At 38.4% G+C, this 144,179-nt stretch overlaps 3 protein-coding genes across 4 annotated transcripts in view; all 3 read right to left on the bottom strand.

Moving 5' to 3' along the window:
- Positions 1-17,747, bottom strand: part of egln1b (egl-9 family hypoxia-inducible factor 1b) — a 20,523-nt gene extending 2,776 nt beyond the window's left edge. The window contains exons 1-2 of the mRNA XM_081357862.1: positions 16,717-17,747; positions 3,674-3,793 (exon numbers count right to left, since the gene is read on the bottom strand). Coding sequence (XP_081213988.1) covers positions 3,674-3,793; positions 16,717-17,430 — 834 coding nt within the window. The 5' untranslated portion in view covers positions 17,431-17,747. The remainder of the gene's footprint in view (positions 1-3,673; positions 3,794-16,716) is intronic.
- Positions 17,748-60,897: 43,150 nt separating this feature from the next.
- Positions 60,898-126,587, bottom strand: sipa1l2 (signal-induced proliferation-associated 1 like 2). The gene is made up of 21 exons (XM_081358154.1): positions 126,449-126,587; positions 92,902-94,626; positions 92,625-92,752; positions 91,561-91,749; positions 88,053-88,227; positions 87,640-87,743; positions 85,922-86,079; positions 84,513-85,098; positions 82,503-82,777; positions 79,252-79,476; positions 77,809-77,946; positions 77,086-77,168; positions 76,753-76,859; positions 74,680-75,101; positions 74,056-74,280; positions 71,342-71,471; positions 69,431-69,650; positions 66,934-67,065; positions 63,430-63,550; positions 62,464-62,545; positions 60,898-62,337 (listed from the first exon to the last, which is right to left on the bottom strand). Exons 2-21 carry the CDS (start codon positions 94,271-94,273, stop codon positions 62,191-62,193), a joined length of 5,019 nt encoding a protein of 1,672 aa, XP_081214280.1. The 5' UTR covers positions 94,274-94,626; positions 126,449-126,587; the 3' UTR covers positions 60,898-62,190.
- Positions 126,588-126,872: 285 nt separating this feature from the next.
- Positions 126,873-143,482, bottom strand: LOC308685420 (uncharacterized protein). 2 transcript variants are annotated; one of them, XM_081357181.1, is made up of 18 exons: positions 142,836-143,482; positions 141,011-141,175; positions 140,817-140,917; positions 140,620-140,734; positions 140,448-140,519; positions 140,078-140,193; positions 137,401-137,557; positions 135,453-135,583; positions 135,214-135,310; positions 134,842-135,120; positions 134,506-134,637; positions 133,867-134,019; positions 133,179-133,396; positions 132,866-133,034; positions 132,600-132,731; positions 131,308-132,060; positions 129,592-130,888; positions 126,873-128,480 (listed from the first exon to the last, which is right to left on the bottom strand). In XM_081357181.1, exons 1-18 carry the CDS (start codon positions 143,271-143,273, stop codon positions 128,428-128,430), a joined length of 4,578 nt encoding a protein of 1,525 aa, XP_081213307.1. In that variant the 5' UTR covers positions 143,274-143,482; the 3' UTR covers positions 126,873-128,427. The 2 variants fall into 2 exon arrangements, with proteins under 2 accessions (XP_081213307.1, XP_081213308.1); XM_081357182.1 differs by lacking the exon at positions 142,836-143,482 and having other exon boundaries at positions 140,817-140,907; positions 141,011-141,089.
- Positions 143,483-144,179: the final 697 nt, after the last annotated feature.

The raw sequence follows: 144,179 nt of genomic DNA, 5'->3' as shown, positions 1-144,179 counted from the left end.
GTAACCTCTTTTTCCTATTTGTAGTGGAGATGAGTGGTACCCGGTGGGGTCTTCTGCTGTTGTAGCCCATCCGCCTCAAGGTTGTGCATGTTGTGGCTTCACAAATGCTTTGCTGCATACCTCGGTTGTAACGAGTGGTTATTTCAGTCAAAGTTGCTCTTCTATCAGCTTGAATCAGTCGGCCCATTCTCCTCTGACCTCTAGCATCAACAAGGCATTTTCGCCCACAGGACTAGGGATGTCCCGATCCGATCCACGGCATCGGTATCGTGCCGATACTGGCCCAAAACGCTAGATCAGATATCGGAGGGGAGAAAAAAAATTATCCGATACCTATGATCCGATACCCATTAGGGGTGGAACGGTACGTATTCGTACTGAACGTACGTTCGGTGCATGGATTTACACAGAGAATACACGGTATAAAAATAAATAAATCTCGCGTGCACATTAATTAATGTAATAGGCCTACGAAACTAACGTTACTGTTAGATACACGCATATGCGGGTTCTTTAGGGACACCTAATCTGTAGCCCGCCTTAGCTCTGAACGCGCGTCTATATCGCTTCAAACGCTCACTTTATCATTATACGCGCGCGGCGCGTCCTATTCGCTTTGGACGCGCGAATGGATTCAAACTGTTCAAGCATCGAACTAGACGCGATAGACGCAAATTTGACGCTCTATTCGCGTTTTGGTGTGAACGCAGCAAAATGAACAGGCTGCGATGTCAAGATTGCAATGCTGGTGTGTGTGTGTGTGTGTGTGTGTGTGTGAGTGTGTGTCAGAGAGAGAGGCACGGGCGCGATCGAACAGTGGAAACAAAAAAACATACTCCGTCATTTTCATACAGGACATCATTAAAACTGGAAAAAGTGTTTAGCCTACTTATATTTGTGTAAAACCCAACATTGTGCTTTTGTCAAACTGTAAACTCTTGTCAAACTGTAACTGTCACCCAACCAAAATCACACACACACACACACACACACACACACACACACACACACACACGCACACGCTGTTTAAAAGCAAAAATGATCTCATCTTTTTGGACATTCATCATTGCATTGGTTTTCATTTCTTGTCCTAAAACAGAGCACTAATCTGTTTATTTTTAAGTTACACATTCTACATTGAATAAAAAAGAAAATCAAATGTGTTTTTAAAAGTAGTATTATTTTATACAGAAATAAATTATTTATAATTCAGATGAGAATAAAGTTAAAGTTAATTAAAATTTAAAGGAAACAAATATATTGATCTGAAATATAGCAAATTAATTTTAAATTCATTCAGGTTACCAAACATATCTCAAGGTCTTTTGAATAAAGGCTGGCAGTCTTTCATTATCAACTGTTGTTGTGGACTATATACTGGAGAAGTATTTGTTCTCCATTTGAGTGAGATGTTTTTAAGTGGCTAATTGAGGAAAGTGCTTCCATTATATTTTATTATTAGTAGTATTAGTTCAAGAATAAAATAAAAATATCGGATTGATATCGGTATCGGCAAATAGCCAAAGCTGCGGCATCGGTATCGGTATCGGAAGTGAAAAAGTGGTATCGGGACATCCCTACACAGGACTGCCGCATACTGGATGTTTTTCCCTTTTCACACCATTCTTTGTAAACCCTAGAAATGGTTGTGCGTGAAAATCCCAGTAACTGAGCAGATTGTGAAATACTCAGACCGGCCCGTCTGGCACCAACAACCATGCCACGCTCAAAATTGCTTAAATCACCATTCTTTCCCATTCTGACATTCAGTTTGGAGTTCAGGAGATTGTCTTGACCAGGACCACACCCCTAATGCATTGAAGCAACTGCCATGTGATTGGTTGATTAGATAATTGCATTAATGAGAAATTGAACAGGTGTTCCTAATAATCCTTTAGGTGAATGTATATAAACACAAACACACAGAGAAATATAATTATATTTTAAAACATTCAAATAGAAAACTTTAAATTGTAAAAAAAAAGAGCTATATTCTTGATAAAATTAATAAAGCCTTGGTTAGAATAAGAGACAACTTTCAAAAACATTAAAATTACAAATTTGGATTTCAAATTTCATTTACACACAACAGAATGTTGGTGGATGGGAAAACTCTGGGAGGGAATGTCTTTTTTCCTGCCCCAGGACAACCTGTTGCTAAATTTAGCTTAAAAAAAAAAAAAAAAAAAATCGAGCCAAGACAACAGTTTGCGTGAGATGGCTATTTTCCTCTCCATTCAGTAAAGAGGGTGAGATATGAGAGAGAGAGTGTGCTAGAATTCAAATCATGTATTACTGGCATCCTGTGCAGCTTGAGAAGGATGGAAAATATCAGGGTTGAATGTGTGTTAGATTTGACCCATCCTTACATCACAGCACTGATACAGAAACCGATGACTGGAAGAAAACGGTGTTTGTTTGCAGATTCTAGATAACAGCATCTAGATAAAGAGCACCATGCCCTTGAGTGTTTAATGTAGACTTAACACTACAGACAAACACTACATCCTTCTTTCCCTTCTTCCAACCCTGTATCTTGCCTGTGAAACTGTCCAACTCTCTTTTTAACGTTCACTTCATATGAGAACATCTGATCAACACTGGATGGTTTCCATGGCCGGTCGGAATGTTCTAGAGCAGAACCGCTCTCTGACGCAGCGCTGGCTTTAACAGCTGGAAGGTGACGGAAGGTGGTAGAGTCAGCAGTGGAAAATGTCAGGCCTGTGGTCACAGCGAAGGCTCGTGGAACTTCAACAGTAAATGTTTAACATAACCATAAAAGTGGAGGCAGAAATTTCACATGTTACCTTTACAGATTTCCTAATTCAATTCCAATTTTGATTAGTCAATTAGGTATATTTTAGTAACCATTCTGTGTCCACTATACAGGGCTGTGTTAGACAGATTCAAATCATTAAATAAAGTTGTTCATTTGAACTATTCTTTAAAAGGACCAGTTCGTAATGTTTCGGGACTCAAGAACCAGTCATTTGTTTCGGGAATTGGTCTTGTTGTTGTATGTTTTTGATTTACCAAAAAGAACCAGCTCATAAGAGTGATTTTTTTCAGGATTTGTTTGGTTTTGATTAAAAAAAAAAAAAAAAAAAAAAATCAGCTTATTGAAGTATTTTGTTTCAGAAGTCGGGCTACACTGGTCACACTGTGTTTCTGATTCACCAAAAAAAAAAAAAGAAAGAAAAGAAGGAGTCATTTCTCTATGAATCGGATGTATTGAATACTGGTTGTGCTGTGTTTTTGTGTGATGCCCACGTGGTCAACTGATTAGAAATACGTTTCTTTCTATTAATTTGCAGTGCAATGTACAAATACGTAAAACTTAAACACTAAATATTTGACAATAATTAATTTTTCTATTATATACAAACCCAACATAAACCAAAGTTTCATTGTTCTAGTAGACCTCTAATAACAGCACATAAACAGTCTCTTGTGTGGCTTATTTATGTAAAGTACCAACAGCAAACTCTCTGCACAAGGTTGGTTTTGAACTTTCATTGAATTGAATGAAAGCTCAGATGCAAGTTTAAGCAGTCTACATCAGATAAGATACCTAAACAAACAGAGAAGAGCTTAAACAATCTTGTGCAGTTTTACATGCTACAGAACGGTTACAAGTTCAAAGCTCAAAGGAAGGTGGAAAGAAAACTCCTACCTTGGCATCCCAGTCTTTATTCAGGTAATATATGCATGTGACACATCTCCCATCTCCGTTAGGGTTATCCACATGCCGTACATATCCTGTCCCATCGCCAGGATAACACGCCACCATTGCCTGGAAGGAAAAACTAGTTGTTTTAGTTATTGGACAAAACATAGCCAGTCAAAAGAACATGTGACGACAGACCTTTCACAGTGATTGGATGCAACACACTCTACAAGAAGACACTGTTCAATGAAGATTTCTATTTTTTCCCATCATAAAATTATATTTTTCATATATTTATAGTCTTATTCATATTTTTTATATGAACAATAATCTCACAAAGACTGTCAAGAAAATGTCCTGATAATATTTCAAGCACATCATTAGGACAATTTTGCATTGTGGCATTTTCTTGACAATTAAACACATTTCCATAATTATTATTACTGTAATAAAAAAAGCTATGTAGTATTATTAATAATAATAATAATGGCTATGTATGGAAACAACTTTATATAAACTTTTTATACATAATGACTTATTTTTATACACTGACTCAGAGTGCACAATATTTTTTTTTTGTCTGGTATACAACTTTTTACATGAGAAAAGATTATGAATTTTTTAAGTGTTTATTCACCATAGTATTTGGTGTACTGCCTTTAATATATGCTTAATTAAAAACAAATAATCATTGTGCTCAGATAGGTTAATTTTATATTGAGAATTACTAGACTAAAAAACATCAAGATTACAGATTCATCACAGATGATGAGGGGGGGAGGGGGTCAAGGGTCCTTCAAAAAATGGCAAAAATATGCAAAATATTATTAATTTTTGCTTTCAAAGTGAAATATGATCAAGATATATTCTTCATGAGACTCACTGTTACCCCGTATTTGTCTAATGGAGTTCAGACCGCTGAATTCCTTTCAGATACTGTACGATACCACAGCGCACTCATACATGAAATCAAAGTGGAAAAAATAAGGTGATAACTGTGAAATTCTCAGCCCTATGATGATTGTATCATTTAATCTTGTTGAATCTGGGTTATGAGGCTGAGGGAACAATGAAGCCATTGCTGGAGTCTTTCCTTTGCTGAGGTTTTTCTTTTCCTGCTCTTCCTTTGCCCCTTTTATTTTGGTCTCCGAGTTTACATGGAAAGTGTTAATTAATCACAAAGAAGAAAATAGCAGTGTAAAAGTATTTGTGAACATGGACACATCCGTTAGGAGCGATCGGGACAGTGTTACAAAGGGAAGACTCATAAAAATAGATCATCAGTCCAAGTGACCTGCATATGACTCGGTTAAACTACATTTCTGGAGCAAACAAGATACTTCATACTTCCTTATAATTAGAAGTTTAAAAATAACTAAAAAGGTTGGAGAATATTCCTCTCCAAGTAAAAAACATGTCAAACTTTAAACAAAACCATGACTAATGCCAACGTTCACCTTTAAATCATTAACAAAACGCTTCAAACAAGCACCCAACAAACACTTAAATAACAGAAACCTTTGGGTTAATACTGTGAGCCGTGTTTCTGTGAACTGAAAAAAAAGCACTGTCAGAACAGCTCTCTGATATCGATCCCCTCCGGGAACTCGCCTTCTTTTTCACCCACTTCTGCACGTAGGCTCCTGAATCTGATCACTTATCACTGATAGTTTGTGACCTAACACTCTATTTATAAGCAGCACTAGCCCAGCAGGGAATTTTTAGGCCTTGACTTAACCCTCTAACCCTAACCCAACAGCATAATGTCAAAGGGACCGAGACGTCCTCCCCTGGGACACGACATCAGCGTGTTTTCCACTGACTCTCAGCATGTGTGAGTGTGTCAGGCCTGTCTGAGGAAGGCAGGGAGGGAGGGTGTTCTTATGGCCGAAAAACAAACATCTCTTCCAACATTCTTTGCCTTACTTGCATACATACTAGAGGTGAAATGGTTCCCATGAAAAAAAAAATAGAAAATGCAACCTTTATGGTTTTTTTGCATACGTAGTGTAGTTCAGTCACGTCATGTCATACTGTACAATACTTTTAAAAAATATCAATATTTTTATTTATTTACTTGATTTATGCCATGTCAGCATTTAAGGTTATTCTCATGGCAAGAACATTAAAGATATATTCATTAAAAATGCATTAAAAATTACACACACAATTAATAAACATATAGAACGAAACGAGGGATAAACAGTATAAATACTGTAAATTTTCAAGACACATTTACATAGTAAGATAAAATCTGTATAACATAAAATGTGTCAGAATTGTAAAGTGTCCAGAGCCCTCCATTGAAAATGAATTGGATCATGTCACTTTGGGCTATAGGATAGCCGATATGATGCTTAAAAAAATACTTAATCAGCCCTGATACCGATCCTTAAGATTCTTCTGGGGCACTGGTTAAATAGTCATCTATTAGTGCTTGATGATGGCAAATGTATTGGCCAATAATAATACATAGAAAAATAATATAAATTACCAATATAAGCCCTATGTCCTAGCCTAGAAATCTAGACGCACCCAGCAAAATTTATTTTGCAGCCAGGGTAGTCTAGCAACTCTCTGTTGACTTTCGGAGCTGTAAAAACCTAAATTGGATCAGGCCAATCACGTCGTGTATAGAGTAGGTGGGGCGGGCTTAACATAATGACGACAGAGTTGCGACGGTTCCCTGCTACATGAAAACGACTCTGGAGGACTTGGAGTTAAGTTTTTCTTTGAGAAAAGAGCAAAGAACGGCACTTAAGTCATTCTTAAAAAAGGAAGATGTGTTCGTAGTTTTGCCAGCCAGATTCAAAAGTTGAATCTATCAACTAACGTTAGCTCCGCTGTTGGAAAAACGCTCTGGTTGGTTGAAGCGCTGTCCTATTGCGTGCAGAGGGAATCTGAAAGACAGCCGTTTATCCCGCCCCTCGGATTGAGCCGTGTCTATGGTGAGTTGCCAGACCTAACATCTTGATGTAGGTCTGGCTTGCCAGGCTATGACCACTATGGTGGCAAAATATTGTCAGTCTCATTTTTGTCAGTAATTTACAGTGCATTATTCTGCAGCATATATTTTTTTGTTATTATTTGAAAAATAAAAATCAGCAATCAGACTGGTAACAACCAATCAATGTGTTAAAATATCGGTAACCAAACTGTACCTCCTAAAAAGCAACCCACCAAGTATTTACTAAAACTGTGACTACGTGATGCAAACTGAACAGTGGAAATCTGAACCGTTGGACCCAAAAACACAGAGCTGCTAACAGCAGTGTGTGTCCCCCCTTAACATTTCTCCTCCCCAGCTTCCTGAGGCCTATAATTTGATATTAGATTTCCAGAGAACGAGCGTCATCATTCCAGGAGAAAAGACGCCAGCTGAGAAAAGCAACACATGCTGGGAACAAATCTAAAAACGACTGTACAAGAGGTCCTTTTTTCCAAGCAACATAACCGGTAGCGGTGCTGGGGTGTGGTTGACTAAATCACTCACTTCAAGTGGAAGATGGCGAATGCAGGAGTCACGGAAAGGCCAAACTTGGGGCGAAGACGATGACTATGGTTATCATTTTACTGTTAAAAAGGCAAAATTATGCCCTTTTACAAAATCTTTATTTTGTTTTTTGGGTCTACTAGAATAGGTTAAGGCTAAAGTTTTTTTTTTCTTTTCTTTTTTACATATTTCACATTGTTGCAGCACCTCTCTTCCCAATCGGTAGTAACACTAGTTATACTAGGAATATTGTGACGTGTACGTTCCCAGAAGAAAACTCAAGACTACAATCGAGATGTTTCAGGAGTTCAGAAACAGTGCCTAAGGACACAGATAATAACTCCCTTTCGAGTGGACTTTGTGCTTTGTAACTTTGCAGACCTTTTTTACGCTCAAACAGCAACATTACATTACAGACTAAAGAATGTTGAAATGAAAAAAAAAAGTCAGCATGAAACAGAAGCTGCAATAGTTTTTATTCTCTATTCAGACGTATATTCGAGCGAAACGTCTTTTTGAACATGAAAAAATGTAGAGCAGGTCCATTGAATTGATTGGATCGTTGGATGTGATTGACAGGTTGTCTCACCCTCCCACCAAAAAAACCCCCCACATCATCAGAGAAGAGATGTCGCTGCAAGTAGGAGTGGAAGTTCTTTTGATTAAATATTATGAGGGCACATTATTTTAAAAAAAGAATAATGATATGCACGGATAAATCATTTATAATAAATACTGCAATATAACATAAAAAAAACCTTTCAGCTCATAAGGAATATACAGTTTTCATTAGGGGTGTACCTGTGGACACGATTAACTAGCAGAGACATGACGTTGCCGTGCTGCGCTGTCACCGAAGCTTATCATTTGAATGTGTTTTTAAGCCTTGCGGTTTAAAAACAAGTGATTTTAAACCATTCAAGCGCAATAAGCAGCTAAAGAGAACTCATTTCGGTATATACACGGCACGCACTGTCTAAGAGACAGTTTCTGAGCTGTTGGTTCTCTTCACAAACGTGTGCACATAAAGTGTGCTGAGTGCTGAACTGAGTTCTTATTGGCGCCTTACTGGGATTGAATGAACAAATAAACACTCTTATGTGTCAAAATGCCCGTCTTTGCGAGTATCCTCGCAAACACGGTTGTTTAAGTCTAAAGAACGTAAACAGAGTTGAGAAAGAAAGCGCATGTGTATCAGTATATTAGATCCGTGCATTCAGTCTTAAAGTGACAGCAGCCTAATGCTCCTGCTGCCATCTGTGCCATTAATGTTAATCAAAACAATCTCATTGCTCTTGACTGAATAGCTTTTGTAACTTTATTAAGAATAAATGTATATTTAATTGAATGGTTTCAAAAATTGTTATCATAAAAACATTATTTAAAGCAAAAATTATCATATTGTAGTAGAATATATCATTATTGTGAAATAAACGTATTCATAGTGTGATAAGATTTTGGCCCACCCATAGTTTTCAATAACCTTCGCACCTCGGCTCGTGTAATAGGGGCCTTTCCAGCCAAGTCTCGCAGCCTGCAATGGCACGCAATACACGACAGATCACAATACATGTGACAACATTTCAACTGAAATGTTTACCCTGGTGGCAGGTGCAAAAGCGAAGGACAACGTAAATAAAGATGGAGGGAGGGGCGAGCGAGCGTGTGCTTTAGCCAGTGGGAGAAGGATATAGGGGAAGAAGGAAAGAAAGACAAGCCAGGACAAAAAAAGCGAGCTGAGGGCATTGACGCAATCTGCGAGCCCCCCACGTGAATGGGCCGGAGCAGATAAGGGTGAAATCGCTCAACGGCGCTTCAATCGTTCAGGTGGGGGTGAGTGTGAGAGCCAACTGCGTCAGAGAGTAAGCAGGGCATGCTTGGCTGAGAAAACAACCGGGTGAGGAGAGGTGGGTGCGGATGGCACGCATCAACATCACGCAGCAGCTTTTGCGTCAGGATGCCATGCCGCCACTCTCCCATCATCATCTGCAAAGATCCATGACCGTGGAGGAGGGTAAAGGAGATTGAGGGATGCCATAGTCCCACAACACAAAGAGCATTTCAATCAGAGCTTCAGTGTGCGTTTATTCTGGTTTCAATGTCTCAAACACACCTGGATGTGACGCTGTGTGCACAAACAGCTGCGCCTCCTATCTATACATTTATTAGATGGTCAATATTTATGAAAAAAGCAGCATTTTTTTTATTCCATAAGCCGATAGTATTGAAAGTATAGATTTTTTTTTAGTAGTAGTAGTAGTAGTAGTAATAGTAATTTGCATTGATGCGGCAATTGCTTTGTTAAACATAACTAGAAAAATTCAGAGTGTTGTTGGTTTCATCAAAAAGGAGCTACAGTGCAAAACATTTACATTAATAATATTAAAAAAGATTTTATATTTCAAATAAATGCTGTTTGAACTTTCTATTATTAATCCTGTTTTTTCCTTCAGAATCCTAAAAAAAATATTAAGCAGCACAAATGCTTTCAACATTAATAATAATAAATGTTTCTTGAGCACCAAATCAGCATATTAGAATGATTTCTGAAGGATCATGTGACACTGACATTTATGCATTTTATTCCACACAGACACTATTCCATGTCCAGGTAAAATTATAATAGGCTACACATTATGTTTAGATAAATACACTGAACTACTGATTCAAATCGATGCTGTTTTAGCTAACTAGCTTAACATTTCGACATAAATATTTCGCTATAAAACATTATTTCAAATGTATGTTAAAATATACATAAAAATGTATATGTTGCACCTATGAACTGATTTGGAACATGCATAAAGTCTTCAATGATTTCCAATTAGTATGTTAATCATACTTGTCATTATTTACTCCAACAGATCTCCATAACAGTCATTTGTTTTCCTAGATTCAGGGATTTTCCTGTAAGAGGCCCTCTTGGGTTTACAACATGTCATTTCTCCTTTATGTGATACTGCATCTGTTCCAGTGAGCTATGCAGAGCTGATATAAACCTGAGCAATGCAGAGCTGATATAAACCTCAGCTCCTGGACTTTAGCCAGACAGACAGTTCTAATAGTCCAGCTACGTGCAGAGCGTGCAGCTGCACTGCTGTTCCAAGCGCTGACACCCTAGCAGACTGACACCACACTGCACCATTAATAAACACGTTGAGGAAAAAGCAATGACAGCGCACAACATGTCCAAGAGATAAGTCATGCATTTAAGCTTTTGCTAATGAAAAATAGGCACAACTTACAGCACACACACAAAAAACATCAAATGCATGTACAATATAAACCTAAAATATGCACCAAAAAAAAAAAAAAGCATGCTTCATTATGGGTCATTATGAAGTCTACAGGTGTTTTACACATCAGCTTTCCGCCTTCAAAAAACAACCTCACAAGTCTCCTGTTGGTTGCACGCAAGGTTTCCTGACATAAGGGTACAAAAACAAAAAATCACATAACTAAACATTGATGCAGAAGCAAAGAAATATTATACATCCTTCCTAGTGAGGTGGGACTTTCCAAAGGGAATGCAATGGGAATGCAATGCTCTAACAAATACGCTCAAAAACAGCCCATTCTGATCCAGTGCCAGCATCTCTGGTCACGTAATGTAAACATGACTATGTGGCAATTCATTGTGTTATATTGCTGCAAACATTCTTCACCCTGACATCTAGAAGCTTTCTGAGTAGGAGGTGATAAACCCCATAAACCAATGATAAACAATAATTCACCAAAAACACCACACAAAAAGCTTGAGGGGCAAGAACGATATTTTCTGATTCGATTTGTGTTCAGATTCACAAGCTCTTGATTCGATTCTGATTCGATTTAGATTCTGCTGTAAATTATACAGGGGTTTCAGACAGCATCCTACTGAATTACTCATTAGAAAAAGAGTCATTTGTTTCAGAAATCGAGCCAACTGATTGGTCGCGTCGTATGCTTGTTTTTGCGTGAAGACATCTGTCATTGTATTGTGTTAAACAGTCTTTTCATTGCATTAACAGACTGCGCATTCACAACTCGAGTATATTTTTTTTTTTACCATGAAACAGGATTCAGGAGGGAACGTTGCTGCTGAAGGCGATGCAAGGACCATGGAATGGATACAAGGAACCATATGGTACATTACGAAAATATTAAACAATAAACTAAATATTGTGACAAAAATAGGACAATAAAAATTACAAAAACTAAACTTTATTTTAGTATATATATATATATATATATATATATATATATATATATATATATATATATATATATATATATAACTAAAATATATATATATATATATAATATATATATATATATTTTTTTTTATTATTATTACCAAACAGGTCAATATTACCAACACGGTCCACACTGTGCAAATATTTATTGTGAGAGACTTTCTCAAAAGGACTACAAGACTTAATAATGGAATTGTTAAAGTCCCCGTGAACCTAAAGTTGCAACCGACTTTACATCAGAGTTGTGACGTATTTCCAAGTGAAACGGAATATTGAACAGAGGGCACGGTTTTATTTTAGCGCACCTCGCCCCACCTTGCTTATTAACTTGCACGGATTAATTGTTCACCACAAGACTAGTAATGTGAGCTAACAAAGTAAATAGGGTTTAATTTTGATATCATGATGACTATCACATCATGGAACTTGAATCATTAAAGGAGAACTTGGTAACTTTTTTAACTTAATAAAACTGTCTAGAAATCATTTGGATGGTTAAACAACCTGTTCTGGTGATATTGGTGACATTCCCCGCTCCCCCCAGCGTTCCCAGGTGGAAAACCAACCTTGCAACTTGGGGACCATGTTGGGGACTACCGTCCCGGCAAGATAGAAATTGGAAGTCTCGTGAGAAGCGAGAATGAGAACGAGCGCGAAACACGAATTGCTTTATGGCAATTCGACATAAACACACGCATGTATGATGTATTACCAGATTACCCACCTCGGTAGTCAGACATAGCTCCACACGATTCAGTTGGCTTGCTCCGATCAAAACAAACGCACATGAGCAGCGGTAGAGAGGGGGAGGAGGCCGCCGCAAGTGAGTTTTTTACGACCGTGTTGTGAAATATACGCCCCCCCACAGCTGTAGGGGGAGCTCGTGGGGAAAACATGCGACAACAAAACGGAAAATCAGCGAAGAAGTGACTAGAGTTCGCTAGAGTTGCCGAGTTCTCCTTTAAAGGGGTAGTTTTTTTTTTTTTTTTATTAAAATTACTTACCATCACTTACTCACTCATCCAAACCTGACTTACCTTCTTCTGCGGAACACAAAATAAGATATTTTGAAGAATACTGTAACCAAGCAGTTTTGGTGACCTTCCATTTTATGGTAAAAAACAACAACAACAAAAAACAGAGACATTTCTCAAAATATCTTCTATTATATGTTCCACAGAAGAGAAAAAGTTTGGGATACAGGAGGTTTGGGATGAGATGAAGGTGAATAAATGATGCCAGAATTTTAATTTTGGGGTGAATAGGCCTATCCCTTTAAGAAGATTCACAATATTTAGGCTATATTCTATGCACTTTTAATGTATCAAAACATTATGCGTCCAAATCTATGAAAACTACTTCATAATAAACATTACCTTTTGTTCCTATTCTCACTTCTTTCTCTACTCATCTCCTTCCCTTCCACAATCTACAGCCTCACTGAAGTCCAGATATATATATACTCTGCCTCTGATCCTCCAACATTTAACAACCACAAAGCTCGTTCATAGTTTAATATCAATACAAAACATAAACACATTATCCGTTCATTGTGTTTTATGTAACAGACTCTTTCCCTTCGGGTGACTCTTTTATAAGCCTGCTGAGCATCCTGAATCGTCCGGCTGTACATCTGCAACACTCACAATGACATTAAAAAAAAACTATGCAGTCGCAGGAAGTGCTATCACCTCCCATCAAGCCTTCTGATATTCACACTACAACATCCTGTGCACAGCATATGCCTTTGCTTTAAGCACAAATTAAAAAAGTAAATTTTTATGCGATTTACGTTATTTTATCTTTAGCCATGGAAACGTTTACGTTTAAAGAATAAATGTTAAGCATTAATGTTTCTCTTTCATAACACTGTGGTTTCTATTGACCGTATGTGACTGATCGGAAAGCATGCCTGTGGCGGCTTGCTGTGGCGTACAGGGAGTGAATCTAAAAAATTAAAAAAGAGAACGCATACTCCCCCAGGCACAGTCAGTGAAGTACTGCGGTCTTTGTCTTTGAATAAGAGACCCTTCAAACTTTAATGAGCCAAAAGACCTGAAGACCTTGAAATCCAAAAGATTCACCCTATAGTGTGATATAAAACGAGACATACAACTTAACTTGTACATAATCTTACATAATCGTACCAACTCTTGCAAAACCATAAGCTAACTGTGTTACAAATTTCCTGCAAGTCGCAATAAGTGTGCGCGTGTTTACAACAAGATGGAAAAGGTGATGGCTTCCCTAAACCCTGAGAGGTTGGAGGTTTGTCCAAACATTGTGCATGTGTTGGGTACGCCTGATAGCAGCTGGTGGTCGCAGGCGTTCCCCTGACCTGGGGAAATATGAGAGCCATGCTGGTCGTGGATAACTCACAAAGGCACTATCAGTAACAGTCTGTGGCCCCAAAGGAAGCTCCTGTTTAAAAAAAAACGGTTAGCCTGACATTTTTGCGGGGAAAGAAAATTCAAGAACAATTGAATCTGGGGGAGAGACCTGATGGTGCATATATTCAGAGTCTTTAATGTGTTTAGTCCAGAATTTTTATTGTAGGAGATTTTCATGTTTTGCTACAAATCTGATCTGAGTTTTAACCTAATCCATAAAAGATGTGCTTTAACTGGGGATTTCACTTGATCCCCCAACCATATCCTCCCACACATTTTGACTAATAATGAATTTCCATGACTTTTCCATGACATTACTAGATAAGAAAATAATAATTTCATAGCTATTGCACTTGACAAAGCAGAGATGAGCGCAACTATAAAGAAATTGCCTATGAAATGTCTGAATTTCTAGGCCTTTAAAATGACCTGATATTTTCAGCTTTGCCTTTCCCAGATAACGTCTTGAAAATTTAAAGGTTCAGTTTGCTCTTGCTTCTGTTAAGCCTCACACACATTGACACACATCCGCCTTCTCTCACTCACTTGTCTCATTCGATCCAGTTGAATAGTGCTTGTGTCGTGCCTAATTGTAGTCATTCCCACAGGTTTCGCGCTCACACAAAAAGCGCGTGCACCACTGATCTGTACAAGTGGCGCTCACATAGAGCCGCCTCTCAAACAGTTTGTGAGAGCCAAATTGACTTCTTTTTCGTGGCTTATTGTACTTAAAGATGGCATGAAAGATAACCCAGAAAGTCACGTCTGACAGCAGGTGAATACCAAAATAAAGGGTTAGTTCAGCCAAAAATTAAAATTCTGTCAGTAATTACTCACCTTCATGTTGTTCCAACCCCGTAAGGCTTTCGTTCATCTTCGGAACACAAATTATGATATTTTTGATGAAATCTGAGAGCTGGCTCACTCCTCCATAGGCTTCTATAGAGCTGGTAAGTCCCGCCCATCCGTAAAACCCCAAGTGGACCTCTAGGTTGAAAAATCGTCAATGCAAGTGAATGGGAGAAAATAATTATTTTCTGCTCCCGTTTGAATTGTGCCATGAATGTGAACATATGTTGTCTGTGGATTTTTTCATATAACTTTTCATGTTACGAGTTTGACAGTATATGGTATGATTCTTCGGCTAGCAGTTGTGGAAAAGACATAACGAGAAAGACTACATGTCGCCTATGTGACGTCACCCCATAAAGTTGACTTACCCAACCTCAACGATTTTGTCCTCTCCCTGAAAGAAGGCGGTGAAGTGCACCAAAGACACAGCCATGTTTAGCGGGATCCGTGAGCTAGTGTCCGTGCGCGAGTGGTGGTGACGTTTCAAACGCATCGAAAGCAGCGAAGAGTTGTAGTCCACAAAGTGCTCTCACACAAAGTCTAACCGTATCAAACTTCTACCCGCTAAATTGTAGCATTCTTTACACAAAAAGTTATATAAAAAATTCACAGACAACATATGTTCACATTCATGGCACAATTCAAACGGGACCAGAAAATAATTATTTTCTCCCATTCACTTGCATTGACGATTTTTCAACCTAGAGGTCCAGGGGGATTAGCGGAAGGGGCGGGACTTACCAGCTCTATGGGATCGAAACTTGCCAGACCAGAAAAGTTATTAAAGACATCGTTAAAATAGTCCAAGTGACTACAGTGGCTCAACCACAGATTTATCAAGCGACGAGAATACTATTTGCGCGCAAAAAAACAACCAAAAATATTCGTCTGTGTGGGCCTGAATGAATTCACGTAGAGTAACAGCGCAGCGCTTCTGTGTTGTACGTCACACGCATCACACACATGACCAACGTCAGCCAATAGTGAGCCTATGTGGTGACGTACAACCCAGAAGCGCTGCGCTGTTACACTACATGAACTCATACAGGCCCACACAGACGAAAATGAATAGTTTAATAAAGTCGTTATTTTTGTTGTTTTTTTTTGCGTGCAAAAAGTATTCTTGTTGCTTGATAAATTTGTGGTTGAGCCACTGTAGTCACTTGGACTATTTTAACTATGTCTTTAATAACTTTTCTGGGCTGTCAAGTTTCGAACCCATAGAAGCCTATGGAGGAGTGAGCCAGCTCTCAGATTTCATCAAAAATACCATAATTTGTGTTTCCGAAGATGAACGAAAATCTTACGGGGTTGGAACAACATGAGGGTGAGTAATTACTGACAGAATTTTAATTTTCTATATTTAATTTATACAGAGAAGACTATGCAGTTACCTATTTTACATTTGGCAACTTTATTCAATTTCCGTACCTAATCTATAGCTAAATACTGTTAGATCTACCTGTAAAAACCTGAAAAAATATTCTCTCACAATTCTGACTTTTCTTCTCATAATTGCTAGTTTAGATCTTGAAATTCTCACTTTTTTTCCAAGAATTATAATTATAAGTCAGAATTGTGGGATACAAACATGCAATTGCGAGTTATAAATTCAGAATTGCGGGATATAAACTTGCAATTGCGAGTTATAAAGTCAGAATAAAGTCAGAATCTTAAAGACATATATAGAGTTTATAAGATAACAATTTTTTTTTGTATGAAGGTATGATTTTCCCCATATTGATTTGATTCGTGACAACAATACAGTATAATAGAAAGATTAGAGGTTTTTTTTTTTTTTTTGCATGTTAATGGTGCGCATCCGGTTACCTGCAGCGGTTGTGTGGCTGGTCATGTGACATGAGGAAGGCATAAATGGCCTGACATACAGTAGCAGGTTCTACCTTTTGGAAATTGTAGAATAAAAACAGCCGTATCTAGACATATGACCTCTTTGTCATTTTAAATATATTTCTCAAATCTCTCATTTGTATTGCATCAAACTTTTAAAATGACTGAGCGCACCTTTAAGTGTCAGGCATCACAGTTCTCCTCTTAGTTAATGACAGCGCTACTTACTTTCGTTCTTCCATTGATCCTGTAGTTGTCCAGTTTCCCGTTACAGTGTCGGATCAGATCGTCCATGCGGCTCATGAGAAACGCTATCCTCTCACAGCCGGCCTCCTTCCCCTCCACCCAGGTGATCTTATCCCCCCGAATGTCCTTAGACGAGTCGCTCCTCTGGCTGACCAGCTGTCCGTCCGTAAATCCGCCGGTCAGGTAAAGCGCCCGCACGTCCTCCAGAATACTGCGTCCGACCTCGTCACCTAGGAAGTTGTCAACCACACAGATTCCGTGCTTGTTCATGCAGGGCACGATATAGTCCGTGGCCAGTTTCTGAGGAGGCGACCGCGTCTGTCCGTTGGGTTTCGAGCTGTCCGCGGTCGGTTTGCTGTCAGAGCTCGTGGCGGACTTGATAAAATCTGACATTCTTTCGCCGGGTGTCGTAAGAGTAGAGTCACTCTGAGAAGAGTTCGACTGTTCTGAAGTGTTTGACTGTTCGGCGCTGGGCTCTTCAGCCGGCGGCGGCGGCTGCGGCTGCTGCTGCTGCTTCTCCTCGGCCTCCTTACACACCCGCTTGTGCTTCTTCCAGTCCTGTCTCTGGTGCTCTTTGCTGCAGTAGAAGGAGCTACGACACCGTCCGCACTTCATCAGGTTCTCCATTTTCCCGCACAGCTCGCAGTACTGGCGCTCTCGCTCCAGACTGTCGCTTTCCCTTGAGTTTCCCTCCATGTTTCAGCGCTGTGCTGTATTACAGTATTACAGCCTGCAACTTCACTACAAGTATCCACAAGCGAAATTGTCCCTGGGCCCCCGCTGCCAATTTCATTCCATTTGACGGAGGGCAACGTGACGCTCTCACATTCCCGCGACATCTATGGTTTTGACACTTGTGAAGTCTCAGTGCGAGCCGTGAGTTTGATGGAAGCGCATGGCGCCTGCTGTTCCTTTTCTTCAGCGCTCCGCGCACGTCAACCATGTGAGCATGCGCACTAGAGACAGGATAGACAACACTGTGGGCATGATTCACATGTGCTTCTCACAACTTCATGTGGGCAGAGTGAAAATTAACACAAATAAATATATAATCGCCCAAAAACATTTAATGAGCAGAAATACTGCATCTGCGTGTTAGAAAAAAATAATGTGGGCTATAAAACCTCAAACGAATTAATAAACTCCAAATTTCCATAATAGAAAGACCAAAAAGTAAAAAATAATCCAAAATATACTAATAGTTCTGGGTCTAATTGTAGGTATGAACTATTTGCAAATTATTTCGTTTTTTTATTTAGCATAGCAAATTATTTAGCATAGTTTTTTTTTTTTTTTTTTATTTGCCTATGTTTTCAGTTCAAAACGACAAAACTTGATAAAGTTCAGTTCAGACTCACTGGATATTACTGTGGGTCATTTAACAGTCAAATATTAAAACTAAAAGCATCGTGTTTGAATACGCACTCGTTTTCATGGGGGGGAATAAAGGAAGAAAAGTCTATTTTAAAATCATATAGGAACATAAAATAATATTGAAAATAAAAATAAAAGAAACCTACCAGAACTGCTTTTTAATGGAAAAGGACTTGACTTAATTAGACTTTACACCTTTCAATCTTTATGAAACTGTATGGTTCAAATAAAAATCTCTACAATTCGGCCATAAAAGTTATATATAGTCTATCAATCTTTAGTTTCTTTACTCATTGATGTCATATCATAAAGCAAAGTCCAAATGAAATCTTGGTTTGCATTCCGATCGTGTAGCATAAGCATGCAAAGCCATTTCCATTACCAATTAATCTTATTCTCATGGGAGCAATAAAGATTAGCTTTGCACTGTATAAGATAAAACTAAAATGATACTCTGCTTCCTAACCGATGATCTTGGGTTGGTTTATGTATGGTTTCATTCAGTGCACAGCATTTATTTTTCTTATGAATTCATGTAACGGTTACATCATGTATATGCCAAAATATGCTGCTTATGTAATGAGAAACTTGTGATAGTCATGATGACAGTTCCCTTACCTCAATTACAGTCGGAAAAACACTTTGTAAGTGTCGTCACAATTGTTTTATGTAGCGTTTGGATAACACTCAAGCCTTTCATGACTGAGATTATTTTGTCCTCTCTGGGTTCAAGGGTGAAGCGACGGCCATGACTTTGTCAGTCTAGTTTTGGCATGGCTGATGTTTGGAGTACAATTTCTCACAGAGGGCATTGTTGGCCTAACTGCCCCACCGAGTTCCCGATACGCACACAGGACATGTTTATTTACAGTCTCAGTGTGCATGTTTGTGTTTATCTCTCTCTTATGCAGACTGCATCTCAGCCCTGGAGTACTTCAGTCATACAGAGCTCAGGGTGGGCCCACATCCAGGACCAGTCCTCATCGCTGTCCCTATGGAGGGCTATCCCAAGCCTGAGGCCATCGCCCCCTCCTTCATCTTCCCTACATCTCTCTCTTGCCCTATACCTCAGGAGGATGTTCTATTTTTGACAGGACTATGTGTTGATCTGTGGCCTGGCAAAGGAAAATCATAAGTGCATAAATGTGCTTAAACATAAATGTGCACAGTTTTCTGATCAAGACATGCAAAGGCAGAGAGTGAGTAACAACACTTCTGCAGAGCTGCTTTTGACTGAATTGAACTCATTTTATAATTCAACATTGATAATAATAAGAAGAAGAAGAAGAAGAAATGTTTCATGAGCAGAAAATCAGCATTATGATTTCTGAAGGACCATGTGACCCTGAAGACTGGAGTAATGCTGAACATTCATCTTTGCCATCACAGTAATCAATTCCTTTTTTTTTACATACACTGTACATAAAAATAGGAAACAGTTATCTAACAATACTATTTCACAATATTACTCTTTTTACTGTTTTGAGCAAATAAATGAAGTCTTGGTGATTATACGAGGCATTTAAAAATCTTAAAATCTATGTTTTTTGAAAGAAACTTCACCAAGGTAGCATTTTTATAGCATTTTAATACAAATACATTAAATATGCAAATTATTATTACTGTTTAAAATAACTGTTTCATAATTTTACTAGCCAACTATGAAAAATTGTGTTAAGTCATGCAAAAGCAAACATTCTATGCTGTTAATTTGCCACGAATAAACTTTTATTGTTATCTCAACACAGTTAAATGGTTGTGCTGTACTTATACTTTTATTAAGAAAGCAAACTGGTCATAGCAAACACCAATTTCAAGATGCAAGAGTTTCAAAAACAAAGCCACATCTGCAATACTACAAAAACATAAGACAACTTCTGAATAATGTTGACATTGAGCTGGACGTTAGGAGCATATAAGGTCTGGGAGAAGTGCTACAGAAAGGATGCAAAGAAACTTAGGCCCAGTTTCACAAACAGGGCTTAGACTAAGCCAGGATTAGACCATAGATCAATTAGGACATTTAAGTAATTTTTATAAACATGCTTAGAAAAAAACATTACCGATGTGCATCTTAAAACTAAAAAGGCACTGATATATTTTTAAGATCAGTCAGTGCAAGTTTATTTCAGTGGAAACAGCTCAGACTTACATTTTAGTCTAGGACTAGTCTTAAGCCCTGTGAAACCAGGGGTTAATATGATTATATTAATAACCTGACAGATTGAATGCCAAAGGTCTGCAAACATACAAGTTGAAGATGACCTAGCACTTATTTGAAAAGACATTTCTAAACACTTTACATGCCTTTATTGTAACTTTTAATCAACTGAATGCAACTTTGGTGAATAAAAGTTCCAATTTTAATGCAATTAATCAATTTAATAGTGTTTTCAAACTATTGAATGGTAGTGTGCAGTACGTTTATTTTATTAGGTAAATTTATCTCTTTTAAAATACCAAATACTCTTTTTTATGTTAATAGAAAGTGTACAGTATATTTTATCAGATTAACCAGATCTAACTGGGCGTCACCTCTTTTTACTTCCAAATATCTAAATGAGGTTGAGCGCTGCAGTTTAGCCTTCAGTAAACAGATTAACCGTTGCACACCTTGACCCATATAAAGTCAGCAGTACCAGCGAACATCCACCCTTGATCTATTGTCTTGAAAACAATAGTGGTGTTGACCTGACTTTGATAAACACACACGCACACACACAGGCTGTTTCTTTCCTCCTCAAGCCGCATACCAAATAAATTCCTGCCCTTACATTCACATTGTCTCTTTAACCAGTTAGACTCAACTGCAATGTGGGATGTTTTTCAGCCTGTGAGTGACTTGTCTTTTGATGTTTGGACCACCTTCTCAGTTCCATTAGTCAAAGATCAACAGCTGGTAAGAAACGGGGCCAAAGTCTTTCTTCCCCAAGACAAAGTTCTGATATTCTTGGTTGTCGCATAAAGCAGGTGTCTTGTTTAACACACACGCACACACACACACACACACACACACACACACACACACACACACACACACACACACACACACACACACACACACACACACACACACACACACACTCTCTCGCTCTCTCTCTCTCATTTACAGGATATCTGCTTCTGAGCGTCAGGTTATTTGGTGTGGCCTTCAAAAGTTGTATTTGTTCTCCTGAGTATGATGCATTATGTTTGATGAGAACTATAGGCCTATTGTTCTTGATTTTCTTGTTTGGCTGTTAATGCATGTCCGTATGCATTACCAAATTTGTTTGCCATACCAAAGCAAACAAAAATGTACATGAAAATAAAACATTAATTTTTTCATATTTATTATGTGCTGCTTAGCACCATACAAAATTGAATAGGACTTTCGTATTTTTGTTTCTTTTTTATCTTTTGACAAGATCTGACATTGTTGAGAGATTTTATGATAATAGGATTCAGCTGTGGCTATTTAGCCTCATATATATTTACCATAGTGTTCAAAAGTTTGGGGTCAGTAAATATTGATCAGAAATGTGGTAAAAACAGTAAAATAAAAAATAAAAAACTGTATTCTATTTTAAGATATTTTTAAAGCTACAATATGTAACTTATTTCGCCGCTAGGGGTCGCTAACCTCTTACAATAACAAAGGCGTAGGTTGATGTCGCATAAGCGGAATTATGGAACTTGTCGTCATGTTGATGGATCTAATAATGTTTATGGATGAGTGAATACATTGATGTTTTTAACATGACTGTGGCATGAAGCAGGGCGCGATTGCTAATAAACGACAGACATCAGCGCCACACGTGAGTCCCGTGAATATAAAGGAATAAGGACATTTCATTCTACCAAACTACCCGCAAGTGATGTATTAATACTCACACAGGTCAGTGTATTAGACGAATGAAACTTGTGAGGTAACGCAGCGCTGTTTCACTTACTCTACACTATCACACTGAACTGCATTTGAGTGTGTTGAAAGTTATGTTATTCTGTGTTAGTTTGTTGGCTGTATGAGACTAGCAGTAAGCTAGATCAACATTAGAATAACACACTGATCATATTCTAACATTTCATCATGTTGAGCTACAGTATATAACACTGATTTGTTTAATGTACATTTGCTCACCTGTCTAATAAAGTACATGCAAGTGCGGCGTCTCTGTCAAGTCGAAGTTTGTCGTGGACGTGGAGCTCTCGGCATCTCGAAAACGCCACGCTGATATTGATCCTCGTTTTAGTTCTCCTTTTGTCCCAAAGTCTACTTGCCATGGTCCATAATGTTTGAACGAAACAACAACAGCGTGTGCGTGACGCTAGATGTAGCGCAGTTGTCCACTTCTGTCGCCATGGTTACTATGGCAGTACAAGCGGAAACCAGGGATAACGCGGATATTACGTCATTTACAGGCTACAATGACCAGGGATGAGCCATTATTAAAAAATAATTGGGAACTTTTGGGATATTGTAAGTACACAACTGCAGAAAATATATCACACTGTGCAAGTGATTTTTGGATATTTTATTACAAAAGTCTTACATATTGTACCTTTAAATGTAATTTATTCCTGTGATGCGAAGCTGAATTTTCAGCATTTTTACTCCAGTCTTCAGTGTCACATGATCCTTCAGAAATCATTCTAATATGCTGCTTTCATCACCTTCTTAAAATAATTGCCTAAGTCATTTGATCATCAAAATGACTTGGGCAATTATTTTAGGAAGGTGACGCTAGGCCTGATAATTACATACATTATACATTGTATTGTTTTTGTAACAAATTTTTTTTTTATATAATTTTATGCATCCTTGCTGAATAAAAGTTAATGACCCCAAACCTCCGATCGGCAAAGTATTAAGGGCTTAAATGAAACAAAATGACTAATATGGCATAAAAATAATACAATTTCTAAGTTAAAAACTATTGCAAAACCATATACTTAATTACTGTACAAGCGAAGAAAGAAACAGATCCTTTGGGTTTAAAATGGAATGAGGACCTAGTGCCCGAGTTTTGAATATTCAAAACATGTAAGCTCGTTTGTGAATGAATCTGGCATGATAGACTTGACTTCTGTCTTTCTCCACTAGAGGTCACTGCAGACTAAACTATCATAAAGCATTTGTAACGATCAGCCTTCCATATGCATCATCTTTAAAGGTACAGATATTTGACAGATATATTTTTGAAAAGTTGCTTCAAGCTGAAAAAATAAATAAGCAGTGCCTGTTTCTTTACAACATGAGTGGCCTGTTCTTTCAGTATACTAAACACTGTTCTGTCTGTTTCACAGACACAGATGCACAATTATATATATCTGAAACTGCACACTCTCCTGTAAGAACTTTAAATAAGTAATTATTTCTCGACCGCTATCGTTTACATGCATTTTTAAGTATTGTGGTTTAAAAACAAGTGACTTTAAATCTTTGAAGCGCAGTTTGCAGGGAAAGACAACTCATTTCGCGTCAGAGAGACTGTTTCTCTGCGCTGTCTGAGAGATGCCGCTGCTTATAACGCGCGTGAGATCTGAACCGAGTGCTTTTTGCAGACTAATTGGGCTTGAATGGTTAAATACACATACTTATGTGTCAAAGAGACCAATTATTTGCAGTAAACACAGTAATTTATGTCTTAAGTGAACATAAACAGTTGAGAAAGAAAACGCATGAGTAGTTTGAATCCGTGCAGTTGGTCTTAAAGTGACAGCATCCAAACTGACCTGCTGTCATTATTAAAGGCACAATATGTAACTTTTTTGCTTTAAAAATAGCAAAAATCACTATATCTATGTTATATATTTTGTTTTTAGTTGTGTACTTACATTATCCTGACTGGTTCCAAAAACTTTCAAACCAAGAGAAATTTGTAATTTAATTCGAAGACACATCCCGTTTCTTTATTTCCGTTTTGTCACCGTCAATGGCGTCATATCCGCATTGTCCCTGTTTCCCGCTCGTGCTGCCATAGCAACCAGAGCAAACATAGACAAATGTGTAGTTCGCAATGTCTATTTGCACGCTGTTGTTGTTGTTTCGTTCAAACATTATGGACCATGGCAAGCAGACTTTGGATAAAAAAGGAGAACTAAAACGAGAATCAATATCAGCACAGTGTTTTCGAGATGCCGAGAGCTCCACGTCTGAGACTTCGACCGCTCCTACATGTACTTTATTAAACAGGTGAGCACATTTACATAAAACTAATCAATGTTATATAGTTCAACAATGATAAAATGTCAGAATATGATCTGTATGTTATTCTAATGTTGATCTAGCTTACTGCTAGTCTCATACAGACAAACTAACACATACATTTCAACACATTCAAATGCAGTTTAGTGTGATAGTGTAATGTTAGACCAAGTGAAACAGCGCTGCGTTACCTCACAAGTTTAATTTGTCTAATAAACTGACCTGTGAGTAGTAATTCTGTATGTAGTTCGGTAGAATGAAATGTCCATATTCCTTTTATATCCGCGGGACTCGCGTCGCGTGTGGAGCTGATAGCTGTCTCTTAGCAATCCCGAACTGCTTTATATCACAGTCATGATAAAAGCATCGATGTATTCAGTCATCCATAAACATTATTAGATCGGTCGGCTTGGCGTTGACGACAAGATCCATAATTCTTAGCAAATGTTGCGTCATCAATCTACGCCTTTGTTATTGTAAATACGTTAGCGACCCCTAGTGGAGAAAAATGCCATACTGTCCGTTTAATGAAAATAAAAAAGGGAAAATATCTCACTGCTCTTGACTGAATAACATTTGTAACTTTAATAAGAAAAAAAATATTTATTTAACTGAGTTAAGTCCCAAGTTATGTCTTAATTAGCCTATGTGAAGACTATGCAGTGTTTTTTTTATATATACATTTGATTATACAATTTATGTAGTATTTCTTAATTCTAGTGCTTGAAGTTTTTTAGGTTGGTCTATTTCATTTGTGCCTGTTCTATTGTAGTTTGTTTTCATATATGCTTGTAATATCTTTGTTCTTTTTTTTTCTTAGGCTAGTATTAGTTGGTGAAAATAATTATGAAATGTCTGTGGTATCAATTAAAAAAAAAACTTATTTAAAGCAAAAATAACAATATTGTGATACTGTATATATAGTTATTGTGAAATAAAATGGCTCATATCGTGATTTAAGATTTAGGTCATATCGCTGTCATGATCTCAGCCTGCGTTCCCATATCCTGTGTGAGGACTTTTTTTTAATTTCTTGTCTTGTTGTGCCATGTTTTGTAGTTCTTTGTAGTTTTTAATGTTGCTTAATCTCCCCAGGTGTATCTTGTTTCCTCATTACCTTGTTAAGCTTGTTTTCCCCAGTGTATTTATAGCCATTGTGTTTCACTTGTTACATTGTCAGTTGTTGCACAGGTAATGGTTGCTTCTGGTTCTGTTATCCTCATGGTTTTGTTCCTTGATTTCTTTATCTGTTCATTGTGTTTCTTGATTAAAAACCATGCATTTAGATCCTCGCCTTCGCCTGCTTTCTCCAGCTCATTACATTCGCCCACCCCTAGCTGGAGGGGTCAAACAAACATAGCAACGACAAAGATACACATCAGGACCTCAAGCGGCAGGCATGAACACACGATAACATTAATAAAACGTCACCCTTCCACACCAGTAGCTGTTGGTATAAACTCTAAAAAAAAAACTAAAAAAAACACATCTCTTAATCTACAGCAGTGTAAACAGTTAATGCTTCAGTTCACAGCTGTATAAGAACTTTCAGACAGCAGCCTAACCGCTCTGACCATTTAATATGAAATCAGTAAATTAAGTTCATGCCTGAGAAAATCTGCTGTTTATTCACACCCAACGATTCAAATGTTATTACAGGGGCCGCTGCGCTTCAAGTATAGACCTGTGATTGTGGATGTCATTAACACCCCGGGTACTAACAGCAGAACAGCTCCATTTCTACAGTTAGTGGACAGTACAGGGTTGATGGTGGAGTTAAGGAGCTGGGTTAACAATGCAAATGTTGCAGGTTCAAGTTTCCATACATAATTTTTTTAAAAAGTGTGATCAAAATATGGTAAAAACAGTAATATTGTGAAGTACTATTATGCTTTGAAACAACTGTTTTCTAATTTGTTTTGTTCAAAAGTAACAAAATTTAACAAAAGAAAATTTAGAGTCAATACATCATCAATCCATTCATTATGGTTGTTGTAGTGCTGCGCTGGAATTTATTTTCAAGGAAGTACCGTGTCTATTAATGGGTATAGCTAGTCAGCGTGAGATCCTTTCCAACTAAACAAGCTATATCTTTTAATAGTGAATGTTTATGACCACATTCATTCAGCACACCCAAAACAATGCTCTTCTGTAAAATGCATGTTTTTTTTATTTAATTTTTGTAAAAAAAATTTTTACATAGTGTACCTTTAATGTACTGTATGTTAAAATGTAATTTATTCCTGTGATGGCAAAGCTGAATTTTTTCAGCAGTCATTATTTCAGTCCTCAGTGTCACATGATCCTTCAGAAATTATTCTAATATGCTGATATGCTGCGCAAGAAACATTTCTTCTTCTTCGTGTTACTATTATCTTCAACAGCTTCTTAATATTTTGTGAAAACCGTGATGTAACAATGGTAAAGTCTTTAATCCTTGCTGAATAAATCTATAATTTTTTAAAGAAAACTTTAAACAAGTTTTTGACGGATAGTACACCTAAAATATCTCCTTTTTTGTTGTACTGAATAAAGAAATGGATTTTGAACAACACAGGGTCAGTAAACAATGACAGAATGTACTTGTACCGCCACCTGCTGGATATTCTGTTACTAATACGACCTCTTGACCTCTTGTTTTGTGATTGTGCCAGCACTCGTCCTGAGGCGCAGCACCACAGCCTACATCTGTCACTCCTACATAGAACAGCATGTCATCATGAAAAGAAAGTCACCCTCCATCCCAAACATATTGTAGCTCCCCAGGCCACGACTAGACCGCTGTAAGACCCCCTCACCCCCCACCCCACTTAATAGCTTGTGGATGTTTTCCCCCCCTGTAATGTTTGTGCAGATTATCACCCATCACCTGATTCATGATGTGTCACTTTTTGCCTGGTTGCACTTGTACACTTGGCCTTGGCAGTTAGTTTTTATACTAGATGAGATCTTTTCACGGCATCTGGGATTTGAACTGTCCTTGTGGCACAACAGCGCTAACAAATAAACTGGCAGGATTTTATTGTAATTTCACTCACACTGACCCCAATCGTGATGCCACTGCCCTGAATTCATAGGTTTTTTGTAAAAAGCTTTTTAGAGGCTATTTATCCACCACATCGTCACATTGCTTTTTAAATGTTGTTTTTGCCCACAAATATATTTCACTATATTGTACATTGACAAGGACAAAAAGGCTTATATTGAATGTTTTTCTTGGCAGCTGTGACTATTCCTGCCTATTCCTGTCAAAGAGAAGCATTCTGTACCTCGGGCCTTACAATATGACACATTTCCAGCTCTCTTGCTGCCTATAGAGCATCTGCGTTTTATGGGTTAAGTTGTTCTTCAAGCTACATGAGCAATTAGTTTGTTTACTCATTAAAGAGGAGAAGTATTTAAAGGAATATGGCTATTTTCGGTTTTGTGCCTCACAAGATTAAGTAAAATGCTAATCATTGTGTTGTGACATAAAGAAGCTGACAGTCTAAAGCCAGACGAGATGTGCAGACACAAATCTGCAGCAACTGCGTGATGCTATCATGTCAATATGGACCAACATTTTTGAGGAATGTTTCCAGCACCTTGTTGAATCTTTGCCATGAAAGGCAGTTCTGAATGCAAAAGGGAGTCCAACCCAGTACTAGCAAGGTGCACCTAATAAAGTGGTTGTGAGTGTATATTACTTCTTATATATTATCTATGTATAATAAGCAATTTATTTAAAATATTTTACTTAGATATAAATATGCATTTACTTTGAGAATGAAAAATAATTATATATGGCTGGCAAAAAAATTGCTGTGGGTGAATTGTCACCATGCAGCAGATATTCTGTGAGAAGAGATTCACCCATAAAAATCCTCTGTTTTTGTTTCGCTAAATTTCACGGAACACTGGGTCACAGTCTACGGCTCTAAGGCAGTCTTTGGGCCCTATCTTAACGATCTAAGGGCATGGTCTAAAAAGCATGGTGCAAGTGCACTTAATGCGTGTTTGAATCCACTTTTGCTAGTTTAATGACGGGAAAAATGGACAGCATGCCCGGCGCATGGTCTAAAGGGGCTGTCCCTATTCTCTTAATGAGTAATGGGTGTTTTGGGTATAACGTGCAATAAACCAATCAGAATCTGATCTCCCATTCCCTTTAAAAGCCAGTTGCGCTCGCGCCATGGTGGATTCGCTATTGTCACGGTGTGGGTTTTGTGTCTTGTTCCTTGTTCTAGTCTGTCATGTAATTCCCTGCTTGTCATGTGATCCTGCCATGTGTCTTGTCCCATGTTCAGCTGTTCCCCGTTATGTTGATTAGTCTTCCAGGTGTTTCAGTTTAACCACGCCCCCTTGTTATCTTATTTAGCTTGTGTTCCCTTGTATTTAAGCCTTGTGTTTTAGTTCAGTCTTTGTGAGTTCTTGATGTTGTAACGTTTGCTGTTGTCTCCTTGTTCCCGTCCTGAGTTTCCGTTCCCGTCCTGAGTTCCCGTCCTGAGTTCCCGGTTCCTGTTCTGAGTGTTCTGTCGTGTACCCTGGATTACCTGTTTGTTTGTTTGTTTATTAAAGTGCTTGCGATTGGATTCACTCTCCGCTTCATTCCTGCCTGCATCGTTACAGCTATTTACATGGCGGAAAAACGCTTCTCTGGCGAGGAAACAGATCTGCTCGTGCGTGAGGTTAAAGCTCGCGAGCAGACCATCTACGGGACAAAGTGTACGCGTGTTGTGGACCCCCTTTTAGGCGCATATTACTATAACGCTATTTAAATAATAATAACAAATTGCGCCATTGACTAGACCAGGTTGGTCAATGGCCAGTCTATTTCAGTTGCCTCAAAATAGCAACGCGCCAACAATGCGCCTGAACACACCTTGCCCATGGGTGCACAAATGCGAGCAAATGCATTTGCTATTTAAACAACTTGGCGCAGGATGTTAAAATGATAACTGCGTCGGGCTGAAACTAGCAAAAAACACTGGGTGTATGTGTATTATTTCTCTTTTTCTCTGACACACACACAACCTTTGACACATTCATGACATTTGGATGTCCTGAACTGTGGGTAATCAGATGTTGACATGTTTGTAACTTTCTCGCAGGGGCTTTGCATCCGTGATCGCAGATTTCAGTGTCACAAGATTTCTTTCTTTCCACTTGACATTTCTGATGCTGATGTGACAGCTGAGCGTGTGAACGCGAACCGCTTAACAGGAGGCCGCAGAGCATGATGACCGTAGAGAAGTGACAGCACTTTATTGGGCGCAAGACGGCGTTGACGCTAAATTCTCTTGCAGCCAGAAAAGTGCAAAGCAGAAACACATATGCAATCAGTCACTTCTTCTCTGCCAGCGGCCTGGACAGCTCTGTGCGATCGTGCACGTCCACGGATGCATTTTAACACCTGTCAGAACTTGGTTTGGCAAACTCGCATGTGTGAATCGCTTGTCAGCATGGAGATTGTTGGCCAGCCTCTGCGGGAACAGTGAGCAGTTCCCTAATCATCAGGTAGTTTGTTAAGCGACATATGTTTGTTTGTGCATGTGTTTGTCAGTTGTGCTAGTCTAAGCAGCATCGTTGCTTCAGTAACTCAGCAGACAGGAGGTCAAATGCATATTACATGTCTCCTTCTCACGCAAGGTCCCATTGCTGCTTGTGTGTCAGTGTACTGTATGTGTATAGTATGATGGAGGAACTGTAAATTGGCAGACAGTGGAATAATACTTGGAAGCACATGATAAATCATGCTGCCTGCCTAAAGTCTTTAGAAAAAGAGTGTGAATTAAGATGCTTTAGGGTTGGTTTGCACATAGAATAGACTATAATGAATCATTCAACATATTTTATTGCTTATATCTACATGTAATATATACATATACAGGGTTGTATGATCAAAGAATCATGTTTTCCACAAAAATATTAACAACATGTTCAACATTGATTATTATAATAATAATAAATGTTTCTTGACCAGCAAATCAGCAAATTTGAATGATTTCTGAAGGATGATGTGACACTGAAGACTGGAGTAATGATGCTGAAAATTCAGATTTGCATCACAGGAATAAATACATTTTAAATGCAATACTATTTCACAATATTACTGTTTTACTGTAATTTTGACGAAATAAAAGCATCATTGAAGATAGATTGATTGACTGGCATAATAATTTTTAGAAATTATTTAGCAAAATATTGAGCAAAAAAAAAAAAAGAAAGAAATTATGCAAACCAACCCTACATGGAGATGCAGTGGACTAGAATGACCTAGAATGCTAAAATATGAGTAGGACAGCTTTGAACAACATTTGGGTCTGAATCTGCATTTTTCTGCTTTGTTGAATGCATTCACACAAACACACATATTCAGATTACCCAACTCAGCACCTTTGGCCACCCTTAAAAGCTGTAGCAAAAATAGACAGCACGCTCAAATTTTGAATCGCTTTGCTTCGCCTTCTGCTCATTCTCGCAGCTTTGCATATCGCTAGTGGAGCAAAGCAAGCGTGATCTTAAATTGGACTTAAAAAAAAACGGTTAAACATCCCAAATGACTTTCTCCAGCTTGTCTTTTTGACTTGAATAAAAGATTTCTGCCAGCATAAATGGTCCTGTCACTACGTTTCCCTTTAAACAGAGTGAATAGAGCAAACTCTGTCTCATTCAAACTCTAAGCTGTAATTCAGGCACTTCCTCCAGAGGATACAATAAACTTTCATTCCCCTGACCGACACTTTTTCTACATTTCCTTGTGTTTCGCATCACTTTGTGCACCCAGATGGAATAAACACAGGCATTGTCTATTAAATGAGGCAGAAGGAGAAGTCTAAGGCGTGTGTACCTTATCTTGTAGGCGTTAATTGTTGCCACATACAGCAGATGACAGATTTTGACTGACAGCTCCCCCACCATGTGCTTCTCTGTTCAGGCTAGTCATTAGCTCTCCTTCCTTGAGCTGCAGTTTGTGCTTTCTGAATTGGAAAGTAGCAGAGATGGTGTGAGAAAGAGAGGAAGACATTTTTGAATTTCACTATGAATAAAATACAGAGACAGACACATCATACGGCGATCACAATGTGACATGTTTCATACATGCCCTGTCTCTGTGAAACAATACATGGTCTATGAGACCAGGAACAGAATGCTATCCGTTAGCATTCCCTTGCCTTCATCTCAATGGCACTTGCTTGGCTGATCGGAAGTACATAGTTCGAATCTGCCGTGCCATCTTTGCTGATGGGTGACATCATGACAACACTGATTGGCTGATGGCATTATAAGAACAAAGACAGGCCTTCCTTCCTTCTTCCAGTCTCTATACTGGATGAAAAAAGTAAATCAGACAAGTATTTTGATTAGACTAGATTTATATAGGTCTTTGCTTCAGTTGAATGAAAAACACCTGGCGATCACTAAAACAGAAACTAGCCATTATATGGTGTCAAGAGAACAAAGAAACAGACTCGCATTCTGCTTAATAATGGGTTTTAAATTTGATCCTGAATCCCTGATGTTTTATGATATACTGAGTTTGCATGAAATTTTAATAAAGTGGGATTGCTGAGAAATTAATTAAGCCAATTAAAGAAAGCTTATAATTCAAATACATAATTTAATAAATAATTCATATATATATATGTATATATATATATATATATATATATATATATATATATATATATATATTATACAGTATATGTATGTATACACATATACATATCATTTTATAATTCTAATTGATCTAATTAACAAATTATATTATGTAATTTTTTTTAGTTATTGTGATTATTGATTGTATTGTTTAATTTTGTTTTGTGTCTTGTTCTTTCTGATATGTTGCTGTAATACCTTAATTTCCTCTCAGGGATCAATAAAGGATGTCTGAGTCTCATGAGTCTGTCTGAGTGTGTATAGGCTATATATATAATAAGAAGTGAGAAACGAAGGGCTTAGTTTGTAGTTTCAGTGTGTTATAAGTAAAATTAAATGAAAAACAGGAAGTATACCTACAGAGAATCCTACCACTTGTTAAATTTTGCTTTTCGTGACGCTGACAGCCATAAGCATAAAGTATAAAATACACTGTTCCATGTCATATACATAAACAAAAGTTACTTGGTTAACTTTTATTTTCAGTAGAGGAAAAGAAGCATGACTTCCAATACTATCAAATAGCATATAGATATAGTCAAGTAAAGACAGCAAGCTGATCCAACTATTACTCATGGGATGGTGACATCTAGTGGTGTGGAGGTAGAGCTACAGGCGTAGTTATCGCATGCATAATGGGATTGGAGAAATCTCACCTTAACATATTCACAATCACAACAGTTTACATTAAAGTCTGAATAACAACTGGTTCAGTGAGGGTCAGGGATCGCCTACAGGGTGGCGTGAGAAAAGTTTCAGCGTGTCCATGGAACGTCATGTGATATATCCTTAACAGAGGCTTAAATGCTGACACGGTTCACAGCTGCACTGTCTTCTGCACTGCAAGTCATCTTACTGTATCATCCACATGCCCAGTGAACTATAGATGCTGAACCTAACTTCCAATGACGTTCTCTCTCTCTGCATTTGTCTATGACTCATTTTATGCACTTTCTGGTGCAAGGCGATCTAAGCACAAGCAGTTAATATATAGATTTACTGAAAGTATTCTTGCATGTACACTGAATTTTTTATATAATACATGCATTTTGAATCCTATATGGTCATACATCATTTAAAATGAAGACTTTAGAGGGTAGTCATTCGGGACTGTAAAATCTAATGGAGATGTGTTTTTGAGTTAACCTATAGTGAACAGACTGAGTTGGTAATGTAGATTTCATGCTTTAGTCTTTAACATTCTGTAAAACTGCATGAGTTGGTCTGTTCGCCCATTCGTCCATCGGCAGTGCAAACACCATCCAACATGTTCATGTGCATAAGAAAACTTCTCTGTCATGTTCATTCCTCCACTTTCTTCTTGGATGACTAAGTTTCTTCACTTATCTGAACAATTGAATTTCACTCTGACTATATGAGGAGGTGGCAGCCAACAAACACAATCACATGAAGGAAATCCTTCCCAACATGCACAGAATGAGCCTCATATAACTCCCATATTGGCTGCCTGTTGACACATGATAATGACATTACCTTAAAACATTCTAGATAGTGTTTATATGACTGCACAGCACCTGTGAAATGTTCAGGGGAAAAAAGGCACGTTTTGTAGAATCTATTTTCAATGCAAACTCCTTAATTACTCATCATTACAGTAATGAAAATCATCCTGCATGGAAAACATTGAACAAATAAATATGATACAACACACACTATACCATGATTGAACTTATATAAGTTTACAAAAACTTAAATACCTTTAAAATGTACTTAATTATTATTAATAATACAAATTATTGTTAAGATTTCTTTGCACTACTTTTCCTATCAAATTCTTATTACTGTAATTCAAAAAAACTATTATTATTATTATTATTAGTATAAGATTTCTTAGCACTATTATTTTCATGACATAATTTTCCCTTGTTTCCCAAGTTCTCATTACTGTAATCAAAAATATCATTCTGATTACTCCAATACAGTAATGAAAATAATCCTGTCTACAAAAATATTTAATTAATTATTAAAGCAAGCTTAAATTTGGTAAAACCCACACTATCGTGATTTAGGGATTAATCATGATTAATAATCACACTATTATTATAATTTGCATTAAAAGTAGAATAAGGATATTTTACGGGGGTAAATGTCACAAAATAAAATAGGTCTAATTTTCCTAAGCAATCTTTTTTCAAAAGATATATTTCTTTTGATTTTCACCCAGACATTTTGTGACACTCTTTATGAGATTATTCACACTGTATATCACAGCCTCACATGTAATTGCTTATATAAAGCACTAAGCACAACTCAAGTCAAACACACATCAAAAACATCTAAATTATCAGACAATTAAATCTCTTTCTTTTGTTACTGCAAAGCTAAAGCTAGATTTTTAGCTACACCTGTTCTCTTCTTTCTCCAGAGGACTGGAAGAAGTGCCAGTGTGCTAATTTGATCACGTTCACACCTCTCCGTCTATCCCACAAGCACGCTGTCTGTCTGTCTCTCTCACTCGCATACACACACACACACACACACACACACTCTCCGTTCACACGTAAACATGATGTTCGCTCATATCCGTCTCTTGCTGTATTGACACCCCACCAGGAGCTGCCACCAGGAGCTGCCATGGAAACCAAATCAAATATAAGATTTCATTTCTCAATAAGTGTAGTGATGAAAAAAGAGAGAGAAAGACACAGATCATCATCAATGGATGGAAAGACAGCGGTAGGGAGTGAGATAAGTACTAATTATCTCTTCATCCACTCCTGGGAGAAGGATTACATTTCATATGGTATTAGATGAATATATCCTTGAGTACATATTCATTCAGACATGAAATAACTTTCATGTCTGTCCGAGGTGAAATATGACTTCATGGGTGTGATATTGCAAGCATTGCGCAAATTTTTCACTTCATTAGCACATGTCTGCTTATAAAAAAGATGAACAGAGAGAAAGGCAGACAGAAACGGAGAGTGTTTTGCATTAAATTAAAGGATGTTCACAACCACACCTCATACCGTGTCTTTTCAGTGCTCTCTCTGACTGTATAATACAGAGATATGATCTTCAAACAATAATGTCGCCTGAATAATGACATTTTCACTTTTTTGGACACAGAAAATGTTGACCTCACCTCACATTTACTGGTAAAGCACTTTTTATTCTAACTCTACAGTAGCACTGGAGTCAATTTGTGGATTAGCATCCGAAAGATTAATTTTTAATTTGGCCAATCTGAGACATTTAAGTGCAATCCTATTAGATCCGGCCCACTAGAGACCACTACATGTTTAATGAGGATTTCACCACTCCTGATATATATGGTATCAAGGCTGATAGGCCTATTTTATGCAACAAAAATATTTATGTGCATGCATAAATCACATCATGTCTCATGGCATTCATCAGATTTGCCTCAACTTTATGTCTCACTTTGCAGGAAAGCAATAAAAGCTATTCTAACTTTTTAAGATGACAAAAATGAGCAGATCTTTCATTGTCACCATTAGGTGGTGACAAGCGATTATCTTTTAGAGTGAGTCACTGAATCAAAATTTGTCCAGGAACTAAACAAGTGTGAGTCACTGATTCACTCAGTCAATTCGTATTTCAGGAAATAAAAAAGCGACTGTCTGTATGAGCGAGTCACTGAAACATTCATTCATTCATTCAATTAGTTAAAAACACTGATTCATTCAGGAACAAAACAGCACTAGCCTACTTTGCGTTGCATGAGATGCGCAACATTTACATAACATTAGCGAAATTTCGTCAAAAAAGGTACATCTATTGTCAGAAAATTGGCCGAACAACGGTAAATGTGACCACACCTTGGTCAATCCTACTGTGGCTTTGTTTGGAACTATTTTTGTTGGCTGACCAGGTATATACAAAGAAATTTGAAATACTATGTCAAAAATGTGAGTTAGTCTATTAATTATTAACTTATTAAAATTGCGTTAGTCATTTTATAGGGGCCATGATATCAAAATTGACAATTCTTATTTTTATGGAATATCTATAATAAATTATTATATTTTTTTTAAATGAATGTGCACTCCTAAACTTTAATCAAAATAACATCCACTCCTTCTTGCAACGGCATCTCTTCTCAAGTTCAAGTTCAAGAGAGCTAAAGGCCTACTGCCCAGATAGCATGTATAATCGGCCCGAGCTCGGCTGCCCCGCGGCGCCTGCGGCTCAGACTCGGCATCGGCGTGTGTTAACCGGGCCGATTGTGGCCCGCAGCTCGCTCTGGCACATGCATTTTTGTTACGGCTGTAAGCACTGGGCCGATTCATGTTCACCGTAACTGGTAACTCGGCTCTGCTGTATGATCTGGACCACTTCTGGAAATGACTCGGCTTAGGTTAAATCAAGGATGGTTTTAATGTAGCAATAATTAACATAAAAATTATTTTAAAATTGACGTAAATTCCTGACTGTATCTTAGGATGTTATACTCGTCGAATGTCGTTGTCCAAAACAAAATATCTGCGGTAAATAATAATAATAATAGAGTCATTTTGCACAGAGCAATTTTTAATATTTATAACCATAGCAAAAATATTTAGTTGTCATGAAGATTCTTTACGTGTATTTTAAAAATGCATGGCCGCTTGACATCACTCGCACAGTCATGGTGATTGCAGTCGCGCATCGGCTGAGTAGTTGGGTAGTCTAAAATTAACACCGAGTCTAAAATTCATTTTACTGGCTATTTCAAATGTTTACCAGCAGTGACGGTTAAACTCTGGGCGCTCGGCTCAGATGCGTTTACCGGTATGAAGCCGATTTCAACAGTTGCTGCAGCGAGCGTCAGCACGCAAGACGTGTGCACAACTTTCGGTGAGATAAAACTCAACGCCTGACTTAAAATCATCCCTTTTCGATCATGCGTCATTACAGTGAACTTGAGGTAAGTTGTGTTCAATTTCCTTAAAAAGCATCAACATTTCACGCCGAGCATATCAATCGAGTTACGTCGACCTACATATTTCGAACTGTTGCTGATTAAATGTTGATTATTATCGATCCGTTTAAACTTTGTTCATGTTCATTTGACAGTGCTTCCCTAGATGAAACGAAAAGAAAGAATTCAGAACTCGAATTCTATTAATTAGGACAACAATATATATAAAAAAATTCTGAGTAAAGTAGTGCAAATGGGGGTAATATGAAAGCTTTTATGGCGCGAACGAAGCTAACATTGACTAACGTTAGCTGCGCTGTTTTTGCGCTAGCAGCTCATATTTTCGTTCTGCTAGTTAGCAAAGAATTAGTTGCTAGGCTAGACACCATTTTATTGAATGCAATTTACGTGAATAATATTTACGAGCACAGTCTTTGATCTGTGGAAGAAAATAAAGTGGAACAAATGTTAGCTGGCTTAAGGCCAATTCCGCACAGACAAACGCCAACAAACACGTTTTGTCCTAAAGTATGTGCACATTTTGATCCTGTAAGAAAATATTTATTTTACTTATATAGAGGAATGATGTGGGATTTTGGTCTGCTGAAAGCTGGGTCATGTCTGTTGCTGAGTGAGATCGGGACTTATGAAAATGAACTGAGGACTCTTATAACGGTAGAGGAGCAGCTGCGCCTGCGCCGTCGACCTCACAGTTGCTGGGGATTATGATTACGCTGACACGTTGCTCCTGGTTTTACAGGTATGATACAACATATGTTCATGCTGCAAATATTTTGTGTATTAATGTTCTGGGTTGTGAAGATCTATGTGCAGACCGTCCGCCATTTTGTGAACGCTGTGTATGACGTCGTGAAGTGCATTTAATGGCCTTTTGCACAGGGGCCTGTAACAGATGCACTCTCGACATTTAACAATATAAAACGAGAAGAAAGTCGTGTCTGAAAGCAGCAATCTTTTACTTGTATTGCTAAAATGAACGAATATCTCGTGTTTTTCCATGGGTGCTTGAGTTTGTCGGTGTCGGTTGGGGCAGTGTGAACATGACACTTATTTTTCATAACATTCTGAATACAACGGCCAACTTTTGTTGGTGACTTTTTTTTGTTGGTGTTTGCTGGCGTTTGTCTGCGGTGTGAATTGGCCTCTAGTTGTACTTTTATGGCGCAAACTGAAATCGCACTTTATAGCTAACATCAACATTACCTTTGGCTAAATGCGGTCTGTACAGACAGGTTTGAAAAGTTTATTAGCTACCCTAGGGCTGGGCGATATGACTGAAAACTGTATCATGATGTAAGCGTTTCATATCAGTCGATAATATTGATATTTTTTATGACCTATTTAAAATAAGGACCAGGAGAAAAATATATTACATTCAACATTTTTATTTTAAACTTAACCTTCCTCTGATTATAATCCCCTCAGTTATAAAGGCAGAAATGTCAACACAACCATGGAAAGCAACACCATGGAAGACACAAAAAACAGGTCTTCTCGGGAGGCTGTGCCTACAGGTAGGAATTCTACAAAGTGATCTCTCTCGGTTTACTCTGATCTACGTACAATGTTTTGCTACTAATCTGTTATGCCTGCTTTTTCTTGTGTCTTACAGCAATTGCTAAGGAGATCCTCATCCAGCTTGATTCTATCAGACAGCAGCAGTTGCTCATCCTGATGCAGCTCCTACAAATCTCCAGCAGTTCCAGACTTCATGCCAGACCCAACACATTTTGGGCTCCTACTTTCAACTATTGAGGATCTACAATGTTTGGAGGAGATGTTAAAGAATCCAGAGGAGAAGAAGAATTTGGTGAGTTAAATTATGCATTAATCAGATCATTCCTAAAAGTCAGTCCCCACTCTCACTCATGCTATATTCCTTAAATAACTAATGAGGTACATGTCTTTGTTTCAGACTGTTCTCCTTGGAATGGTCGGAGGCATGACTCTTAAAGACACTGTGGGGCGGGTCCTGAAAAGAGCAATGAACACTTCGCTGGCGAGACACACATTATAAGTGTGGTTCTGGGTGAGTGTCAGTGCTGGATAACTGCACTGTGGTGACATCCCATGGCTCTACAGTGCAACCTATTTATTTATTTATTTATTTACTGGCTGTGACAGTGACAAAGTATTTAGGAGCACCAGTGCGACTGACCTGATCAGGTTCTATGGGTGCACCCTCCATTGAAACTAGAGCTGCAACGATTCCTCGATTAAAGTCGAGCACTCGATTTAAAAAAATTCTCAATTGCAATTTACCCGTGTTGAGTAACCGGCAAAATACTGGAAGTGGCGCATTCCACAGACGAGAATCCATGAATAACATTATTACACCGTTTTCTAAGGCTACGCGATCTATTTAAAACCATTTACAATCATAATATAGCATAGTGCTATCATGAAATCACAAAGGCTGTGATTTAGTTAAGAATATGCGCTTTAAAAAAAAAAAATGCCCCGGCAAGTCATTTTATCAAATATCGCCTTTTAATGGGTAGGTTAATTTGTCATTGATCAGAAGGTGCTCCTAAATTTTTGACTGTGCTCCTAAACTTTTTAAATTAAAAAGAAATGTAAGTGTAGAGCCCTGCATCCAAATTAAGTTTTGGTGGTTGCTGAGTAACATCACATGGTCATGCTGCTCTCTTCTATCTTGTGTTTTTCTCAGATGCAGTCCGCCGGAATGCCCTGACCAAAGATTTTAAAGAAGAGGAAACCGAGCTGCTCATCACCAGGTGGCTGTGGCTAGCCTCTGATAGGGATGGTGGCCGAAGCCAAAGAGGGCGAACAGGCAGACAACGTAGACAACTCAAAAATCGCGGTGGGCCAGAATTAAATGTTTCAAAGTTAAAAATGTTGATATTGGAAAATGGTATTTGAACTCCTTGATTCTACATAATGCTGTGATATTATTTCTATTCTATTCTATTCTTTTCAATTCAAATCTGTTATTAAAAAGTGTGTGCGTAGACTACTCAAAAACGCATCTGGGCCAGAATTAAATGTTTCAAAGTGAAAATGTTGATATTGGAAAATGGTATTTGAACTCCTTGATTCTACAATTAATGCTGTGATATTATTTCTATTCTATTCTGTTCTATTCTATTCTTTTCAATTCAAATCTGTTATTAAAAAGTGTGTGTGCGTAGACAACTCAAATGCAGTGGGCCAGAATTAAATGTTTCAAAGTTAAAAATGTTGATATTGGAAAATGGTATTTGAACTCCTTGATTCTACATTAATGCTGTGATATTATTTATATTCTATTCAAATCTGTTATTAAAAAGTGTGTTTATCCTATTTTTGTAGTGTGGTCCAATAAAACATGCATTAAACATGAAACCTGTCTTCCTTGTGCTGTTTTACTTTGTTTATCTTGCATAAATAACGGCTGCTAAGCAATTTTAGTATTAACCTGATATGAATGGAATTCAAAGTTCAAATAAGCCCAAATAAGGAACGGGATTGGAGGCGAGCTTACGTCCTCTCACTCGGGGTTCCGCAATCGGGCCGTGTTAAAACCGAGCGCTCGCAGAGCAATCGGACCTAGATTCATGCCGAGCATTGGCCGAGTGTTTTAGCCTTAATCGGGCCGCGTTAAAACCGAGCGCTCGCAGAGCAATCGGACCTAGATTCATGCCGAGCATTGGCCGAGTGTTTTAGCCTTAATCGGGCCGCTTTCGGCCCGCACAATTTTTGCTAGCTGGGTGTATGTGAAGACACAAGTTAACAAAATGTAGTCCCTCACAGGACCACAGTGCTACATATAAACATGTAAAACATAAAGAAATATATAAACATATCACCTATATACTGTAAATCAATATATACTTATAAAACGGTTAGTTCCAATCCTTGATTCTGATTGGTCAATAGCTGTGCTTTATTCGCCCAATGGTTCTATGTATCACTAGCATGTGTCTCACATGTGTGATCCATAGGTGTGATCTCATTGATATTCATTGAAGCTATAGTGGAGTATTGTGAGAGATCGAGAAAGCGAGTGTAAAGTTACCTGCATTCACAATAGACATTGCATTTTCCTTCAGGTCAGTCCTATATTCATAATAAAATAATCCGTTTGAATGTCCGCTGCGATATCTTGTCCTTTAAACAGTTAACCGTTAAGGGGTTTTCCCGTGCCTATAACATTAGTCATCTGTCAGTTGCGTCTTCCTTCTCCGTGAAAACAAGTTTGAGTCTTTTCAATATAAAAGTCTTCTCTACCGACTGACTCATTCATAAGACAGTCTTTGCCGCCATCTATTGGCGAAATAATGTATGTAACTTCTGTTGCTGTTTACAGTCAGGGACTATTTTTTTCCAGCGGAAGGAATGCTTTTCGACTTTAATATTTGTATTGTGTGGCAACCGTTTTACAAAAGCAATAAGGTACTCGAGGCAAGTGCTGTATCGTGAATAAGTAACGGCTGAAGGGGTTGCAAACAACGCCCCTCAGCCGTTACTTATTCACGAGAACGTTACAGCACAGCTTCTCGTACCTTATTGCTTACAACATACCTATAAACCTACACCTAGCTAATTTAAAGAGTAATCTGCCTATACATATACTTTACATAAAACTTTAGACATAGAAACTTGAATTCACGCATGAAACGACACTGCAAAAAAGAGACATTCAGGGAAATAAAAACAGTGCAAACAGGGACAGTGCAAGATGAGAGCAAAATTATTAGAGAATCCAGTGCACAACAGTGAGAGACAAGAGTAATACCAAATGGATGGTTTGTAAGGCCCACTCAACTTATCAGTTGCCTACTCGCTCACATAGTATTCTTGCACAAAAGAATTGTAACAGTTCCTTGGGTGGCAATAGCAGGTAAAGTGTGTGGTAGGGTGAGTGCTGAAATGTTTTTTTGGTATAGGATGTAGGGGTTTGAACGGTGAGCGGAGTGATTGGAGTTTAGGGCTCTCACAGCACTGGGGGAAAAGCTGTTGAGCAGTCTGGCAGAGCGGGCTCTGATGCTCCGGTACCGTCTTCCTGATGGTGTGTGGTCCTTTACATAGCTGGTGGCTTTGCTATAGCATCATGCAAGGAAAACGTCCAGGATGGAGGGGAGAGGGACACCGATGATCTTTGCAGCTGTGGTCACTGTTCGCTGTAGGATCTTGTGGTCTGCAGCACTGCAGTTCTCATACCAGACAGTGATGGAGCTGGTCAGCACACTGGTGAGGATGGGTAGAGGGAGACTTGTTCTTTTAATACGTACACATTGAATGATTTTGGCTTGTCCCAGATGACCAGCGGTGGCGATTTCTGTGGTCGTGGCTCCTAAATGGTGGTTCTATGTCGTACAGCAAGATATTTTCAAAGAAAGCCGTTGTCACGGTCTTGCGACCAAAGATAGCCTGCAATAATTTACTGACAGTGTCACAGTGTGTTTGCTGCTATGACCTACGTCTACTGACTAGCCAATAAAACTGCAACATGAAATGGCGTATTAATCAACACGACATGGCGCTAAAACTTAAAACTACTTACCCCAAGCTCCATTTGCAAAATGCATCTCAAATTGGCCTCTTTTCCCTTGCAATGACTGTGTCCATATTATCCTCTTTCGCGTCCTGTTTTTTTTTCAGCGCCCATAAAAACCACATTTTGCCAAAATGCAATTGTCTTGCTGTATTTGTTTACCACTAGCGCATGCTGATGACGTTTTATTCTTCTACACTAACTTGCGTCCTAGCCTACGATTCAATAGATGTCATCATCGTACAGTCTACATACATGTCGTACCCAAGTTTATTAGATCCATGTCGTACAGTGTGATTTGTAATGATCTTATAGGATTGCTGAAATCGCACAGTCTGTAGCAGGCATAAGACGGTGCAGTTGGGTCTCTGATGATGTTGGGGCTGAAGAACCCGTCACTCACATGAGATCACAGCAATAGTAAACGACAATGATCCAACGATCCAATCAATTCCCAATGGACTAAATCAAGTCCTGTCCAATATTTTTCTTGTTCGAGAAGCCAACTGAATGAATGAGTTCACAAACTTCCCGGCTCTCTCTGTGGTGTCTATTGCATCTAGAGGCTCTAGACCCCTTGCTCAGTCAGATCTGTTAGTCAGTGTTGCTGTGCTGGGAATCATCTCTAATCATCTGACATGCAGACCACAAACACTAGCGCTCCTTCTGTAGTAGTATGTGGAAGCGTTTGTTTTATTTACTGTGTTATTTGAATATTTTGTTTCACATAAATCGTCTAGGATATGTTTTAGTTGACATCTTTCATTTCAATAGATCAGCAGATTTAATGCATCAATTCATGTGTGGTCAGTTCACGTTCTTGTGAATTGCTTCTCTTGGTTTGCGGCCAGAACAATGACACTGCAGGGGAGGTCTAAATATTTTCAACAGATGAACGTCTGAATCATCAACAATGTCTCAAAGACATCCAAACATATTCTCCCAGAGCTGTTATTGCACTCCTAACCCTGACATCTCCCAAAGTTAACCGCACACACTTTCAGTCTATGTTCTCTTTAAAAGGCTAATTTTCCAATGCAGGCTGGTCTCGTTCTGGAGTGTTGGAGACGAAAGGTCTAATTCTGTCACATCCAGAATGAGCTGCATGGGAACGGGCTGTGGAACATAGTATTTTGGGTTGGCTTTAGTTTGGCCTCCCAAGCCCTGCAGGAATGACCTGGCAAACAGCTAAGGTTAGTTAAGCTCCCAGAGGGAATTGTGTCCTTCTCTGTCTGACAGTTGGGCTGCATGAATCATATTTGCTCATGAATTTGTTTACTTAATTTAACAGTGCCTGATGTCTATAGTGTGTGACTAGACCAGGGTCAGTTAGGAGTTTTATGAAGGTGTTTGCTATTGTAAGATGTTACATGTCAACTTTATATTCTAAAAATGCAACACTTGACATTCACAGTGTCAATTTACACACATGAACAAGTCACAATTTGTGACATCTGGAGGATGTTATGAAGTTTCAGACTAAAACATTGATATGCACTTACTGTAAATCTGTTTTAAAATCTAAAATGGCCTGCAACAGCATGGATTGGCATAATTCATTCTGCCTGATCTCATGAGAAAATGTGGATTTGTATCTGGAGGCCAGTATTTTGGGAAAACTTATTCACAGCCATGTTTTTCCTACAATAACAATAACAAGCAATAACAAGAACTAGATTATTTTTTACATTTTCTGAACAAAATATGCGTGTCTGTTAAAAACTCACTGCTGTGGTGTTTTGGGTGTTTCATGAGGTGTACTGAATCTGTAATGTTAAAATATATGTCAAGCTCCCAGGAACTAAAGATAAATATTTTCTTTAAACATAAATTTTAAGGTATTGGTCAAACAAACAAGCTAACGGAAAAACGGTTTTCCACCGTCTTAGGTCTTAGATTTCCATGGGCAATATTTCCCATGAACTAAGAGCTACCGATTAAGCTATAAATCCACTGCTTGCATCATTTATGATGTCCAATGGAGAGCCATTTGCAAAGTACACTTCAGCATTTCTGATAAAGGGGTCGGATATTTTTAGCAGGTTGGCGTTTGAATGTTTTGAAAGAGGTGGGTTTGTGCTTAAAGTTGACATGCAATGGAAATTGTGATCATTTTTCTTTCCTAATGTGACATACGGTATATCTGAGTGAAACACAGACTTGATTTTGTCCATCATGAACTGGTTGGTATTGTTGTTGTTTAATCGGATTCCAATCGGATATCCACAAAAAGACTGACAGTCTGAACGAGGCTATTGTCTCTCCTTTGCACTGGTGTACGCATAATGATTGATAACCTACCATCATTATAACAACAAACTGCACATTCTATAAAATGCATTTTGTAAAATGTATTCCAATAATCCATGTATGGCTGAAGCTTAACTAAATTACTTAGGTAATTGCAATAACCAACTGAACTGAATCTCTTGTAGTTACACACTAACTAGTTAAAACATGCTAAACATTATTTTTTTAACATGCATATATAATTAATGAAGTCAGCAGGAAGCAGAGGCCAGTCATTGTAAGACATTGGTAATACATATGCCTTTTAAATGGAAATATCTATTATTTATGTAAATTAGTCATCCTCAACCCAAGCACAATCAGCACTCTTCACCACAAAAGTCACAAAAACTCTTGTAAATCCCCAAATAACAGAACATTAAACACTAAGATCATCGTGCTTAAAAACACTTACTCTCCAAATCCGGGCCAAAGCATGCTGGGATTTCGAAATTTCCAGACCAGTTTTCTATGCTGACACAGATGGTTTAAGAAAATTCAAATGGATTGCACATAATGTCAAAAGTTGTGACAAATTTGTATTTTTGTGCATTAGCTTATGTAATCATGTGCATTATTATTTTAAGTAAATTAAGCAGGCCATAAAAGTCCGATTTTGAGTGTGTTCCTGAAAGGTATAAGTTATTAGAACTTCAGAAATGGAAGTAAACCAAAAAACTACATCATCAAGTAAACCCTTGGTTATTTTTTAGCATTATTTATTGCAGGGATGATGTTTCTTACAGTAGATCTGTAAAGGCCCCAGGCTCCCGTTTCACTAGCGGTGCAAAATCCGTGATTGTTCAGCATATCTGGAATCAAAAACATGACCTTGAATTCAGCACATCTACAAATTACTCCGCGCTCTACCTCAGCACATTCATCCTGAGAGACGGTGGACTGCAATTTACAGAAAAGCGCTCAATAATAAACTCTGATTTGAGAGGCAGAGATTCCTCAGAGTCTGAAATGCCTGTTACTCTCAGCGGTAAAGGAAGATGACAATGATGGAGTCTGCCGCCTGTGTATTTTGTCATCAAAAATAATAAATGTCAATTTCCAACCAATCCAAATATAAGCCAGTATTCACACCGGTAATCACTGAGATGAATAGATGTGAGCGTGCAAGGTCTACTTTCTCTCTGACATTAATGGTTGCATAGAAGAGGAATCAATAGTGGCAAGTTTATAAAAAGTTGTTGTTGATGTAGTTTGTGTGTGTATGTGTGTTTGTTTATACAAGACTGCCTGACATTCAAATTATGAGAGCTTAGAATGTAATAACCAATTTCTGCTTCCTGTTGATATTGATGCCCCAGGGTTTTTTTTTTTCTTTTTTTTTTTTTTTTCAAAAAACAATCAGTCTATTTCTCCTAGAGCACCAGGGACACGATTTCATAGGTAATTATTAAACATTCTGCTTGGCACCTCAGGAGATCAACCCACTGCAAATGATGCTATAAAACCAAGCTTCTTGTGTTATAAAACAAGCAAGATTACAGTGACTAGAAAATTTGAATAAACCCCTTAAGGAGAAATTTGTGAAACTTGATCAAACGTTATTGCCATAAAGCTTGCTTACTAGATTCTAAATATCAAAGGACTTCAATTTTGTTTGTTGAAATGACCAAATTGTTCCTTGTACCTTACTCTGATTATCAGCTAATGAGATTAATCCCACTTATGCTAAGAATCATTGGTCACATGTACATTACACTACTGCTAAATTTGTCATTTAACCTGTTAATTATGCTAACCGGCCCTTCTGCCTTTGTAACGGATGTAGGCCAGTAAGAGCAAAGAGCCTGGTTCAAATCCCGCTCGGAGCGGGTCGAGTTGGACTGGTTACATTTGGTGCCGTGACCCGGATGGGAATACGTTTTAGTGGGGGGTGAGTGTAACGGACATAAGCCAGTAAGAGCTGTGCGTGTAAACCTCCGCTGGCCTCAAGAGGCGCGCTAGCGACTGATGCTAGAGGCTGCCGGGTTGTTAACGCACCCGGCTCCCACGCCAGAGACCCCAGTTCAAATCCCGTTTGGAGCGGGTCGGGTTGGACCAGTTACATTTGGTGCCGTGACACAGATGGGAGTGAGGTATAGGGGGGTGAGTGTAACGGACGTTGGCCAGTAAGAGCTGTTCATGTAAACCTCACTCCCCTGGCCTCAAGAGGTGGGCTAGCATCTGCGGTTTTCAACATCCTTGTTAGCGCTGCGCACCCGCCTCCCATACCAGAGAACCTGGTTCAAATCCCGCTCCGGGTCGAGTAGGACCGGTTACAGCAACAAAGAAAAAAAAATAGCAAACTATTTATAGCTTAAGTGAAGACGCTTATAATAAACAGACATGGCAACCCTCAAATTTATTTATAAGCAGCTTTGCAAGCATAAGCACAACAATGCTGTCTGTTGTGGTTTATTTAAAATTTGCCAGACATAATGCACTTTTGCTCGCTAATATTACGTAACTTGGTTTGACAAAACAAGCCCAAAATAAAACTCGCCTAACAAAAAATAAGTCTCAACAACCCAAGTATGTGACTGTACTCTGTAAATGACTACAAAAAAACTCAACCTATTTATAAGCGACTTTATAAACAAGCCCAAAGATGCTTATAATAAATAGACATGGCAACCCTCAAAGAGAATGAACTTTGAGTAAAAGCTTTGCAAGCATAAACAGAACAATATGCCTGTCAATTGTATTTTATTTAAAACTGCCAAACATAATGCATTTTTGGTCACTAATTTTATGTTGGCCAAAATTAGCAGATACCAAAAGTGTGAACAACACTTGCTATGGTTGCCACTGTCAATCATCGCAACTCGTGCACCAGTACACACAGAATTTCAAACTTGCCAAACTTTTTTTGTCAGCCAAACCCCTATAACCTAAAATATTTACTTCAAACACTCCCTGAGATTGTAAGTAATATTTCAATCATTTAACAACACATTCGCATGTTCACAGTTCTCTGATTTTGGTGCCCCTAAAGGGACATGATGATGGGGGAAGAAAAATTTGACGGGAGGAAAAATTATGTCAATGTTTCTCCCGAGAAACTTATATGAAAATGATGTCAATGTTTCTCCCGAGAAACTCATATGAAAATTATGTCAATGTTTCTCCTGAGAAACTTATATGAAAATTATGTTGATGTTTCTCCCAAGAAACTTTGCGTTCGCTAGCAAAAATTTCAGAGTTCTTTGCGAGCGAATGCAAAGTTTCTCGGGGAGAAATATTTTTATGATACACCCACTGTGGGAACACCTACACCTGTCAGGGGAGGTGCAAATCAAAGCAGTTTTTCAGGAAATCTTTAAAAAAAGCACTAAACACTAAAGATTATATATATATATATATATATATATATATATATATATATATATATATATATATATATAAATATCCCCCAGGGGTTGATCCCCTTGATTCAGGGGATTTACTCCAGCGTTTAAATTCGTTTGTTATATCCCAATTTTTTTTTTAGTGTGCATGTTGCCAATTATGTTCCCTGTGACATTGATTTATATTTGGTGCACAGGACCCACAGAAAGGTCTGTCCAAGCTTCCAGCATGTTCTGTCTGTAAACGGCTCTCCTGAAACCACCCGCACAGCTGTTCGCTTTGAAGTCCCTGCATCCTGACAGTAGAGTGCCTGTGCGAGGACCGGGACTAAAATGTGTTCATTTTTTTCCAGCAGATAGCCCAGCGACCTCCCTCTATGTTCCTAATTAAACTTACGGCTAGTCCCCCAGTTCCTCCACATGCATTGTCGAGTGTTCGATGCCACCGTGGGTAATCCTTTGAAAAGGGGCTTAAAGATTTTCAAGGGAGTTTTCTTCAAACTAGCCACCATCACCTTATCCGCACTCTCATGGTGATGGGATAAATGAATTTCTGGAACAGCCTCGGCTCAAGTGTACACACACACACACACACACATGCAGATGTGATTTTCAAACGGAGATCATTACCATAGTGCTCACTGCACAACGGATTTATTGAACTCAAAGAAAGCTGAGGTAGTGAAAAATGAGAAGAATGAGTTCATTAAGATCACAAAATGTTCAGAGGAAACAAATGCAGATGACCCTTGAACCGAGAGGGAAATTACCAGATGGCCTTTACCCCCGGCTCAAACTAACAGATGATGGCTGATGACACTTAATGTTGGGGGGGGGGGGGGACTTGCCAATACAGAGATACACAAAGATGAAATATTATCCAAAACTGCTTTACGTCAGTTTATGCACATGGCTAAGACTCAGGGATTTAAGAATATAGTTAAAAGCCCATCATTGGGAAATGTTGAAGGCCATTCATGTGAAATTCAAACGCATTAATGTGTAATATATATGAGTAGCACTTAAGATATGGAAGATGTTTTCACAAATAATACACAAAAAATATATTCATATGGGACTGAGCAAAATGTCTCAAACAATAAAACAAACAATATTATTGATATTTAAAGCCACTTTTAGTAAAGTTTTTTCAATGCTTTTATCCGCCACAAAAATATGTCTTTGAATTATTTTTATTTGAGGGTTTTTCTAAAGATGCATATTGATGTATGAGAGATTATAACATTTATTGATATCAAACAATATTGCGCATGCTCATTTTTTCTATTTTGTAGGATTTAAAAAACAATTTGAATGTCCGATATTGACCGATTCCAAAACCGGCTGCCGAATTTATTTTGTAGTATTTTCTCTGCTGGCGCATCTCTGTTCTCCTCTTTGTGTCCGTCATCTTCTGCATGTCCTGTTTCTGGCTTGTGTTAACGTCCTGCTTACAGACTTTTTTATTATTTTATTTCCACACAAATTACATTTTAGGTAATGATTGCAATGCAGTTTGTGTGCAAGTCCAGAATAGAGATTGGCCAAAAAAAAAAAAAAAAACCTGTTATGTGTTCCGTCGACCAGTGCATCTCTATATGAAATATTTATAAACACTGTGTAAAATGCACAGATGTTATTATGAAGAAGACTGAAACAGAAGGAGCCATGTAAAGAGCTGTTTGAACACGGCTCTTCAGCGAGATCTATTAATCGCATTCATGAGAATGAAACTCAGGCAGGAGAACAGAGTCCTAAACAGCCTGTTCTATTAGAGCACAACAAGACAGGAGCACAACTCCAGATGTCTCGCGCTCTCAAAGGGACAGAGATACGGACAGAGTAAATGAGTGGGAGAGAGGGAGGAGAAGAAAGAGGGACAGGAAGAGACTGAAATCACAGATGGTTTCGAGGCCCGCCGGGATAAGGAATTTAAGATGAGTAGTTTTCCAACACTTCAGAAAACACTTTTCATAAGAAGCCACACACATGGAAGGCTTTGTGAATATCATCAAGGGCATCAGTGTCTCTCTCATGATTGTGACATTACAGCCATAGATCAGGCGTAGGGGCATCTGTGTGACCAGATGATTTGGCTGGCAGCAGGCTTGTTTATTATACATGTGAATATAAAAAGATAAGTACATCAAATAATCATCTTTTCTGAGGATGTTCTCTTTATACATTTTATAATCATGTGCTCTCATCGCAATCTTCCATATGAAATATAAAACATGTTTCTCTGACCTGACTGCATTATGTATTAGAGGAGGGAAACTGTGCATTGATTTCTGTGTATTGTGTTTCAAATTGATTCCTAGATTTATAATACGGTGCATGTAATACAAGCCCCAAAGGACCTGCAAAGCATTTTTTCATGCCATATGGTGTTTATGGGACATGAAATACTCTTGGGAAGTTGATATGTCCTGCAGAGTGATACTGCATGTAAAATCATTTTGATAATTAATTGTTATGTCTAAAAATTAAGACTGCATATTTGTATTTTTATAAATTCAGTTGTCACACTGCAGGACCATGTAAAAATGTGTTTTAAAAGTGTATCAAATGTAGGATATTCATCACATGGCTCTCAGAAATACTTAATTATGGCTTGATATTGCTATAGATTGTGCAATCTGCAAAGAAAAGTCAAAGGATAGTGTCATTGTGGCAATGAAACATGTCTTAATGGACACAGATGTGGGTGTTTAACAAGTAGACCGAGGGTAACCTATAGCAGTCTGTGGCTGGGTAGGAAACAAATCTCCGGAGACCATCACCACACAAAAGCACTTAAGAAAAGATATGAACTAAATGCCCAAGAAAAGTGTGTCAGAGGCTGGAGAAAACTGGAGAAACGCTCCTGACCTACTTACAGAGAAGGATGGAAGAGATGTGTGCACATACACAGAGATGGCTCTTTCCCTTTTACTGTTACATGAGAATCTGGGATCCACTTCATGGAGCTCTCTTGATGTGGAAGAGGAAAAAAACATATTCTTAATAAATTTGCCATGAAATGCATGTGTTACTTTCAAGATGTAATATAAAATAATATAATAAAATATAGAATAGTATCTAAATATATTTTCCATATCATATATATACTTTTCATATAATTAAAATGCGTGAAATAATTAAAATATATATGAATTAGGTTGATATAAACAATATATTTGATGAAAATCTATCTAACATATTTAAAGCAAAATATAAACAATCGATGATATCAAAATAAAAGTTTTTTCCCGTTTTAGTTGCCCCATGTATCCCGTTTAAAAAGTGGAATAAAAAAATAAACCTGTCTCGGATAATGAATATATCTTCCGGAAAACAGCCTGCGTTGCAAGAACACCCAGCCGCCTCCTCCATGTATGACCCACATGCCCGAGAGAGCTGAATTAGCACCATCTGCTAATGATCAGCAACCTTTGGTTCCCATCCTGCTGTAACATACAGTGAAATGGATTAGAGCAGTAAAAGCACATATAATGCATGTTTGTGTGTGCCCAGCCTCACGCTGAGCTAAGCTCCCTAGGTGGAACGTTTACCCCGGGGACTTCATGTTCAACTAATAGCCTCCATGCCAGAAGGGGTCACTCTGACACTATCAATAACCTGTTCTGAGATGTCTTTACTAGCCGAATTGTTACCCCCCCTCTCTCTCTCTTTATCCTGAATCTGCTGTTTAAGGCAGCTAGTGCCTTTGGAACCTGCTGGACGGCAATTTGCATTTTGAACACTTCATTCTTCGCTTCGGGTAACCACATGTTCGCCTGTATCTATCTCCAAAAAAATGTCTGTCCCTCTTCTGTAATGGGATGGCATGCAGGCGATAACGCAGATGGAATTCTATGCCTGTGTATTAAACTGGAACTGAATGAAACTGAATTTCAAAGGAGTTTGTCTCAGCAGATGAGTAATAGCAACTTCTAAAAAGGGAAAACAGTCTCAGAGGAACAACACGCTGAGATGATAGTTCTGGAAAGCTTATGGAAATATATCTTTGCCCTTTCCCCAGGCCCTGTTCATGAAACATTAATGCCAGTATGTAGATACACCACCTGCCTCTCCTGACTCACTTTATTAGGGAAGTGTATTGCACCGATTTCAGCATGCATGCAAGTCACTGCATTTAGAGAAGGAAAAGCATTGTACAGTATGAACTGATTTGTATGTGCTGCAAAACCATGGACTGATGAGCAGGTCTTCACGAAACCAGAGCCCGCAAAAAGCTCAGCAGATTTCAAATAGAATTCAATTATCTACAAAGTTCTACACATCCCTCTTGCATACTTGTTTCCTAAACATTTCCTTCATCAGAAAGGAAAATGTATGGAAAAGTATGTAGATTGTGTGCATTGTTGGAACAGATATTGGAAGTGGGACATTCCTGTTATGCAGTCGCTTTTTTAGATAAATATGCCCATGTTATGATTTATCTACACATTTCCTAAAGGAACTTTATTATTTACACAATGATAAGAGAATTATCAAGAAGGGTCATAAAAGGATGGAAACAAAGAGCTAAAGTCATTGCTCAGTTAGCTTGCATGAAAGTGAAGGTAGTTTTGATATTTTCGACATACATCATTAATTTGGTTGAAATGTCATTTTATCGAACATGATGTAGAACAAATCAACTAAACATCATAATATCACAGAATATCATTACTAACACTTGCTGAAGTTTCTGTTGTTGTTTTTATCACCAAATACTGCATGATGTCACTTTCAGGAGGATGATGTCATAAAGAAATATTCTTTTAGGGATTTTACAGAATACTGGAAAGCGAAATTCATAAAAAAATAAATAAAAATTATTAACTGATTGCCAAATAGAACTAAAAAAAGAAGTATGGAACATTTTCCTTAGAGAAAGGAGGGGGAAAAAAATAAGATTTGTTTTTTCATGTTAAGAAATGTGGCAAATGTGGCAACAACCTCTCAAACCAAAGTCGTGAAATTGTTTCAAATCACTTAATTACGATAAATGAAAATAAGTCCATCTTTAAAAATTGTGATTCTACTATAGCCTATTTGATGGCGGGGATCAAACGTTCTGCATAGTGGAAAGCAATGGTAAATGAATTTTATAGGGTTTCTCCGTACCCGTGGGACATATTATGGTTCTTCACGGGCCATTTTGATAAGACGTGTCTTCGAGCCTGTCAACATCTCTATCTGTGATGCTCCTCTGCTGAATTTTGTTCCCATACTGAGACCCAATGAGCGACTGTTATTCACCCTCCGGCAACACCACGCTGTGTCTGTGTTAGCGGCTGTCAGCCTCATCGCTCTCGTGTAAAGCTGTGGCTTCTGTTTGTGCCTGAACCTGTAAATCAGTGGGATTCAAGTGACTGCCGCCGAGCGCCGACATGACATCAGTAATGGGAACATCCATATGATCTGTCTATATATCTCTGTCCACCTTAACGCTGTTGTATTTGCCTATTATCTGGAATAGTCATGCTCGGATACCCCACAACAGTGGCCACCCTCGCGCTGCCAACGGTTTTCCTTTTGTGGCTCGTTCCTCTCGTTTTTCCCGTTGTTGTGAAATGGAAACAGACTTTAGTGTGATGTCATCGCTCTATTCACGTGAAGAAGAGTAATATTGTGCCACCGTTTGGTTAAGGTTCTCCAAGTCAGACAGTACAGTTTGCCTATGTAAATTCCCCTTTATGCAAATGTCTGCCGTTTGCCTTATCACAAAGCTGGCCATGGGAGAGCTCCCTATTGAAGGGGGAGGAACTGCCTAAAGCTTTTCACAAAACTCTGTGTGAGGCATTAACAAAACACAAATGCAAATTTTTCATGGGTCTCAGCTGGAGAGTCCAAATGTGCCTCAGAATGTGCACAGTGGGCCGCCCTGTGTAAACAATATAAATGCTCTTGATAAATGTTCTCACCACTGGCGAAACCGGCCTGTGACAACCACACAAAACAGAATACAGGACTGGAGCATCCAAGTAGGAAGCAATTAAATCCTGTGTCCCACTGGGCGGATGGAAAGTCGCCCTTTACAATAAACAGACAGGGAATGAAGAGAGAAGATACCACTAAATGTAAATGCCATGGCAACCTCGAGCAGGAGCGACGCAATGTTTCCCTAAATGGATGGCATTCCGAGACAGGCAGTCTGAGATCTGTAAAGATTCAATTGGAATGTTCTACTCTGGCTTCTTATATAGTTTAACTTCATAACTGAAATGTGGCAAGGTCTACTTTGTAGCTTTGTTCAAAATTAACAAAATTCGATAAATCATCATGGCCTATTATAGTGGAGCGGCTAAGTGCTTATGTTTGGCAGAATCGTTCAGTTTATGATACAAGCGTGAAAATTGGCATGAGCAGTCTCCATGGGTCACTTGACAAGAAAATTGTCCGAGCCACATTTTTCAAGATGGCCGACACCTTAGTGGAGCAGTTAAGTGATATAGTGGTTTATTTGGCGATACAGGCATGAAAATTGGCTTGAGCTGTCTCTGTGGGTCACTTGACAATAAGCCACCTACAGCTACTTGAAATTTCAAGATGGCGGCCATTTTTCAAGATGGCAACCACCTTAGTGGAGCAATTAGGCTTAAGAAATCATTTAGTTGGTGATACAAGCATGAAAATTGCCATGAGCCTAATTGCTCCACTAAGGTGGTGGCCATCTTGAAAAATGTCCGCCATCTTGAAATTTCAAGTAGCTGTGGGTGGCTTATTGTCTAGTGACCATCAGAGACTGCTCATGCCAATTTTCATGTTTGTATCACCAAATAAACCACTATATCACTTAACTGCTCCACTAAGGTGTCGGCCATCTTGAAAAATGGCCGCCATCTTGAAATTTCAAGCAGCTGTTGGTGGCTTATAATTGTCTAGTGACCATCAGAGACTGCTCATGCCAATTTTTATGCTTGTATCACCAAATAAACTACTATATCACTTAACTGCTCCACTAAGGTGTCGGCCATCTTGAAAAATGAAAAATCTTGAAATTTCAAGTGGCTCGGACAATTTTCTGGTCAAGTGACCCATGGAGACTGCTCATGCCAATTTTCACGCTTGTATCATAAACTGAATGATTATATCACTTAGCCGCTCCACTATTATGAGTACTCAAGTTGCTCTGGCTTCTTTGATACGTGTATAGGCTGACAATTTCTTAAAAGGATAGTTCACCTAAAAATGAAAATTCTATTATCATTTACTCACCCTCAAGTTGTTCCAAACCTGTATGAATTTCTTTCTTATGCTGAACACAAAAGAAGATTTTTCGAAGAATATGGGTAACCAACAGTTTATGACTTACATAGTAGGCCTATGGGAAAATAAATATAATGGAATTCAGTGGGTGAACTATACCTTTAAATAGGCTAACCAAGCTTTAACAACATAAGGGTAGATCACTTTAGCTGTTGACGATTTGAAATGATGCGCTCAAGTGATGAAGGATATTCCGATGGAACATAACCATTACTTAACCCTAACCCTAACCCTAACCCTAACCCTAACCCATACAAATAAGCTTTCCTTCGATTCCTCCGTCCTCATTTTCTTTCCTTACATCCTTCCCTCGAATTCTAAGGGTGGAGCTGAGACGCGAAGAAAGGAAGCGAGTAAAGAAAAACGAGGATGTACAAATAAGAAATGACAAGCACCTCATATGTCTAGTCTGAATAAAAATATAATTTTCAAGCGTAACAGATATATGAAGAAGAAGATATATGAAGATATATGAAGATAGCCCAGATAGCAACATCCAGTTGAACTTATCATTCTTTTGAGCCGATTCTTCTCAGTAAACCGGTTCATTGCACTGATGCAATTGCTGCAGTTAACGACTCACTGATTCAACGATCCACTTGGAGCGTGTCTCTTTAACGAATCAATCAGCCGGGAGTAATATGGTCCTTAAGCTTGATTGCACTGATTATTAATTCATTATAATGACAGGTATTTTGAGCAAGAGAGTGTAGAATAGCAAATAGCAATGAATAAAAAATAAATCAATGAATGATAGTTCTATTGATATTTGCGTGCATAAGCAAATCAGTAATTTCATCAAGATTTCTTCAACTCAAGTAGCTGCAGGATTTGGTCCACCACTGTCCATTCCCAATATGGGATTATGCAAAATCAAAACATAAATGCAGTTACATTCCCTGAAGGCCCTTACATGCATGCGTACGCACCCAGAACTGAATCCAATATCCTCAGGAAGGACATAGTGTTTTCCTTGAGCAACCTTGCTTAAAAGCATTCATGTATCTTTCATTCAAATCTTTCCTAGTATACTGAAGATCACCTTGCCCCAAGCAAAGACTCACTCATTCAGAACAATGCCTTAGATGAAAAATACCTCTTCTTTCCTTTCATTTTGTTCTTTTTTTGTGGCCTTTTGGAATGCATTGAAGACAGGAATATGTGATTGAGGACTTTTACTTCAATAAGACTGTCTGTTTCAAATATATTAATTTTCAGTATGCATTTTTCAGCAGGGGAGACATGGCATAGATAGACTGATGCCAGAAAGTGAGACAGCTTTGAGGAAGATTCATCTTGTTCATCCATGACCTTTGCTGCTGTGTGCTCTGATTTGCAGATATATTCAAACTGACATATAAAGTTCAGAGTCAACAATGCTGCAGAACAAACTCTTAAAGGATGAGGCAGGTATATCGTGACGCTGTGCTAAACTGCAGTATATTACTTGGACTTTTAAGTTTCAGAAGCATTAAACTGGCAGAACACAAACTATAAAAAGGATTTTCTTGTAGCGAATGGATTTTCATGATTTATAACTTGAGCTATGAAGGGAAAAAAACTATAGAAAAGTTCTTGGAACTGATGTGTCTGGTTATTTAGTGCCATTTCTGAGTTCTAGAAGATTGTGGGCTTCAGCATCAGTGCTTCTCATGCGCTGCCTCATGGGAAAAAAGTCACCAAGTCAGCTTCTCTTACAGAGTAACCCTTAACACACTTTTGTACTCTGAAAACTGAAATCAGTGTTGTACTTCCTGTCGGACATGCTTTATCCTCCACTCTAACAGATAGGTGAGCACTTAAACCACATATAAAATAAAGTGCTTTTGGGAAGATTTTAAACATTCATGATGTCAAGATGGAGGAAGCAAAGGGGGTGGGGGGGGGGTATTGGTACATTACAAACAGTCAGCTTTTGCACATCAGTCACTGTGCTTTGAACGAAATGTGTGTGCGTGTGTGAGGCATCACACAATGGTTGATCAGCAAAGACGGCTTGGCAGTGCGGCCGCTTCATTTCCAATTACATGCTTTGTTGGCAAGGCAACCAGGTCACCCTCGGGAGACGACAAACAAAGTTACCTTCAGCTGCCTTGGGCAAGATTTGAATTCTCCCTACGTGCTCCTGTGCCTCAGAAAGAGAAAGAGATTTGGAGGTTTCTTAGTTCTGATGACTCATGATATAAACATGATATACATTATATGTATATGTGTATAAAATATATAAATAACTGACTTAAAACCATTTTTTAGGGGGGGATATTAACATGCCTAAGACTTTCACACAGTACTGAATATATATCATTCGTCCTTGTACAACTGATGTAAAAACAACAATTTTGCAGGTAACTTGCAATTTTATGTTTCAACCACAGATGGCGATAGAGAAGTTGCAGTTCAGTAGTGCAACGTTTTGTCATTCTGGCTTCTATTTAACCCAGACAATCATATGGTAGCTACTCTACCAAATTGTGTGGACACCTCAATCCATTTGTGCTTTTTAAATGTTTAATTTCAAAATCATGAACACTAATATGAATGTAGCCATACCTATTGCTGCTTTTATTCTAATGAGAAGGCTTTCTGCTGGATGCTGGAACATGACTTTGGATAATTGTCAGGTTCTGACACTGGGCTGGCATTTTACTACAAAGTTTGTCTAAGAAGATAGTATGGCTTAATTTTATTAATGTATGTTAGCAATGTGTGTAGCTGCAATTGCCAATCCTGTTAAGTAGAAAAGGTTTCTACTTTTGGAAATGTAGTGTGTGTCACTTTATTTCCTATTTTACAATTTCATCCCCTCAGGCTCCCCCTAAAGCCATCTACGAATAGCTTAAAAAGCATGTATTCATTATTGAACAGCAAATGGAGATAGATCAAAAGAATTTGTTAAGGCTTACAAGTAGCCTTTGATGCCCTAGTTCATTATTGCTATTCTTGTTAGGGACAAATGTAGGGCGGACCTAAAGCAGAGCCCAGAGGCACTCCAGATTCAGGTAAAGTGTGGCTGTGTAGCCTATCTTCATATATCTGTTACATTTGACAGTCTAGGTACATCATACTGAATATAAAGGAGAAATAACAAGCATCAAGGGGGCTAAAGAGGCATATGCACCCATTTAGGGCACTTCAGTTACGGTTACAATGGATTCATTTCAGGATTTGATTAGGCTTGACACTGATTCTCCAGCTTAATGTGGTTTTTCAGTCTCTAATCAAGTGTTGTGGTTGTTCTATGATATGTAACACAAGGTATGGCTTTGCTATGTGCACTAGAATCAAATTTATAGCTAAAGCATTTCTTATGGCACATGCGGATAACTGCAATCTGTGAATTCACATCCGTCATTTATCTTGATGCCAAGCAGTCAAGCTTTCTAATCACAGGAGTGTTTGATTTCTTTCCCAGAGGCAGTGCGATTGACTCGCTCAGCAGTTTTCCTCAAAGTTGTGGTTGGACCTGAACATTTTTGCTGAGCCTTCTTGGTGGCACTGTTATGTGAAGAATACCACAGAAGTACTGGACTATAAAGCACCACACTACAAAACACTCAGTGTAAAACAAACTGATTGTGAGTAAAACCACATGTTTGTGGGCTGAGAATAATGTGTGATTATTGTGCTTTTATCTTTTCAATTTGTGCAGCAATCTATGATTTGCAGGCATGCTTAAATAATTGCAACTCCAATTTTCCCCAGATCTTCTCAACAAGAACATCATGGCTTGCCTGACATCACTAAAAAATTAAAACGATGACACATAAATGGTGCGCATCAGCTGACATTCACTGACCTTCACTTGAACCCTGCGGCAAGAACTGAACCGTGGCTTTTTAATGATGTTAATAATGTAACATGTATGTATGTGTGCTCAACCACACATGGTTAAAACAGGAATTCATATGCATGAGAAAACATAATGCAATGCAAAAATCTCCAATCAAATTCCAATAAAAACTTCCACCTCTTTTGGTAGCTGCAATTCTTCTTAGAGGAAAAATATATACAAAAAAAGTAAATAACTTTTTGGTCGCTCCTTAATATGGAAGTGTATTTCTGGCACATAATAATAAAAAAATCATGCTTTGGTAAATCAAAATTATGACAAAGTCGAAATTATGACATACTAAGTAATTTATGAGATGAAAATTCAAAATCATGACAAATTGTAAAAAATCATAAATATGAGATAAAATCATAAATATGAGATAAAAAGTGATATTTATTTATGACAAGCCGTCATTTAAAAGGAAATGAGTGACAATTATGACAAAAGTCAAAAACATAACACTAAGTCATAATTATGTCAATAAGTCAAAATTGAAATAATGTTGAATTTTTTTATGTCAGAACATTTACTTTCCATAATTTAAACTTTTTTTCACAACTTAAATTTTTTGACATATTTCAAACATGTTTTTCAAAATCAGGTCTTTGTCATAATTATATCTCATAATTTTGACTTAGTATCGCATCATTTCAGTGTTTTATGTCAATTATGATTACGCCTTCCGGCACCTTTGATTCAATTCATCAGAATCACTAGGGTTTCCCCACCTCCGAAATCCCAGTTTAACCCTTAGTTATTGCTCTGTGCTCATGCAAAGATACAGAGACCAATCTTGTTCAAAGGATCTTGGGTAGCATTTTAATTTACAGTCATTTGCATATACTTATTGTAGTTATTACAATAACTGGTGGGTAATAACTAGGTACTAGTCCTGAATTTAGTCCTAAACCTAATCTTAACCCATGTAGTTACCTTCAATGATTCAGTACTTTCTTGGTAAGTACACTGTAAGTACAATGAAAGTGCACGTACTGTAAAATAAAATGCAGCTGGATCTTGGAATGACCATCAATTGTACACACCACTTTCACCTTGTCAGTTCCCACAGGAGCAAAGGCACCTTGGTCCATGCCATCCATCACAGCTAGGTCACCTATAGGTTGACGTTTTTCCACTGGTTCCTCACAGATGTAGGGCAGAGCTGACATTTCCGTTCTCCTCAATCACAACCAGCGAAAGGAGAAATGTATTGATTTTTTTGAGTTTTCACGAATAACACTCTGGTGAAATGGGTCATTGACTATTGCACATTTCAGCTCCCTGTGAGTGTGTTCCTCCATCTTCTCAGTTTTTTATCCATCTCAATCTATCAAAAACATCACAACAGCCATAGATTTAAAACGTCACAGCTCCTGAAGTGCGTCGGATAGGTTGGTTCGTCTTGGCCGTGTTTCTTACCAGTGACATTGTGGAGAACTCCAGAGATGCGCACACTTTGTCATTCAGAGGTTCTGCTCATGCACCCAGCTTCCAAAAGTGTCTGATCAATAACACAAGCCAGTATTGATCTCGATCCACAGGCTTTTAAAAGAAGCAAAGATGTGTATACGGAGTTCACAAGTTCATTTAAAAAAATAAATGATTTAATATTTTAGATGAACATTTAAATCAAATTAATTTATTAATATTCAAATAAATTATGAACTGCCATTTGATTGGACAACCATCAACAACAAACAAAAAGCAAAATATGATGATCCTATTTATTTAGCAATTCTAACTATGCATATATAATTGGCATTTTATCATTTGCATTTGTCTACCGTATATTGCACTGTTAAAGAAATTCAGCACAAACACCATATTAAAAGGACACAAGTCATACTTTATTGACATCCTAAACTTTATTGTACAAAGGTAAGCTTTTCATCCCAACCTCGACGAAATAAATTTACAAAGAAATTAAAACATCTTTAAAAGGCCATAAAAAACAACATCCTGTCCTCTAGCAGCATCCAAACATCTGAACTTCCCAGAAATAAACCACTTTATGTTTACAGTTATCTCTCAGCCAAGCTATACACCGTACTGCTGACATGGTACACAAGTATACAAAGTACTGCCACATGGAGCCATTACTCTTTTTAGTGCAGAAAAGGAAAATACTCTCATTAAAATAACAATCTTAGGTTAAATAAGCTTAAATAAGAGGGCGAAGGTACAAGACACTTTTTCTGAGGTACTTTACACCAACAAGCAGAATTTGGCTTTTATTTGAAGTGGTTTACAGGTGCTAGTCTGCGTGTACTGGCCCATCCACACAAGTTTAACGTCTGGTTTTTTTTTTTGGGGGGGGGGGGGGGGGGTAAAACGAAGCCAGCTGACAGCCTAAGGATCAAGAGCAGTGGTCATGAATTTTTGTACGGACTCGGACAGTTAAATGGTTTAACGAAAACAACTGGGAGGAACAATCCTTTTACCACCAATAACATCAGGCACACGAAAGACTTTTTTTTTTCTACATAAAAGTTTTTGAATACAACCAAATCACACTCAGTGCTAATCTTATCGAACAATTCTGTGATTACGACATCAGCAAAATTATTGCTACAACATTTGTTTCAATGGGTTACTTACAAAAACGCATTTCAAAACAGGTATACAGCACACCAAGTCTTGGGGAGCTTTGGACACTAAGGAACGTTGCATCTGGCTGGTCTACATTTCGACAAACGATGGGGGTGGACAGCCACAAAGCCAGGATTGAACTTGAGCTACGACAGTATAGCTTTGAAGATGTTATGCCCAAGGAACCAAAGATTTTTAGAAAGAAATCACGACTTATTGCATTACATTCACTTTCACAACGTGTTCGTACCCTTCGACTGGTCATAAACTATTTATTTTTCCCTTCCAGCCCTTATCACATATTTAATTTCTTACTCTCCCTTTTCTCATTCACATTCTCACGTCCTGCCACCAACCTTGACTCAGTTTTTAGTGTGTTAGCATATTAGCTCTGCACACATTCACATTCAAATGCTGAAATTTCTCCTCTAACATCTTTTTTTTTTTTTTTTTTTTTTTTACAGAATGCTGGACTAATTTTCCTTGGGTTATGTAGTTTGCGAAGCACACGAAGGGGAAGTTATTGACAACTTCAGCTCAAGGTTTCTTGTCCATCGTGTTCAGAAACAGTTCAGTAAATCTCCTCAGTTGCGCGGCTGCTGTCTGGCTCTCTTCATGAAGTCGAAGGTTGTCTTGACGGAGGTGTTGCACCTGTTCCTGGAGCATAGCCTTGTCTTCTTGCTCCTTTGAAGGATAATAACAAAGCATGTCGTTACAAATAACTGCCTTGAGGTGAATGCTGCTAACAGTGCTTGTTCGGCTATGTTGTGGATTTGTTTAAGCATTTGTTATTATGTTGGAGGCTCTTACCTTCCTTAGGTCACACTGCAGCTGTCGGAGAATGAGCTCCAGCTGGTTAACCTTCCCAGTTAGCAGAGTAGGAGAACCTTCCCTGGTTACATGATAGACAGACAGGAACAATTAGACAGAAAGCAAGGCACACAGATCGATAGATGCAGACAGACACAGACAAATAGACAGACAGATGGATAGTTAGATGGACATAGAGACAAATGGACATAAAGATGACATATAGACAGACAGATAGACAAACAACAGACAGATAGAGTCTGAGACAGATAGATAGACAGATAGATAGATAGATAGATAGATAGATAGATAGTGTCTGAGACAGACAGATAGATAGATAGAGTCTGTTACAGACAGACAGACAGACAGACATAAATGATAGACAAACAATAGATAGAGTCTGAGACAGATAGATAGACAGATAGATAGATAGATAGATAGATAGATAGATAGTGTCTGAGACAGACAGATAGATAGATAGAGTCTGTTACAGACAGACAGACAGACATAAATGATAGACAAACAATAGATAGAGTCTGAGACAGACAGACATAGCTAGACAGACAGATAAATGATAGACAGACAGACAGACAGATAGATAGACAGACAGACAGACAGATAGATAGATAGATAGATAGATAGATAGATAGATAGATAGATAGATAGATAGATAGATAGACAGATAGACAGAGAGATGAAAGACAAACAATAGATAGTCTGAGACAGACAGATAGATGGATAGATGGATAGATGTAAAGATAGATAGATAGATAGATAGATAGATAGATAGATAGATAGATAGATAGATAGATAGATAGATAGATAGATAGATAGATAGATAGATAGATAGATAGATAGATAGATAGATAGATAGAGTTTGAGACAGAGACAAAAAGGCAGACAGATGATGGATAGATGGATAGATGATCACAAAACAGACAGATGATGGATGGACGTTCTTCTTACCCTGCCGGTAGGGTTGAGGCGGCCACACACCCCACTCTTCTGCTCAGCTCCTCAGAGAGCTCCAGAACCTGCTTCGTCTGCTCTTCCTCGGTCAGGGAGCTCAGAGAGGTTCCAGTCTGGTCTAAAAGAGAGAGAAGATTTATTCTGTTAGAAATCCAGGCTGAAACATTCATTATCTATACAGGGCAGTAATAGCAAGGGACTGTGTGGTGTGCTGTATACGGGTTTATCATTTAATATAAGCAGCTGCACACTGTAAATCTAATATAAAACAACTGTTTATCACTCATCAGCACTGCAACAAGACAAGCAGGAAATCCCCTGAGGCACACAGGAAACATGGAACTTCATCCTGCTTCACCTGAGCTGATGTTCCAGGTAGGAGCTTCAAGCAACACCCAGAGAAAAGCTTATTAAATGCAATCCTCCTTTTCAGCTTTTTCCAAGGTGTTAAATCTAACCGTTAACCAGCGTCAGCAGAGCAAGGTGTTAATTAAGTGGGGAACGGAGCTAACGCGGCAGAAGGGTTAATGGCGAGACGGGAGGGGGGGTTCACACGCTTTCAGGTGAGTTTAGCATTACACTGTCAGACGGGCATATCATTAAGCATTCAAGACCAAGAACGCACAGATATAGCGCCTTTACCTCTGCTGAGAGGGCAACAGGGGGTGGAACTGACAAATGTACTGCTATTTCCATTGGGCATAAATCTAGAAACATTTTTAAATAGCAATTTCTAATCACTGATACCAAAAGTTAATAAATATATGTTTTCTATTGTTTTTATTTACCTTATTTAAGCAGTGATCTAGTCTATACATTTTTAAATACCCATTTCTAATCATTTGATGGCAAATTACAGACCAAAAGTTAATAAATATATATTTTGTATTGTTTTATTTAGCTTAATTTCAATTTACCCCATATTACTGACAAAAAAAAAATGGAGTTTTGTACTTGCATAAAACAAAACTACATATCAAGTTTTGACATATCAATTTTTTGCATATCAATTTCCACACATTGATAGCAAAAGATGGACCAAAAGGTAATGATGTTCCTTCAAATCACTGACATAAATGTGTTTGGCACTTGCATAAAACAAAACTATCTAGGATAATTATTTAAACACAAACTTCTACTCGTTTACTTTTACAACATGGACCAAAAGTTAATAAATGTGTGTTACTTGGAATTCATGCCACAAAACTGACTTTTTTGGCATGAAAAAAGCAGAAGAAACGTGGGTGTGGTCTTAGAAGAGGAGAATTTCTTTTGTTTCTTTATAAAGACCTACAAGCCCTTTGTTAACAAGAATGCAAGTCACGACCCTTTATATTATTCAATACACAATGAGCAATCTCACAAGATGTTGACCTGCCATTGTTTCGTCAAACGCTGAGCTAAAAGCGTTCATGAGGCTCCTTTAAGAGCTCTCACCTCTTCTAACACCTTTCAGCGCTTCCTCCACCCCCCTCTCTCATTTCATTTCATTAACAGTCTCACAGTAAGCACAAAGCAGCACATGGAAATCAACAATGTAAGCTCACCTCCTCCCCACACCCTTCTAGTTAGCACCCCAACCCTGAGGCAAAAGCTAACTTAATCATTTCTCTCGCCACGAAACGACGGTCTCATATTTGTTAGCATTTCAAGACGGAGCCGCACACTCATTCCATTTTTCATATCCGTCAGGTCCCAAGAGCACGTCTCTAAGGGCTTGGGAGAATAAAACAACAACAACAACGCTAGCAGGGAGAACCCGCTTGCTGGACGCCCCTCCAGCCAATTAAAGCCGTCCACCATGTATTCCCCCCCGCTCCACATGCAGATCCAAAGGAAATTCTCAGTTCAAGAAGAGCTGCCCTTGCCAGCATTCGCCATGGTCTCCACAGCGACCGGTTGAAGGTGAGGGAACAGCTGTAATTGCACACGAGTAAAAGCGTCCAAAACCCAAAATGTGTAATTACAGCAAGCGATGGCTTGAGTCATTTCCCTAAGTGGTGTCTTGCTGGGCTCACATTGTGATAATGGCTTAATTTCTCAATGCTCGAAATACGGTCTCCGCTCCTAATTAGCACCTTGCGGAACAATGCGCCTTCAGGCAGTCACAGGAAATGAATGGGAGGAAAATAGAGACGTGGTGATTTCGACATGGTCAAGAGCAGCGTTGGAGACGGGTGCTGTTTTCTGCAACCTTCAGTTAACTTTGTTAATGGTGTGTGAGAGCGGCTAAAGCTTTGTGGTGAGGGGAAACCTTGGTCAAAACACAATTCCAATAATAGGACAAAAAGGCATTTTCTGTTCTTTTCAGTTCTCCTTCAAGCCTAGAGTTAATACAATGAGCTCCAAAAAATTAAATGGATGAATAAAAATTTTAATTTGCACACGCGGCCTTCATTGTTTCAGCTCCCAATTCACTTATGTCAATCAGGTAAAGGCACAAATACACACCCAAAAAATGTACTTATTTTACTGGGATTGTAAATACATTACAATTCAAAAGTTTGGAGCGTTTTTTTTTTCTTTTTCAAACTACATTTATACTTTTATTCAGTAAGGTTGCATTACATTGATCATAAGTTATAAAAGATCATTCAAATAAATGCTGTTCTTTTGAACTTTTTAATCATAAAAGAATCCTGATTTTTTTTTATTATCATGGTTTACACAAAAATATTAACAATATTGTTCATTCGTGGCCACGATATACATATTTTTTTGGCGCATGTCATGTGCGGGGCTCTGTAATTTTGAACATTGATAATCATAATAAATGTTTCTTGAGCAGCAAAGCAGCATATTAGAATAATTTCTCAAAGATCATGTGACACTGAATACTGGAGTAATGATGCGGAAAATTACATTTTAAAATCAGAACACTTATTTGTAATAATATTTTACTATATTATTGTTTTTACTATATTGTAATCAAATAAATGCAGCCTTGGTGAGCATAAGGGACTTCTTTCAAAAACATTAAAATAATCTTATAGACCCCAGATTTTTTAATTGTAGTGTACATCTTTTTTTTAATAAAAAGTAAATAAGGCAACATTAATTGCACTGAGCTAACAATACTGACCTTTGTGAATAAGGCACATTTTATAATGAGCCTTATTTGCATAAAAAAGGCATGTTTGAGCTCAAAAGAATGCCAATTACTTCATTTAAATATTTTCCGGCACAGTGTTATTCAAGCTAGTGCCTGGTAATGCTGTGTTAGTTAATCCCACATGGTGTTGAATGAATCTGCCCCATAGTCTTTGACAAACAAAGACATTTGACTCCATTTGTCTGGTACAAAAATATCCAGAGTCAAAGGGTCAGTGCAGTCCTCGTGGAAAAAATACCAAGTAACCTTGCTGTTCATTCCATAACAGTGAGCAGCGATTTTAAGATCACAAAGCATGTTAAATGGGTCAAGACCGTACACAGCTGTGAATATAGTGTTTCTCAGTGAGAAACCAGGTTATTTAGTGTGTGTGTGACGGAAGCTTGTACCTTCAAAAGCCCGTGCGGCGTTCACAAGATGTGACCAGTCGAGACCAGAAGAGGAGTCAGGCAGGGGCATCATACCAGTGTCCGCCAGCTTAGCCTTGTCTGCCAGTGAGCTGTCAGAGAACCAGAGCTCATCTGTGGAGACAGCACACACAGTTATTTAGAGGACAGTTAGAGTGCATGTTTAGACTGGACCCATAACCTAAATGCCATCTCTACAGTGATTAAAACTTCTGAACACATTTTAATTTAGAGAAATGTGCACAGATGAAGACTAGTCGCAAAGTTGGAATAATGTGCACCACCGAATCATTAACAATAAGTGCAGGAACAATCATTAGGAAAGTAAATAAGGTTCCATTTGAATTCCATGATGATTTTAAAGCACTATTCAAACAGAACATGCTCTGACCTAAAGGTGCCTTTAAATAAATTAACTCAAAAGAGACTACAATTACACTTGAACATCCATACACCTCATTGATATAATGATCAGTTCGATTAGAAGGAAACTGAGATGGTCACTGAGGACACAACTGAAAAGCCCTGACCGCGGCGTAAACTACATTAAACATTCATCCACTGGCAGAGATTTCAACTTGATAGAAAAGCAGTTGCCGCTGCTCAACAGTCAAGAGCCAAAGGGCATCTTTACCCACAATTTGATGTACTTATGGAGAAAGAATCAAACGTGGCAACTCACAGAAGCGAAGTAAAATTAGCTCTAGGTGACCTGGAGAGCAAACTCGCTAATTCACACAAAGTCAGACAGACAGACAGGCCTCGCCTGAGAGCGGAGAGGTGAGAGTGATTTGAATAATGAATGAAGTTGGCTGGCTTAGAGTTCTGCTATAATGAGAGAGGAACTGTACGTTTCAGACAGCTGGAGAACAGATCAAGTGTCTGTATGCGAAACACGCCAAGAAGCATTAGGGCCGTTCACACAGGACGTGTTCTTACATTCTATTTGTGCTATTTCTTTGCTATTTTACTTGTAGGTCTACATAAACATGCATTATATGGGCGTCTTCGGCCGTTATGGTGTCTTGCAAATTTTTTTTTTTTATAAACAAGTGTAGTTGGAACAGTTCTGTTGATTTGGGAATATTAGATTGTTTTTTTTTTTTAGAATGCCAATTACTTCATTTAAATATTTTCCGGCACGGTTTTTTCTTTCCGGCAATTTTTTTTTTTTTTACAAAAAATACAATTTCCAAAATGCACATTAAAAGCTTTAAATATTTGTACAAAAAAAATACAATATTTAAAAAAATGTATGAATTATTTTCTGCTTCCAAAATAGAATTATTTGCTGCTAATCAAATCAAATTTCATAAGCAGCAAATAATCTTTATTATTTACAGTATAAACTTTAGTTATTATTTTTACAGAAATATAATTTACAAAATGCGCACACATTTTTTTAAAATTCATTTCAGTTTTGAAAATGGAAAAATGTACTGTATAAATGACAATTTCAAATTTTAAACACATGGGATGAAAACATTTAGCAGAACATTAAGCAATAATTGGGGTCACCTGGAAGAATTTCCGTTGTGGTCTGTGCTATTTGCAGCGAGTTTCTGTATTTGGTTGTGTTGTGAACTTTTGCAGCGAGTTTCTGTATTTGATTGTGTTGTGAACTTTTGCAGCGCGTTTCTGTATTTGGTTGTGTTGTGAGTATTTGGAGCGCACAACTTGTGAAACTGATGAAGATCTTTTCTTAATGTGTGGGTGTTTTTCTATTTGAATGTGTTTTCTTCAGTTGCAGCGCACTGAGCTCTCTCGGCCACCGTACTAAAGTTTTGCGAGCGAACACAAAGTTTCTTGGGGGAACTCAAACATTTCGCGCGCGAACGCAAAGTTTCAAAGAACGCATTGACATATAATATCATATATATAATATCATATAATACCACCACCATGGCCCCTTGGGGGAAAATTGTGCACATACAAGCTTAACTTCACAAGAACGTGCGTTCTGTTCAAATGCATCGCGCTCCAGCTGTTTAACGCATGAACACATCTCGCTTTCAGTGAGCAGTCCAGCATAGTTACGCAAAAATTGTGCCATTATAATGATTTTCCTATTACAGCACACTTTTCATCCCGCTAGAATATTTCAGAAGACGTATAATAGTATGATTAGCACCAAGTCTCTCTTGCATTAGCAGCAGATTTATAGTATCATTACTTGCTTCATTACTAAGTACAACATTAAAGTCTGCAGAGGATAAAATTACTGTAACAGGAAGGAATGTGGTGAGCTTACAGAGGAGATGGAAAAATCTGCTATGAGCCAAAAAAAGCTCATTTATTCCATTATCATCAACCATGTCTTAGTGCTGGCAATCCAAGCGTTTACATTTTATGTACAGCTGGTACTGTGATGCATTCTAGGATGAAGTGGACAGCATATTGCGGTACGTAAGTGTAACCGTGGGATTCTTACAACAATGTTAGTATCACTGATACAATGCTAAATGTGGCGAAAACTCACTTTTGAGCTGAGCGGCGGCGTGGTTTAGACCCATGCGAGGTGGTAGGGTGCTGTGGTAGGGCAAGGCGCTGCTAAACAGGATGTCGTTGGGCACGGCCTGGTCCAGCATGGAGCTACGTGAGCTAGCTAAGGACAGCGCCCTCCGGTGGCTGCTGCACAAGCTCTCGTCTGAGAGAGTCCGGTACAGGGAGCGGCGTGGAGACTGAACGACAAGCGGTATCTGAAATAACACAAAAACAGAGACTGAGGAGAAGGAAAGTGATGGATGGGATGTAAATAGAAGACGACGGGTAACAGGAAGACAAAGAGAAAGCAGAGAGAGAGAGAGAAAGAGTGAAAGAGCAAAGCAAAGATATTATTCATCAGAATATGATTATGTGAAAGGCTCTGCAATATTGTTAATAAAACAGCCATGGCAATAAAGCACATATCACTTAATTGAATTGTGGGAGAGAGGTGGGGGGTGGAGAGCAGAAGGAGGGTGAGCTAAGGGAACATGAGACTCAGCTGGGGACCAATCAGCAGTCAGAGTGAGTGACTGCGGGTCTGTGAGTCAGATCTATTAGAGTCATAGCGCTCTCATCAATAATGCAGGCGAGATGGACACGGTCCTCACGGGGGGTCTACTGGCGGAAGGAGGGGCGCAAGCTGACAATTAGAGACATGAACGTGACAGAGGACTAACAGAGATGGGATGCTTATTATAGTCTTCAGGAATTAGAAAAAAAAGCATGGTGAATAATGCGCAGTCTGACAAAAACAATCCCATATTAATGTTTGTGCAGAGTGAGACTAGTTGAAATATTAATTCCTATTTTATTAGAAGAAATAATAATAATAAAAAATATTAATAATCATCATCATCTCCAGTGACTTTAACAACAACAACATCAATAATAATATAAAATAACAATATAATTATTATTATCATCTAAGTACAGTGGAAAAACATTATTATAAATTGTATTATTATTACCATTAAATAACAAAACATTTTACAGTTCACTTAAATTATGATAATATATTTTCCAGTTAACTGAAATAAAAACAGGAATAATTAATTTTATATTATTATAATATTAACAACAACAATACCACCACCACCATAATACTAATACTTGATGACTATTATTCCTAAAAACCAATAACATTATTTTAGTCAATATTATTATTTGGAAACACTTTACAATAAGATGACTTTAGTTAACATGAGTTAATGCATTAGGTATCATGACTGCATTTCTCAAGCTTTTTGCATTTTATAAATATATTAATAAATTCAAGCTGTATAAATTAGGGTAATGTATTATGAATTAACAAAATACATTACGTATAAAATGGTTGTTTGTTGTTAGTTCATGATACCTAATGCATTAACGTTTGTTAAAGAATTTAACTTTATTGTAAAGTGTTACCTATTTATTTTGATATACTATGTGGCTGAATTACTGTACATTTGGAATGAACACTGTATGCATTGTGCCTTTGCCTCTCACACTGGGGTTTTGTGAGTCATTATTCTTTGTAAAGCTCTTTTGGAACATTACGTATTGTGAAAAGTGCTATGCAAATGAATCAAAGTAAAGCTTACAGTGAGACGAACACACGTAGAGAGTGTGGGCATGTGCAGCTTTATAATCCACACCGCTGAGAGCAAAGCAGGTGAGGAGGATGACTGATTGTTGTGACCTCATTTCCTCTAGACGCTTCCATTAGTTCAACCGTTACACAGTCTGCTGACTGGTTAGTTGATTTGCTTGTCAGTGTAACACACACCAGTGAATAATGTGTTTAGCACAAAACATATTCAAAACAATTTCTTAGTTTTTCAGTGTTGTTTTAACATGTCCTAACTACAGCAGCACTTGCTCACTGCATTACTCATCCTCCAGGGCTCAGCTCCACACTCACCTTGCCGCGACCTGCCTGCCCCGGGGGACTGTCGGGTAGAAGCATCCTGAGGAAGGCCTCCTTAGTGAGCGTCTGAAGCTTCTCACCTGCACTATTAACCAACTGCGATGGGTCTCTCAAATAGAGCCCCCTGAGAGAGAGACATGGAGACAAAGGGAGAGGAAGGAGAGGAACAAATTAGACAATAAAACAGACATTAGCAGCCAGTTTTGCTGTAGTATCAATCTAAAGTGAATTGTGAAATGCCTCTGAATGTGGTGCTGTACATTTGGGTATCTCCTTGTAAAGGTGCTACAGACAAAGTATTCAAAGGACTACAAGGCTACGGTAGAGACAAAACACAGGATTATGGGCGATTGAGTAAGGAACAGCCTTCACACAGTCATGACATGACTCATCGGAACAAATCAAAACAGACTCCTGTGATCTGAAAGGAATAGTTCACCCAAAAAAGAAAATTTGTCATCGTTTACTCACATAGTTTCAAACCCATATGATGAATTTTTTTTAAACCATCTTGGCCGGGCCCTTTTTAATAAAACAAGAGTGAATGAGGACTAGAGCTGTAAAGCTCCAAAATGACAAAAAAGCACAATGAAATTATCATAAAAATTGTTCACACGCACTATTTTCCAAGTCTTCTGATGCCATACAATAGCTTTATGTGAGAAAAAGACCCAAATTGAAGTCAATATTCACTGAATATTTTGATATCAGTGATGGCAGAGTAGCTATGAATATTTATTCATGAATAAATTCAGATCTTTTTAATGAATCACTTGTAGTTCACCAAACAGGTGAACTGAACAACTCACTGACTAAATTATGTGGTTGCAGCTCACTAATGAGGAGAGATGGTCCTCACTGCGGAACATGAAATCCACGGGGAGGAGTCGGATCCAGATCCGACTCCTCCCACCTTACATATACATACAACCGGCGTAGCGTCATAGAACGTCTCTGAAAAGGTTCACGCCCACTTTTAGGGGAAAACAATCCGGCGAGCACCATACACAGTAACGGATTGAGGACGTGTACTAACCCTTACAAACATGTAATTTGTATTTAAACATTTTTTCACACAGTAGGCTACCCCTATTATGTATTTGTATTTAATTATTTTTTTTCCACACACATTTTTTATTTTATTTTAAATACATTTCTATGTATTTATGCCCATCTCTGCCTGCCATCATCATCGATCTTGCTGTTATGGAAATATCATGAATTACGGATGATGCTATCGAAAGCTAAATCAGGCTAGTTGTATAGCTGGACAGAAAAGAGCACTCAGTAGCTACTCTAAATATAAAGACAATATTATACATTTAAAGATGTTTACGTCTTAAAACCGTAGTAAAATCATTCACTGGCTACCTGGTGACTCGATGAGGTACGAGTAAATGTCCGGGTAAACCACTGGGTGGGGTTGATAGGCCAATTTGACGCTGGTAGAATGAAACGGGATATGTTTTTAAGTTGCCCAAATTAAGTTTATAAATGTATCGTTCACGCTCTATGGAAGGCAGGGTGGACATATAATTACTCGACATATTTCATCTAAGTGATTTCTGAAGTTATACACGTCTGCCGGCTGTGTACGGACGTTGTTTTGTGCCGCTATTTTGTATTGAAGTCTATGGGAAGTCTGGCTTGTTTTCCCCTAAAAAGGGGCGGTTACAAAATTGACAGTTAAGTTCCCGGATGTGCCGGTTGTATGTATACCTAAACCTACCCATCTCCACCCCTTAATCCCTAAACCCACCCCTAAACCTACCAATCTCCACCCCTTATATCTGGATCAAACTCCGCCCCCCGGATCTCGTGCACTGCATTGAGGTGCTACTGAATGAGGAAGATTGTTCATCACATGACTCTACCCTTATGGTGCCTTTACATTATTTTTTAAACTTGAAAGCTCCAGTCCCATTCATTGTAGTTGCAAGGAAAAGAACAACTAGCACATTATTAAAAACGTCTCCTTTTGTGTTTTACTGAAGAAAAAGGTCATATGGGTTCGGAGTGACATGAGGCTGAGTAAATTATGACAATTTTTATTTTGTGCGTGGACTTTCCCTTTAAGGGTGTCGGAAGTGCCATTGTTACAAGACAAGAGGGAAGGAAAAACACAGTGAATAATTCAGGGCCAGGTAATGATCCAACTACCTTGATTTCCTCAAAAGTGTCTTTAGAAGTAAAGACAACAAAGCCTCTGACCGACTGAGGCAGCAACAAAGAAGAAAAAATGATTACACAGAGCCTTTAATCGATTCAGTGTCCTTTTTGCTTTTAAACCTGATACAACAGAAATATGAATTTCCATCAAATATTGTCTGCATCAGGAAAACGTCAGAATCCCCTAGTGAGATTGTCAATCAAATCCAGCCTCTGCTTTAATAATCAGAGAACATTTACCAGGTTTTCAGTCTTATAATGTGAAGTGGCAGGTGTCAAATAGATTCTGTCTGGATTCTGTGTGATGGAGGTTACATCATATTTTTGTTGACATCGATCATCTCTGAGATGCTGCTAGCCGGAGATGTGTTACTGGCCTAAAAGGTTTTCCGAATGTCACTGATATGCAGAGGTACTGGTCAGACACTGACTTAATGCATTTGTTAATCAAAAAAAGCCTGAAGTGATTTAATCTCTCTATGAACTCTTCTCTAGCTTTAACGTTACATAAGATCCATAAAACATTAGGTGCTACTTACCTAAAGTCTCTATCTTGCCTTTGCTCCTCCAGTAAGTGGTCATTTTCTCCTTTCTTCCAGCCAGTCAAATACTTCTCGCCTTGTGACTGGCAGCTAAGCGAGTGCTTTTCCCGCCCTCCCATTGAAGTCGCGTCCGTAGGAGAGATGATGTAGATTTTTGAGGGGTCAATGGAGCTGGAGTTCTTCAAACAGCGTTCAGAGGGGCTTCCAGAATGGCGAGAACCACTAAGGGGGAAAAAAATGAAACCAACAGCTGTTTGTATAACTGATTTATCATGAAATAGGGATGCCTGCCTTAGCCAGAACCATTAATTATTAGGTTTTAAAAGGATTCTTATCAAGGCAAGAACATGAGAGGAAGCAAAAATGACTAATGAAACAGCAAAAGAAATGGTACCAAAATACTTTAAAATCTGAGCCTCCTGCACAGCCATTGTTATTTTAGTATCATTTAGTATTTTTACTAAGTCTTTATTAGTTGAATCAGCAAATAATATTTAACTGATAACCACCACTCTTAATGTTACAGGCAAGTTTCACAATTGAAAACCAAAGCTATAAACTTCACAACATAAAAAAAAAATAAAAAAAAAAATCTTAAAACCAAAAGACAAACCATCTCACCTGGAAAGAGAGGAGATCTCGCTTAGATCTCCTGTGCTGCCATCTGTGGTGTGACCGGTAGGTGTAACGGGAACGTATCCTTGAGACAAGAACATCTTTGCCCTTCCTTCATCAGTCTCACAGTCCTCATGGTATTCCAGAGGCCACGGGAGTCCTGTCTCAACCCTCCCGTCCCTCAAGACCATCCGTGAGGGTCCCACACCAGTCAGGGGCAGGGAAGGGGGTGGAGGGGGCATGCAGGGTGCTGTATCTATGCCGCTGTCGGTGGACGCCCCCTTTATGTAGGTGAGACCCAGGGACTCTGGATCCATCGGGTCTCCAGAACCGAAATGTTTCTCGTCGCTGCCGCTGGAAGTATTGCTGGAGAGGGTGTTGTTACTGGAGTGGCTGGAGCAATGACTGTGGCAGCTCTTCTCACGGGTCTGGAAGATTAAAGTTGACCAATTATTATAAAGGACTTCTGAATGTTTTTGAAAGAAGTCTCTTATGCTTATCAAGGCTGCATTTATATGATCAAAATCAGAATAAAAACAGAAATTTTGTCAAAACACAAACACTGTTTTGTCAAAAGAAAACACTATTTCAGTCTTTCTACTTAAAAATGTAATGTTTAATTCAATGTTACTTATTTATTTGTAATTATTTGTGAAATTTACTAGCAACATTCTTTCTGAATGTTTTTAAAAAAAACTAAATCCTACCCCAAACGTGTATTATGAAATATTAATACAATTTAAAATAACTATTTTCATTCTGATATGCTAAATTGGTGCTCAAGAAACATTTCTTATTATTATGCAATTAAATCCACAAACATACATACACATACTTACACAAACACACATGTATGATGCAACCAATTATATGTGTATATATAAATATCATATATTATTTTACTGTATAATAATAATAAAACATTTGTTTTATTCCTTTGTTCCTTTTTAAAAATCTATCATTTGTACTTAGGCACTGAATACGAGGCAGGCAAACCATTTCATCGAAATGCAACATTTGTTTGCTTCATGGTCACAGTACAATCCAACAAAAAGGGATGAAGGAAAACCCCCGGAGAGCTGAAGTGCATTTAGCAGAGCAATAACAGCAACAGACAGAAGAACCAGCTCTACGCGATTACTACCTACTGTAACCAATCTCAAGGAAAATGAATAATTGATTATTCGGTTAAATTGCATCCTCTAAATTTAAGCCCTTTCAAATGAATGGAAAGCAGATGATTTTTAAACTTTAATGCATGGTTTACTTTGGAAGATCTACCATGGTGCACCATTTCCAAATGTCCCTTCTGGCTAAAGTTAATGTGGTCAATACACTATTGATAAAAGCTGTCAGTTCTGTGAATCAAGTAATGGAGGAATGCAGGGCTTTACATAAGTAATATGAGATAAACATGACCCATGAAGCTACTTTTTGCCGTTAGCATCAACATCGGCTGCAAAAAGCAAGGGTATGGTGACCTTTTCGTGCTTGATAAATTAGATTTATTTGTACATAACCTGACGTTGGAGCTACCCAGTGCACAACTCAAGTCAGAATGTACAGTGTGGTGTCCTGTAACTGTGCTGGCGTCCAGTTTCTTACGTCAATTCCCACAGGGATTGCATGACTGGATGTGACACTATGAGCCATCTGCCATAGATGTTAACCCCCCTTTCCTCCAAACCAATGATCTCCCCTTCACAACTACCCACCCTCACGGAGAAATGTGGTGCATTTGCAATGCTGCCAACTACACGTTCCTGACTAATGAGGTCACTGCACCCATCAGCCACATATAAACACACAAACACTTGCACCGACATTGCACTTCCTTCTGCGTAGCATATGGTCCTGTTGCTGTACAGTAAAAGCCATTTACTGTACAGTACAAGCCATTTACTGTATCATAACGATTTTTATGCTCCAATGACCAGAAGTTCATTTGTAAACTAGGAAACCGCTGTCTGGAATGCTACAAATGTAGACTAGCAGAAGGAAACAAGTCCTAGTGCTCTTAAAAATAAATCAAACTTATCCAATCAAATGGTTTTATAGTTCAAATGATTGATTACTTACACGAGGAAATTTACCAGGTGAGTCTTTCGCCCCCTGTCTCTGTATACCTCGGTTCAGGATCTTGGTGGATGGGATGTGCCACTTGGCCTCTGGTACACAAGGTGATCCTGGAGATAATGGATGTGGTTACATGACATTGGAGTGCTGTGCATTTAAAACCGATTAGTTGATCAGATCTTTACCAAATAACTAACAGAAAACGTCTCCGGTTATTTAATAGAGATTGTTAAGCTCATAAAACAAGTAAATCAGTCAATTAAAGTAGGTAAATAAGTCACTTGCAACTAATGAAGTTTAATCTTCATTGGCGCTTGAGAAAAACAATTTCCATACCGGCAGACCGTGTCCTCTCCAGTTTGTGCTCTCTATCTCCTTCTTTTTCTTCTGGCTGATCGTGAAGTGCAGGTGATTGTGATCTATGGGTTAAGCAGAATATCTTTGTAGTGTAAAGGTCCACTGGCATTATTCATAGACATTAATGATATTTTGTTGTTACTAAACAACAAAATATGGGGGGGGGGGGCATATTATAAAAATAAAATGTTCCTTCAATGCAAAATATATAAAAATGGTTGTCTAAATTTAAGAATCTTCTTTAATGTTCAGAAAAGTGCCTGTGATTTGTCTTTACAAAGTCCTACCTTTACAAAGATTGTGAATCTGTCTAAAATTTGGAACAAAAAAAAAACAACACTTTACGCAGACCTCAAGGGACAAAATAAAATAAAAAACGTATGACATGAAACGTTTGTTTAAAGTGAGTGGTTGAGTGGTTTAGCAAGGTGATGTAGAGGTCATTCATTGTTAACTATCCTAGCATTTGTGGGGCAGGGAGGTTTCAAGACCCTCTGGTGTTGTGTGTCTGTCTGTGAAAGAACAGCTGATATTTACAAAGCTGGTCATGAAATATTAGCTCATACTAGACATCCTACTCTAATTCTGTTTGCACCAAAGATTTGCACCAAATCTCATGATTAGACTTTTGTGATAACCTCTAAACCTGCTAGGCTCTTTTATTTCCGAGTTACAAGGCTGAGGCGAAAAGAATCTCATTACCCATCATAACCGGCTTTCTGGGCCCATGTGCCGCAGGGACCGGGGTCACTGGAGGTTGATTGGTTACTGGGAGAACTGCAGTAGTGCTGGCCGGGATTTCCAGATGGACTCTGAACCATCTCAAAGTCCTGCAACACCCTGCAATGAGCAAACACAGGGCAGAAGCTCATTAATCAAAACTCTGGTAGCACAAGCAATGAGAGCACTGCAACAAGACTCATTCATATTCTGGACCGGAGGGAGGAAACACTGTCAAAAAAAAGTGGTGGAGCAGATTCTATTCATAGCAGGACCCCGTGTCTCCAGGGCTGGGAACGTCTGTGCATTCCAGAGGGGAAATAAGAGAAACATACTCCAGGAAGAAATGACATGCCATGTGCAACACAGATCCCAACTGAGGATGGGATGACAGCCTGGGTGAAGAGGCCACAAAGGTGTGTGCATTTCAGACAAGGTGAAGACACAAACATGCAACACACAGTCACTCAATTGCACAAGAAGACACACATTATGAAGGGATCCCAAGTCTACAGCACCAGAAAATCAAGTTCCCAATTAGCTCACCCTAAAAGGCGTCTCCTGAGAAATGCCAAAGCCACATCAGACTTTTTTTGCATACTTTTTTGCTTTCTTTAATCCACAGGGTGGCATGCATCATCCTTAATAGCCTCTATATGCTCCCTTTCGGGGTTTCCCAGTGGATATGTCAGCAGAGATATGTCTGAATGATCAGACATCACAGTTATGAATCATTGTTCCATAAAGTTCCTGTTGCTGAGCCCGATGAAAACCAGGTGTAGCTGTTTGTTACCTTTGTTGGCACATTCACAGTGGTGACCAACTAATGATTTTTAATATATATTTATATGTTGATTTAAAAATAAAACAGGATTCAGACATCATTACAGTAATGAGAATAAGAGAAGTTGGCAAAGGCAGTGCACTATTTAGAGAGATAATATAAGACAATTTAATACATTTTCAGTGTGTATTATGAGCCCAAAAATAGTTTGTCCTTGTTTCTGACTTCAGGCATGTTTTTGCTTTAGCGGTCCGTGTAAAACTAATTCTCAGATCAATCATCATTATATAAAAAATGGGTGGTATCTATTCTGAATATCAATCATGACAGCCTAGAACAGAAAATTCCTAGAGACTGTATTGACATCTTTTTTCAAAATGCTGAAGAAATTAATGCATTGAACAATGCACGTGCACATTCACACAAAAAAAAAAAACAGCTGAACGTACATGCTGTATTTGCTGAGATCAATTACACAAACCAAACCAATCCACTCTGCACCTCCATCTCTTCCCTATAGTTTTTCCTCATATTTTCATGAGATTTGGATCGTGATAATATATACTAGTGAAATTACAGGTAAATATTTGAATGAAAGAGCAGCTTACGTGTTTGGAATGACATTATCACATATCTCCTACCTGGATCCATCCTGGTACTTCTTATCGAAAGAAGTGCTGCGTGAGATGGCAGCTTGCGCGTACTGGAACATCTGTTGGCCCGGGGAGGGTTGATCTGGACCCTGAGTGGGTGAAACTCGAGACAGCGGCAGCCCTTGGGGAACGTGAGTCATCCTGTGCCAACCAGGACCGGCACCAAGAGTCTTGTACTCCATGACGGGGACACGATACAGCTCTGAGGCACCTCTGAAAAACACAAATTACCATGAGTTTTACACGTTACAATGTTTATATTTTTGGACATAGTATCATAGTAATACCATTGTATATTCATAAATTCACTAAGGGGGTTGGTACATTTTTGTAATATTTTTGAAAGATGTCTTTTATACTCATCATTGCTGCATTTATTAAATACAGTAAAGACAGCAATATTGTGAAATTCTATTACAATTTAAAATAACTATTTTTTGTTTTAATATATTATAAAATGTAATTTATTCCTGTGGCAAAGCTGAATTTTCAGCATCATTACTCCAGTCTTCATTGTCACATGATCCTTCAGAAATCATTCTAATATGCTGATTTACTGCCCAGGAAACATTTCTTATGATCATTGTTGAAAATAGTCATGCCGCTTAACATTTTTGTGGAAACCAGGATTCTTTGGTGAATAGAAAGTTCAAAAGAACAGCATTTATTTAAAATATAAATCTTTGGTAGCATTGTAAAATGTCTTTACTGTCATGTGATCAGTTTAATATCCTTGCTGAATAAAAGTATTTATTTCTTAAAAAAAAAAAAACGTACCCCAAACGATTGAACTTTATACAGCATGTAAATACCTTAAACCATCCATATGATAATCATTGGGTAAAATAGTATGTCAGTTTACCACTATATCCTTTTGATATATTAGAGGGGCTTATTAGTTCAAATCAGCGCACATCACTCAAAATAACCGCATATTTTATTTTTGATAACTCAGATGACCATATATGTTATTTAGTGGCTCATTATGAACATGGTGAACAATAGTAAACTGATTTGTGTTTTCAGGTTGAGTTAGCAATTAGAAATTCCTGCTCCTTTAAACAAGACGATGCAGCACAACATCAAGCTAGTATTATTTGCATCATTACCTGATTTCTAAGATATATAGGACATACATGCTTTGTGATAGCGAGCATAATGTGCGTTTCATGTTCATGGGGCGCCTACATCAGCGAACCCAGTGATTATCTCCACTTAGAAACAACTTGCATTATATCAACAGCACGACATGTACCCGACAACATATTTAATTATAGAAAAGCCAGCAGGGATTAATCACATCCATACTATGGATTAACCTGGTTTTTGGATAGATCACTCTGAGAGGTTGAAATTAGCATTGTGGGGGCAGACTGCTCCTTTCAAAGGAATGAGTATTATCATGGAAGTCGAGTTACAGGTCAGAGCCCCCCAAAAGCGGGAGAACCTCCTTCACGCCTCTGAGCTGACTGGATAACTTCCGGCTGTTGACGGTTATACACACACACACACACAGAGGGGTCCAAATGTTTGAGACCACAGTAAAAAATCTGGGATTCAAAAACAAATTAAAGCTGAAAGTTTTAGGATTTGGAATAATTTGAAGTGTTACTCCTATGTGACTCCTTTCAACAGATGTAACCAAACACATTCTGAAATTCATGTTCATTTTTTCCAATTCAAATTATCACTCAAATTGTTATTCTAAAATATTATTTGTAATAAAAAAAAAAAGTGAATTAAATGAGAAAAATGCAAAATAGAGGCATTTTCACTAATGATCTCAGGTTTCTGGACCCCACCACTGTAAATAAATGTTAGCTGTGTTTAGAGCCAGGCTATTTCTATGAATCCATTCCAATTTATTAATATAGAGTATATTTCTAGTCCGTCATTGCATGTGAAATGCAAAATTCAGCATCAAGGGATGATTTTGTGAGAGGAAATTGGCAGAAAATATTAAAAGATAATCACTGCAGGGCTTTTTGGCAAGAGAAAAAAGACACATCCGCAAATCAGATGACAAATGGTATCAGATAAATGATGTACTGTATTTTGCTGTGATTATCTGTGGCGGGAGTTATTAGAGAGGGAGAAACCAAAAGAACAAACAGAAAATTAACACAAGTCCACCCCACACCAGCGGGATTCACTGATGGTTAATGATGCGTTTCCGATCAAATCCACTCTGTTCCAACCACACGCACTGAAATACTTCCGAAACAAGAATCTCTGGTGATCTTCTTGAACGAAGAGCTGGAACAGGCGAGGGCTCTCAAGACAGATTCTCACAGCCTCTACAGTGAAATACAGTACTTCAAAAAGTACTTCTATGAAGAACAATGCACTCTCAGACTCTCACACACAAATTACTGGAATTGAGAAATGTCTAACAAACAAAGGCTTGCGAATAAAAAAACATGCATGTTCATTAACTATAAAGTAGAGACAGCTCTACAGACTGCAGAACTAAAGTCATTTTTACATCCAATGACATCCAATCACAATATTACTGCTAATCTCTCTCTGATCTGTAACCAAATACAACCCTGACTTGTCCTGGCATGCTTCTGTTAACTATAGTTCTCTGGAAACGACTTGCCAAGATACAGCTATTTAGAGCAGTTAAAAGTCAACCAGAAATGCAAGCAATCTTCTATAAATTCGTGTTTACAAAGAGCACAGAGCGCTTGATATCTGTGGCTTTCATGCCTTGCAGGGTGGCGATAAAAGTCAATCCAGTTATTGACAGTCTCTAGAGGGTCACTTTAATCTCTGCCTTCAGATGTTCTTGGTAAGCCCTCAGCTCTTCTAAAATGAGCAAACAGAACATGGGGCACATGTTCAACAAAGTTCAACAGGGTTCTGGGTCGCTTTCTATTTCAGGACAGTTTGCTGCAAGTGGTTTCTTTTATGTAAAGGCTAAAAAAAACAACAACAAAAAAAACGGAATATAATCATATCATTCACAGATAATCTCAAGAGGATTAATCTTCGCTTTAGGAGATGACCTCTGCTTAACCATGATAAACTGGTGTGGCCCATCTGTCCGAATTAAAGGTTCAGTTTTAAGGGTTGTTTTTGTAAATGTGGCCAGGTTTATAACATGCTGCATCTTTGAGTAATAAACACATTTTCAGCATTCAGCATTTTGAACATATTTAAAGAACATTTTTTTCATTTTAATAAGTAAGGAGGTAACAAAAAGCTACCAATGGAAGATGGAGGACAAACTGTACCTTCTGGGGGTGCCGTCCTCATGTGGCTGTATGACCACCACCGTAACAGGTGTGGAGGTCCGCAGATAGTCAATCATCTGCTCGTGAGTTAGAGTCCCAACAGCGACCTTGCAGATCTCCACCAAACGGCATCCAGGGCGAAGTCCTGCCTGCCAGGCGAATCCGAACGGCTCCACGTCGGCTACCACACCCTCAAAGTTGACATGGAAACCCAGCTGTCCCAGGGCATTTCTGCGCAGGGTCATCTCTAGCGTCTCACAACCCTTGGTGACCATCTGCGGAGAAGACAGAGCAGATGTAATGACTTTAACCATCTGAAACTAGGCTTTTTGTCACCTCAGCGACTTTTAAAGATAAAATCTGTGCTGTGATGATGGGCAGAATGTCCTGCACAGGTAAGCATGCAGATGGGTTGGCAGGTATGCAGAGATATAGATGATGACTGAAGCCAGGTCTCTGAAGGATGAAATTAACCAATGTCAAACCAACATGGGAGAGCACAACATGCTGATTGTCTCATGAATAACGCATTCCTACAACCCGAGCTGAGAACCTGACACCTAAAACAAACGTATGTGATATAGCAGCTTAAACTTTTTGTATGCACTTTATCCAAAAACACACAGTTTAAAGCAAACCGTTTTAAGCTGATCTTACTCAGACTCTGCAAAGCTACTTAGAGCCCAAAGGCATCTTTATAAGCACCCACAAAAACAACAAAAGCACTTTGATGAGATTGAGGTGCTTAAAAAAATACTGTATAAGCTTTCCTTTTTTAAGTTAGAAAGGATGGTCACACTTTAGATTAGGGTCCATTTCTCACTATTAACTATGACTTTGGCCTCAATAAACTCCCAATTACAGCTTGTTAAGAGTTAGTAAGGTATGTTGTTATGTTTAGGTGTTGGGTAGAATATAGAATCTGGTCATGCAGAATAAGGCATTAATATGTGGTTTATAAGTACTAATAAGCAGCCAATATCATAGTAATATGTATGCTAATAAGCAACTAGTTAATAGTGAGGATTGGACCCTAAACTAAAGTGTTACTGAAAGGGTTAATTTAGACGCAGCTTGGCTTTTACAATATTAAACGATATTAAAGCGCTTTTCACAATACAGACTGTATCAAAGCAGCTTCACAGTATTAAATTAAAATAAAACATCAATGTTTGTTTCTAGTGGAAAACGTCCACGTTTGGTAATGCTGATCAATAGTATTGTTGATTGATTAATTAAATTAAATATCCCCAACTGAGCAAGCCAAAGGCAAAGGATGTAGAAAAGGATGTACTTAATCAATGCAAGCCAATGGGGTAGAAAAAAAGTCACTGACTTTTATTTTATGGACCAAAACAAATAAACTACAACACTTTTTAAAATACTTCTTTTGTGTTCCACATAAGAAAAGTCAGCCATACAGGTTTGGAATGACACGAGGGTGAGTAAATGATGACTGAATTTTAATTTAGTGCTGATGGTCTGCTGCACAAATGCTATGATGATGACAGCAAACCACCCAATGTACAACACATTTAAGAGCTTGTGAACAGTTAAAGCACAGTATTTTACAAGCTGTCAAATCTCACAAAGAGAAGGGACCACACATGCTGCCTGGGTCGATCACCATAAACAGCATGTATACCCATTTAAGCCTCCATTGCACTGTAGCCTGCAGTTCTGGCCCAACTGAGCATGAATGGGTGGCAATAAAGCAAGAAGTGGAACTAATATTGTTTTATTAAGGTGTGTGTTGATGTATGTACTTATCCCAAAGTGAATAAAGTGAATGGTTCTGGTAAGCTTAAGGTAAACTAAGGTACTGTAATCTACCCTAACATTGTCTTTCTACCTTTATAATGCTAATCCATTGACCATTGGCCCCTGATTGCGAGAGAAACTTGATCCTGCAGACCTACACTGCTCGCTTATTCACAGTAAAAGGCAAGCTTGGTCTGAGTTTCAGTTTAGATTAAACTTGATCTTTCCTCTTGGATTTGCTACTCATACCTCTAATCGCTGTACGACCTCTCGAACTTCCTCTGGGCATCCATCCTGCACGGAAAAAACCACACAGTCGCCACGCTCGTAAAAGAGCTTCACCCTGCCAACCGTGGAGGACGAGCTCCAACCAATCACGTCCTTGCAGTAACAGTTGAAAACCACTTCCCGGGTTGCTTCCTCAATGAGCACCACAAACTCGCGGGAGATGGACAGCAAACAACCGATATCGGTGGACTGGCAGCTGTCCCGGGCCACCACCGACCACGTGATGGCTCCCGTACTGTACAGATGAGCATTGTTCCTTGGGCGGCTGCGTTCCTTCCTTTTGGCGCCTAGGGTGATGAAGCTGAATTTTGCACCTGATGCGTCCACAGGCGTTGCACCGGTGAAGTTTAACACTAGGTCTTTAAGGTATTCTTGGCGGGTGCGTGTCGCCATGGCGCGGAACTTCTCAGACTTGTGGGCTGCGTTTTCGCTGTTGATCACCTTGGCTAGCAGGAAGTCCCGGAAAACGGCAGACTTTGGGAACATCACTCCCTTGGGTATGGGAGGTCCAAACGGAGGCACATCTTTGGATCTGGCAACCGCAACACTAGAAATATGATGAAATGAGTTTAGTCACTTCAAATAAATGCTGTTCTAAGCATTAAAGAATCCAAAAAATTGGATCACAAGAGACTTCTTTCAAAACATAAAAAAAACCTTGCGACCCCAAACTTTTGAACAATATCTAATAATATAATATAATATACAATATAATATAATATAGATTAAAACTATTATTTTATATATATATATATATAAATCTTTTATATGTAATATTAAGCTAGGATAGCTTTTCCACATTCAACATTAATATGTCACTCAACATTAACATTAATATACAAAGACAGGAGGCACATGGCTCCTGTGTGAAAAAACACATTGAGAGGTTTTTCCGTTTGACTTCAACATTGACATCAATTCTGAAATCATGCCGCAGAAGTCTCTCACAGATCTGCTCAGAAGATGAGACAGGCAATTTTGCTTTGAGACAGGTTCCAGCCTCCTTCAGCTCTCTGCAATGTTACGCTGAACAAGCTTAAGAGGTACACACTGAGTAAATAAGACTGGAAATTGAATTCCCTTCGATCTTATCCTTTAATCCTCCCTATCGTTCTGAGAGGTCAAATCTGACTGTCACCAAGCTGTTGGGAAAGCATCTTCATCTGCCTCCACCCCCTTTCCCACTAAGATGAAATCTCTAATTTACAAAATTGGATTTATTCAGGATGGGTTAGGCATGACTTCAAAAACAGTATTTAGTTCAGCAAAGACACATGTATAAGCCAAACCACCATCCTAATTGGAAAACACAAGCATGCAGTGAACAGGCTAGGATGAAAATGACAATTAATTGACATTTTACGTCTTACCTGTAACACACATGCTCTGTACAAGGATCGTGGACTTTGACTATGATGAAGACATGTTGAAAGTGAGAGCGTATGTTTTGGGGTGTGAATGGAAAAGCTCCTGGTTCCTGGAAAATTATGGTAACAATGTCATTTCCAATGTGCCTCTTCCTCAGTAGCTGAATATGGGAACAGATAATAAGAATAAAGTCAACACAGTGCACATTTAAAAAAAGAAACCAATTACAGTTACAGACATCTAATCAGAAACCGAAAGCAAAAATAAACTTCAAAAATGAATTTTCATTCAATAAAATGAAATAAACAAAACGCATCAAGCTCTGGGACATTGTACTTGACGAAACATAATTGTAACATGTACTGCATACTGGACAAATAACTGTTTGTAAGAAAGCTTAGGTAACGTGTAAATATAAAGGTTTAGCTGTAGTCTACTGTAGATCCCTTGGACTAATCTCCTTGTCAGCAGAGAGAGAGAGAGAGAGAGAGAGAGAGAGAGAGAGAGAGAGAGAGAGAGAGAGAGAGAGAGAGAGAGAGAGAGAGAGAGAGAGAGAGAGAGAGAGAGAGAGAGAGAGAGAGAGAGAGAGAGAGAGAGAGAGAGAGAGAGAGAGAGAGAGAGAGAGAGAGAGAGAGAGAGAGAGAGAGAGAGAGAGAGAGAGAGAGAGGATCAGAGGTGTACTGAACTAAAACTCAAAGCTGTGGAGATCTTCACCAGCTTATTTTCTAAGATTATCCCTATTGGACCATGATCCTATGGACAGAAAACCACAAATCCCACAAATCAGACAAATAAAGACACTTTCAAGAGCTCCTTTACTTCTCTTTCTAATCATTCTGTAAAAACAGCTTTCTTTTAAAAAGCACAAATCACAATTTCATTATCCGACTGAGCTCAGTCTAGCCATGGGGATTTCAGGAAATCATTGACGGAAAGCTGTTACGGTGGTAAATTAATCTACGACTCTATTAGGATTGTTCCGCCCATTAAAAAGTACAGCGGATGAAGGAAAAACATCTTTTAAAATTTGTTCCACCAAATAAATGCATCAAAAAATGACATTCTTAATAATCATCCTTGATATGTTTTGCTCCTCACTGTGCAACTGAAAAAAGCTTTTTTTTTTTTATTTTTTTTTTTTTTTTATTTTTTTTTAGATGGGGCATTCAGACGGTTGCCATGACAACGTGGCCTGCCCGCTGAAGTGTTTACAATTAGCAGGATGCAGGACAATTGGTCTGGGCTCTGTGAGGTCTGTAGAAGCACAGATCACAGATCAAGACCAGGCACTTGAAGAGAGAGCTGACGAGAGCTGAAAGAGTTTTGTGTAGACAGGACTGAGTAAGTGATCAGACCTGAATCTCATTTGACCAGGTGCTTATTCAAGTGTGCATAAATCAGCAGGAAGGCTGCTCTATCTTGGACTATCTGCTTTTTTGTTTGTAATAATAAAATAATAATGGGACCAAAGCACATATGATAAATATCTACATTTTATATGAAAATGTTGTGATAATTTACTACCATTTAAAAGTAAAAAGTAGTTTATTCCTGTGATGGTAAAGCTGAATATTCAGCATCATTACTTCAGTCTTCAGTGACAAATGATCCTCTAATATGCTGATTTGCTGCTCAGGAAACATTTCTTATTATCAATGTTGAAAACAATAGTGCTGCTTAATATTTTTGAGGTCATGTAATAGCTGAAAGCCCGACTCACTTGTTGCCTGTTGTTGGGCGTGTAGGGCAGCATTGTAGAGACGTGAAACATCAGCTCAAAGTCTTTATAAGTGGTGTAGAGAGAGTGAGTGCCAGTGGAGTCCGCTGCAGAGAACGTGATTATATCACACATTTGAGTATAAAAGCAGTAAATTAAAAAGACACATACACTCATGATGAAATACGAAATTAGTCTCTAGCAGTTCAATATTAATTTGCAAATGGCTCATCTGCACAGACTAAGAGATTATGAGAAACTGTCCAATGCCCTATTTGCACTGCCCGAGAACAAATATGGTATATTGTTCAAAACCCATTTCAGAAATGAACCCGAAGCTGCCAAGCAGCTTGTCAAAGATTCACAGCAGTGACATTCAAACATTTTGAAGATGTCATCGTGAGAAGAGCACTCACTTTTGTTGTCCAGCTGTGCCCTGTACTTGCTGAACCCCTTCAATCGGACTCTCTGACCAAGTAAATCCAGGAACTCATCCAGTGCGGGACTACCACTCTCGTTATTGTACATCTCCTCCTCTGTGCTCTGCCCGGCCTGGCAGTACAGGATGCCCACTTTGTGCTGGTAACTCAGCTACAAGTTTCAAAGAGTAAAAACACAATCAGTTTCAATCATCGTAATGATATTTGACAAGTTTTTCTGTACTCCCTTCAAGTTTGAGCCAGCTGTTACATCCTTCCCTCAACCCTAATTACATCTATTACATGGCTCTCTGAAATACTGGCCAATCACTGCATTCTGTGGTCATTTTTTTTATTTTTTTATAAATGAACATTACACTGTACAATACATTTTACTCGTTCTGGGACACTGATCTTCTAGATTGTAGTCCTTTCATGTATTGCATCATTCTGTGGTCTCATATAATAAAATAATTCAAACTCAAACTGTTTAATAATAAAAAACTCTGCTTTGCATCAGGGTCTTGATCATCCTTTCTGTGTTTATTCTGCAATAATGACCGCCCTGACTGTATATTAACCCTTTACCAGTGTAATTTTAGTATTATTTATCTACCATTATAGTATTTATTAATATTTTGAATTAGCTTTAATTTTATGTTTTTTCATTTGTTTTTTCAATTTTATACTTCTCATATTTGTTTACATTTTTATTATTTAATATACATTCAATATGTATATTTTCATTTTATTTCTGCTTTATTTCAATTAATGAAAAATATATTTCAGTTAAAAATAACAACACTGTCCCTCACATATTACATGGCAGGATAACAGAAACAATTTCGAAGCACTTCTAAAAAAAATTTAAAACAATAACGACCTCACAAGAGAGCACAGTAAAAATAAATAAAATAAAAGGATATATTTATCAAATCATCAACTTAGTCTACAGGAAACCATTTAAAGCACTTTTAAAGCACATTATGTTCTGGTGATATAAATTGTCTACCACAAGTGGTGATATAGTCATGATAAGTGCCATCAATCTGTGCAAAAGCCTGACACATGATGACATGCAGACTGGCCTCAAATGCCACTTTTGCATAATGTATGAGAGACAGAAACTAAAGGAAGAGGCAATGGAACCAGATGTTGGGCTTCAGACAGCCAAACAAGCATTTATTTGGACAATTATTAAAAGATAAAGTAAAAATATGATACTTAACAAAAATAATAGGAAATGCTGAATGGGGGACAATATGAAGAAAGCTGGTTTACAATGACATAGGAATTTTTAAGTCGTCTACGATAATTGTCTGAAATCACACATAATTCCCACCCCATACCAATTTTTTAAAAATGGTAAAAGCAATTTTAGTGCTGTTCTTACAATTGCTTTGGCTTTTGTGCCATAAAAATGCCACCAACAGTCTAGTCTAGAGGGGAATAGCAAAACCCCCCAAAAAAGCCATTATCAGAGAGGGGGTAGAATTGGGAGAGAGTATGGAGGCGCGATGAAAAAAAAAATGGACCAAAGACTTGGACTCAAGAAAGCATAAGACAAGCTATGATTTTCTTTCATTTTCACCCTAAGTGTTGCTGGTCACAGTTGGTAGCATCTCAGATGGGTCAAGTGGCCCGTTATGTGTGGCTAGGTGGTTGCCATGGTGATGTTTTCTGTGGTTTTGCTGAATAATTTGCCTTGAAAACTAGTTGCCTCCTGTCTGAATGCTGGAAGGGTGGACAATAGTTGAATTATCATTTTACAATGAGGTCCTCAATAAGGTATTCGTTGAACTTGATTGATTTGAGATGACTAAATACCATTTGAAATAATTACCATCATTACTTTGACAACTAACTGCACTCAATGCATTCATTGTTCTGAATCTACAGGGTTACTGTTCAGGTTTTCCACTCTGGCCGTCGTGTGGCTGCAATATCGATCAAGACTTTAACTGCTACTCAAATTCCATTCAGTCAATTTACTGACAAAACTGCTCATCTATCTGTTCCACTCTCAGTCTAAGAAGTCCCGGTCTGTCAATAAGTAATTGGATCTTTGTTTTTATAAAAGGTTCCTTTAGTAAAACACTGTCTTATCCTGACACACCTGCAATTTGAACCCTCAAACGGAAATTTTGTAAGGCCATCAGCAGCACCTGATAGGCGCCTTGCCCACAGGAACTACTTTACAAGCTCAATCTTGCTTAAGTTATCAAATGAACAACAGCTTTTAAGGATGTCACATCATCAGCAGAGGTTTAAAACATCTGTTTCTGGTTTTATCAGTATGCATTAAAACTAAGCGAATGGGACATATGAAGGATATAACTGATGGTTTCTTAAACCCCCACTTGATTATGTCTTAGTAATTACAGGCCTTGCAGACATGTACGGTTCACAACATTGTACATTGTTTGCAATGAATCATCACGGAGAATGAAGGTTTCTTCCCTCCTGTCACTTTGTGTTAGCCAAACTGTCTCTTACTGTCCAAACGGTGGTACGATTATTTTACAGCCTGTCTGTAATGTGGGAAATGCTTATTGTTGCACTTACAAAAAAAGCATATATTTGGGTAGTTAACAAAAAAAGTTAATGGAAGTATTATATTTAACATCAACATTTTTAATTAGAATCGTCATTTCTGCATAAGGGAAACAGTATACCTTAGGTCCTGTAACTGCTACAGTTCTTTTACAAAATTAAATTAGATTAATTAATAAACTGTCGACTTTAAAAAACATTTTTTACATTTTTTTCTATTTTTATTTTAAATGGTCATATGGCATAACAAACATAAAACATAAATAAATTAAGAAAGAAATATTCTATGCAGTCTCTCTTTTAATATGAGCACATCATAAAATAATAGTTAATAATAGTAGTTAATAATAGTTCTGGTCTTGTATGCTGACTGGACAATACAGCAGGGTTCATACACATTTCTACCAATACATTTCCATGACTTTTCCATGACTTTTGAGGCAAATATTCATGACCTAAGTAACGTTCCATGAAACGTCTATGTATACATGTAAAAATAAGAATAAAAATACATGTTAAATTTTCACATCACAGCATATCTTAACTAATTAATTACAAGCTATGTGGTTTAATACTAAATAAACATTAAAAAAACGCTGACACACAAGTAAGACGGTTAGATAAAATCTGACCCTCACAGAACTCAATTTTCTAATTTATGTTGGTGTTTCTTTTCATCAGTTTTTTTAGTTTATGTGGCCGTTTTAGATCATGTTTGACTGTAGGTGCGTTCACACCATGACATAATTACTGCAATTACATGATTTAAACTTGTAAAAAGCATTGTCCTCGTAGTGCTCGTAATTACATGCTATGTTAGCTCAAGGACGTTCTTCTAGCATAATAACTAATAAATAAATTAACATGGTATTTAAAAAGGTAAAATCAAATAAATTATCTACACACTATCTATGTGTAAAACTATCTGTAGACATTTTAGCACTGTACTTACCCCCTGCTGATCTAGCTTCAGCAGTTGTTCTGGGACTTTAGGTGAGCTGGTGGCCAGTCTGAGGCACTGAATGTTGACCTCGGGAACTACGTACTCCAGCACCTCTTTAAGAGGGAGACCACGGGACGTCCCATGCTTTACCGTGGAGGGAACTGCATCCTCCATGATTGAGCCTCTCAAAGTGGTGAGCTGAAGATGGACAGAGTGAAGAGAGAAGTTTATATTCATAGAAAAGAAGGAAATAGTTCATATTGTTGGCGGAACTGAGCAAATGTATCCATTAAATGAAATACACGGCACGCTCGAATCCTATTACTGAACAGATGGATAAACCATTCTAGTCTCTCAAATGGCAAAGTACTCTTTAAGAGTGCCTCGTCTATGATGCTGAATCCAGCGACATGCCCTGCCAACCTTTTCGATGAATAATTGAGTTCAACTAACTGTGGCGAATGCTGAAGTAACGCTTTGGCTTTTAGCAAGAGGGCCATTGTACGCTCAACCGCCAATTCAGCAAACTATCCAGTCACCCTTAGGAAAACCCCTGGCAGGCCGCATATGAAAGATCTCTTGCCATTTGAAAGCCTTACTGGTTGGGACTGTTATAGCATCAGTGGTGAGACTCATGTAGTACAGTGAGGTAATTTATATCACCATACATGGAAAAATCAATTGTACAACACAGACATCATCCATCTTGAGCTGATTTCCAAAACAATCAATGCTTTTATTGAGGTAGCTTGGATTTGTATTCAGAGGAGATGATGTAAAAGCATTGGGAAATGTACTTAATGGGAAGGTGGAAATCAATTATAAACGAATGAGAAGTCCACTCATTGACTGTTAAAATCATGCAGTAAATATTCTCAGCTTATTTAAGATTTTATTGCTCTTATGTAAAACTATTTGAATGAATTAAAAAAATATTAACAATAATAATATTAAGTTTGGACATGCCCTTCCCTTAACTTAAACCCCTGAACTTGACTGGCTCAAAGAACATTGGATCTACAGAGGTCTGTTAAATGATGTGGTAAAACAGTGTTTAATAGGTACCGTCCTACCTCGCTGGTCCTGAAGATCACCCTATAATTATACTGTGGGCCCTCCTTCCCCTCCTCCAGCTTTTCTCTCCGAATGCTAACTGCCACCGGACCCAAGTTCTCATCAACACCAAAGTAGTTCTGGTGCTCTTTCAAGAAAAGAGAATAAGAAGGGGTCGACATTATACAGTGAGAGATACACAGTTATTTTGGTTACTAAGTGAGATCATCAATCACTATACTGTAGAGCACTATTGTGTAGAACCATGAATTCAAGGTCTAGTTTGTTAAAACATACCTTTATTGAAGAAGAATTTGTGATAGTAGTAAGCACCCATGTCAATGTGCTCAATGATGTAGCGTTTGATGCAATCCCGTGGAACAGCATAATTTTCACGAGAGGCATAATTCTCACGGGACATTTCCAAGACAGAAACCCCCGCGTTGGTGCAGTGTGAACTTAAAGTAGACTCAATAGTATAATTGTCACCCACATTGTTGTGGGATCCACTGTTTGGTTTGGTGGCACTCAGTTTCCTTTCCCCTTCACCACCAATCTCGTTACGGAAGTATGGGCAGGTCAGCACCAAACCATTGCTCTTCCCATCCCCTTCGTCAGGATCGGTGCAAGCTTTTTGCCCAAGTTCCTCACAACTGTCCAAAGGGGACTCACAAATAGGTAAGGGGTCAGGACCGTCCATTCCCCCACCAATTTGGTGTTGGGACGCTGCAGAAGCCCCCGTGGTAATATTCTTCCGACGTGCTAAGTTTGCACGATTAGTAACCGCCTCGCTAATATTAAAAAGCACACTCTGGACATCATAGTGGGCGAAGCATCTCTGGAAACTCAATGGACGACCATGTCTGCTGCAATCGTCGTGTTCGCCAAGTTGCCGCTGCTCGCTTTTCATGGTCTTCAGCCTGCGGAATATGGATGTCTCGCCCTTTTCAGATTTCTGCCGCTGTAGGAAGGACTTCTCCCTTTCCCGACTGTAGAAGAGCGAACTATCCACATAATCCGAGTAGTTCGGAATGCAGAGAATGTCCCCCCGTGCAATCTGCGCGGCAGTCTGGAGACTTGGAGAAACGGCGGTCTCCGGAAACCGACGAAACTCCGGAAAGCCATGTGGAGGTGGTGCGCTCGGTTGCTCTGAGTGTTCTGGCTGGAAACCCTTCAGATTGCCAAAAAACCCTTCATTGGGCAAACCTTGGCGATTGATGGAGGACGTGCTTCCATATTCTCTGTGCAAAGTGGCACCTGTGTTGGGGTTGATTGTTGTCTGATCCATGTCCTCTGCCCCTATATCACTGATGGTGACGTCACTGTTGCTCCTCTTCTGGAGAGCGTGTTGAACTTTACCAGGAGAGTGGTTCAGAAGGTTACCAAGACCATATTTTGCCTCCAGAAAGCTGGGATTGGGAGGAGAACCCGGGCTTTGTTTGACCACATCTTCTGCCAATTGACTGGGTTGTCCATTCTGGAAGGACGTCATTAGGCTTTCATACTTGGGTGGTGGACCGTGGCCATCCTTCTTCTGTGGCCAATCTGACACTCTTGCGCGTATGCCCATCTTGGGCACTGCAGGTGTTCCTTGTGTATTTGGGCCAGGAGGTCCCATATTCCCATTCAAGGCTTGAAGCTTTTTGGCAAAAAGATCATCAGTCTGCATCTCTGAGGTGAGGCGCTTCTCAAGCTTCTACGGCCTCGTCTGCTGTATCTCTGGTCCAAAAGTTAGGGATATTCATACCTGACGTTAAATTGTCCAGAACAGAAATTCCAACTCCAGCATTTTATGCAATAGCGAAGGAGCTTGACGGCGCTGGGAGAAGTCTGTGAATGATGACTGACCCACGTCAGGGTGTTCAGACCTATTGGTCTGTAATCCATAGGAGGAGAATGAGTCTCTTTATCTCAGTTTCACTGTCAAGGACAACTGCTCACTCCACGGGAGGGCAAGCAGAAGATACGGTCATTTCACAGGCATGTAAGCTTAACAAAGCCAGGTGGGATCTCTCTGATGCTCTGGAAAGGAACGAGTGTGTGAGAGAGAGAGAGAGAGAGAGAGAGAGAGAGAGAGAGAGAGAGAGAGAGAGAGAGAGAGAGAGAGAGAGAGAGAGAGAGAGAGAGAGAGAGAGAGAGAGATCATTAGAGAATCCATTTGGGAGGTAGAGATACCAATGTGACCTTGAAAGAATGCAAAGCACTCAAAATCCTCAAATGAACAAAGCATCAGCAAAAAGGCCAATTAATTTAATAACGGTTTGAATGTCTATTCAGAAAGCACTTTCTTTTTCACCTGAATGCATGCCATTCATATAACAAATGTACCACTTTTTGACCTTAGAGACTAATTAGAGATAAACATCTAAATAAAAAAGCATTACTTATCTATGCACGCTACTACCTGTGATAAATTGCAGAACAGATTCAAACCACTTTCTCTACAGCATTAAGTCATGATATATTCAAAGTTATTATTTCAAGAGGTGTTAACAAAACTTTGGGGAAAAAATAACACATTTTTTGATTCATTTACCTATTTTGCATTTGAAAGTATTTGACAGATGGCCATCTTTTTATGTCCTTTTTCACAAATACAAAACAAAATGCAAGCTGGTATATTCAGAATTAATTGCCTAAAAATGTACAATGAAAATGACAAATTATTAAAATTATTTATCAATATGTTATCCTCTACCATAAATTATTTTTCAAATTCATTTTCAAATCAAAGATCTCCCATTGAGTTCAGAGGTTCTTAAATGGAAAAGAAACTATGCTAATTGTAATTAATAAAATGCAATTCATCATAAATCATACTTTGCTAGGACTGAAAAATAAATATGAACTTTTGAAAGAGGAGAAAACACTTACAACTCTTGTTGTTGACATTAAAGGTCGTACAACTCTATCCAGAAATTAAATTAAACTTCGTCACTTAAATCTGTCAATTGCACTCAGCTTAAGAACTTCATGTTAATTTCAATACATTTTAATATTTTATTTGAAGAACATTTCCGTTTGATTTTAATATTGTGTTGGGTCATCCCTTGATATCCAATGTATAATCTGGGTCTTGCAGCCCATAAAAAAAAAAAAAAAACGTTGAGAATTACTGGCTTAGTGCAGTGAACTGACTGAGACTGCCTTTCAGTGAAAGAGCTTTCCAATATCATATCATCCAAAAATAAAGTACTAGTGAGAGCGGAAGGGAATATAAAATTACATTACTGACAGACGCCGCCACGGACATGCTGTGAAATTCGCCAACCTAAAAATAATCCTTCGAAAGGCAAGCTGATTAAACTACCGTTTATTAATAATGTGTTTTGGAAGCACAGTCCTGTCTGTCTCACATAGAAACTGACCCCAATACTTTTAACCCTCCCTTTGAAATACATCTTTGTGTCAGCGTCGACACCAGCTGTGAACCACATTGACGTTTTTTTTTTTTTTTTTTAAACGCCATCCGTCTAGAGTCTGGAAATTCATTGGACTCAGAGCTGTGATTTAATGTCAACATGAAAACAAAATTGACTTTATATACTTTATACATGTGTTCTATTGTGCACAAGTCATGAGTGCATGTTATTCCAAAGAAAACAATGGTTTTATAAATCTTTAATCATAACATAATAGCCTGCTCCTCCTCTGAAATGACTTTCCTTTTCAGTTGACGTCTAGCAAAGGGGGAAATTTTTGTTAAACATTCATCAAAAGATACGCTATTGACATTTAGACAAAGGCACAAAGCGACACATGTTCATCCCCAGAGGAGATGCAGGGGTATTATTGCTTTTAAAATGTGGGTGTAATCAAACATTTAAAATGCAAAAGTTCCATGATCAGAAACATTCCCAGCAGCACTGAACTTCGGATTAAATTGAACGTGGCGTGAACAGAGAGAGCTGGTTAAAACTTAGCATTGGGCTTCAGAAAAAAAAAAAAAAATTTTTGCACAAATGACAAGCTGTTTCATTATTAAAGAATGCTGTTAAATATTAAAAGGAGGAAAAAGCAACCTGTAAGGAGGCTCTCTTTCACAAAACAACAAAAAGCCTTGAGAACCTGGCAAACGAAAGGGTGAATCTCACGAAAACTGCCAAGAATGGTCTAGAATTATTTTTCCACCCAAAAAAACAAAGTAATAAATAAGAAATTATATTTTGCAAAAAAATGTAAACGCATAAAGACAATTTTTAGTAGCATTTCAGAGAACAAGATTTTTTTTGCAGTGACATAACTGACATAACTGACTGCCTGTCAGTTCTCATTACCATAATGCAGAAAAAAATTACCATTGTCACTGCTGTGATGTGAAAAAAAGTATTATTTTAGTTTTAAAGAACATTTGTAAAATTTAACTTTAAATATCATGATATTATTTGTTAATAATAATAAAAACAAATACATAACTGAAATGAGAATTTTTTTCTACTTTACAAAATTTTGGAGGAAAATATGATTCATTTTGATTAATAATAGTCAAGAGGTTCACAAGAAAAACAAATGTTTAGAACTTCAGGAGTGTCTTCATCTAATATGCATACATCTACATCACCACCTTATAGCTGTGTTCAGTAACACGTACTGTATGTGTAGTATGTCTAAACTCACATCTTAATCAAGAACAATCAAAAGTAACTCAAATTAATTATTCATTTCTGACTGTCAATTCATATGTCAGAAGGAGGTCTGTTTGTCCTCCTAGACATCGCTGTGATCCCTGGGATATCTGTTTTGGATCCATTTACGTTAAAATGAATGGAAAAATGTGTTCACTGTCTTTAGAGGCATCACCACATTCGATCCCAATAAATCAGCCTTATCCAAACCAAGAAAAGAAAGAGACGTAGCACATCATGCACAATAGCAAAGGCTTGAGAGGACAACAAATTGCACATCTGAAAGGCTCCCTCCCACCACCTCCGGCTGGGCTTCAGAGTCAGGCAAATGGCCAATCCTGTCCTCTCCAACGCCCTCCGTCCAGCTGCAGGCCCTGTACAGGTCATTGATTACCATTATGAGCCGGTCCCCTGCTTTCAAACGCTTGCTCACAGGCACCGTGCCGCCCAAACAACAGAGCTCATCATCACTATCATCGCCCACCGCAAAGACACACTGACCCAATCTATTTAGACAGCTGGATCTATACTGGGGTCTGTGACCACATTGGCCTGTCTATCATTTCCAACAGCCACAGAAGTTAAAAGGAGTCCCTGTCTGCCCAGGGTTTGATAGGGGCAGAAGATATGAGAGAATATTTGAACTAAAGGTTGTTTTTTTTCTTCTCTTTTTGGAAATGTCCACCTCCTGACGAGCATGAATCAAGAATAAGCAGCTTACATGGACTCTTTTGTTTGAGAAATCCACAACATTTTGATTGTTTTCTCAGAAAACAGATTTAGCTGGTCGGATGTTACTTAAAGCTAAACTACGTCACTCTTTACTGGATGATTGACAGGCACAGCACAGCACAGCAGTGTTCTTTGGGACATGGTCTTTGAAATGTGCTGCGAAACAGATCAAAACAATGCTGGAAAGGAGGTCAGCTCACTCACAGACAGTCCCCGTCTGTCCACCCGAAATAGAGAAAGGTCATAAAGTCAATGCCGAAAATCTGGAATTCAAAATCTAATTTAAACCTCCAAATAAAGTTCAAGGATTTTAGATGGATAAAGAAATATGAAGAAATGTTTTAGTTTCTGCACTAAATCTGTAAAACTGACCAGAAGTAAAAAAAGACGGATCTCAAATCATGCAACATAACAGGAACATTAAGTTCTGCACAAACTCATTAAATCAAATAAGGTAAATATATGAAATAATCAGAAAGTCTCATTCACTTTAATTTAAAAAACAAAATCATATCAACTTTTCACTCAAATGTTGTTATTTCTATTTTAATAATACATTTTAAATAGACATACTTTTAAATTACTTTTGGTAATTACTTACTTTTCAGATAAAATTACTGAATAATTTAACTCTCCATGCTGTTAACTCAGTCCAAATCAATGCTACAAGGTTACACCTAATTGATTATTGCTTCCTGTCCTGTCCACTTTTGTTTGCTCCTGGGTTTTATTGAAAAAACAAAAGGATGACTTTGACAGAAGCAGTGAGTAAAATGAGCCCAGCAGTTTCGACAGGGTAACTGGGGTGCGCAGACACCTAGTAGAACCAGAAAGGGTTGACATCAGCCCCAGTGAACACCCTACATGGGCACACCCTGTCAGATGCTGTCAAAGCGTTCCAGGCTCTTTCCGCTTCAGCCCTGAGCTCACCTTCATTTCTAATTCCTGAGACGCAGCTGGGAGGTCTTGTGTTCTCGTTTCCCTTTCCTTGTTAGGAGTAAGGATGGAGTCTCTTTGGCGCTTATGCATTCCAGAGCTACAGGCACTATAACAAGAGCCAGGAGCCGGTGTGCCCTAATGCCTCACATGCCATGAACACTTCTGGATTTATTCCAAGCGACGGCATGCAGGAAAACCCACAAGAACGTTTCACACGGACATTTCAGCACAGAGTTCACTAGCATCTAAAATCCACAAGACAACCACAGATAGATTGATAAAAGCTACATAACAGTTACATGACAGATTTACATTATAACATGTTGCAAAGTTTCTATTTTAAAAGAAAAAATAATAAAAGAATATATAAATATTAATATGATGAATAAAAAAATACTATTAACTTCACATACACAACATGCATATATTTCTGTCCAGCAAATGTAAAAGTACATTGCTAAAATATAATTTGCTCATTCTTTTGTAGTGGACTCGGCCTGGCAAACAGAAAGATGTGCATTTAGTAATATCTATAAATAAAAATAAAATAAAATAAAAATGTATTTAAATACATAGTATTTTATTTATTTTATTTCGAATAAAATAAAAAGATAAATAGAAAGTAAACATCACAAGTACTTCAGTGCTTGGCTGATTTATCTGCTACTTTACTGTATATCAGACATTGATATGTCATTTAACCAAAGCCACAGTGTCACCTTTACAATAGCTATTTTTCCATCCACCTATTTTAAGCGCATTTTGGGATATTGCATTATGCCAAGATGCGCATAAATTCTATAAGTGTGCGCTCAATTGAGTTGGATATATTTTTTAGCCGATAAAAAAAAACATGCACATAAACTACAAATAAAATTGCTAATAAACTACAAATAAAATTACGAATAAATTCCTCAATGCACATCAAAAAAGTCATGTGACTTTGCACGATGAGATGGCATAACTGGACTAACCAGCAGGCCAATCTTGTTGCAAAGCATCAGAAATGCTGTTTTGGTCATTCTGAAATGCCTGAACAAAGTCTGTCGTCAAAGTGGTTCGGTAAAGCAACTTCCACTTTTCTTATTGATATGTAGTGCCGGTTTATCAGGAAGTGATGATTTTGTTCTCTTCGGCTCACTGGATGGAAACGGTATTCACAAATGTTTTATGCGATACTCCCATTTTATAAGTTATATTCGCAACTTTAGATGGAAACATAGCTAATAAAAAACCGAAGGCTAACTCTACTGCAAACTATGAGGATGTGAATGTTGGGAAAGAGAGGAAAAGGAACAGATCCAATGAGAGAACAAAAAAACAAACAAAAGGCAGGTCTCACACCCTTATAGGCAGTCTGGGCACGAGTTGAAAGGTTGGACCCCAGGGGGTGCACTGAGGGGGCTTTCTGAAGGGAATACAGCCACTGACCTTTACCATTTGGGTTAATATAATTTCCAGGTGTTTACCAAACAAACATGGCCCTCCAACAGTGAGCAAACAGACAGGGAACGGTCCGTGAGAAAGGGCTGTGGTTTAGAACTAGGTCAGTGATCTGGCTGAAACACAATAACCCACATTTCCTTCATTTACAGTATGATACAACCCAGATATAACTACTTCCTAAGTATTTTCCCAAGCAAAATTACCTCTAGTTGGCATGTTTTACGCAGGAATGCAGGCTTGTGTGCCAGAACATGTCAAGATCTTGTCATTTTCACTGCCGGAACTTTACCAAGGAGGTAGACCCATAATTTCATGCTAAAAGCTCACAGCTTGACTGCTTTTTCACCAATTTGGGAAAAGGCCCTTGATAAGTCAAAGTGCGAGGAAACACTTTTTTTTTTTCACCCGCTTTTATAACTTCAGACTCAGCTTTTGGCTTTGACTGACCTGGATAACGTGTATCAGCTGTTAAAATGAGTCAGACATGCGCAGACGCAGACAGCCAGTCAGCATCTGCTAGACTAGACATGACTGTCTGTGATGGAGTTTATGGCATCCGGCCCAATAAGAGATAAAGTCCCGTTAATGACAATCTGTGAACACTATTTCATGTACACACTGTCGATCTTATCAATAACAGCTGGAATCGCCTTTGTTTGACAGATATTTCCTCATTCGCAGCTGGGACTCAAGTGGAGGAGACAGGCAGGCATTATCATTGAGATATTTCGCCTCGCAGCCAGTTGGAGTTAAACATGAGGGACGACCAAACCTCCTCCTCCAAATCTCATTTTTCTCACTCAGTCTAGGTCATAAACATACTCTATGAAAGCAAGCAAACACAAACCCTTCTAGCTAAATGTGTCAGCAATTCATAACGCAACCAAGTACACTTTCTCAACTATGCTACAGGGCCGCTTGCATAAAGCGTTTTCTTACAGTAACAGTTTGAAGAAAATTTTGCTGAGTCGGTAAAAGTTAATTAAACCATCAGCAAATTTAAAGATGACCTGAATAATAATAAATTATTTATCTGTGCATATATATTTTTTTTCTTGCAATCTTTATTAAAAAAACATTAACAATAACATTAACATTAACAAAATCAAGTCCCGCTCTGCATTTTTTACTCATCCGAGATGCCATTTCACTCGGATATTCGTCACAATAGGAAGAAAAGACGCAGTTTCCACTTTAAGTAGTGGTCGACTAGACCATAGATATCATATATAAACGCTAGATGTCTCGTGTGCGCTGCTGGCCAATGGAGGTCGACGTCAGCACATGGCGGCCATCATGCCACAGGCAGCTCGCTCACTCGTTTAATGGTGCATGTACTTTTAAATAACCATAACTTGCTCAATTTTCTACCGATTTTCAAACAGTTTGGTTTGTTATAAATGTCAGAGATGTAGTTATGACACTGCATACATACACTGCATACATATGAATAATTATAACATACATAACATTCAAGCATTCGGAATTATAGCCACGTTAATAACGTTTGCAAGAAACCAAACCGGTTGTAAATCCGTCAAGATTTCAGCGAGATAAGAGGATTTGTGTGCGTGCTGATCATTCACTTTACATTAAGCCTGCCTGTGACAAGATGGCCGAACGGTGATGCCGGAAGTGACTGCGCCATAAGACATCTAGCGTTTATATATGATATCTATGGACTAGACAATCAAATTAAGTGTGTATTGCACTAGTGGCACCAAATGGAATTGCAACCTGTTTGGCACCACTAGTGGTGCTATTAAATGGAGGATACACTGAAAAGCTACACATATTACTGAATGGTAAGCATTTGCATCAAAACTGAAGTATACTTTGGGCTTTATCAACCAAGTGGACATGATTACCAATGCCAATTATCTCAACAACAACAAAAAAATAATCATCTCATTTCATTATATACAATAGGCTGCCCACTTGCAATGTATTGCCCAAGCATTTGCACACTTGCGTAGTAAGTATGCTTCTGGCACACATTCACTGTTTTACAAGGAACCCAACTATTTTGGCTAATGAGCTGTGTTAAGGGTAAGTTATCCTAATTTTAACCCATTTAATGTCTTCCATATGACACATCAACCACAAACAACACCAATCTTATGCGTAATGGAAGCATATACGGGGGCATCTTAAACAAGGCCATGAGGTAAATTAACCTCCAACCCTTCAGTCCTTTAAACACCGTAAGTCTTGGCTTGGGCCCAAAAGGGCTTATATGAACAATGCTCATCAGCCAGCAGCTAAAAAAAAGGGTTAAGAGTTTATGTAAGCCTTTTGTACGGACACAAATCCTCCTTTTCACGCACATGAATGAGGTTTTAGGAACAGCATAAAGGGCGATTCGTACTAGTGCCTCGTTTAATTAAAATCGGAATAAAATAAAGTTGTTCGGAGATGCGTACAGCTGCAGGGCGAATGACAAACATGTTTGACAAAGTTTGACAGGAGTTTCGATTTCTGTGGTTCACCTACTGACAACACTAATGGGTAAAAACATAAAAACACATTCACAGGACAGGACCAGACACAAATAAACATGTGGGGACTGGTTGGTTCGCACACGTATGGAGCTCGACGGCAAGTTTCGACATGGTTTCGACATTTCGACATCGATGACACGACTCTATATCTGTCTCTGTTTCTTTAAGTTCAGTGGGAGCAAACAGGCCGAGGGTCTTTCGCAAACCTGTGTACGTGGTGGAAACACACTGCCTCCTTGTTTCTCTCATTCAAGTCGTTCCTTTATGGGTTTGGACAGCAGCAGGCATCTTTGTGGAAGCAGCACTGCATTGTGCCCCTGAGCTGAACTAATTTCTTCTCGTGCTCGAGCGGTAACCTTCATTCACCGGGAGTTTCTGACGACATGCTGCACTTGAAAGAGAGGCTGAAAAGGCCTGTGAGAAAACCGAAGCAGCAGGTAGCTTTGGGTGTTGGAGAATTCCGCCTGTCTGAATTGAGGCTGGTCATTCCAGACAGCATGTGGTCCACACCGCGGAGCTCCAGTCGAGAGTGGGAGAGCTTTTGGAGTTTAACAAGCACCATCTGGCATTCTGAGCTCCTCACAGCAGCCGAACACACACACACACACACACACACACATACACCCCGACACCCTGCTGCACCATCCCCGCCAAATATTTTAAACCAGCACACACACACACGGCTGAATAAAAAGACCTGGGCTCCTCAGACTTAGTAAAAATATGACCTTTAACCAGCATCCCATAGAACTGTGCTTCTCAACAGGTTTTACAGACCCAGATTTTCCATTGGACATCAAGTAATAATAACAAAAAATGTCCTTAAAGAGAAATGTAACAATTTATTCATTCTAATAATTTATAGTAATTAAACACTGTTAAAATTTCTTGAAGTTGTAAATAAAACAAAGATTACTGGAAAACATTTTACAAGCAAATGCTATTTTAGTCTTTGCACTTCAAAATTTCATGATAAATTCAATGTGTTATTTGTAATTCTTTGTGAAATTTACAATTTCTGAGTGAAAATAGTTTCTACACCAAATTTTTTTTTCAGTGTACAAAACTAGGCTACCTAGCGTTATGGAAGCTTGTTTCCACTACGCTATAAAACAATAATTGCGACTTTTTGTGTCACAATCCTGACTTTTTATCTCACAATTGCGAGTTTATATCTTGCATTTCTGACTTCTTTTCTCAGATTTATATAAACTTGCAATTGCGAGTTACTTATAAAGTCCAATTCCAAAAAATACTTTTTTTCTCAAAATTGCGAGTATATATATATATATATATATATATATATATAATTTATATATATATTGTAGAGTTTATATCATGCAATTCTGAGATAAAGTTTTAAAAAGCTGTCTACAAAACTTTTTTTTATTATTATTCAGTGGCGAAAAGAAGCTTCCGTAAGCTTTGGCTAGCGCCTACCAAGTGACAGATTAATTTGCAGTCAGACTAAAGCATTTACATGACATCTTAACATTTTTTAAATTGCAATCCCCAAGCATTTGCATATTTACATTGCCACAATTAATTTGCGACAAAATACAGAAGAATTTGACTTGACCTGTGACATAAACAAAAGTTATGTGAACCTTTTTCTTCTCCATTAAAACTCTGATAAGTATATGTATTTTGGCTACCATAACTATGCACAATTTTTTGTCAGCAGCAAGGACAGACCTGCGATCAATTACTGAGTCACAACCCACCAGAACCTTTGCTCTAGACCATACTTTGCCCTAAAACATACAAAGGGATTTAAAGACACTTTTCTAAAGGCTTAAAAGCCTTGCAAACTGGCAACAAGCTAAAACACAAGCTATCATCATGCTAACAAAAGCACTGCCACTAAAATGAAATCGATTGAAAAAAAACAACTAGACTGGTGTCCATGATGAATAAAAAGCCACATGATTTCTCTTTAACATATTAATTTAATATTAATATTTAATTATATATTTTTACTATTAATAAGCAGTGAAGAAGTTTAAAAAAGTTTCAAGAACCCCCCCCCCCCCTTCTTAAATTACTTATTTTTTCTTATTTATGATATCGGAACAGTTGTATCATCCTGACATTTTTTTACTTTACGAACTGTATTTTTTAAAGCGTTTTTGAAATCAATTATCTAAGAACAAATTATTATTTGATGCATGAACTAGATAACAATGGTCTAGTTAGTTGTTGGATGATTTGCCGACCATTGTGAGCCATTTCTAAGCAAGTGTCAATCAATAAACTCCAAAACTCCCCACCACATCTTTACCATCACTCGATGCTTTCAGTAAAACTAAAATGCACAATAAAAAGGCAGAGAACGAGAGAAAAAGAGAGTGTAAAATCTCTTTCACTGCTGAAGGACATCTATCCCACTGACAGTTAAATGTAATTATACTGCAGACATTCTCAGCATTACAGAGCTCTTCATCTAACCTCAGAAAAGCCTGCTGAGAGCGATCCAGCATGTTACAAATGTCAAAAACAAACAAGAGCAACTCACCAAACAAACCCACATTCTCTTCCCAGCCATCAGATACGAAATAAAGCGCACATTGGCAGTCGTGTCAGGACCGATCAGCTCAATCAGTGGGCTAAAACCGGTTGCCCTCCGCCACATCCTCACCGCAGAAAAACAGCTGTAAATTCATCCATGTTGGCAGAAAAGTCCCCAAGGCCTTGGCTTAACAAGCCGATATTCAGAACCCTGCCAACACCTGGAAACCACACCCAAAATGTACCTGGCGATGTGTCTTTTCTCACAAACAACATTTACTTTACCTCAACCAATCAATACATTCCCTGTGTAGGCCACAAGCCTCGCTGATATGGAGGACTGATGCTGGTTACTGATTAAGACAAATGTGTGCGGTGAAAACACTGTTAAGATAAAGAGAAAACCGAGAAGATAAAAAAGTATATATAGAGAGCGAAAGAACAATTAAAAGAAAGCCAAACCTCATTTCCTCAACCCCCAACATCTCTCCAGACCCCTTTGCCCCCCGAACAAAAGCCCCTAACGACTGGTGCTGCTGGCTCAGATTAGCATTTCTATAAAAAGAGGCGGTACCATGAAACTCCAGTTATCGGACCGACAGATAAAGCCCCCCCCCCACTTCTCTTAAACTCAACCCACCCCCCAAACCTATTCAGTCCACCTGCACTGATGCAAAGACCCTCAAAGAGGCATAGAGAGACCACATCTGAGGGGCTTCTACATGCTTTTTTACTCCTCAATTCAGTTTTTGAGGTTATAGAGGGGTGAAAGAGAGAGAAGTTTTGAGAGTGACAGAGAGGACAGAGGTGGAATAATCCCATGTACAAGCCATATGCTGTGGCGCTGTAAACTCAGACTTCCTGTGGCGGCGAGGGCGAATGGAGGGCAACGGCAGCGAGACAAGACCTGATACTAACGGAACACAACAGAAATGCTCACCTCACACACTCTGATTTAACGCTGATGTATGTATTTTTAATACTAACATTCAGAGACAACTACGAGTAAACTAAGTAGGTTGAATTCAGCAAACGTTGTAAACGCTGGGTCTTCAGTGGTGATATCATAACACTGCTGTTTGTTTGAGCATCACTGCCCAGCACAGCAACACTGGCTCAACCAATGGTGCAGTTTTGGGGGAAGGGATATCCGTTTTATCAACCAATAGCAGATGGGAGGAGTGATTCTGCAAACTCTGCAAACTCAAATTCTAATTGATGCTGAAGAAATGACACACTTTACACCTTTCAAGATTTGCTTTTTACCTTTCACTTGACCTTTCTCATTATTTACATGCCTACTTACTAAATAAATACACGTTTATTTTCAATAAGAATAGTTTTTAATTAATAACATTTATTTACAACAAGAAAAAAAAGATAAGAGGCATGCAATTAGCACAGCTCTGTAAAAAAATTCAATAAATTATACGGAAAAACCTGAATCAGAATCAAGTATTTTAGAGAGCCATTTAATAAATATAACCCATAAATATATATCATTTAAACAAATTACATTATCTCCTTTCTTTTGACTGTTACAGTTTTGAGATCTGTTTTCCATAAGCCAAATTTATAAGTAATAATATTTTCTATGCTGCATCTGTTTTCCTCTGTTTACAGGAAATGTGCTATACAAAGTTTGATCGATGGGCCCATACACACAAATTGCAGTGTCAGCTCTGTACATACACACAAAAACACAGTAAAACACTGAACAGCTCAAACTTCCTGTCAGTACGGACTGTGCGTCATTAAAAATGCATTCAAACAGACAACAATGATGGGAACCAACGTCTGGGGCAAGTTGGACTGAAACCCTAAACACACAGAGCTGGACAGTAATGCAGAGTGATTGAACCACTGCAACAAATAACCATGATGCCTTGCTCTGCCTACAGCTGTGCCAAGTCTCCAGGGGAACATTTACACATTGCTCTGTCAGACTAACCCAATCTGTTTATACAAGTCTAAATGTAAGGAAAGGACACACAGTCCGAGCGTCCTTCTCCCTCTCCTTCTCTCACTGCTATGTCAACTGAATCAATGGCACATTTGAAGCAGCTTCTGTGCACTGGGGTGGTCTGTAGGTCTCCAGGGCCTTACTGCTTGTTAGGGTCCATGTCTTTCTCTCTCTCTCTCTCTTCCAGGATACACTGTTCTGTCAAGGCTATTTCTTTCTCTCTCCCTAACTCACCCATCTTCATTCTCCCTGCAGCCTGGCTAATGTGCTCATGGATCACTGCAACCGCCTGTGTGCATGCTCCAATGCAAAGTTTCCAACGGACAAGCCCAGAGCAAGTTAGACTAAGTGAACTGGAGCTACTGGATATGTGAGTGCACTTCAAAACGTATTCTTAGTTCAGGCGCTCTAATTTGATCGAACAAGAGGCGTTTCAAGACTCCAATAGCACTAAAACCCTTAACTGTAATTTGGCAAGGATCCAAATGGATGAACACGACAAGAAATTCTATTCTTAATGAGTATTTTTAAGTTGCCAGTTAAAATATCTAAAACATACTTATATTTATTTACAATAATCATGTATTTTTAACAGGACTGTATTTAGTCGAGTTTTACATTTACATTTATTCATTTAGCTGACGCTTTTATCCAAAGCGACTTACAATTGCTATATATGTCAGAGGTCGCACGCCTCTGGAGCAACTAGGGGTAAAGTGTCTTGCTCGGGGACACATTGGTGTCTCACAGTGGATTCGAACCCGGGTCTCTCACACCAAAGGCATGTGTGTCTTATCCATTGCGCCACACCACCCCCCATTTTAAAAAAGTGGGGAAATAAATAAATACATAGTTAACCAAAAAATGACATTTAATCCCCCTCAAGTTGTTCCAAACCAGTATGAATATTTTTCTCCTGCTGAACACAAAAGACGATATTTAAAGAATATGGTTAACTAAACAGTTGATGGACCCCATTGACTTCCATAGTATGGGAAAATACTATGAAATTCAGTGTGGCCTGTTTGGTTACCCATATTCTTAAAAATATCTTCTTTTGTGTTCAGGAGGAGAAGGAAATCATACAGGTTTGGAGCAACATGAGGGTGAGTAAATGTCAAAATTTTTATTTTTGGGTGAACTATCTTTTTAAAAACAGGTTAAAAAAATGTGCCAATGAAAAAACAAACACTCCCCATAAGGGTAAAGGTCAGTCAGTACGAGTCAAGGCTTGGAAATACCAGTGTGTTTAGTGTTAAAACTCAGCTGCTGTGGGATACTGTGGACGAACGCCAGCGAGGTGCCAAGCGCAACGGCTTCCCGAACATGTTATTAGTCGTTTTCTCAAATGTGCACTTGCACAGTTTGTTGTTGTTAGTTGGTGGTTTGAGGGTCTGTTTTACCCAGTTACCAAGCAACCTCTGATCTCATGCCTCTTTGATTGACAGCACATTTCCACTCAGCTGGGTTACTATGTTAGAGAAAACAGGTTTTCCATATGTCAAACCAAAGGAGAAAAGATAAAAGACAGAGATGGCAAGAGATGAGAGAGAGAGAGAGAGAGAGAGTGAGTGTGAGAGAGAGAGAGAGAGAGAGAGAGAGAGAGAGAGAGAGAGAGAGAGAGAGAGAGAGAGAGAGAGAGAGAGAGAGAGAGAGAGAGAGAGAGAGAGAGAGAGAGAGAGAGAGAGAGAGAGAGAGAGAGAGAGAGAGAGAGAGAGAGAGAGAGAGAGAGAGAGAGAGAGAGAGAGAGAGAGAGCATGTAAAGACAGCCATATTGATGGACTACTTCCTACTATCAATTTCTCTGGGTCTGATTTTCTGGACTATCACTTTCCAATGATGCATACCAAGATGTGGCACGCACAACCACAAAGCATATGGCCACAGTATGTGTATGGATCTTATATTCAGCTTAAACTGGCAAGTCCATTTGACTGTGTAACATATTTCAGAGCAAAACAGGATTTGTAAGGAGAAAAAAAAAAACAATTTCACCCATAAGGAATGGGAACACTGTACAATAATGTGCTTTGTTAAAATGAATTAATACAATAGTTAACTTTAATCTCAAACACTACTGTTCAAAAGTTTGGGGTCAGTATGACTTTTTTGTTAAGAAATGTATACTTTTATTCAGCGAGGACAAATTAAATTGATCAAAAGGCATTAAAGACATTCAAATAAATGCATCATTTCATGTTGACTTTAATTGTCTAGCCTTCAACACACTTCCTGGTTAACACACAATTCTGATCCTCAATGGCAGTCAATGGATGCATCTTTTACTTGACCTGCTCTTGACAAGAGTATGTACACAAAAACTGAGATGCTATAACTCTCTGAGGTGTGTTTGTGCGTGTTTTGAACTATTGTGAGTTATTAACTGTGTTGATAGGAGCCCAAAGGCTTTCCTGATCTGCAGCAGACAGGATTAAACTCATTCACCCTGAGGAGAAACACAGCTGAAGTGCTTGCGTGTTTATGTCTGTTTATATAGTGTGAACTGTATACATTGATTGCATACGTGTTTAAATGCGAGTGGGAAAACGGTGTGGGAAGGCAAATCTCTTTTTCTCTCTCGTACACAGATAATGAGAATGAGAAATGTGCGAATAGCTGCTTTTATTAAAAAGGAAAAGTTTATAGCTGCCTGTGGCCTCATAAAGCCCCAGTGATGGAGCGCAGGAGGGAGAGGCAGTGAATTATTCTCATTCCTCTCTCTCTCTTGCTCGCTCTAATGGGCCTTTGTTTCTTTATCTTTGCTGTCAAGTTTATTAGGAAGCACTGTTTAAATTTAGTTTGGAATTGTACCATTCTGTATCAGGTAACACATTTAAGCATTAGTAGGGTAAGAAATCTCCCTTGCTCCACACAGACGAATAAACAAAGGAGACCAGCTATAACTTTCATGTGAAATTTCTGCAACGCTAGCAGTACCAATCAGAAAAATAACCACCACTTCCACAAAAGGTTTCTACATGCCATTTCAGCCCTGTCTTCCATAGTTTGGACAAACATGTAGACCCACCCCCAAACTCATGCCACTAGACGAGCCAGAAGTAGACCAGAATGTCAAACACTCAAACGAACAACAAGCCTGTGCCTATTTTCAATACTATTCTACGCCATTTTGAAGTATATATAGTGTATTAAAAGTACCAAGATGAAGTACTTGGTCAAATGAAAAACTTAGTACAGATTACTGGACTCTCTAGTTGCGTATTTTCATACATAGCGGAAGGGGAAGGGCTAAGAGTCCACACTTTCATGAAGTAATACCGCTTTGACTGTTGGGCACAATTGTACCAACATTTAAAAATAAACTAGGGCATTTCACAAAAACAACATGTAGTTCTCATTTCCAGTAGATTCCACGACTGATTTCTCACCTTTTTATGTAGTGACAGATGTTGGCTTGTCAAAAAACACAGGTGTTTGATCCACACTACCTATCTGATCCAGGGGATATAAATGTTTTTCCTTAGGCCGACCACATAGCGCTGAAAAGACAGCAATTTCTCCCTGAAGTCGGCGAGCAAGTGCTAGGCAAGACTTGTTCTGGGAATCTGCAGCGTAATGCTAATCCATTACTTCACATCATTCTTAGCAGCATCAAAGCAACCGCTTCGAAGAAATTGACAGGGAGGTGTGTCAGTACATAGTCGAAGTAAGAAACGAGGGGCCTCACTGGTGGGTATGTTCCGCTCTTTGGTGATATCCAGTGCCTTCAACTGGATGATGGCTCTGGTTATTATTGGACGCCCCTCATTTCTTTTTTCAGCTGCGTGCTGGCTTCAGCTTCGAAGTGGACACTTTTAGGACCGCGGTAAGCTTTTCTTTGACAGTTTGCATTTTTAAGACTGTCTTTAAGCCTCGCAATCTTCTAACATTACACTATGACACACTGTTTTTCTTGGCTGCTTCATGGGAATTGTTTGATGACTCTGCTGCGTTTATCACCATGAGCTTAAAGATTGCATCATAATCTCTCCTCAGTTGCTGGTTTGCTTGCCCGACTTTTGAACAGTTCTGTTCTGGACGGTCATTCACTATCATGAGGTCACCTGGCACTGTAAAATACTGGTAGTTTATGGTTGGGGGATGTGACTAATACTAATAAAAGCTAAAAAAAAAAAAAAAATACTGAGAAAAAACAAACTAATAAAAATGACAAAAGCACACAACTAAACTACAAACTTAAAATTAAATTAAAATGAAAATATAAAAATAACAGTAAAAAAAAGTCATAAATACTATAATATTATATAAATAATCCTAAAAGTACACTGGGTAAAGCTAACACTTCAAATGGAACACGGCGAATGCTTCAGTGTAGTAAAAAAAACAACATTAAACGGTATTACATTTGAGATGACAACTCTTCAAAAATTCATAAACTAGATAGCAGAGTGCACAATGCACTGTATAATACATCACGAGGGATGCTTCTAACATTTTGAGAACGTTTCAGGAAGTCAACCGACAAATTGCTTACTTATTGATGTCTCTGTGCATTAAACTGACATTAGAAAGTGTTTTATCATAAAAAAATGACAGTTCACCTTTAAAGGAATATTCCAGGTTTTTCTATATCCTATTAGCATGCTGTCGACTACCTCAGGCAATAATTTCAACACATCTCTCTCGGATTATAAACACACAAGACACGTGTTTACAGTAAGCACACAATTATTGTATGAGGTAATCGTCAGCACGCCACAAAAGACGCCAGGTCGCAATAAACCCGGAATATTCCTACAGCATTCCTCCCTTCCCCCTCATTGAGGAGGAGAGATGGGCAACAGCTGCTCCTGAGGTAGAGGTGCGAATTCTTAAATGGCAGACCGCCCCTTTGCCCCGGCACTCTGGGTCACATCAACAGATCTTGAAACACTTGTGTCGTTTGTACTGACGTAGGCCCATCCGTCGTTTACGGCTCTATCGTTTTGCCCTGTTTACGCTGCCCAGCTAGACCAGAAACCTTCTGACACTTGGTTTCCTTCCTGTTGTTCCTCCCAAACAAAGACATAAAAAAAACCTGTCTTGACTCCTTACTGAGCCTGTGTGCAGCTGTTGGGTGCTGCTTTCCACTTGGCTCTCTCCTGCTGTGGGACGAGCACTCCGAGAGACATAGAGGGGGATGGAAACAGCTGTTTCTCATTCACAATCACACGTCAGTCAGACTCAAACACATTCCCTCTTTATTCCGCCACGCTGCTGGCGAAGAAATGACGTGTTTGAGAAAAATAGAAGGACTGAATAAAGGAGTCCTGCTATTTTTACTTAGGTAAGCAACTTAAGTGTAATCCGTCCACTGTTAAATGGAAATGCAAAAATAACTGGATTTTTTGTATAAATGACACGTAAGAGAAATTGAATAAGGTACAGTTTACCCAAAATGAACATTCTGTCAATAATTGTTCACTCTCATTGTTCTAAACTGGTTTTTACTCCTTTCTTCCTTTAAATACAAGGTGAATTTTCAAAAACAAATGAAAGAAAGGGAATGAGTACTGGCTCAAGCTCAATCTCAAACAAAAAAAAAGTCAATTTTGAAGTAAATACGATAACTAAAGTGAAATATGTATTTTTGTAATTCATTAAAAATCTTCCCCCTACACACAATGCTATACAGTGCACTAATCATATAGACCACTTTTATAGTGATTTTGTCATTTTGGAGCTTGATGACAAAGAACAAAACAAAAAAAAAAAAAAAAAAATTGAGGAAGAATGACATCTGCTAAATAAATTCATTTAAATGTAAATGCAATGGGGTCCAAACAACATTGGACCTAATTGTCTTTCATTGACAAAAACAACAGACATTTATCAATATATCTTCAATGTTTCAAAAAAGAAAGTCATAAAGGTTTGGATCTACATGAGAGTGAGTGAATGACAGAACATTTTTGGGTGGACTATCCCTTTAAAAGACAAAAATGAGAGGGAGATGAAAACAGAAGAGATGAAGAGAGGATGAAAAAGAGAGACCGGAAGAGGAACGGTCCGCTGGGTGTTGTGAAGTATTCCCTAGGCTCTGTTCTTCACATTACAAAGCACACTGACTCTCTGAAATAAAACTGTCCCATCTTGGCTGCCCAGCTGTGCTTGCCTGTCCCATTTTCTCTCTCCTTCTCTCCCTCCATCCATTCCTCACTCCTGGTGCTCCTTGGCATTCAGGGAATAAAGACAGCCTGAATAAGGTCTTTCCTTCCATATGGGAACAAAACCTCAAGGCCCAGTGAGTGACGTCTCTGAAGACAGCTGACCTCTGACTGCTGAAATCCACTGAGACTGGGATTCGCTAACGATCTCATGAGCCTCGGTACAGATGAAAGACAGAACGGAGGAGAAGAAGAAGAGGAGGAGGAGGAGGAGAGGCAGGAATTGAATCTTACTGAGTGCCTTGCCTTCATTTAATTTGCCAGCCAGTTTGTTCACTAATATCAGATCGAATGTTGTTGCATGTAAACAAAAACATACAGGATCAGACTTTTCTGCATCCAATTTCATCTGATCTATAAATGCAGTGTTGGTGAGCATAAGAAAATACTTTCAAAAACATTTTAAAAAGGTAGTGTAAATTCCTTTCTTCTTTTAATACTGGATTTGGGCATTATTGTTATGCAATTTAAAGGGTTGTCTGAAAGCTCTTGTCTGAAAGCATCACATGCAGCTTGGATAAAGTGAACTACTTGAACCACTAGGAGTGACAGCAATTATTTTCAATATGAAAACATTTCATTCTCAATACAAGTTTTGGTTATAGTGGCATATTGGCTAATACATTGTGTTCTAATTGGTTAGAGTCAGGAAAGTAATTATATAAAGGCACTGTACGTGGTTTCAGTGCACATTCTTGCATTTATAAACAGTTAGATGAAGCGCAACTGATGAAATGTAACAGGATAGATCACAGGGGTCCTGAGACACATTTTTAAAAGCTGAACAACTTTTAACTTACCACATCATCTTAAAAATGCAACAGACATGGTGAGAGGCAATTAAATAGCAGCTGTATGCACATTTTGAACGCAATTTTAAATATGATCTGATATCCCGTCATGTAACCTATATCTAATTCAAGATTGATCATAATTGAAGACAAGGTCTTGTCTGAAATCATCACTTGCACTTGAGTCCACAGGTATTCCTATGAGTAAATCATGCAGCAAGTATGGGTTATGTTTTAATATTTTACTATTTATTTTAGAAAAGCCCCTCACATTTGCATGCCATTGCAGTAAGTCACATAGTGACACAGCCGGTTTTATTTAGTTATGAACCACATGGGAAGACAAATGCTCCAGAAGGAAGAAACAACTTCAATACTTAAAGGCAGGGTGATCTGTTCCCGATTTTTTTATTTTTTTTACTGAACGGTACAGCATTCATTTTTTTTTTTTATAATAAAATAAAACTAAAAACAAAATAATATAATTGATATTTGTTAGGTAAGGTAAATTATAAAACAAACAATGTCTAATTTTCTAACGAGCTTAAAGCAAAATTAAATTACTCTGGCTGGGAATCACTGATAAAGTAATGTCTGGTGCTAGAATGGGATGAATGAAGTCAGACTGGGAAGAATGCTAAGACTGTGTGCATCTATAGGCTCCAGTGAGCTGAAGCAGCACTCTTCAAGCTGAGTCAGGAAAAGGCATTAAACTCAAGTAAACACACATTCACACCAAAACTCACAACACAGCAGCGCCCTTAGGCGAAACATCCAACCGTGTTCTTAATCTAACAATAACCTCATCCTCCTTCCGAGTACAAGAAACAATACACGCTTGTCTTAAACATCCCTAAAAAAGCTCATTAACTACAGAAAACAGGCCGAACTGGCTGAACCGCAGCGCCTGATTGGCTGCAAGCTCAGCAGCTCATTAGAGCCAGAAAGCTGCACATTATAGCTGTATCGAACTCTTCTCCTCTCAATCTCCATCTCACAACATGATCTGCTACAATAAACCAATTAACCTTGAACCGAGCAGGTCACTTACCAGCTAATCAATCCCACAGATAGGACACACACAGGCAAATACACACTCATCTCTACACATGCGCCACGTCTGGCTCATGAAAATCTCATCAAGGCTGTGACGAAAGATTTTATAGTGATAATTACGTTATTGAAACAGTCAATTGAACTAATAGAAGTCAATAAGACTGTGAAGAATGTCGAACACGCAAAAGGTCGAAGACAACAGCTGCCCTTTCATGCCAATGTGAGTTTGGTCCTGCGATGTGACATAAAACAAAGACATCCTGAAGGGAAGTTGATTAAAAAGCATTAAAAAAATCACATCTACTGAAATATTTTCTAGAAATCCAGTTGGCCATGAGCTCATGTCTTAAGAGATCAGAGTCATGTACCATACTAGATTTTCGATGAATAGAATATGTTGTCAGTAACAGAGAAAAGGCCTCAAATTCCACGAACTTAATCCTGCAATTGACCGTTTGCAAAATCCCGCCCCTTAATCCCACAAAATTTTGACATTTTTTACAGAAATTTGAACAACAGTTTTGTGGCCCTTTAATGTGACAACAGTAAATCTCTCGGAAATAGGCAGACAAAGCTTGGCAAATCAACACTTTATTGAACATCTGTCCCCGTTTACACCGCTCAGCCAGAACGATCCACAAACTGAAACTACTAATCTAGTGCATTATGACACCATTTAGGTGTCCAAAAATGGATCCGGTGAGGTCTTTGATCACCCGCAACCCTTTCCGACAAACATGGAGCTGTTATGTTTATTTAACGTGAGGAGAGCTGACGGAAAAGTCTGGAGGCTGCACCTGCGTCTCAAGGCAACACGTGTCTCATCTTTTTTAATTGCCGACAGCCATTTCCTGCTACCATAATCACACCCATAATTTCCTGCACAAATGTCTCTAATTTTCCAGGTCATAGGGGCTTACAGAAAATGATAAAGCCAAACATCTTATTTCAGTGGTAAAGCTTGGAGAAGATTGGGTGAGATTAAAAAAAGAAGAAGAGAGAGAACCAGTGGAAAAGAAACAGTCTACAGTGTCACCAGTCGAAATACACCCTAGGCTTCCTATTGAGACATCATTTTCGCTACAGTGGGAAGAAGGAATGCTGGGAGAGACACTAATCCGCACCTCTTTTCTGGCCTTCGGCACTAGAGGACAACAGGTCAACCATCTCACCCCCACCAAAAAAATGCATGGAAACACCACATTGTCTGGGGTCTGGCCTGTGGCTCTGGGGTCTACCCCAACAGCAAGCACAGGTCATCAGATTGTGAACCATTAAGCCAAAGTTAATCCTTTTGTGTCTCCATGTTCATATCTAAATGGTGCTACAGATTAATTCACACAATCGGATGAATAATCTGCCATTGCCTTAAGCTACATGGGTCAATGGTGCGTGCATAATGGAGCATGTACAATAAAGCAATAAGTCACGAGAAGCATGTGAGATCTGATGTGCCTAAACACCCTTAACCTTGGTAATCCACTACAAACTACAGTCTCAAATGGCTTATTGCTTTAAAAAAAAGTGGCAAGAGCAGCATGATAAAAGAACCCAATATAAAAAGTATAAAAAAATTATTTAAAAGACCCTATATAATTAAAACAATGATTTACTATTTTATAATACATATTAAAATACTACTACTACTAATAATAATACTAATATTTAGGACAATTTTTTTTTAAATGTATTATTAATAATTACAAAATAGCCTATGGGTTGCTGGTCCTAACTTGCTGGATTTAAAATGGTTTTGGGCACTCATCAAGTGGAATGCCAGCTAGATGAATTTAAGATCAGCTTGGTCAGACCGAGAGACCAGTTTGACAATCTTTAACAAGGTAAGTCCACTATCTTAAGCTGTTTGTTGTTGAATGTTTTAAAAACAATGACTAAAACATAGGCTAGCTCTGGTTCAAACTGACAGAATACTAATTACAGAACTAATATATTGATACAATTGCTTTAAATATAATACTAAGAGGTCTCTTCTGTTAAACCTTTGTGCCACACCAGGGGCGTAGCCAGAATTTTATTTTTGGGGGGGCCAATCTTAAAATGAGGGGGCAACTAATATATTTAAATATATAGGCCTATATATATATATATATATATATATATATATATATATATATATATATATATATATATATATATATATATATATAGGCTATATATAAATATAGCCTAGGCTGGCGACATAGCTCGGCGATTATTATCTTTAACGTGAAGTAGCCTACGAGGGCGATTATAAAGTGTCAATCATGTCATCTTACTCAGCAAATATATAAAGAGTTTGGTTCCAAAATTAAATATATAGCCTATATATATTTATAGGCCTATATATATATGCTATATATAGGCTATATATATATATATATATATATTTAGTTCCCGCAAAAATCTGTATTATAGGCTATCTGGTCGGTGTTAAAGTCCATTTTAAATTTTTCGTAAAATGCGATATCCGTGCAGTCAGCGCACCATTCCACGCTTTGTAACCCGTAACGGCGGCGCTTTGACAAAAACCCGGCATCCTAGTTTCCCTTCTACTTTGTAATCCACGAAATAATAATAATAATAATAATAATAATAATAATAATAATAACAATAATAGCCTAATAATAATAATTTTGACGGCACTGGTGACCCTATGGTGGTTTCTGCGGTGGGGGAGAAACGTAGCCATGATCGAAATCTAATAATTTAGGCTACTTGAGGAGATTAAGAAGATGAGGCACGCGGGAGGAGGACAAAATCTCGACTGTTGCTTGTTCTCACCATAGACTGTAAAAAAATGGTTCTCACACGACAGCATCAAACTTCTGTCACGCTGAAATTTTGACCCCAGGGGATCTTTTGAAAAACTTTCAATTGTTTTACTCAAAGTCAACGAAAAACCAAGCAGGACCAAGCCATTTTACAGCTGATCGCTGTAAAAAAAAGTTCAGGAGGTATTTCTTAGGGATGGTGATTTAATGTCTGCTATTTTTAGTCCAGTGCCTGTATAAGATTAGTATTGACCAAGTTCTGAGGCTGTCATATGTGGATCAACTTACTTTGTTGTGTATTTCAACAGTTAAAATATGAAAAATAATTTGTGTATTGATTCAATGGATTAATTGCATTTTGGAAAAAAAAAGTGTCATGAATTTATTGCATTTTGAGGGGAAACTAATCCTTTATTATATTTTAGAATATTTGAAAATCAAATATGGATTTAAATGGTTTTTTTTATTATTTTTATAACCTAAATATGCTATGTGAAAGTTTGAAACAAAAAATAGTGGTTTTCATCTTTCCACTCTCTTGGTAAAGAAAACACATTATTACTCAAATTAATCATAATGGATTTAAATGTGTGGTCATCACTGGTTGTGAAGGCGGTTCATCAATTGCAAACAAGTCATTGCCCATTGTGCCGATCTGAGTCGAAGTCTCACCGCTATTCCTGTGATGAAATATACGTTTCTGTCTCCTAGCCGCTTCACTCGCTGTCGTCTTGTAGTAAGCTGAAGCAAACTCAGATGTAGATGGCTTATTTTCTCCTTCTCGCTCATCTTTTCGTGCGTAATATTGCACTTTGCACAACGCTGCCATTCACCGCATGAACTCTCGATAATCTTCACGCGAAGATGACGGCATAGGTTACGCACAACACGTCAAATCAAGTTTGAAAACAGCCGCATTTTACCGTGCAGTATTTTGATTGGTCAATCTATCAATTAGACTAACACATCAACAATTTCTTATTTTTATTATTTTATTTTAAGCAATCAGAAATATGAGGGGGCCGGACATGTAAATGAGGGGGCCTAGGCCCACCCAGGCCCCCTCGTGGCTACGCCACTGTGCCACACAAACAAACAAGAAGGGCTTAAAAGGTGACCTTGCTGACATTCAGCTTGTTGACTAAAGCATATGCAACAGTCCACATTCCAAACCAATGTGGAACTGTCCATTGATGAGATGAGATCAATAAGACAGAACAATAGGAAACCCCGGGAGCAGGGGCACCTTGACCTTAAGAACAAACCTGCCCATCTGTCCCTCAGGAAGCGGCCGATACTAGGTCAAAGGACATATTGGACCAATCTTACCTTCATTAAATGAGGGATTGCTTCGATTGTTACTTTAAAAGGTGAAATGTGTCAATTATGAAGCACCAAACAAAACAGCTTTCTACAAGTCCTCCCACCCTAAACTCGTGCCATTGGTTTTCAGGCCTGTTTAAGTCAACAAATCCTGCAAAAATGTGTCCCACATTAAACTGCCAAATAAAAGTATTTACACATAGTAAAAAACAGACTTTGCCTTTTAGTCTGAAAAACATAGACAAATGTGAATAGACTGGATTGAATTGAGTTATTACCTTCTTAGACTAAATGGTTATGATTTATTAAAGAGCCGTGAGGGTTTGCTGTGTATGCAGAATGGCAGCACCACCACCTCCGCCGCAACAAACAACAGCTGTTTCTGCTACAAATAGCCTTGCTGATTATGACCAACATATGTAAATTACATCTAGCAATGTCCTACCAAATCTCTATGGTATATATTTAGTAGTAAGGGGCAGACTGTAGCCATAGCGTAGGACTGCCTGAATAACTAAAGGATATCAGCCACAACAATGCAGCCACAGACAAAGACCTAAAATATGTGTATTTGAGTGCAATTAGAGCAAAATGTACTCTAACATGATGAGTCCTGAGGATTACATGTATTTAATCGTCCTTGTACATGCTTGACTAACAAACAACCCCACTGACATGGGAATTACACATCCAGCCCAGGCATGGAGCAAATGTAGGACAAAAATAATAGGCTAAGCTTTCCACTCGACTTGCATTGCGGAGGTGGCGCTGTCTAGCATACAATGCACTTAATCATTGCGCAAATATGCTTTAAGAAGCTAATGGCTAATGAGCAAAAACAATGATGTGAAATAAAGAAGACGGTTATGCCATCCTTTGTTACAAATGAACTACTGTCTGTCAAAAAGACAACTATAACATTGAGCGGAATCCAAATGAACGCAACTGCATGGAGCAGTCAAGACAAGCTAGTGACGTGGTGATTCACGGCTGTTGAAGGGTAAACATTGCAAAACAAAGACTTCACAGATACTGAGCAGTCTTTATCGCTTTCTTCGCTTAGGGACACACCTCCATGACAACCGACACAGGTACAACGCAGCCACTGTTCTCTCAACACTTGGCAAGAGCTGTTAACCTTATGCAAGGCCTTATTGTGCACATAATTCATTTTTTTCAGCTCCCCGTCAGTCATCTGATTAGTCATACCATGTTTCTCCAGGTGGAAGCGAAGAAAGCAGAGAACCAATTATAGGCTCGTTAAGAGGTGACATTCCTCAAATTTTCACCCTGAAGGCTTGTGTGGCAATTCCCCCTACTTTATGAAATTAAAAAAAAATCGAATTGTGAAAGTGTTTTGCTCAATCTGCTTGTGTTAATGAAATGCTCAAGGTTTGGTCTTTCCACCCATCCAACAGACAGAGAGATGGGGAAATTGATGTATTTGAACACCACACGTAGATTTCGCCTGTCCCAATTTGAAGTCCCTCTTTGTGGTAGAAACCTCCAAAGAGTCCACTTAGCAAGCGCGAGAGAGTCATATTAGTCCCGCTGAGAACAGAGATCTGGTTCAAAGACAGAGAGAGAGAGAAGCCAAAAGGAGACGGCCCTGTGTGCATCAGCCAGCCTTCTAAAATCTCCCCCCTCTCACAATGAGCGTAGATGCTTGAATGAGATTTGGTTCAGCCAAAGGAGAACTGTGAAAATCTATCTGCTGATATTTCAATCCTCGTCTCCAACTCGAAACAAAGCCCCGCACAGAAACAAACAACGTAGAACCCAATGCAGATACCAGCGCTCCAGTGCTCTAGTTTTTCGTAGCATTTGCCATTTTAAATATTGAGCAGCTTGTCATCCGAGGTTAAGCTCATGAAGAAGGTGGAAAGGAAGAGGGAAGATCCCAAAGGATGGCGGAAACGTACGAGCCTGAGTGAAAGGGTTTGAAATTAAACTATTGTAAATCAGGAAAAGGCATTTGGTGGGGTTGAGACCCAACTGGATGAATGGAAGTGAGTGTTACAGTGTCAGGTGTAGAGGCAGATGGCTCTGTGCATCTGATAGGGTTTGCCAGCAGCCTTGCTCTCTTTCCCATGGGCCTTTGCATTAGGCAGAAAAAAGGGAACGTTCCAAGATGGATGGGTTATTATGAGGCTGGGGCTGCAAGTTATTAAATATGATATAGCCTAAAGATGTTAAATATAAAGCAGCCAATAAAATATAAAGGAACACTTGGCTTGCATAAATATTAATTATTTACTCACCCTCAGGTCATAACAAACCTGCATGATTTTCGTTCTTTTATGAAACACAAAATAAGGTATTTTGAAGAATGTTTTGGTCTACACAATGAAAGTTAATAGGGTCCAAAACGACATGTGTTGTTCTGTGTTCCACAGTAGAAAGTCATAGAGGTTTATAATGACATAAGTTTGAGTACTCAACCTATCCCTTTAAGATGGAGAGACTGTTAGATTAGGCAGATAGAACAATGAAGAGCAATATATAGAGGTAAAATGAAGCAGAACTAACTCTGTAATATAATTACAGAACCATTAAGGTTTCCAGTACAAGCCTTGGCCTTCCTTCAAATTGCCAGCACTCGTATCGCAGGCTGTTCCCTCTGTCTCCATGTCAGTGATTTTAAACAGTTCCGCTAAAGTCACATGACTGCAATACAACACCTATAGCCTGACCTTTAAGTTCTAAGATGACACATCCATGCTTCATAGCAAACCCTGAAATGAAACAACAGAAGCGAAACAAACCAATGATCATGAGCTTGTTTTTCTTGTCTATTAGTCACACAATATCTTGGATTCAGAATTCCAGGGTGTTAAGGCCAGGTGATTCTGCCAGGAATGTCAAGAAAGTCACTCAAGCAGAAGTGAGAAGGGAAGTCTGAGTTGGCATCAGCTCTTTAGGGTTGTCTAGCACAATAAGGATAAAAAGGTTTACTCTATATCGACCTGAAAACCGAATCCCCAAACCTCCAGGCTGCGGAAGCATCATAGGAAGACACTCCATTCCACCTTCAAAAAGAGCCATGAAAGAGAATGGGAGGAGGAAGAAAATAGCTGTGAACTCAATGGCCGACTAAAAGGAAACCTTTTCTTGCAACAAAAGCTTCCACTGGGACAAGAAAAGTAAAACTATATATGTCAGAAAGAATTGACAAAGCTTTATCTACAAAAAAATAAAAAATCAAGAAAACACTAACAAATGTCACCCTAAATTTCCTCATGATATGGTCGCCTTGGTAGACAGCACATTTTAAAATTGACATTAGCAGTTGGAAACCGCTGCTTAATATACAGCCGGCCATATTAAACCAATTATATTGTTCATCTTAACAAGAGGATTGCGGGCTATGTAGGGTACTGGAGGAGTGCCAGGGATGGTGGATGGAAGGTGGGAGTTGGTGGTCCCATTTAAGACGTCACTCTCTTGCTCACAAAGGTGCACATTAAAAATGGAGTATCCGAGGTCACTTTCGGCCAAACTGAAGTACCGTTGATGGAGTGGTGCAGTGATCCTTTCCTGTGCCCATGCAGGGAAGCTGAGAAAGGTCTGGCTATTGATTCCTCGGGCAACAGATGGCCATAGCTAATCCCTGTCTGTGTCCATGAATTCTCCCGATGCTATCCATCGGTAAAAAAATCCCTCAGTACATTACTACCAGCAAATTAACAATGTATCATTTGTAATCATCTTCTGAGATGCCACTTCAAGAGAACAGATTTCACTTCCAGCCTACATTTCAAATGCCTTTCATGGTCTTCAGCTCATGTACCCAATCTTTTTTTTTCCTTCGGAGAACATAATCTTACAAAAACAATCAATGAACAAACAGGGTCTTGCATAGAAGTGAGTCACTATTTTGGGAGTTTACAGACAGGCAAACAGATTAGGAACTAGAGCATCCGATCTGAGTCTCGAGATAATAAAATACTTCCTTTCTGAGAGAGGCAAAAGACAAACTCTTCCAGAAAGAGGTCACACTTAGGGCAGGGGCTGTTTAGTCTTCAAATTAAGCCATTTGGATCTTGTTCCCTGAGGTGTTCTCAACTCCTGACCTTGATTTGGTAAACTTGAAACACATCCGTACTTATTTCCTTTCCATTATCTGTGAATTATGCAACTATGCACATAATCTGCCCCACCATGCAGGATCTGGGCGCTCAAATATGCTCTTATTGTTTACCATCCCTTGGGAACCAGAAATGCACGAAGGAAACAACTAATACTGAGGAGTCTTCCCATGGAGCCAGACACACAAACATGCACAACCACCCACACTGGACAGTTGCCTGAACAATGAAAAAGGGGAGGAGTCTTTTGATTTGCTTGCTAGGGTCAAACGGGTCTCACAAGAATTAGATAACTCAATCAACAGTCAATCAAGGGCTAGCTCAAACTCAGCTGCATCTAATAGCTATAATTTCCCTAAATCGCATTTAACACAAAACCATTTGAAAAACATCTGCTGATCCTTCTCTAAGATCTTGAGGTTGGTCAAAGGCCCGAGGGACGAGACCAGAGAGTTGAAGAAAAGACTGCACACTTAATTAGCCTGACTGCACTATGTCGAGAAAGCCGAAAAGTCCCACAGGGTTCACATGAAGAGTCCCTCAGTGCTGACAGGTGCCCGCCATGACACAGAGAGAGGGGAAATTAATCCGCTAACACAAACAAATCGCCCTCAGGCCTGTTTTCTGTCAGGGGTAGCGACACAAAGCCCATTGATTTGAACTCTCTGAGCACGCAGAAAGTGTTTTCGACGGGTTCCCTGCTGTCAGACATTCGGGGTGTTTGACTTCTAATCCACCCTGAGGGGGTTTCAAATAACCACACAAAGCAGCATGACTATTCATTCAGCAGTATATCACCATTTAAGTGAGAATATGAACATTTCACAGAAACAGCACAACATTCTTATAGCTGAAACCAAAAGGACACAGATGTGTTTCTTGGTTGGCTCCAAGCCCTGCTCTCAAGAGAAGCGTTTCTGACAAAATTTGCTAGGCTGAACATAATTACATCAGAGTTTTGATAATTAATTTAACAATAAAATATATGGCAGCTTATGAGATGAGCATTCACAGCCATCTGCACCTCATTTGACATGCAACAAGACATTTGGGCGGATATCTGTAGTCTCCATTTGATGAAGACATTTCATTTACATGCCACTCAGTTTCTAACAGATGAGAACAAAGTATTTGTCTGAATTTGAATAATGGATGCACCTAAAACAAAGACAGCGGAGCTACAAAGGGTTTCAGCCTGCAAAGCACACAAACCCCTCCAATTTGGGCATCAAAAACTCCAAACCCAGGAGAGAGAATAAAACCGCAGATTTACTGGGTAGACTGCCAAGATGTTCGGAGCAACAGCTGGCTGCCAAGGTTACTGCTGAAGGAACAAACAAAAAAAAACTATTTCTCTTTAAAGCGTTACAAATTAAGCGAGACTAATCCATTTCAGACCGTTGCAGGGCTTTCAACACCATTGAATAATGAGTACTTTCGGATGATCTCTCTTATAGTATGAAGACCAGTGACAGAATGAGCATTAACGCTATTAGATTGAAGATAATCAAAATTTCTTTCAAAATGAAAATGTACCTATATGATCAGTAGTAGACATTTTGCAAAAAGTATAAAAGATCTTTGAGACTTTAAAACAATAGTTCTCACAAAAAAGATCAAGCCTCATCTCATTCCAAACTCGACTTACTTTCTTCTATGGGCATCAAAAGGAGATATTTCGAAGAATGTCTTTTCCATAATGACAATCAATGACAGCCTTTATAAAGAGCACAAAATCACCATAAAATTAACATAAAAATAGTCTGCATTAGTTGTGCGCTATTTTCCAAGCCGTTAGAAGCCCTACGATACCTTTGTGCGAGCAAAAAACTAAATCATTAATCTAAAAGTCATTATTCACTCAAGATTTGGGAGATCTGCACTAGAATTTCTAGGCGAGTTTGTGGGTGAAAGCCATACCCAATTTGTGAATGATTTGTTTTTGTTTTAATTTGCAGATTGCAGAAGTTGCAAGTAATCTGAATTGTGAGCAAGTGTTCAATAGGCTATAAATCCAATCCCATACTAACATTCCTCATGTTGGATTTTTTTTTATTTTTCAACTCTTTGAATCTAAAGGCTCGTCTTATGGGATAACAAAGTGATGGCTGGTTCCACACTTTGAACCAAAGACGGTTCGCTCACTGTTTCATGAAACTGAGTATTCTGCCATCCTACTGATTTTACATACAGCTTTCTGTTTACTTTATAGTAGCCTAGGGAAGTACGCATATTCGGACGCGCGGAATGATTTGTTCACGAATCAGACAAATCCGACTCTGAACAATACCGTAGCAGCGTTGAACTGAAGTTAATGGAGAGTGGATATTAGCGACTTAAATTTCGGCCTGTTCCCTGTTCTTCCTCACACAAAGCTATCACATGGCGTCACAAGACTTGGAATATATAACGACTCGTGTGGATTAGGCTACTTTTGTTTCACGGAAGAATGTCAAAAGGGTTTGAAAGGAAATTAATTGAGTAAATGATGACAATTTAAATTTTGGGTGAACTAACGATATAGCCTAACAAGTTTTAAAGTGAAAAGACAACGACAAAGCGGACAAATATTACACTTTTTTATGCAAATCGCAGATATACAACAGCTGGAGAGCAAACAAATGTGCTGTAGGATGTTTTGTTATTATTCCCCCAACAGGCTATCCCAAACACTGAATAATGCTACGAAACTGCCCGCTGGCATCAGCAACGGCACATATAAACACAAATGAATTGTCCTTATCTAAAACAAAGCAAAATATTTCCCGCTGCTTTCCTAAAAGCATCTATTGTTAAAACCAAAAACACACGCGCGCTGTGGAGCCGGGTGGATGGACAGGACAAAACCCACTCCGTGGAGTTCACCTATAAGAAAAAGTTTCTTTCGGAACAAGTTCAAATATAAGAAACAGATATAATTGTTACTCATCTTACCTCGCCAAGGACGAGACGACAATCCCATTGTATGTGGAAAATTATACAACGAACGATTCCTTGTGTCAATACACGCGTTATTTCCCAAAGAGACGCGCCTTCCACAATAGAAGCGCAACAACTCAACAGATCTCAGGACAACAGCGAGCGGCTGACTGACAGCCCCACCGGCACAAAGCCCGCCTCTTCTACGCGCTGATTCGCCGTGGTGGACACAGAACTCCTCCTCCTTTCATAGAGGATTACAATTTGCTATCTGGCCTGTCAATCTCGCCCTATGACTTTAAAGGGGCTGTTTGGAACGATGTTTTGAGACTCATTTATGTAGTCTCATGTTGAGTAAATTATATCTGCCATGTAAATAAGCCTATTAAATAATGTTTTTTAGGGATGATAAATAAAGTTCTATAAACGTCCAATTTTTAAATTACATTTTAATGTATGCATTTGTAAGCAAACAATCAATCATGAAATTGCCTCAGGGTAACATACCCATAGCCTATATTTACAAGCACATTGTACATTCTAGATGGCAATTAATAGTGAGGGGATGACGTTGAATAAACAAGCCAAATGCTTTGACTTGGTCACACTACATCCTGGTGGTCATTTTAAAAACTTTTCTGTTGTGGGGGAGACATTTTTCCCCTTCGAGCTTTTTTTCACCCTTCAAAATCACATTTAGTGTTATAAGTAATTTTAATGAGGATTTGCTTATGTGTTTTATTTTTTGCCTTGAAGCAACATTTTGCAACAGTGGAATGGATGTGAACACTGGATATAGACAGAATGGATTTTGTGCTATTCATTATTAAATACTACAGTATTTATTTGACATCTAAGTTAAAGTAAATAGCCAGTGAAGTAAAAAAAAAATAATTAATGTAACAATTAGTGTAAAGCCTGGTGTTTCGTATAATGAAATTGTTACATTTTCTTTTTCTATTATGACATCAACAGATTGTGTAGTAACTCAAATTCACAATACACACAAACCTGTCTATGATGAATTTCCTTCAATTTAACTGGCAGCATACCTAAAAAGATACTCTGAATCAAACATTAACAGCTTTTGTAGGCTAATGCATGCAAGAGGGGGCTAATTTGTCATAAATTGAATTTTAATAATGTAAGCCCATATTATTGGTATGAATAACCTTACACGCTCTAGTAAAATGTCAAGTTATTTTTAGATCTGATGGGAGCTACCCTGTGATATGTGTGTCATCTTATACATGTAGCTTGACAAGGGTTGTGTTTACAGGACTGTAAAGTGCTTTTACAGTGACCGAAATGTATTCCATGTTTTCTTTACATTGGCTTGAAGCAATCAGCATACAAGTCACACTGACACTCATGTGGTTTCAGTTTTATTTTGTGCAAAATAGTGAACGATGTAAGTGTGAGAATAACAAAACAGCACTTTATGGCCACACAAACACATTAATAATCCCTTCAATGTCATATATGCTCCATGATAGTGATTTACAAACTGTTTTCTGAGATGTACAGCTTATTATAATAGAGTCTGGTTATAAAAGGGAATGCCATATATGCAAGTTTTTTCTCATGACAGTCTTGTTATTATTTCCTCCGCGAATCAGCAGGATGATATCTCTGGGTCTGATGATTCTGTTGTTAGCTCGAAATGGGTGTGTACAGAGGTGCCTTTTATTGTACATGGGTTAAACCTTCCACTATAAGCAGGACAATGGCTCCACCTGGAGTTGGGCAATGGTAATTTCATACTTCTATTGTGTGTCTGCACTGTAGTCTATACAGTGGGTCTTGGATCAACCTTCAAAAAGACAGTTTTGCATTAAATTTACCATGTTGATATAGAGAAGAATACAACTGAAATACAATAATACATGTACAGCATAGTAAATGCACAGCAGATAATGTTCAAAACGATCCCATCCATGAAATAACCCATCTTGCCAATGATGTGACGGGGTTACATGGGCAAAATAACCATCTCATCCATGGAGTGGGTGTGCTACTTGTCCCCTGCTGGTTTTGATTGATAGCCCTGCAATTAAAAAAAAAGCAATTAACCTGCCATTAAAAGAGGAAATGTAATCGTTCATTTGTTTTTCATTATAAATCTGCATGTGTCTCATATACTCATTCATGTTCTCAATTTTAAGCAAATTTTAAGTCTAAAGGGAAATACTGGCCTAATTTTGAAAGCTGTGTTTAGGGCCCAACACAGCTGTCAAACATGGCGATCAATTTCCCTGTTATCCCCATGAGATATTGCCATTATTGCAGCCTGGAGTATTTGTCAGTGTAATAAAGGCCGTATCATTTCATGATTAATAACTGGAGCACAAAAATATCTAATTCAATTACAGACACTGTCTTTTTCATTCTCTTCGTCCGGAATCGCAGGTGTCCCACCAATAAAATGTATACAATTCCTGTAGCTTTTTATGTATAGCCTGTACTTCTCCAATGCAACATTCACATTATATTAGATGTGTTATCATTCATAACAATTGCTCAGTTAAAAGTAAAACATTAAATGTTGAAGAATATTGAAGAATCGTATGAACTGTGCACATGCCCAACAGATGGAGCTATTTGCTAATCACATCACACTTTGGCAGGTCACATAGTCTGGCCACTAATATGAATATGGCACGAGTTAACCATATGACGACATGTCAGTGTCTCCAAAGAACGGCACTAGGCCTACTCTATTGTCTAATATTCTATCAAATAATTTTCAGTGATGACCAATTAATTGGACGATTGGACGCAAACCTGAATTGTCAGCAGCCATTACTCCAGTCTTCAGTGTCACATGATCCTTCAGAAATCATGTTGAATCGGTGCTCAAGAAACATCTATTATTATAATCGACGTTGAAAACAGTTGTGCTGCTTATATTTTAGTGAAAACTGTGATACATTTGAATATTTATTCATTTCATATTTTGTAACACTGTAAATGTCATTTTTGGTCAATTTATTATGCCGTTGCTAAATGAAAGTTTCCATTTCTGTGAAAACGTTTGAACTATAGTGTATATAGGCATTATATTGGTGCAAATTGCAGTTTAAAAATAACAAGAAAACAACAAAATATGACAAATTCAATATCAGTCATTAACCTTTATTGTAAGAATCCTCTCCTACCTGTTTCTTCTTCTGTATCTTTTTCCACAGCACAGTTTGAAGTGAGATTACCCACTCTTCCTCTCCAGATATCTTCCAGTTCCTCTTCCTCCTGCTGAAACAGCCAGTGCCCTGGCTGAAGAAGCTCCTCCGTGTTGATGTCTGCTTTTTCTGCACAATCTACTCTGGTCTCTTTCACTGTATCACTGAAACACACTGCACAGTCTCTCACACCACAGTTTATGATACGGCCTCTCTTACGGGAGCCCTGGCCATTAGGGAACAAGTTTTCTGAGGCGTTTTTCTTCACATGTTTGGACGTGTTGTATAAGTGGCCATTCAGGTCTTTTATTTTGGTATGAACACTAAAGCAATTGTGACCACAGGATGAAGAAGGACATAGAGGCCTGCATTGACTGACTGATGGGGAACCATTGACCACTGGAGGAGAGGCTTTGTGACAGCTCGAGGAATCATTATCAGGTCCTTCATATTCAACTAATGTGAAAACCCTCAAGGCAGGTTCTGTGCTTTCATAAACTTGGTTCAATTGTTGGGTCTTGACCTCAAGTTCTTCTGTATCTTCAGAATCTTCCATATCTACCGGGTTTATTTCAGTTTGTCTCATTTGAATCATTGGTTCCACCTCTAGTTCTAATTGTGGAGTTCGAAATGATGGTAATGTTTGGTTGTTCGAGTCATCATTAATCTGTACAGGTTCAATCTCCTCTTTATTTTCCATGTCCGAGACACTGTTGGGAAAGTTCTTGGGAAGACTGAAGCTAAGAGTGGATCCTAGAGACAAATAAGAGCAGATGTTTTTAACTGCTCCACTTGAAGTCTTGACAGCATTGGGCAAACTGTCTTCTGGAAAAGGGTTGGATTTGTTATCAATGACAGAATCCACCGGTAACATGTCTTTTTTAATGAAAACCTGAAGATTGGAGTTTGAATGACTTTCTTTCGCTTTCCGTTCTCCTTCTGGCCAAGTGTTACACCTCCGCCTGAAAATGCTTAAAGATTTGCCAGACCTTTCCAATCTTACATTGCCAAGCGTAGAGTTTCTTCTCTGCTCATCCTCCTTACTTCTGATCGGCTCTTTAATCTTGAACAAAGAACTTGCCTTGAATCTGTTGTGATTGTAAACCATTCCTCCTTCAGCTGTGACATTTTGCGAGAAGGAGGAGGGCGATTGAACCGAGGAGGAACCCAACTCAGAGGTTGTCATGTCCTGCCCTTCTGTATGTGGTGGGGATAGGACCTCCAAGACTCGTCCTGCAGATCTGTAACTATCCGAGACGTGTAAATACGTGAACACCTGCCATAGAAAGATGAATGCAAAACTTTAGATAAGCTGAGATGCAACTGTCATAAAAACAAACCCACGGTCAGTTGTAATGGCCCACAAGCGTTCTGTAAACTGACAATTATATGGCTCTTGAATGCATACACACACAGCTGTGATGGCAATAGCTGATGCATGACTAATATGATTGCATGCCAAGTTAATAAATCCTATATGGCGGCTTCACATCGCATTATTACAATACACACCACCAGGAGGCTTTTCAAAGCCATGCCATGGAAACTTAATCATGAGGTCATTGTTTTACCACATGGGACAGGATGTACAGAGCTGGGAGAATAATAAGCACATGCATGTCTGGTTTGTGTGCGAGCTTTGAGCTCAGTTTGGAATGTGTCTGAAGTTAACGCAGTTTTTGAAGTCTTACTTACTCTATGAGTGACTTCAGCTGCCACTTCATGCCGCAGGTGGTCGTCACTTTGGTTTTGGTTTGTTTCTAGATTGTTGTGTGTTGCATTCCGCATCAAGTCTTGTTTGTAGTTTGGTGACTGAGGATTTTGCGCTTGGTGCATGACTGTTAGTTTTTGCACCTGATCAGTGTCTGGTGATAATCGTAGATTAGATTGGTTGTTGATGGACTGCGGATTCTCTGTTAGGTGGTTGCAAAAAGATGATTCACTGTTACATGGGGACAAATGGCTGGATACTTCCTGTTTGCTTAGTGACTGGATGGGTTCTCCATGGTTTTTGTTTTGCAATTGTCCAAGGTTCCAAAAAGATGAATTTGGTTGGGTCTCTTTACTCATGACTGATTCATTCGGCCATTTCACCAGAAGCATTTCTTGTGGCTGTTGCATTTGCATTGAGTTTTTGTCTTGTGATTGATGTCTGTCCGCCTGAATGCTGCTTGTTGAATCTTCATGTATGTCATTATTGTTGGGTGACCATTGCTTTGTCACTTGGTTGATGCCTGAAGACTGTTCATCAAAGGTCAAAATGAGACAGATGCTAGAGCCTAGCGATGCCTTTGAAAGGCAGGACTCCTGACTAACAACACTGGACACATCATGTCTCCCACTCTGTTGCTCGGAGTTGTTTTGAGATGACTGTGTTTCAGTAGCACCTCCTTTGACCTCTCCATTTGTACTGCACAGACTATCAGAAGGGTTTTTGAAAGGCATAGCCTAAAAAAAAAAAAGTACAAATCAAGTTGCATTGCATTTTAATTGTATTATTAATCAATTAAATTATAGTGTATTAATTTTTTTATTAAAAAAAATAAAATACATTTGTATTTATTTAAAATAAGATAAATAATTTATGAATAAGGGATTAACGCACACTGCATTATTTAAAATTATGACTTTATCTAACATGCATGATTCTGATATGTCATTCGCAGAATTTTTAATAATAACTGAACTATTTAAGAGAATGTTGTCCTAAGTAAAGGATTTCAGCATAGTTGTGTTTTATATCTCTTGTATCACTTTTTCCTGTCAAATAATATAGTAATTCAAGTTTTTTTTTTATTTAATAAACATTCGTGTATTAAGCAGGATAATGTGCAGTCAGATAGCCATTATTGCAAAATAGACCCCTTCAGGGTGATACAAGATCCTGACGATGTTCATTTTGCCATAATGATCACATGACTGAATATTATCCCTTACATGTTTTAAATTACATCATTTGTAAAAGATGTCAGAAAAAATCTAGAAACCTGCTGTTGAGCAGGATCATTTGTTGACTCTGATCTCCCATCCTTGTTTCTTTTAAGCTGCTCTCTTTGAGCGTGCCAGTTCACCTGGATCCATCCCAGCATGCTTTCCAACTCATCTGTTCTCTCCTTGATCTAGAGACAGGAAGATGTTAATCAAGAAAACATCATCATAACAACGAACATTCTGCAGATGGACGCCGCAAGACAGTTGACATCGCTTTTAGATGACCATGTGGTAACAGTGAGTAAATCAATCACACACTCACAATGTCTTTAAACTGACTCTCATCTTGCATAAGCATTTGACCAGCTGCAGCTAGTTTGCTAAACTCATCCAGCTTTGTTTCAATGCAGTGATCAATCTCTGCAATTTCACTCTCTCTGCAAGCAGAGCTGCCAGCAAGGAGACAGGATCTGGTGTTCTCTGTCCACGCACTAAAGGACACAAAAAGAGAGATCGTGCTAAAATAATATAACAATATCACATATGGGCAAGTATTTCCTGCTTAAGTTGTTGACATTAAACATGAAATATTCACAAAGTATAATTATCAAAATTAGTCAAACGTTCCCTCTTACATCATGGCAAGATAGTTTTCAAAGTAGTCCTGAATCTGGTGAAACTTCTCCAGGCGGCCTCTGTTCTCAGTCATGTTGCGGCCTACTTCCTCCCAAGCCTGCAGGATCGCCTGAACTTCTTCCCTGAGAGGGTCTGTCTCCTCTGGGGAAGGAACCTGTAGCTGTCTGTCTAGTCTCTCCATCTCTCTCACCTCTGACTCAATGATATTATAATGAGCCTTTGTGAGACAAGAATTGTATTAATTAGAATGACAACCTGATTAAAAGTGTGACATTTATGAGCTCATTCAACAAATCCCTTAAATGTAACCTATAATTAATTTAATACTGTTTAATCTTAGCAACCTTTTAATACTTAAAAAGCTGGGCGCATCTTTAACTACTGCAGGAAGAAGATATTTTGATGAATGTTGGTAACCAGTCAGTTGACGATAGCCATTGACTTCCATAGTAGGAAAAAATACTATGGAAGTTAATGGCTGCCGTCCACTATCTGGTTACCAACATTCTTCAAAATATCTTCTTTTAGATTCAGCAGAACAAAGAAACTCACACAGGTTTGGAACAACAAGTAATGACAGAAATTTCATTTTTGGGTGGACTATCCCTTTAATTACTGCTCTGGGGTCATTCAAATAGTGATAAACTTCTAGTATACATTAGTAAATGTATTTTTTTATTATCTGACCTCTAGGTCATCCTGCTGCTCCTGTAGCCCTTCCAGACCACTGAGGTCAGAGTCACAAAGCACAGCCATATCTGCTTCTATATCCAGGAGGTCCATACTGAGCTCAGCACAGCGGCAGAGGTGCTGGTTTATCCGCAGTGTTAGATTAGATAGCTGAGGAAAGACAATTCTACTCTTAACTGATATGTGATTGACTATGAAAAAACATGAAGTAGCCACAAAAAGTATCAGTTTTAATGTCAGAATGTCATAATGGCAATTCATAAAACATCAACCAATTGGCATCTTTAAACTAATGATGCTAGACATTTTCACTGAATTAACTTTACTTTTCTTATACATTATTATTATCATTATATATTAGTATTTTAACCAAATATTCCCAAAGTAACTACTAATAGTTACTTTAAAATATACTTACTATATAATAATTTGAACATAATTAATAATTTATACATTTTACATGTGCCTTAAATTTCCAAAAACTTTTTTGAGATAGCTGCAAAAGATGTTTTGGAAGAAATTATTAGCAGTGCGATACAAATTGGTCAAATATTGTGCATGCCATTTATTTATATGTATATCTCTAATATCAGGTTGATGTTGGACATCGCTTTGTGAAACAAGCTAATATTCTACCGAGCTTTGTAGTTCATCAGTGGTCTGGTCCTGTTGCTGGGATCTTTCTTGATCAGTTTGATGACTCAGTAAACCCAGTGACATTTCTGCATCCTCAGCCATTTCTTGCCTGTGCAGTGGTCCAGGAACATCCTAAAGCAGATTCACAATGGTGTAAGTGGTCCTGAACTGTATTCATTACATTTTCTAAAATCATACACAGAAACATCATGTTATGAGTCTGAAACAGAGTATGCTAAATTTTTCTTTTTATGTTCATGTTTTCGAATAATTACCGCATAAAAAAGATAACACTTAAAACTAGAGAGTTAATATTGTATATGATGTTTGGTTTACTTGGCTCTTTTTGTGATATCCGGTGGGATCCAGAAGTTCAAGGAACTTTTCAAGCATTCCTGAACTGCCGCCTTCTACATTTTCCGGGAGATGGTTTGAAAGTGTGAATTCTGATACCATCTGTGCGGCTTTATCTCCAGTTTGTTTTTTTTCCACTGGTTCAGTCTGATTGTTCTCTCCATATTTCATCTGCAGAGCATCCCAAAGGACCTCCACCTGGCTTAGGAGCTCCTCTATTTTGTGGTCTTGTCTTTGCTTTGAGCAGTCATGCTCTTCAATCTTTATTCAATTTCCAAAAGGAGATGAAAAAAGAAAGTGAGATCATTTATCAGTTTAGTGCATTGTTATGAAAAAATCTTGAAATCGTATTACCATTCCAGTGGATGTCTTCGACTCTTTCACCAGCTTATTGGGTATGAAACAATCTTGAGCGGAAACAGGGGTTGTTTGAGCCATCTGGGCGATACAGCTGGGAAAGCATTAACTGTTAATCAAACTTTACTCAACAACTGCATCTTGAAATCCATTTTATGAAATGACATTTCACAATTACGGATCATTTACTCATCAGTCATCCACATATTCATTGTGAAATAAAAAACTAATTGCACCTCTTCCTGTCCTGTTTTTCCGAGATATTGTCCAGCTTGGAACAGCTGCTCTCCGACAGTGAGCCTCGACTCCCTACAGAACATTCCTCAACTGGACTCCACATCCTATGGGCCCACAGCCCTTGAGAGCACTGCAGAAATACATTTTTAGGCATATAATATGTTTAATAATAATTGATGTCGGGCCGTTGAATTATTAGAAAATAATGCACACATGAGATGGTAATGCACGTCATGGCTGTTACACCTCGGGTGTGCATTATTTTCTAATAATTCAATGATAATTCAATTATTCCACTACACATCAAGACATTGTTTAGATGCTGTTTTTCAAGACATTTGTCAGGTTTTTGTCCTTAAAACGCTCATGTGTGTAGGAGTAATTTCTTACGAATCTCATCCCACAACTCCATTGCTAATTCCAAAACAATGTTTTAGAGCTAACAGAGGCTTGAGCCATTGATGGCAGACTAATGTAGTTATTAATTCAGTTATTAGAGAGAGAGAGAGAGATTAAGCATTTCTGTGCATCTCTCAACAGTGTTCGGCAGCAGCTTCTCTACTAATAGCGAAACTGCACTTTTATCTGATTCAAGAACAGCGGCGTTATTACCTCACTAGAGATAATAGTCATGTAGCTTTTAACCCAGCAAACACAGAACGTTCTCCTAACGTTAATATTTTGTTCCCGTTTGGTTATTGTTTTGAGAATCAAATAATAACAATCTAGGAACGTTCTTTTAAGGTTTTATTTGATGCAACCATAAAATAACGTTCCCAGAACGTTGCAGGGAGGTTATTTTTAAATAACCTAAAAATAAAAATTTCTGTTCAGTTATTTTATGTTATTATTTTGGACCATAAAATGTACCCAGAATGTTGCAGTGTGGTTATGATATAGGAGTAAAGAGGTTAGGGGAACGTTAGAATAACGTTCTACAAGCCAAAAAGTAATATTCTAACAAACCGTAAAAAAGAATGTTCTAGGAACCAAAATGTTTTTTTTTTTGTGGCAAAAAACATCTAAATAATTTGTTGTTTTTATCCTATTGTTTACTATTTTCATTTACTTGAGTTTTGATTATTTTGCTGTTGTAGGCTGTAAGGACCTTTGAAATAACTGAAATGAAAAATGGCGAAGTGATATGGACATGTAGCTAATTCGGTCAAAACCTGCCGGGAACTACTTTAGCCGAGAACATTCTTCAACTAATCAGAAGATTCAAGCATTCAACTACCCCATAGTATAATCATGGAGAATTCACATCAGAATATCACAGACACATGGGGTGGTATCTTTTGACTTAGGCTGGTAAGATATACCCTAGCAACCAAATAGCAACATGCTTAAATCCATTTAAAATACTTTAGCAACCTCATAGCAACGTGCTTAAAACTACTTAAAATATCTCAGCAACCGCATAGCAACATGCTTAAAACCACTTAGCAACGCCCTGGCAACTACTCACAATGCCCTGTTATTATGGTAAGTTTGCGTGGTATTTAGTTGTTTCATTTCAACTTAAAAAAAAATGTTTTCATATTTACATAAGGTAAATGTGACTTTATTATCTTAAACTTCATTTCACATTATTTTTTGTTTAATCTGAGGCAGAAACAGGCCTCTATAGAAATCACACTTAGGAAAGCCAATATGATTGGATTTGAGGATTCAGTTGTGGTTTTGCTGAAGGTCATTTACATTCTCTTGCATCATTCTCAAGCATGATTTGAACTCTTCACTTTTTTCTATCTTTGCAACTTAAAACTAAATTAATATCATTGTCTAGATTCAAGGTTGTCTGTCAAGTGAGACAAGTTTAAAGCCTTATTTTAAATGATTGTCTCATCGAACAGAAATTTCAGGCCAATCTACTTTTCTATGTGGTCATGACTGGTCATTTATAATCACATGCTAACATATGTTTTTGGAGGCAGTGCAACTAACCTCAAATCCTCTGAGACGGTTTTGCTCCTCTTTGACGTCTTTTCCCATTATGCTGTGACCCTCATTTCTAGCAAAGCTCTGTGAGTCAGGGCATGTGGTTGGAGGATCAACGGGTAAAGTTGACGGACGTTTTGAAGACACATCTGTCTTCTGGTTCCTGTAGAAGTGGAACAAAACATTACCTCTAATGGCACCACCGAGGCAAACATATGATATTTCATACCATACAAGCCAGTAGACTGTAAATCTTTAATGGTAACAACTTGCAGATTGAAAATATAAAAATATCCACAGATCACTAACATCATATCTCTGCTGCTTATGTAATCCTGGACGAAATTTTGCAGCAATTGTTTTGGTTTGGGTATATATTACTGTTGGCAGGACATGCAAGCAATGATGTCACCTCCTTCTTGTCTGGTTAGCTCATAGTTTCAGGAAAGGTGTGTTTGCAGAGCTAGTGATAGAGGACTTGTTGAAAGAGCCAAAAAGGAATGTAACCATCTCTGTCGACAAAGCCAACATGGCTTGTTTGCTGCATTTAATAGCTAATTAATATAATGGCAAATAACTAACAATTGGTGTATAGCGCCACCTACAGTAATTAGTACAATCAACATGGCAATATTTATGTATATAGAAGTCTTGGCTGCTGTGGGTTTCTCCCATTACCAAAACATATTAATTTAAGAATATATTCATATTTAACCTATAGTGCCATATTTAATTTTTTGGACAGGACTGACAATGAGGCTGTGAGGGATAGAATACAATGTGGTCAATGGATTGTACCTTTGATGCTGACGAAACATCTTTCCGAAAGAAAACTTTCAGTAGCCAAAAACTCCATAACAGTTTTAAAAGTTGTGAGTTGTGAAAATTACATCATCTAGGGCCTTTATACAGTGCGTTTATACTAAAGACTGTACGTCTATCACAACCTCATTTTCATTTTCATTAATTCAATATGGCGTCTAACATGACTAGGTCCATTCCTCCCTTATTTCCTCATTTTTCCAAAGTTATTGATTTTCGCATATATATTTCTGTCATGACAACTCTCAGAGTGTTTGACAAGGTAATGGATGACAATGTTAATATGTTTGGTCTTGGCGGAATAGATCTGCTACGCTGCTGCTGCAGAGCAAGTACAGGACTTGCTACTGCCAAAAGACGACACACTGCTGTGAGCAAGTAAGACATTCTGCTGCTGTACAATATACCATGAATTACCCTTAGCAGATCTAGACAGGTGGAGCTGGGGAAGGTGACGGGTTTCTGAAAGAGTGCTGCAAACTGCTATGCAGATGCTGACCAGGTATTTGAAAGTTGAGCAGCAAGCTCATTGGCTGCTGATACAGCAGGAACCAATCAGCTTTGCCCTATAGAGAACGATGTGACAGCAAGCAGATTGAGTTAAGGACATATCAGCCTGCGCCATCTAGAGTTTCATGACAGAATTTTGTATTTTAAAATTACAACGACTCGTTTTTCTAAGGCCACTGAAAGTACCATATGTGATTTTTGTGTACGTGTGTTTCCAGTCGTTGTAAATTTAGAATAATCAATCAATATTTGTTCCATTTCTTAGAATTGAGATACTTTAAGATAAATGTAATAAAATTGTGTTTAATAAAATTTTATAAATGTGTATCTGCTAAAAGTACATTTTCAAAAGCCTTACAGATGCAAGCTAAAATCCACAAAACTCTAATTTTGATTTCAGACATATGGTTTATTTTATTCTGCTTAGTTGTTTTAAACTTTCTGTGTTTATCTGAATTAGTTTCTTTAATAGTGAGATTGATTTTTTTATCAGTTCCTTCCTCAGTGCATTCCTCCAGATGCGTTTTAACAGAGTACCTGTCTCTCATCATATCTTCATACCATACATATGAGCTATTCCTCACATCTGCACCAGTACTGAGACTAAATCTTCCACTATTATAGCCTTTGTTCATCCACAACCACCTTTTGTCTGTCATTCAGTTCCTCTGTATCTCCTCTCTAACACTTTCAGAAGTCATACTATTGAGGTCACAGAGGTCACACTCCAATCTGACTGAGTTTCCATAATGGTGTGAGTATTTGTGGAATTCAGTGTCTAAAGCTGTTGACTGTTCTGTGATAACAGCCATGATCCAATGTGATTTTCTGTAAATTAGAAGGGTGACGTTAGCTCAGCCACTAATTACAGCTTCCTTTAATGGTATTGGCAACGTTTTAAACCAGACATGCGTGGTTTGATAAAATGATCTAAAAATCATTCAGTAAGCAAAATAACATTTTTGTAAGCTCTAAGTGATATTTGTCCTGCTGGATACTTATAACAGAATCACCCATTAAAAAGATTGCATAAACTGCCAAAGGCTTAAACTCAGGACCAACGTGCAATTAGGTTTGAAACTAAATACATAGCAATTGGATTAAAACAACATCTACCATTCATGATCTAAGACTCTGCAATAGGTCAATATCGAAATAAAAGACCATAACATTACATCACTAAACCACATGTCAGCTCAACTCCTGGTTGTTGACAATTATGGAATCCTTTTTTGCACAATGTCATGTACTATTCCAAGCCTTAAATATGACCTCACTGCTCTCAAGTACTTTATTTACTATTGTTTTTTGTCCACAGGAGGACAATGGCAGTAAGGAGACTCTTGTTTACCGGAGAAACTCCTGGAGAAGTGCCCAGTTCTCCTTCACCTCGGCCTGTTTGCATGTAACTCTTCTGGCCAGGGTTGGGTGGAGAGTTGACAGGCGAGACGCAGACTCATTCAGCATCTGGAAAGAGAGTTGTCCAGAGAGGGGTGGGGTCGTGGAAGGAAATGACATCATTCATTTGGAGTTCATATGCTACAGTCCAGAGAAAAAACGTGTGCGTGAGACTAATATAACGGACTAGTATTTGGTATAGTGAGAAATCATACATGAAAAAAGCAAAGTGACTGTGTCAGGTTCATATGTTTTCATGTTCTCAAATTCAGGTTTACACAAGAAGACATTATTTCCTCTAATGAGATCATGGATAGACTTACATTGATCTGACAGGCAATTTCTCTCTTCTCTTTGTCGCTTTTTTGGATCTCGCCCGCCAATACAAGGTTCCTCTGCAACGAAATTCATTCTGGATCAGTACTTGTATTATTTATAAAGACAGTTTGAGGTCTTTTCGAAATGCCAAAACTAATCAACGCTTGTTTTCTCAACCTTCCAATTAATGCTGCCGATGATGCTGTCAGCCTGTTGGTAAAATGATGAAACGTCTAGTGCCAACATGAGATCTTGATGATAGTCCCTAAGGAGTGATCTCAACTTCAGCCACCTGCAGAGAAACTAACTGTTAGTTTGTATCACTAACAAAAGTGCAATAATTCTCCACTCTCCATAGTGCCAGGAAATCTTACGATTTGTCAACGTGGTCCCCCGGGCTTTGTTTTGTTCTAAACATTTCCAATCCTAAATCTACACCATCTGAGGTGTTCTGAAGAGGTCTTTCTGGTTCCTCCTGGCACAGGAGATGCATTAAGCAATCATGAGGTAATAGTTCAACGAGACACATTAATAAACAAAACAGAAACATCTTTATAATGAATTTAACCTGCATCAAGTCCAGACTTGTGGTCAGTTGGATGAGAGAGTTCTCAATGTCCTTGAGGTCTCTCCTTTGGCTGTGAGCCGCGTCCTCTGGTTGATCACATGGGAAAGCTGGCATGCTGTTATCGTAATGAAGGTTCCTTATCCTTCCTTTAGTCCATGAATCAGTCTGTAATGAGATATAGTCACAGTCTAAAGATATATAGCATTTCATATATATATATCCTTGTAATTTATTGTGAAATAGCAATTTCTGGTTGAAAGTTGTTTATAGACCAATTATTTTTCAGTGTATGCTCTTCTCCACCTCACGCTATTGACCGACAGGCTATTTCTCATTTCGTAAATCTCCCAAAATAGCTTACATCATTCTATGTTGCTCCAACTAATTCGTCTTGCACACCAAGATCTGGTTTTTCTGCAGTTTCTCAGCTGTTAGGCAATAAAATCCTGTTGTTTGTTTGGGTACATGAAGTACAGATTAAATGCCAAATTGATTCGAAAAGATTGCTTACTAGATGATATGCCAAGACATTTTCTTCAGAGGTATCAAATATCTCCACAGCAAACACCTCATATTTATGCACCTGTGTTTAGGACACCTGGGGGATTTGTATGATGTATTTTAGATTTAAATCACATTAATAGCAGGATCAGAGTCTGTTGGCCCACCAACAATACATGAGCCTGCAGCAAGGTGTGGTACTTCCAAATAATGATCTCATCCATTAGCGGTGGTGCTTTATGTTGCAGATCTTGCATTTCTTAACTTGTCTTCTGCACCACTGCGATGACTGCATCCTCAGCACATGGTGTTAAAATTCTGTAACAGCGGGCAAACCACACCTTTTGCCCTCTAACATTTATATTACGGCTTTATGGCTTTACCACTTACATATAAACAGGAATCGAGTTTAAGTTGTGGAATACTGTTACATCATTTGCCATTTATTTAACCACAAAGCGCATCACGACCAATAGTTTAAATATTATTTGGTATCATTAGTGTAGTTGTGCCATGTTTTATCATCAGTTTATTCTCAGATCCTTCCCTCTGTGTTCCAGTTTAGAACTACTTCCCATTTTTTTTGTGGAAATTACCAGTTCATCTCGGTTGTGGGCTTGTGTAATGAGGGGCCTGGCTATGACTTCATCTCAATGAGCACAGTGTGCAAAACTGTAATAATCCACACAGTTTTTTTTTTCTTCTTCTTTTTTCTTCCTCTCACAATAAGACAATGTGTTCTTGTTGTACTCATTTGTGCATGCTACGAGAAGCTGCATTTCTAGTTTTGTGGGAAACTGTGGAGTGAGTGCATGGGCAAGCGGTAACTGTAACAATTTAACAAACAGCTCATAAAAAACAGCGAGAGACTGAAACTGAGAAAAACAAATATGGAGCTGTGACGCCTGTGAAAAATATGTTGTGATGCCAGTTAAAAAAAATATATATTTGAAAAGCAATGCAAATGCTGTTGTGGTTTTTATGATCTTATGATCTTGCATACATTTGTTTTATGTTTTGTTTGTAAAATTGCGTTCAGTGAGGAGAAAATATTAAAGTGGGATATATAGGAACTATTATAATATGTATTATTATAAATTAAAAAAATGTATATAAAAAAAAAATGATATCTAGTCATAAAAATATGACTACAAAAATATGATTCTAATAAAATAAAATTAAAATATGACTCTCGAAAAAATTACTCTAAAAATAATAATAATATTATATATATAAATTATACTGTATGTAGGCTATATGTGTAAATAATCTCCAGTTAAGAAACATAATGTCCAACACATGAAAACAATGCATTCTTGCTCACCTCTAGCTGTGCACCAGACTTGTCACCCAGTCTTTCCTCAACTAGAAACAGCTTTTCAGTAGAAGTACTTGGCTCGTTCGTCTCATAGTCTGTCACGTTAAAGTCAGTGACATGGCAGTTGATCTGGCTTTCAGCGTTTGCACACATAGCAATCTTCTTGATAGATCTGGAGGAAGTTGATGGGGACACAGAATCCCTCTCATCTTCTTCTTTAATATCGTCTGAAAGTCCCTCCACTGGTGTAGATGTGGACACTCTCTCCTGATGGAAGGAAGAATTGTCATCTTTTGAGTCGTTTCTCATTTCACAGCAGTCCAGATCCGGTACAGGAAGGATGATTCCCACATAATCCAAACATTTTGTCTCGGAGGGGACAGATAACTTAGTCCCGATAGTAAAAGGCTGGATCCTCTTCATTGCTCTTCTTGCTTTAATCATCAGAATGAGGAGCAAATGACCATAAAACAATAAAACATCATTCTCACTGTTTAAAAGAATCTGATAAAATTACAAGCCTGAAGTCAACCAAGCTAATAGTCTTTTAAGATAAAATGGTCCAGTCTGAATTGTTCTGAGAGACTTTTGAGATGCAGACTGCAGGAACTGTGGAGAACGTGACTCTTGCAAAGCCTCACTTCTGCACAGACTATGAGAAAGCGAGAGGGGGGGTTGAGGGAGGAGAAGTGTAGGGAGAGTTTAGTAGAAACAGGGTGAGGTCATCACACTTAGCCACGGCCCCATTTGGAGGGAGAGAGGGCTGTAAACCCAAGCTGTAAAAGCTTCCTCCTAAAATAAGAAGTTGTGGGAAGATAAGAGTCAGAAACACAGAGTCGAGCCCTCTCTGAGGCCTTGCTTCTCGACAATGATGTCATTTATTTTTCCTCAGCTGTTCCCTTTCACTTTTTTTTTTTTTCATGCAGTCTGACTTTTTTGTCAGATTTAATGCAGCATACAAATCACATTTTCCTTTATGTTACAAAATATGCACCATTTTGTTCATCTAAAGATATGCTTGGATACTTCCTGCAACTAAATAAATAGATAAGGTGTGCAGATGCAGGAGGCTGTAAGTGGTTGAGACGGTGGTAGTCTCATACTATTATCTAAATGTTTACAGAGCAGCAACAGGGGAAAACATTGCACATTCTGGCTGTGGCCCTCCTCTGATTCAAACCAGGTGTTTGGTACAGTGTGTTGGAACAAGCTACTGTATAGCACTTGACTGTGAGGATTAGTCTTATCTCAAAACGCTGATAGTCCTGACACTTTATTTTGTGTGATTTTTTTGTATGAAGTTTACTTTAACAGCCTTTAAAGTTCCTAATATAGCAGTCAGTATGTTAT

The sequence above is a fragment of the Scardinius erythrophthalmus genome, assembly GCF_964197995.2.
Source record: "Scardinius erythrophthalmus genome assembly, chromosome: 25".
Taxonomy (NCBI): Eukaryota; Metazoa; Chordata; class Actinopteri; order Cypriniformes; family Leuciscidae; genus Scardinius; species Scardinius erythrophthalmus.
The sequence above is the reverse complement of the archived record's forward strand: the minus strand, read 5'-3'. Positions and strand labels throughout refer to the sequence as shown.

Coding starts and splice junctions, on each gene's coding strand:
- sipa1l2 (XM_081358154.1), bottom strand. CDS start 94,273: ATGCAGACTGATGATCTTTTTGCCAAAAAGCTTCAAGCCTTGAATGGG. Junction 76,860..77,085: donor GGAGAGGACACGGTCTGCCG/GTATGGAAATTG, acceptor CATTATCTCCAG/GATCACCTTGTGTACCAGAG. Junction 69,651..71,341: donor GGCAGGCAGGTCGCGGCAAG/GTGAGTGTGGAG, acceptor GTGTTATTTCAG/ATACCGCTTGTCGTTCAGTC.
- LOC308685420 (XM_081357181.1), bottom strand. CDS start 143,273: ATGATTAAAGCAAGAAGAGCAATGAAGAGGATCCAGCCTTTTACTATC. Junction 140,520..140,619: donor TCGGCAGCATTAATTGGAAG/GTTGAGAAAACA, acceptor ATTTCGTTGCAG/AGGAACCTTGTATTGGCGGG. Junction 140,194..140,447: donor AAATTGCCTGTCAGATCAAT/GTAAGTCTATCC, acceptor CTCTCTTTCCAG/ATGCTGAATGAGTCTGCGTC.